The 121,896-nt window shown below is 42.6% G+C and overlaps 2 protein-coding genes across 5 annotated transcripts; one reads left to right on the forward strand and one right to left on the reverse strand.

Moving 5' to 3' along the window:
- Positions 1-6,817: 6,817 nt before the first annotated feature.
- LOC311134577 (GRAM domain-containing protein 4-like) lies at positions 6,818-74,655 on the reverse strand. Of its 4 annotated transcripts, none has more exons than XM_084168305.1 (19): positions 74,577-74,655; positions 48,711-48,919; positions 44,912-45,032; positions 38,767-38,890; positions 33,563-33,621; positions 28,797-28,929; positions 26,364-26,389; positions 26,071-26,162; positions 24,870-24,961; positions 24,713-24,761; positions 24,453-24,524; positions 24,265-24,308; positions 24,057-24,166; positions 23,661-23,815; positions 20,255-20,402; positions 19,918-20,011; positions 9,445-9,535; positions 8,805-8,873; positions 6,818-7,766 (listed from the first exon to the last, which is right to left on the reverse strand). In XM_084168305.1, the coding sequence occupies exons 2-19, from the start codon at positions 48,873-48,875 to the stop codon at positions 7,659-7,661; spliced, it is 1,752 nt and encodes a 583-aa protein (XP_084024431.1). In that variant the 5' UTR covers positions 48,876-48,919; positions 74,577-74,655; the 3' UTR covers positions 6,818-7,658. The 4 variants fall into 4 exon arrangements, 3 of the variants coding, with proteins under 3 accessions (XP_084024431.1, XP_084024430.1, XP_084024432.1); XM_084168304.1 differs by having other exon boundaries at positions 7,568-7,766; positions 48,699-48,919; positions 74,577-74,650; XM_084168306.1 differs by lacking the exon at positions 9,445-9,535 and having other exon boundaries at positions 7,655-7,766; positions 48,699-48,919; positions 74,577-74,650.
- A 5,129-nt stretch (positions 74,656-79,784) lies between these two features.
- Positions 79,785-121,165, forward strand: LOC311134579 (plasma membrane calcium-transporting ATPase 1-like). Its single transcript, XM_084168308.1, has 22 exons — positions 79,785-80,930; positions 81,132-81,248; positions 94,279-94,718; positions 99,519-99,716; positions 100,455-100,712; positions 100,922-101,047; positions 103,926-104,162; positions 107,730-107,756; positions 110,315-110,461; positions 110,593-110,807; positions 110,926-111,168; positions 111,467-111,708; positions 111,817-112,054; positions 112,288-112,467; positions 112,559-112,646; positions 112,750-112,856; positions 112,994-113,185; positions 113,372-113,585; positions 119,282-119,493; positions 119,594-119,701; positions 119,828-120,016; positions 120,169-121,165. Exons 3-22 carry the CDS (start codon positions 94,520-94,522, stop codon positions 120,538-120,540), a joined length of 3,792 nt encoding a protein of 1,263 aa, XP_084024434.1. The 5' UTR covers positions 79,785-80,930; positions 81,132-81,248; positions 94,279-94,519; the 3' UTR covers positions 120,541-121,165.
- Positions 121,166-121,896: the final 731 nt, after the last annotated feature.

The following is a 121,896-nucleotide window of genomic DNA, read 5'->3' on the forward strand; positions in this document are numbered from 1 at the left end:
GCCAATAAGTAAGTTATGTTAAAACAGCTACAGTAAACAGGACTCTTAGGCCTACAGCTCCATGTCATTTCAATAAAAAACCTTGAACCCACCTGTCCCTGACTTTTCCTAAATATGTGTATGTTATACTCTAGCAGGACGCCTATATTGAGATAAATATCATAAAAGACAAACTTTCTGAGCATTTCATTCTCAAAGCCCATGAAGGTCTGCTGCACCATATGCATATTAACAGTTGAAAAGCCGGGACTCAATGAATAGCTTACCAATAGCTGCCAGTCTAATAAATACAATTAATATACACAATCACAAATAAATCCATAAATATTTTGTTTAGAGAGGTAATAAAATAACAGAATAGCATGTTTTAAGATGTATTTATCTGTGCTATTGCAGCTGAGGCTATGGCTGTGCCATGTCAATGAAATTAACTTGTTAATTTAGCAGACATCACATGCTTATATTCCCCAGCCCTTTACAATATGAATATTATGGAATATAACAGAATACAATAGAAGGAATATTTTCCCCAAATGGGTATTTGCTGATTGTCATCAGTAGGCATAGAGCTGCAGTTATTCTAGGAAAATGTTATATTTTGAAAGAGACCATCTGTAAAAACATTGTGTTTTTTGGCAAAACTAGGTTAATTAAAAACCTTGGAATATGCTCTTTTGGATAGGGTATAGCAATCAAAATGTCTGCCCTACATGGACCTTGGTAGGATTATTTGGAAAAGTAAGCCAGCACCAAGAAACTTCATAAAGACGCCCTCAGACGCCCTCTGGTGGTCGAAGTAGCATTAACGGCAACAATGGCTAACAGTAAAATAATATGACGTCATGTACTCCAACGTGCCATACCATTCGGCAAGCATATTACGCCAACTTTTAAATGAGGACCCACTGTGGCATCAGCTTCCCCTCCCCAATCCTAACCTTAACCATTAGTAGGGGATATGCAAAACTGACCCAAGATCAGCATCTAGGGGCAACTTCACCCTACACCATGCTTGTGTACAGACTGAGCAAGCACAAGTTAGTTCAAAGCTCTTGCACTCTGAGCATTCAAGCCAATGTCTCTCCATCAAAGGATCCATTCACACCAGAAACAAAATCATATTTGCCATCGACTTCTATCCCAGTGCGTCCCAAACTTTTACAGTGTATGCCCCCCTTCATCAAGGGATAATCCCAGATCACTGGGCTAAAGAAACAACACAATAAGAAACAATAAGCAAAACATAGCAGATTTTGATAAGTGATACTAAGTTACTGAGATGCTTGAAAGAAAATGGCCAACAATCATTAATTAAATGTGTTTACTTAAGTATAAATGTTCATAACATTTTACAATAAACCATTTTCTTCAAAAACTTTACAGGGATTTAACATTTGTTCATTCTTTTTTTTGTCAGTGGACACCGCAGATTACAAAGAAGTATTCACACCTAACTGGTTATCATTCCTATACAGTTACATACTGATTGGGAAGTATTATGAAAAATGAATTAGCAAACAAGTACTTACAGTTAAAATAAATACAGTGCCTTCAGAAAGTATTGACACCCCTAGACTGAATTTAAAATTGATCAAATGTAGATTTCGTTGTCACTGGCCAACACACAATACCCCATAATGTCAAAGTGGAATGATGTTTTTCTTTTACAATTTTTGTAACAAATTAATTAAAAATGAAAAGCTGAAATGTCTTGAGTCAATAAGCCTAAATAAGTTCAGGAGTAAAAATGTGCTTAACAAGTCACATAATAAATTGCATGGACTCACTCTGTGTGCAATAATAATGATTAACATGATTTTTGAATGACTACCTCATCTCTGTATCCCACACATACAATTATCTGTAAGGTCCCTCATTCGAGCAGTGAATTTCAAACACAGATTCGATCACAAAGACCTGGGTGGTTTTCCAATGCCTCACAAAGGGCACCTACTTGTAGATCGGTCAAAATAAAAATAAAATGTTTTAAAAAATTGGTGTGGAAAGCTCTTACAGACTTGACTCAGGTGTGTGAATACTTATGTAAATGAGATATTTCTGTATTTCATTTTCAATACATTTGCAAACATGTCTAAAAACATGTTTTCATTTAGTCATTTATGGGATATTGTGTGTAGATGGATGAGAGAAAAATATATATTTGATCCATTTTGAATTCAGGCTGCAACACAACAAAATGTGGAATAAGTGAAGGGGTATGAATACTTTCTGAAGGCAATGTACTTGGTTAACACAGAGGCCACATGATTAGTACTGCAGTTTTCAGTGGGCAAGCCTCAGTGGTTCAAACAATCATTTACATTTACATTTTAGTCATTTAGCAGACGCTCTTATCCAGAGCGACTTACAGTTAGCACATACATTATTTTTATCGAACCCACAACCCTGGCGTTGCAAACGCCATGCTCTACCAACTGAGCTACATCCCCTGCCGGCCATTCCCTCCCCTACCCTGGACGACGCTGGGCCAATTGTGCGCCGCCCCATGGGTCTCCCGGTCGCGGCCGGCTACGACAGAGCCTGGATACGAACCAGGATCTCTAGTGGCACAGCTAGCACTGCGATGCAGTGCCTTAGACCACTGTGCCACTCGGGAGACAAATCTCTGCCCCTCTAATACAGAACTATAGAGACAATGTCGATCCTCCTCTGAAAATGTATACAGTCCCACGTTGATCCTCCTTAACTATTGTGAAAGGACATGGTAGGTAAGCATTATAGTGTGGCAGAAACTGCACAAAACCTACCAGAGGACTTAGTGAAGCCATTGCCATCATACTGAGAATTAGCAATCGACAAGGAGGATGATCGATCAACAAGGGCATGATCAATTAGTGAGGCTTTTTTACAACACCTTCGATGGTTTGGGACGCATAAAGTACCAAACTCAGCAAAAAAAAGAAACGTCCGTTTTTCAGGACCCTGTCTTTCAAAGCTAATTTGTGAAATTCCAAATAACTTCAAAGATCTTTATTGTAAAGGGTTTAAACACTGTTTCCCATGCTTGTTCAATGAACCATAAACAATTAATGAACATGCACCTGTGGAACGATCGTTAAGACACTAACAGCTTACAGACAGTAGGCAATTAAGGTCACAGTTATGAAAACTTAGGACACTAAAGAGGCCTTTCTACTGACTCTGAAAAACACCAAAAGAAAGATAATCTGCGTGAACATGCCTTAGGCATGATGCAAGGAGGCATGAGGACTGCAGATGTGGCAGGGCAATAAATTGCAATGTCTGTACTGTGAGACGCCTAAGACAGCGCTACAGGGAGACAGGACGGACAGCTGATCGTCCTCGCCGTGGCAAACCACGTGTAACAACACCTGCACAGGATCGGTACATCCGAACATCACAACTGCGCGACAGGTACAGGATGGCAACAACAACTGTCCGAGTTACACCAGGAATGCACAATCCCTCCATCAGTGCTCAGACTGTCCGCAATAGGCTGAGAGAGGCTGGACTGAGGGCTTGTAGGCCTGTTGTAAGAGAGGTCCTTACCAGACATCACCGGCAACGTCGTCGCCTATGGGCACAAACCCACCGTCGCTGGACCAGACAGGATTGGCAAAAAGTGCTCTTCACTGACAAGTCACGGTTTTGTCTCACCAGGGGTGATGGTCGGATTTGCGTTTATCATCGAAGGAATGAGCGTTACACCGAGGCCTGTATGTCTTTGATTGGCTGAATCAGCATAAATGGTAAATACCTGCTTGTTGCTGCCAATCAAAGAGAAATACTGGATAATATTAAAACATCACATCTATGAAATCACAGGAAATTAGAAGTCTTAAAACATAAGATAGATGTGACAGGATAGATTAAATAAAGAGAATCCTTGAGTTAACTTCATCTGCATCTGCGCAAAAAGTAGTGGGTTCAGAGATGTGACCACTCAGGGTTATCAGCATTCAGAAGTTCTCCATCACAAGACATACTGGTCAGTCTTCATGACCTTATAGTCTTACAAGGAATTAAACATGACAGATATAGGGTGAAATAACTAAATGACAAGCAGTAAAATAAAGTAAAAATGTTGGCAGAAAAAATTTATCAGTACATTGCTTCTTAAGTATATCTAACTTTTCGAGGTGCTTGGCGAGTGAGAGACCTAAGTTACTTGGTGTAGACTAAAAGGCATCAAACAAATGTCCAGTTAGCCTCCCTAGTATTTGTTCAACTACAACATATTGTAGCGAATTTGGGTTGTAGCCCCCGACAGGGACTCAAACCCAGGTCCAGCGACTGTCAAGCCAACAACTTAACCATTACGCCAAGAGCTCCGAACATCTTGACGAGATCGCTAGGTGTTGGGTTAAGGACGCTATATTACCCCCTTCCTTCGGGAGAGTGTGCCCCCACGCTTTCTCTATACCAAGTCCCTCAGGTGTCCACGCCTCTCCGATGGCCACACGGGCACAATCCCACTTCTGACACAAATGTAGCAAATTCAGGGAGTAGCCCCGAAAGGGACTCAAAGCCGGGTCCAACGACCTTCAAGCCAACACCTTAACAATTACACCAAGAGGTCCAAACCTCTTGACAAGGTCACTAGCATTTTAATTTAAACCCCATTCCCGTTTGGTGTCAAAACCCAAAAGAAAACGTTATTACCAACATTTCGGTTCAGGATTCAAACAAACACAAATAACCGGCATTGCACTGCACTCGACTTGTAGAATTTGGTTTTGTGATGCGTGATCCAATAGCAATTTACCTGAAGTTACACCTCAGAATCAGTAGAAAGTGCAGTGCTGCATTGGTTTGAATCCTGGCCTAAATCTGTGAGAGAATTAGATACGATTTCATTGAGAGTGGTTGAACAAGGCAGCGTAGAAAAGGCTCCTGCTTTTTGGAGATAGCTTTTTTGGTATTGCTTTACATTTAATCTGTCCCATAAAGTACTTACAATACATTCATAAACATTCCATAAAACCTACATAACAGTTATCGTTTTACTGAACCAATTAGTTATATGTTGAATGTCACATATTACAAATCACATATTGTTCTACATAATAAATATCCTCTGAGGCTTCAGAAAGACTATGTTGACATCAGGTCATGTTTATGTGGTGCTTATGAATGCATCATGACTCCATCTTAACATGTACATGTAAATCAATACCTTTTCTTTACCAAGACACAAATGTGTGTGAGAAAGTTATTGATTACAAAAACTCCAGGCTTTTGACTTTTGGCTGCCCATCATTAAATTATTCCCATTCCGTCCCTCCACTCTCAGAAAAAGGCAAAATAAAACAGTTACAACTAAAGGCTATTGCAGAAATCATATCTAAAGCACTAAAGCACTTTCATTAACTGGGAACATGAAGGCTTGAGGTTTTCATTGAAGGAGAGCATTAAGAGGAGCAAAGAGCACCAATGTGTGTGATACACAATATGGGAGTGACAGGCAGTCCTGTCAGATAGGCAGGGAGATCCAGCCTCCTTCTGAAACAGCACAACAGTGTTGCCCAAAAAATTATCACCCCCCACCACACACATACGCTTTTTAGAAGCACCCATTCTCGTGCATGTGCATACTACGCACACACGCGCAAAAACAAACTGACATCAAAAGAGTGAATTGAAAACCTATTACCCCAGTACAGAACAACAGCAAAACAAGACAAGTGTGTTCTCTGGGCACTATAGGCTACTTCCCTGGATGCAATAGACTCGACCGAACCAATAGGAGGCAGCGATGGTGTGCGGGTCCAGGAGTTTCTTAGTTAGACCTAATGAGGAGCTGGAGTCATCAGCGAGAGGATACAAAGACCTTGGGCTCTATAGTGATGGACCAGGCCTCAGATCAAGTGGATACCATTGTCACATACTAAACTACAGTGGGGAGAACAAGTATTTGATACACTGCCGATTTTGCAGGTTTTCCTACTTACAAAGCATGTAGAGGTCTGTAATTTTTATCATAGGTACACTTCAACTGTGAGAGACGGAATCTAAAACAAAAATCCAGAAAATCACAGTGTATGATATCTAAGTAATTAATTTGCATTTTATTGCATGACATAAGTATTTGATACATCAGAAAAGCAGAACTTAATATTTGGTACAGAAACCTTTGTTTGCAATTACAGAGATCATACGTTTCCTGTAGGTCTTGACCAGGTTTGCACACACTGCAGCAGGGATTTTGGCCCACTCCTCCATACAGACCTTCTCCAGATCCTTCAGGTTTCGGGTCTGTCGCTGGGCAATACAGACTTTTAGCTCCCTCCAAAGATTTTCTATTTGGTTCAGGTCTGGAGACTGGCTAGGCCACTCCAGGACCTTGAGATGCTTCTTACGGAGCCACTCCTTAGTTGCCCTGGCTGTGTGTTTCGGGTCGTTGTCATGCTGGAAGACCCAGCCACGACCCATCTTCAATGCTCTTACTGAGGGAAGGAGGTTGTTGGCCAAGATCTCGCGATACATGGCCCCATCCATCCTCCCCTCAATACGGTGCAGTCGTCCTGTCCCCTTTGCAGAAAAGCATCCCCAAATAATGATGTTTCCACCTCCATGCTTCACGGTTGGGATGGTGTTCCTGGGGTTGTACTCATCCTTCTTCCTCCAAACACGGCGAGTAGAATTTAGACCAAAAAGCTCTATTTTTGTCTCATCAGACCACATGACCTTCTCCCATTCCTCCTCTGGATCATCCAGATGGTCATTGGCAAACTTCAGACGGGCCTGGACATGCGCTGGCTTGAGCAGGGGGACCTTCCGTGCGCTGCAGGATTTTAATCCATGACGGCGTAGTGTGTTACTAATGGTTTTCTTTGAGACTGTGGTCCCAGCTCTCTTCAGGTCATTGAACAGGTCCTGCCGTGTAGTTCTGGGCTGATCCCTCACCTTCCTCATGATCATTGATGCCCCACGAGGTGAGATCTTGCATGGAGCCCCAGACCGAGGGTGATTGACCGTCATCTTGAACTTCTTCCATTTTCTAATAATTGTGCCAACAGTTGTTGCCTTCTCACCAAGCTGCTTGCCTATTGTCCTGTAGCCCATCCCAGCCTTGTGCAGGTCTACAATTTTATCCCTGATGTCCTTACACAGCTCTCTGGTCTTGGCCATTGTGGAGAGGTTGGAGTCTGTTTGATTGAGTGTGTGGACAGGTGTCTTTTATACAGTTAACAAGTTCAAACAGGTGCAGTTAACACAGGTAATGAGTGGAGAACAGGAGGGCTTCATAAAGAAAAACTAACAGGTCTGTGAGAGCCGGAATTCTTACTGGTTGGTAGTTGATCAAATACTTATGTCATGCAATAAAATGCAACTTAATAACTTAAAAATCATACAATGTGATTTTCTGGATTTTTGTTTTAGATTTAGTCTCTCACAGTTGAAGTGTACCTATGATAAAAATTACAGACCTCTACATGCTTTGTAAGTAGGAAAACCTGCAAAATCGGCAGTGTATCAAATACTTGTTCTCCCCACTGTATGTGCCAAGGGTCCCTGGCTTGGTGGAAGAATCCACCACCTTGTCATGGACACTAGCTTAACATACTTGCATATACACAAATTGGCCAGTAGCAGTGGTTGCTCTCTGTGTACTACATAGCAAGTTCTCTGTGTCTGTATAGGATGTTCCTGATGAAGGCAGCCATTTTGGTGTGTTAGGTCTCAGGGTTGGTGGCTGTGGTCATGGTCACTTTCTTCATGTACTGTTTGAAGATGGCGTCAAAGGCCTCGTCCCTGTGGATCATGGCACCAAACACCAACGGCTGAGAGAGAGAGAAAGGGTAGATAAAGAGAGTGACAATAGGAGGGGATAGAAGGAGTGTGGAAGACTATCTTAGGCATATTGATAAATCTGTCAAAAAGCTGTTATGGAGCTCAATGATTGGGTTCCTGCCTATAAATATCTGGTCTTTTGAATTGACAAAGATTTCATGTTTAATAACCATACGGATGAGCTAGTTAAAAAGCTAAGATTGAAAGCTTTTTTTTTTTTTATAAAGCTTGCCTCAAAATAGCAGGAAGCAGATTGTACTGTCAACTTTCCTGCCAGTTCTTGACTATGGTGATACCATTTACCAGATTGCAGCAGTCACTATCCTTAAACCTTTGGATGCCGTCTACCATAGCGCCTTTCACTTGATCACAGGTGACAGTTTTAACACTCACCACTGCATCCTGTCTCAAAAGGTAGGCTGGTCCTCATTAAAGTCCCATAGATCACTTAATTACTGCCTTTTTTTACAAGGCTCTACTATACAAGCTTCCAACTTACCTCACTTTGTTGTTAAAGTATGTAAAAAAAGTAAAGTATTCAACAATGAGATACCAAACCCGTTTACGCTTGAGGTTCCTCGGGTCTCCACTGGACTAGGTAAATCCGCTTTTAGTTTTAACACATTTTTGCAATCACTTACAAAATTCATTTCATTTGTATTCCCTGGTGCCACTAGGGCAGTTTAAAACCCTGATGATAAACGACTTCACAGAGGTGTGCAATTGTTTAGATAGATTTACTTTAACAACTACAGTAGTTTATGATGGCTGTGATATTTGTGATGTTCTAATGTATTCCACTTATTCTTTCTTGTATCTTGTAGTTGTATCTTTTATTTTCTGCCCTCAGGGCACCATTGAAAAGGAGACCCTGGGCTCAATTGGGCTCCCCTGAATAAATAAAAGTTAATTCAAAAATATTAATCTTCTCAACTTGTTAACTTGTTAACAGCATATTCAACAAACACTCACCTAAATAGAGAGAAAACAAACATGGTCTAAAATAGACTGTCCATAAGTGTTCCTACCTTCTGGGTGGACGGTGTTGCAATGGAGATTCCCATTCCAGACCCAGGTAATACAGACAAGACTTTGTACTGTGGGACAAAAAAAACACCAGTTAAACTAAGACAACCTTAACATTCTACTGCAGAAGTCGATTTTTAGTAGGCTTGGGCGATACACCGTTTATACCGTATACCGGGGTATTTTGAAATACTGATGGTATGATTTTCAATACTGTAAAAAAAGTAACAAATAATATTATGACTGCTCATGACTATACGTTTAGTATAACTTTAAGAAATCTAAGATGTATCAAATAAATTATATATAGCACAGGGATCCAGCTATGCATCTGGTTGGCTAGATGTCAAGATCAAGGTTCTTGGTTACAGTAGAGACATTCAATCCCCTCCTGGATCAAGATCCTTGTTGCCAAAAAATGTTTGTGTGTAACAAAAACAAAAAACATGAATACTTCATTATTTTTTATTTGGAAATCACAATACTAAGAAGTATTGTAATTGTGTGCACATTCGGTATTACCATATACCCTGGTATGGTACAGAAATGGTATGAAAATCTAGATACCGCCCAACCCAATTTTTTTAAAACCAATTAATTTAGACATTGGACAGAAGGTGAAGCGAAAATAGAGAAACCCACCTTCTGAATATCAGTGATGTCAATCAGTTTGATGACTTTATTCTTTTTAGAGGAATTTGACCTGCAGCTTGAGCTTTCAAAGCAAAGGTAACTGGGAAGGGAAACACTTTGTCAGCACAGAGAAGGATACATTACACCTTAACACACAAATCAAAATCAAATCAAATATTATTTGTCACATGCGCACTTACAAGCCCTTAACCAACAATGGAGTTCAAGAAAGAGTTAAGAAAATTGTACTAAATAAACTAAGGTAAAAAATAATTAAAAAAGTAACACAATAAAATAACGATACCGAGGCTATATACAGGGGGTACCGGTACCGAGTCAATGTGCGGGGGTACAGGTTAGTCGAGGTAATTTGTACATGTAGGTAGGGGTAAAGTGACTATGCATAGATAATAAACAGCAAGTAGCAGCAGTGTAAAAGCAAATGGGGGGGGGGGGGGGGTCAATGTAAATAGTCCGGGTGGCCCTTTTATTAATTGTTCAGCAGTCTTATGGCTTGGGCGTAGACGCTGTTAAGGAGCCTCTTTGTCCCAAACCAATACAAAACACACAACAGGGTGCTGCAAGAGCACATACATACACTGAGTATACAAAATATTAAGGATACCTGCACTTTCCATGACAGACTGACCAGGTGAATCCAGGTGAAAGCTATGATCCCTTATTGATGTCACTTGTTAAATCCACTTCAAATCATTGTAGATGAAAGGCAGGAGACAGGCTAACCCATAACAGTCCAAGCCCTTCAGACAAGTCCCAAGATGCTTGTGGGGGTCGTAGAGCAAAACGGAGAACATAATAGTTTTATAGGCCAAACCGTTCGGATGCTACAGCCAATTCTGTGAGAAGACAGATTTTCAGGATGTCTCATGGTCTGACAATAACCACTCTAAGATCTGTCACCTTTCACTGCAGATACGGACGTGCGACATCGGCGGATGCGGTGGATTGAGATGCATCCAATGCAAAAAAACATCTCTCTAGCTTAAACTGAAGGATTTTTATAGGGATTTCTATTATGATGCTAATTGAATCAAATCAAATTGTATTTGTCACATTCACGTGTTTAGCAGATGTTATAGCGGGTGTAGCGAAATGCTTGTGCTTCTAGCTCCGACAGTGCAGTAATATCTAACAATTTCAAAACATATACCCAAAACTAGTAAGGAATGGGATTTAAGAATATATACATATATTGACAAGCAATGACAGAGTGGAATGGACTAAGATACAGTAGAATATTATAGAATAGAATACAGTATATACAGTGGGGAGAACAAGTATTTGATACTTTTATTTATTTATTTTTTATTTCACCTTTATTTAACCAGGTAAACCAGTTGAGAACAAGTTCTCATTTACAACTGCGACCTGGCCAAGATAAAGCAAAGCAGTGCGATAAAAACAACAACACAGAGTTACATATGGGGTAAAACAAAACAAAGTAAAAAAAAAATACAACAGAAATACATATATATACAGTGTGTGTAAATTTAGCAAGTTATGGAGGTAAGGCAATAAAATAGGCTATAGTGCAAAGTAATTACAATTAGTATTAACACTGGAATGATAGATGTGCAAGAGATGATGTGCAAATAGAGATACTGGGGAACAAATGAGCAAAATAAATAACAATATAGGGATGAGGTAGTTGGGCGGGCTAATTTCAGATGGGCTGTGTACAGGTGCAGTGATCGGTAAGGTGCTCTGACAACTGATGCTTAAAGTTAGTGAGGGAGATAAGTGTCTCCAGCTTCAGAGATTTTTGCAATTTGTTCCAGTCATTGGCAGCAGAGAACTGGAAGGAATTGCGGCCAAAGGAGGTGTTGGCTTTGGGGATGACCAGTGAGATATACCCGCTGGAGCGCAGACTACGGGTGGGTGTTGCTATGGTGACCAATGAGCTAAGATAAGGCGGGGATTTGCCTAGCAGTGATTTATAGATGGCCTGGAGCCAGTGGGTTTGGCGACGAATATGTAGTGAGGACCAGCCAACAAGAGCGTACAGGTCACAGTGGTGGGTATTATATGGGGCTTTGGAGATAAAACGGATGGCACTGTGATAGACTACATCCAATTTGCTGAGTAGAGTGTTGGAGGCTATTTTGTAAATGACATCGCCGAAGTCAAGGATCGGTAGGATAGTCAGTTTTACGAGGGCATGTTTGGCAGCATGAGTGAAGGAGGCTTTGTTGTGAAATAGGAAACCGATTCTAGATTTAACTTTGGATTGGAGATTCTTAATGTGAGTCTGGAAGGAGAGTTTACAGTCTAACCAGACACCTAGATATTTGTAGTTGTCCACATACTCTAGGTCAGACCCGTCGAGTGTAGTGATTCAAGTCGGGTGGGCGGGTGCAAGCAGCGTTCGGTTGAAGAGCATGCATTTAGTTTTACTAGTGTTTAAGAGCAGTTGGAGGCTACTGAAGGAGTGTTGTAAGGAATTGAAGCTCGTTTGGAGGTTTGTTAACACAGTGTCCAATGAAGGGCCAGATGTATACAAAATGGTGTCGTCTGCGTAGAGGTGGATCTGAGAGTCACCAGCAGCAAGAGCGACGTCATTGATATACACAGAGAAAAGAGTCGGCCCAAGAATTGAACCCTGTGGCACCCCCATAGAGACTGCCATAGGTCCAGACAACAGGCCCTCCGATTTGACACATTGAACTCTATCTAAGAAGTAGTTGGTGAACCAGGCGAGGCAGTCATTTGAGAAACCAAGGCTATTTAGTCTGCCAATAAGAATGCGGTGGTTGACAGAGTCGAAAGCCTTGGCCAGGTCAATGAAAACGGCTGCACAGTACTGTCTATTATCGATCGCGGTTATAATATCGTTTAGGACCTTGAGCGTGGCTGAAGTGCACCCATGACCAGCTCGGAAACCGGATTGCATAGCGGAGAAGGTACGGTGGGATTCGAAATGGTCGGTGATCTGTTTGCTGACTTGGCTTTCAAAAACTTTTGAAAGGCAGGGCAGGATGGATATGGGTCTGTAACAGTTTGGAGCTAGAGTGTCACCCCCTTTGAAGAGGGTGATGACCGCGGCAGCTTTCCAATCTCTGGGGATCTCAGACGTTACGAAAGAGAGGTTGAACAGGCTAGTAATAGGGGTTGCGACAATTTCGGCGGCTAGTTTTAGAAAGAAAGGGTCCAGATTGTCTAGCCCAGATGATTTGTAGGGGTCCAGATTTTGCAGCTCTTTTAGAACATCAGCTGTCTGGATTTGTGTGAAGGAGAAGCAGGGGGGGGCATGGGCAAGTTGCAGCGGAGGGTGCAGAGCTGGTGGCCGGGGTAGTGGTAGCCAGGTGGAAAGCATGGCCAGCCGTAGCAAAATGCTTGTTGAAATTCTCGATTATTGTAGATTTATCGGTGGTGATAGTGTTTCCTAGCCTCAGTGCAGTGGGCAGCTGGGAGGAAGTGCTCTTTTTTTCCATGGACTTTACAGTGTCCCAAAACTTTTTGGAGTTAGTGCTACAGGATGCAAATTTCTGTTTGAAAAAGTTAGCCTTTGCTTTCCTAACTGCTTGTGTATTTTGGTTCCTAACTTCCCTGAAAAGTTGCATATCGCGGGGGCTATTTGATGCTAATGCAGTACGCCACAGGATGTTTTTGTGCTGGTCAAGGGCAGTCAAGTCTGAGGAGAACCAGGGGCTATATCTGTTCTTAGTTCTGTATTTTTTGAATGGGGCATGTCTATTTAAGATTGAGAGGAAATTACTTTTAAAGAACAACCAGGCATCCTCTACTGACGGAATGAGATCTATATCCATCCAGGATACCTGGGCCAGGTCAATTAGGAAGGTCTGCTCGCTGAAGTGTTTTTGGGAGCGTTTGACAGTGATGAGGGGTGGTCGTTTGACCGCGGACCCGTTACGGACGCAGGCAATAAGGCAGTGAAGACAGCGGAGGTGTATTTAGAGGGTAAGTTAGTCAGGATGATATCTATGAGGGTACCCATGTTTACGGATTTAGGGTTGTACCTGGTAGGTTCGTTGATAATTTGTGTGAGATTGAGGGCATCTAGTTTAGATTGTAGGATGGCCGGGGTGTTAAGCATATCCCAATTTAGGTCACCAAGCAGTACGAACTCTGAGGATAGATGGGGGGCAATCAATTCACATATGGTGTCCAGGGCACAGCTGGGGGCTGAGGGGGGTCTGTAGCAAGCGGCAACAGTGAGAGATTTATTTCTGGAAAGGTGGATTTTTAGAAGTAGAAGCTCAAACTGTTTGGGCACAGACCTGGATAGTACTTTTTTGTTTAAAATAAATGCACTGTTGGTTAAGGGCTGTAAGTAAGCATTTCACTGTAATGTCTGCACCTGTTGTATTCGGCGCATGTGACCAATAAAATTTGATTTGATTTGATTTGATTTATGATAGAGCTCTGCAGGCTCTCTCTACAGTAGATTGCAACTCCACCCCCTTTGGCAGTTCTATCTAGACGGAAAATGTTATAGTTGGGGATGGAAATTTCAGAATTTTTGGTGGCCTTCCTAAGCCAGGATTCAGACACTGCTAGAACATCAGGGTTGGCGGAGTGTGCTAACGCAGTGAATAACTCAAACTTAGGAAGGAGGCTTCTGATATTTATGTGCAGAAAACCAAGACTTTTACGGTTACAGAAGTCAACAAATGATAGCTCCTGGGGAGTAGGAGTGATACTGGGGGCTGCAGGGCCTGGGTTAGCCTCTCCATCACCAGAGGAACAGAGGAGGACTAGAATAAGGATACGACTAAAGGCTTTAAGCACTGGTCTTCTAGTGCGTTGGGTACATAGAATAAAGGGGGCAGTTCTCCGGGCGTTGTAGAAAAGATTCAGGGCATTATGTACAGAAAAGGATATGGAAGGATATGAGTACAGTTCAGGTAACCCTAAGCGTTGGGTAACAATGAAAGAGATAGCGTCATTGGAGGCACCGATTGAGCCGGTCTCGGCGTTTATGGGGGGTGGAACAAAGGAACTATATGAGGCAGTTTGAGAGGGACTAGGGGTTCTACAGTGAAATTGTATAATAAGAACTAACCCAAACAGCAATAGGCAAGGCATAATTGACATGGGAGAGAGGCATAAAGCAGTCACAGGTGTTATTAGAGAGAGCTAAGACAACAAATGGAAATAGCGATAACGTTTGGGCTAAGACTAAACAGAATAAACAGGACAGGGTACCGTGTAAAGGAACAGTCCAGCAGGCATCAGCTGTGCAGCTGAGTGATCATAAGGTCCAGTGAACAGCAATATGTGAGTCCGAGAGCAGTTCAAATTGGTAGAGGTAGATAGCCGGGAGATGGGCCTGAGGCTAGCTCAGGGCTAACTGGTGCTTGCTATAGGGCAATGGTAAATCAGCCACAACAGGTTGCAGCTAGCTAGCTGGTTGTGATGATCCGGCGCTAGGGTCCAGTGATTCCGGCAGAAAGTCCAATAAGCTCTGGGTCGATAGCACGCTGGGTCGATAGCACGCTGTGCAGACTGGCCGACGAAGGGAGGATGGATGGGGCCATGTATCGCGAGATCTTGGCCAACAACCTCCTTCCCTCAGTAAAGCATTGAAGATGGGTCGTGGCTGGGTCTTCCAGCATGACAACGACCCGAAACACACAGCTAGGGCAACTAAGGAGTGGCTCCGTAAGAAGCATCTCAAGGTCCTGGAGTGGCCTAGCCAGTCTCCAGACCTGAACCCAATAGAACATCTTAGAGGGAGCTGAAAGTCCGTATTGCCTAGCGACAGCCCCAAAACCTGAAGGATCTGGAGAAGGTCTGTATGGAGGAGTGGGCCAAAATCCCTGCTGCAGTGTGTGCAAACCTGGTCAAGACCTACAGGAAACGTATGATCTCTGTAATTGCAAACAAAGGTTTCTGTACCAAATATTAAGTTCTGCTTTTCTGATGTATCAAATACTTACAGTGGGAAAAAAAAGTATTTAGTCAGCCACCAATTGTGCAAGTTCTCCCACTTAAAAAGATGAGAGAGGCCTGTAATTTTCATCATAGGTACACGTCAACTATGACAGACAAATTGAGATTTTTTTTTTCAGAAAATCACATTGTAGGATTTTTTATGAATTTATTTGCAAAATATGGTGGAAAATAAGTATTTGGTCACCTACAAACAAGCAAGATTTCTGGCTCTCACAGACCTGTAACTTCTTCTTTAAGAGGCTCCTCTGTCCTCCACTCGTTACCTGTATTAATGGCACCTGTTTGAACTTGTTATCAGTATAAAAGACACCTGTCCACAACCTCAAACAGTCACACTCCAAACTCCACTATGGCCAAGACCAAAGAGCTGTCAAAGGACACCAGAAACAAAATTGTAGACCTGCACCAGGCTGGGAAGACTTAATCTGCAATAGGTAAGCAGCTTGGTTTGAAGAAATCAACTGTGGGAGCAATTATTAGGAAATGGAAGACATACAAGACCACTGATAATCTCCCTCGATCTGGAGCTCCACGCAAGATCTCACCCCGTGGGGTCAAAATGATCACAACAACGGTGAGCAAAAATCCCAGAACCACACGGGGGGACCTAGTGAATGACCTGCAGAGAGCTGGGACCAAAGTAACAAAGCCTACCATCAGTAACACACTACGCCGCCAGGGACTCAAATCCTGCAGTGCCAGACGTGTCCCCCTGCTTAAGCCAGTACATGTCCAGGCCCGTCTGAAGTTTGCTAGAGTGCATTTGGATGATCCAGAAGAGGATTGGGAGAATGTCATATGGTCAGATGAAACCAAAATATAACTTTTTGGTAAAAACTCAACTCGTCGTGATTGGAGGATAAAGAATGCTGAGTTGCATCCAAAGAACACCATACCTACTGTGAAGCATTGGGGTGGAAACATCATGCTTTGGGGCTGTTTTTCTGTAAAGGGACCAGGACGACTGATCCGTGTAAAGGAAAGAATGAATGGGGCCATGTATCGTGAGATTTTGAGTGAAAACCTCCTTCCATCAGCAAGGGCATTGAAGATGAAACGTGGCTGGGTCTTTCACCATGACAATGATCTCAAACACACCGCCCGGGCAACGAAGGAGTAGCTTCGTAAGAAGCATTTCAAGGTCCTGGAGTGGCCTAGCCAGTCTCCAGATCTCAACCCCATAGAAAATCTTTGGAGGGAGTTGAAAGTCCGTGTTGCCCAGCGACAGCCCCAAAACATCACTGCTCTAGAGGAGATCTGCATGGAGGAATGGGACAAAATACCATAACAGTGTGTGAAAACCTTGTGAAGACTCACAGAAAACGTTTGACCTGTGTCATTGCCAACAAAGGGTATATAACAAAGTATTGAGAAACTTTTGTTATTGACCAAATACTTATTTTCCACCATAATTTGCAAATAAAGTCATTAAAAATCCTACAATGTGATTTTCTGGAAAAAGAATCTCATTTTGTCTGTCATAGTTGATGTGTACCTATGATGAAAATTACAGGCCTCTCTCATCTTTTTAAGTGGGAGAACTTGCACAATTGGTGGCTGACTAAATACTTTTTCCCCCCACTGTATGTCATGCAATAAAATGCAAATTCATTACTTAAAAATCATACAATGTGATTTTCTGGAATTTTGTTTTAGATTCCGTCTCTCACAGTTGAAGTGTACCTATGATAAAAATTACAGACCTCTACATGCTTTGTAAGTAGGAAAACCTGCAAAATCGGCAGTGTATCAAATACTTGTTCTCCCCACTGTACATATGAGATGAGTAGTCCAAGATATGTAAACATTATTAAAGTGACTAGAGTTCCATTTCTTAAAGTGGTCAGTGATTTCAGTAGGCAGCAGCAGCCACTAATGTGCTAGTGATGGCTATTTAACAGTCTGATGGCCTTAAGAAAGAAGCTGTTTTTCATTCTCTCGGTCCCAGCTTTGATGCACCTGTACTGACCTCGCCTTCTGGATGATAGAGGGGTGAATAGGCAGTGGCTCGGATGGTTGATGTCCTTGATGATCTTTTTGGCCTTCCTGTGACATCGGGTGCTGTATGTGTCTTGGAGGGCGGGTAGTTTGCCCCCTGTAATGCGTTCGGCAGATCGCACCACCCTCTGGAGAGCCCTGCGGTTGTGGGCCGGTGCAGTTGCCATACCAGGCGGTGATACAGCCCGACAGGATGCTCTCAATTGTGCATGTAAAAGTTTGTGAGGGTTTTAGGTGCTAAGCCGAATTTCTTCAGCCTCCTGAGGTTGAAGAGGCTCTGTTGCGCCTTCTTCACCACACTGTCTGTGTGGGTGGACCATTTAAGTTTGTCGCTGATGTGTACGCCAAGGAACTTGAAGCTTTCCACCTACTCCACTGCGGTCACGTCGATGTGGATAGGGGTGTGCACCCTTTGTTGTTTCCTGAAGTCCATAATCATCTCCTTTGTTTTGTTGATGTTGAGTGAGAGGTTATTTTCCTGGCACCACACTCCCAGAGCCCTCACCTCCTCCCTGTAGGTGGTCTCGTCATTGTTGGTAATCAAGCCTACTACTGTTGAGTCGTCTGCAAACTTGATGATTGAGTTGGAGGTGTGCTTGGCCACGCAGTCATGGGTGAACAGGGAGAGATTGAATGTGTCCATAAACACACCAGCCAGCTGGTCTGCGCATGCTCTGAGGACGAGGCTAGGGATGCTGTCTGGGCCGGCAGCCTTGCGGGGGTTAACATGCTTAAATGTCTTAATCACGTCGGCCATGGAGAAGGAGAGGCCACAGTCGTTGGTAGTGGGCCTCGTCAGTGGCACTGTGTTATCCTCAAAGCGGGCGAAGAAGGTGTTTAGCTTGTCTGGAAGCGAGACGTCGGTGTCGGCGACGTGGCTGGTTTTCCTTTTGTAGTCCGTGATTGTCTGTAGACCCTGCCACATACGTCTTGTGTCTGAGCCGTTGAATTGCAACTCCACTTTGTCTCTATACTGATGTTTTGCCAGTTTAATTGCCTTGTGGAGTGAGTAGCTACACTGTTTGTATTCTGCCATATTCCCAGTCACCTTGCCATGGTTGAATGCGGTGGTTCGCGCTTTCAGATTTGCGCGAATGCTGCCGTCTATCCACGGTTTCTGGTTAGGGTAGGTTTTGATAGTCACAGTGGGCACAACATCACCTATACACTTCTTGATAAACCCAGTCACTGTTTCAGTGTATATGTCTAAATAATTTCCGGAAGCTACCCGGAACATATCCCAGTCCGCGTGATCAAAACAATCTTGAAGCGTGGATTCCGTTTGGTCAGACCAGCGTTGAATAGTCCTTAGCACGGGTACATCCTGTTTGAGTTTCTGCCTATAGGAAGGGAGAAGCAAAATGGAGTCGTGGTCAGATTTTGCCAAAAGGAGGGCGGGGGAGGGGCCTTATAACCATCCCGGAAGTTCGAATAGCAATGGTCGAGGGTCTTGGCAGCGCGAGTACAACAGTCGATATGTTGATAGAATTTTGGCAGCCTAGTCCTCAAATTTGGTTTGTTAAAATCTCCGGCAACAATAAATGCAGCCTCAGGATATGTGGTTTCCAGTTTGCATAAGGTCCAGTGAAGTTCTTTGAGGGCCGTCGTGGTATCGGCTTGAGGGGGGATATATACACGGCCGTGACTATAACAGAAGAAAATTATCTTGGGAGATAATACGGTCAGCATTTGATTGTGAGATATTCTAGGTCGGGTGAATAGAAGGACTTGAGTAACTCTATGTTACTACAATTACACCATGAGTCATTAATCATGAAACACACACCTCCGCCCTTCTGCTTCCTGGAGAGATATTTATTCCTGTCTGTACGATGAACTGAGAACCCATGTGGCTGGACCGATTCCGACAGAATATCCCAAGAGAGCCATGATTCCGTGAAACAGAGTATGTTATACAGGCCTTGATGTCTCTCTGGAAAGAAATCCTTGCCCGTAGTTCGTCAAGCTTGTTATCTAGAGACTGAACATTAGCAAGTAGTATACTTGGAAGCGGTGGGTGGTGTGCGCGCCTCCTAAGTCGAACCAGCAGGCCGCTCCGAGTGCCTTTCCTCCGCCGGCGATGTTTTGGGTCAGCCGCTGGAATCAGTTCAGTGGCCCTGGGGAGAGCAAACAAAGCATCTGCTTCGGGAAAGTCGTATTCCTGGTCATATTGCTGGTGAGTTACCGTCGCTCTGATATCCAATAGTCTTTCCCAGCTGTATGTAATGATGCCAAACACTTTCTGAGCTAATAATACATAAAAAAACAAAATACTGCATAATTTCCTAAGAGCTAGTCGAGAGGCCGCCATCTTCGTTTGCACCATCATTCAAATAATTCGATTTTCACGGGGCGCGGACATCGACTCTAGGGGGTTTTAAATAAGTATTTTAAGACAATTGAGACATGGATTGTGTATGTGTGCTATTCAGAGGGTGAATGGGCAAGACAAAGTGCCTTTGAACAGGGTATCGTGTTCCTAATGTTTGGTATACTCAGTGTACATATCTACATGTGACAGCTAGGTATTAGCAGTATATGGCTTACTTTTCAGTGACAAAGAGCACACCATTACGGATGTAGTCAGTGGGACTCTTCCTGTCCCTGTTGATCAAGCAGCATCGCCAGCCATTCTCACACACTGCCAATGAAACCAGTCGACACACACACACACACACACACACACACATCAGGTCTGACACACTGCCAACAAACACAGTCAATAGTCATGGTTTCACTGCACCAACATAACACAATCAATAAACACTAAGTTAATCAACAACAACTATGTAAATAGGGTCAACATGGAATAGGGGGAGGTGGTGAACCAGGCATAAATAGTCAGCTGTCGCTCCTGAGAATTATCATGCTGTGCTCTACCAACCTGCTAGGGGGCGCTCATCCTCAGACAGTTTGAAGACCTCGTGGAAAACCCTCTTCTTAGTATTGTAGGCCCTGCCAGTCTGTTCCTCTAGACTGATATCATATGGTAAGGCTGTTCCTAGACTGCCACAAGCTACTGCCGGATGGATCTAAAGAGAAACAGAGAGCGGAGAAAATAATGGTAGGATAGAGGGAAGAATGGAGGAGAGAGGTCAGCATTTTAGACTAGGAACAGAGTGTGGGAAGGGAATTGGCTAGACCCAAGCAGCGTATGTGTATTATAGCAGGCTCTCTCAAACCAGTGGCTTGACTTGGTCATCAGCATCACTCAGTGCACTTCACTGCAGGTGACTCTCAAAGCGTACTCAGGTAAACAGTTGTTTGGTAAACAGTGAATATTGGCTGGGGTACTTGTGGAGATCGTTGGATACATTGCTTATGGGGATGTGAATGATAGGGTTGTGGTGTGTCTCATGCAAAGCATGAAGCAATGGACTCATGCCCTGTATATAACAATCTTTCAGTCTAAAGAATGAAACATAAAAAAAGACTGGACAAGTTTTCTCAACGCATGCGCAGACTAGCTTGCAAGTGTCTTCACAGACATTTTCAATCTCTCCTTGTCCCAGTCTGTAATCCCAACATGTTTCAAGCTGACCACCATTGTCCCTGTCCCCAAGAGCTCCAAGGTAATCGCCCTGTAGCACTCACATCTGTAATTATAAAGTGCTTTGAAAGGCTGGTAATGACACACATCAACACCATCATCCCAGACACCCTGAACCCACTCCAATTCATCTACTTCCCCAACAGATCCACAGATGATGCAATCTCAATTGCACTTCACACTGCCCTCTCCCATCTGGACAAGAGGGGAAATAACTATGCAAGAATGCTGTTCATAGACTACAGCTCAGCGTTCAACACCATAGTACCCTCCAAGCTCATCACCAAGCTAGGGACCCTGTTACAGAACCCCTCCCTCTGTAACTGGATCCTGGACATCATGACGGACTGGCCCCAGGTGTTGAGGGTAGGGAACAACACCTCCGCCACACTGACCCTCAACACGGGGGCCCCTCAGGGGTGTGTGCTTAGTCCCCTCCTGTACTCCCTGTTCACCCATGACTGCGTGTCCACGGACGACTCCAACACCATCATCAAGTTCGCTGACGACACGATGGTGGTAGGCCTGATCACCGACGGCGATGAGTCAGCCTACAGGGAGGAGGTCAGAGACTTAAAAGTGTGGTGCCAGGACAACAACCTCTCCCTCAACGTCAGTAAGACCAAGGAGCTGATCGTAGACTACAGGAGAAAGAGGGGAGAGCACGCCCCCATCCACATCGACGGGGCTGTTGTGGAGCGGGTCGAGAGCTTTAAATTATTTGGTGTCCACATCACTAAGGATTTAACATGGTCGACACACACCCGCACAGTTGTGAAGAGTGCACAGCAGCACCTCTTCCCCCTCAGGAGGCTGAAAAGATTTGGCACCATCGAGAGACTCTTGTCTGGCTGCATCACCGCTTGGTATGGCAAACTCACCGCCCTTGACCGCAAAGCGCTACAGAGGGTGGTGTGGACAGCCCAGTACATCACTGGGGCCAAGCTCCCTGCCATCCGGAACCTCTATACTGTATCAAGCCGTGTCAGAGGAAGGCCCGAAAAATTGGCAAAGACTCCAGCCACCCAAGCCATAAACTGTTCACTCTGCTACTTCCCGGCAAACGGTACCAGAGCATCGGCTCTCAGACCAACAGGCTCAGAGACAGCTTCTGCCCCCAAGCCATAAGACTGCTAAATAGTCAATTAATAGTACCCAACCTATCTGCAGTGACTCCATCTTGCACTAACCCTACGCACACTCACTAGATGATATATACGCACACACACTCATTCACACACACTACATTGACACTCCCACACAAAACCCTCACACATACACGCACCGACACAACACAAACACACATACGCACACACTTTTACACTCATCATCTTACTCTTATTATTATCTATCCTGATGGCTAGTCACTTTACCCTGCCTTCATGATACGTTGTAACTCTGCACATTGACCTGGTACTGGTACTCCCTGTACTGTATATAGCTCCATTCTTGTTTATTTTATTCCTTGTTACTATCTTTAAACTCTGCGTCGTTGGGAAGGGCTCGTAATCAAGCATTTCACGGTAAAGTCTATTCCAGTTGTATTCGGCGCATGTGACAAATCAAATTGGATTTTAATTTGTTTTGGCTGACCATTGGCAGGAAATGTCTGTAGAAAAGACACTGGCTGAACACACTGATAACTATTGCTAGCTATTATAACCTTAAATAATTGTATGGGATTTTATGGGAGAGTAGTTACCGGTATGATATTATGATAGACATTACTCTAATGCAACCACACTATTGCACAAACTACAAATACTATTAACAAACCACTATCTTTCAAAATAATCGATGAGCAGTTTCTACCTTCCAGTTACTTCCTCAACACACACAAACACACACAGTACTACTTTGAATATAGGGTTCTTTCTGATCGTGAATATAGGGTTCTAACCTCCCGAGTGGCGCAGTGGTCTAAGGCACTGCATCGCAGTGCTAGCTGTGCCATTAGAGATCCTGGTTCGAATCCAGACTCTGTCGTAGCCGGCCGCGACCGGGAGACCCATGGGGCGGCGCACAATTGGTCCAGGGTAGGGGAGGGAATGGCCGGCAGGGATGTAGCTCAGTTGGTAGAGTATGGCGTTTGCAACGCCAGGGTTGTGGGTTCGATTCCCACGGGGGGCCAGTATTAAAAATAATGTATGCACTCACTAACTGTAAGTCGCTCTGGATAAGAGCGTCTGCTAAATGACTAAAATGTAAAAATGTGTCTATGAGAATGGATACAAAATTAACATTCAAAACACCATTATGGTAATCTCTTATGAGTTCAACTTTGGTGCAACATGCAAAATAATACTTTCAACAGCACTGTGGTAGATGCACATATTTAAAAGACGGGCCACGTTTTGATCCTTCACATAGACACTGATATCAAAAGGCGCAAGGGGTTGATTTGAAATGCGGCTTATCTCTAATGACACACACACACACACGATGGTTTCGCAAACACAAGCACTCTCAAACCAAAGTGCACGCTAGGGAGCCCTACCTTTTCATACTCAGAGAGCTGAGAAAGAAAAACAGAAAACTCAGGCAATCAGACACTAACATAAGGATTCCCACAGTCCCAGCTGCTGTGAACGCCATCATTAATAGGGATGAACTGTGACAATGACACACATCAATATGAAATGTGTATGTACACATACCTAGGTACAAAAGACTTTCACATATACACAATGCAGACACAAATGCATTATATACAATAGTATATGTAGAGTTTGAGACATACCCGTCTGGACAATGTAGCGCCCCCGCGCTCCTTCAGCTGGGGGTCTGTGGGCAGGCTGGTCCAGATGATATGGGGCGTGTCATACTTGTCCCTTAGCTTGGGACAGCTCCTAAACAGGAAGTTGATGATGAAGAACTTGATCCCTGCATACAACCCTGAAGAGGAGACATACAGAAAGGCATGAGAGGAGCTCAAGAGGATCTCTCCATGTCTCTTTTGTCTTCTGATATACATCCATGGATCAAGAGGATCTCTCCCTGTCCCCTTTTTCATCTGGTATATCTCAGTCTTTTTCTCATCTCAATGCTTGGGGCCCTCACTGGGTAGGTGTAGCAGGGAGTGACCCCTATGCTGATCTTAGATCAGTCCAGGGTACAATTGACATATTAAACTTACCAATCATAAAGCCCATGAGTTTGTAGGGGATGAGACATGAGCAGATCAAGGCCACCCATAGACCAATGTAAAGCTTCTGAGTGATCTCAGGATGCACCCACATGAACAGGCTGAAATACATATGCACACACACACACATATATATACAAAGTGTAAAACACACGTTGGTTAACAACCTTAAATATGCTGGTAACAAACACACACTCACTTCTTTATTTTCTCCAAGACATCTGCCATCTTTCCAAAAATATTCTGTTAAGAACACACACATTTTTGTTGTGAAAATGGCACATCAACTTAAAACACCTCACATCGCAGCTCCATAACTATGAATAGATGTCGTCAAGCATCTCTAACAATTTCTAAATCAAAGGTGAAACAATTGTTACAGCTCACCTGTGCTTTTTGAGCTACATCAAGAACTAACTGGAACTTCTCTGAAACAGTCAGATCCTCCTTTGGTGGTTCCTAGGAAAAGAACAGAGCTACATCCAAACTATTCCCCCGAAAGCAAAAAGCATTATGGTAACGCTCAGTGCCCTAAAATCTGCAAACACTGAAGGGGTAGAGGCGTGTGGAAGGTGGAAGGGGGTTGATTTTTGACCTTTCCTAGGTAAAGGGAGATCCAAAAAGAGGTGACATCATTCAAGTCTTACCACAGGTTCAGAGACCCCAGGCACAATACTCCACTGGATCCTCCAACCTCTGAGAATAAAGTGGAGAGAGAAGTTTGACTCAACTCACAAGCAGATTGTATATGTTCAAATGGAACAACTTATAACAGGCAATGCACCTTGTAATGAGCTTAGCTACCTGGAAATGAGGTAATTCAAAGACAACCTTAGAATGGCTAGGAAAATAAACATGGGGATGGCCCAACCATGCCACGCTGCATTCATATAGATCTGTGTAAAATATAAAGGGGGAGAGGAGAACAGGTCATACACAATCTATTATTTCCATCTATCCACCTCTAGTCTATACTCATACTGAGTATGGAACATCTCGGTACCATGCAATACGTATTGTATACTGTATTCACGCAGAGAGAGATATTTGCATGCAAATCTTAAAAACGTATATACATGTTGCTATACAGGTGGAGCAATAGAGAGCTATTGATCTTTATTGCAGGAATCTTGATACACTGTGATAGTGTACTAAACATTAGGAACATCTGCTCTTTCCATGACATAGACTGGCCAGGTGAATCCAGGTGAAAGCTATGATCCCTTATTGATGTCACTTGTTAAATCCACTTCAAATCAGTGTAGATGAAGGGGAGAAGACAGAATAAAGAAGGATTTTTCAGCCTTGAGACAATCGAGAAATGAAATGTGTATGTGTGCCATTCAGAGGGTGAATGGGCAAGACAAGAGATTTAAATGCCTTTGAACGGGGTATGGTAGTAGGTTCCAGGCGCACCGGTTTGTGTCATGAACTGCAACGCTGCTGGGTTTTTCACACTCAACAGTTTCCCGTGTGTATCAAGAATGGTCCACCACCCAAAGCACATCCAGCCAACTTGACACAACTTTGGGATGCATTGGAGTCAACATTGGCCAGCATCCCTGTGGTATGCTTCGACACCTTGTAGTCCATGCCCTGATGAATTGAGGCTATTCTGAGGGCAAATGGGGGTGCAACTCAATATTAGGAAGGTGTTCCTAATGTTTTGTACACTGTGGTGTGTGTGTGTGTGTCACTCTGTTTCAGAGGACTCATGAGGACACACAAAGCAGGCCACATCGCGTGAGTAGGCTCGAACACAAGGTGGCCAAATGATATAGTCATGAGAGGTGGACACCTCTGGCCTCACTGCCTCGTGGGGTGTGTAGCTCAGTTGGTAGAGCATGGTATTTGCAACGCCAGGGTTGTGTGTTCGATTCCCACGGGGGGCCAGTATAAAATAAAAAAATAAAATAATATATGCACTCACTACCTGTAAGTCGCTCTGGATAAGAGCGTCTGCTAAATGACTAAAATGTAATGTAAAATGTGTGTGTGTACTCACAATGAAGGCGAAGGCTGACGTGTACACTGATTGCCAGCTGGATAAGGCAAAAAGGTTCCTCTTGAAGTTTGTGACAGGTTTGGCACCTCGCTCTACAGACAAGTAGAAAGTATTAAACATTAAAAAAGCACTATCAAGACACAAATGCTGATGCATCAATCATGTATACATAATTTACTATAACAAACATCTGTCATTGGAATATTCATAGATTCAGAACATGATATTCATCAAGATACGGCTGACATTGAGTGTGATCGGTACATCTTGTTCCCTAAATTTACAACACTTACTGAGTCTTCTCATGTTTTCAGTCAATCTGTCAAGAGAAGGGTAGTTTTATTAAATTAGAACTCAGCATGACAAAAGCATAAACCAAATTATGTAAGGAACAAGCAAAAGCACAAACAGTGCTATGTAGGTTTTGGTGGAGGGAGAGTCAAATGATTTCATTGCATTTAGCTATCCTTCATGAGAAAGTATGTGTTGCCTGGAAGAATCACTGCCAAAGCCTTTTTGTCTGCCTCCAAAACTAACATCAAGGTCATTTCAACTGGCAGGGTGCAGCGAATGCTCCTTCCTTCTCTTCCCCTCCCTCTTCTGCTCTCTCACTCTCCACCCTCTTATGTACTTGGATAAAGTTACAGGACACAGTTAAGAGTCAGACTACTGACTATACTGACTATACTGGCATTGTTAACACTGAGCGTTCTCTTCTTCTCTTCCTCTCCTCCCCTCTTTCTCTCCCCCTTCCGTCTATTGTACTTGGATTGAGTTTCATGACACAGTTTGAGTCAGAGTACCCATGACTCCACTCTGTGTTATTCAGGAGAGGACTGATCCAGGGCAACTATAAAAGGTCACTGTTTGGATTGGAGCTGGAAGAACTGATCCTAAATCGGTTTTAACTAGCATAGAATGACAACAGCCTGCTGCAGTGCACTCAACCTGCCACCAGGGGTCAGACAATCCTCCCACTTCCACAACAACATGGTAACAACCTCCACTGTGCTGAAAACCCTGGGATTGGCTGTGAGTTATAATAACAGGCCAATCAGACATCAGGGTGAAGTCATGAGGATGGCTACTTTATGGTGGGTGCTGATAAATAGCATGCTGACAGACTCTAGGCCCATTTCAAAGCCATCAGTTTTATGACCCTTTTCTAAGCAGCATGTACTCAGGGTCTTCTGAGCTGGTTAACCTGATGACTACAGTGGCTGGCTGGTCCGCCATTCTGATCGAAACGAAAGGGGAGAAGCCGAGGGGAGCAATGTCAGAGCAAATGTTGAAATCAGAATCTTAAAGGGATAATTCAGGCAAAATCCATATTTGGGTGGAATTACCCTTACCAACATTTACCATTACACTACCAGAATGTTGGTATCTTTCAAGGATTTTATGTAATCTATCACAAGACATCTAGTGGCCCTTTTGGGTATTTCAGATTATCACAGGTGTCTAATCATCTCTGGCCATCTGTGTGGCCTTATCACATTTAAAATATTAAATAATTAAAGGTGCAATATGCAGAAATCGCTTAGCCATTTCCTGTTTGCTAAAATTCTAATAGTTCGCCTAATTTCAGTTTGTGACAAAACAAGCAATGCATAGTGTAGAGAATCATTGTACCATCTAAACCACTGTAAAATATATTTTCAATAACCAAAAATATTGTATTTTCAGCTGTTTGAAGCTGGTGTACAAAACTGAAAGTAAAAGACGCAAAAACAAAATTTAAGAACGGCAAGCATAGAAATAGCCACATAGAACATATCTAACGCTTCTTAGATTTGCTTTCAATGAGAATGAAAGATTTATAACTCACATTTCTATGTGAATTTGGTCAGGTCGCCCAAAAAGTTATATATTGCAAATTTAAATAAGATGATTTAAAAATAAAAAATATAATGACAAAGCTGTAAAACATTATCCTAAATATAAACCAACTTAGTGAATACCATTGGTGTTAAATATTTGACTTGATTAATTAGGATCCCCATTAGCCGACGGCAATTGTGACAGCTAGTCTTACTGGGGTCCGACACATAACGAAAAAGACATTAGAGACAAAATACTTTACAATTTACATACATTTAAAAACATTAACATGTGGTGTGTGTGTGTGTGTGTATCAAATATGAGGGTTCCAGCATGAAATATCTCTTAAATAAAAAAATTATACATTTAATTTATTTTACTATGTCAATATGTTTTGTTGTCAATGTTTTGTTGTCAGACTGGTGGCAGTTGTGAAGAAAAGTCAATAGTTGGAAGATTTGCAGAGTTAATTGAAAATAATGCCATTGTTGATTAGATACTCCTGTGGTTTATCTACTAGAAACTCATGGACAATGAATACTATATGAATAGATTTTTAAAAAAGTTATTCAAGTATAACTTACCAAAGTTACGATAGATTGCCATAGATTTTCGGTTAATTACCAAAAATACTGAAGATTCTGGTAACTTTGGTACATTACCAGTATCTTTGCAACCCTAGCTGAAGGCCCATTGTGACGCTTTGCTAACATTGGTCCACCGGTTTACATTCATGAATTTGGACGATGCCTATTATGCTAGCTCCTGGCTGTGGCAGAAGTAAACAATGGATTATTGTAGATTCTGTCATTATGGGCCTTTAGGTAGAACTCAAGGTAAGGGTAATTCCACAAAACTATCCCTACAAATGTTCTCAATGGGTAAGAAATTGTGGTAGTTCTCACCTCTTAGCGCTTAGCGGCTCCTCTGGCTCCACTGTGTTCTCCTCCGGCTGGAAACGGAAGTCCCCGATGTACGCTCCAAACCTGTTGTACAGCCAAGCCTGCAGCCACGAGTACATGGTCTCCTTCTGCTTGTCTGCAGGGGCAGAGGAACAGATGGGATATTGTTAGATCTTGTTTTGTTGAATCAGGTCGGTTAGATCTGGCTTGGAACAACAGCCTGCACACCTTGTTGCTTTCCAGGACTAGTATTGGTGACCACTGCTTATACTGTATGAAATAACCCTGTTGTTTGGCATGAAATGGAAATACATTTGACCAGTATTCAAATCAATGTTACACGACTTATGCTTGTAGCAGTATGAAATTATGTGAATACAACACTATGTATGCTTTTTGTTAGGCCTACGTTAGCACCTGTATTTCTTCATCTGGACTACAGTGTATCCAAACACCTTGTATTTATTTAGCAGTTTCTCTAATCTCCCTTTCCCTCATACTGTATTGTCACTACAGCACGTCTCTGGAACGAATTGACTAACAGCTCTCTACGAGACACCTCACTAAAAATAATAGCAGCCTGACATCACACCCAATTAAAATAGACAACTCTGGTTATTCCCCAAAACACCTCACGAGTACCATTCAAATCTGTACCCCATCCTCGCTTAGTATGGAATGTGGCTGAGCGGACGAGTAATGTGGTGGTTAGTCTCCCAAGGCAGATGGGTTGCCTCCCATAATGTTAACAATGTTCCAGCATAGATTCTGGGAGTCCCGAGACTATGTGGTGGTGGGTGGTTCAAATCTAATAGTATTTGTCACATGCTTCGTAAACAACAGGTGTAGACTGACAGTGAAATGCTTACTTACGGGTCCTTCCCAAAAATGCAGAGAGAAAAAAAGGGAAATAATAGAAAAATAACACGAGGAATAAATACACAATGAGTAACATTAACGGCACTGGAGGCTGCTGAGGGGAGAACAGCTTATAATAATGGCCTGAATGGAGCAAATTGAATGGCATCAAACACCTGGAAACCATTTTTGATGTATTTGATACCATTCCACTGATTCCGCTCCTGCTCCAGCCCGTTCTCACCAATTAAGGTGCCACCAACCTCCTGTGATACAGGGGGTACCAGTACCAAGTCGATGTACATGGGGTACAAGGTAATTGAGGTAGATATGTAAATATAGGTAGGGATAAAGTGTTTAGGAAACAGGATAGATAATAAAACAGTAGCAGCAGCGTATGTGATGAGTAAAGAAAGGTCAATGCAGATAGTTAACCAATAGCTACCCGGACTAACTATTTAGCAGTCTTATGGCTCGGGGGTTGAAGCTGTTCAGGGTCCTGTGGGTTCCAGACTTGGTGCATTGTTACCGCTTGTCCTGCGGTAGCAGAAGAAACAGTCTATGACAGGTGGCTGGAGACTTTGACAATTTTTAGGGCCTTCCTTTGACACCGCCTGGTATAGAGGTCCTGGATAGCAGGAAGCTTGGCCCCAGTGATGTACTGGGCCATACGCACTTCCCTCAGTAGCGCCTTGCGGTCGGATGCCAAGCAGTTGCCATACCAAGCGGTGATGCAGCCAGTCAAGATGCTCTCAATGGTGCAGCTGTATAACTTTTTGAGGATCTGAGGGCCAATGCCAAATCTTTTCAGCCTCCTGAGCAGGAAGAGGCATTGTCGTGCATTATTCATGACTGTCTTGGTGTGTGTGGACCATGATAATTCCTTAGTGATGTGGACACCGAGGAACTTGACCCACTCCGCTACAGCCCTGTCGATGTGGATGGGGGTGTGCTCGGCCCTCTGTTTCCTGTAGTCCCCGATCAGCTCCTTTGTCTTGCTGATGTTGTTGTCCTGGCACCACACTGCCAGGTTACTGACCTCCTCCCTATAGGCTGTCTCATTGTCGTCGGTGATCAGGCTGGCTGGCTTGCTAGCTAATGTTACGTGTATGATCTGTGTTGTATTAGTATTATGTGTATTTCAAAAGCCATTTGCATTGCTAGTTATAGCCTAATGTTAGCTAGCTAGCTAACATTGAACCTAGTTGGTTAGCTTTTGCTACCTGCAGATTCATGCATGGTGGCTAGCTATGACAATCAGTTTGTATTTCTAGTAGTATATGGGTTGGGATTATTGCCACATTCAAAACAACTGGGAACTGGGAACTCAGAAATCTCAGACTTCCGACTTCAGCATGTTAAAGACAACTGAGAACAATGAAAAAAACAAGCTCTGTCTGTGAAAAATCTTTTTGAACGGTCATCCAAATCGTATTTCCAACTCAGGACCTCTGGCCTTTTTCTAGAGCCCCAACTTTCCGACCTGAAGATCACTGACGTCATGATTTGACCTCGTATTTCTCCAAGTTCCCAGTTGTCTTGAAAGCACCATTAGGTTCATTGTTAGCTAGCTAGCTAAACAAAACACTCCACTTCGCCAGATGATTAAATGACCCATCAAGTTAGCCAGGGGTGATTACGGTCATATTTTGGACTAAATAAAGTGTATTTTTGCTACTACTATCACTACTTTTAGTCTTGAAATCTTTGGTTGTTTACTACACTATCTTACTCTGTTTAGCACATGACCTCACATATGAATCCTTAAAGAGATGGGTGGGGCTAAGGCTTACGAGGGTGTGAACAATGCTGAATGGGTGTAGACAAAGAAGAGCTCTCCAGTAGGTGTACTAAAACATTCAAGGGCATTCAAGTTTATCAACTTTCTAAGCAGAATTACTTTCCCATTGTTCCTCAACTGCAGTGTATGATATACCATTTTCTAGCTCTGAGTCTCTACTTTTATCCAATGTAAAAAACACAATTTCAAATGTTGCTACATAGGACCGAATCGAGCCGGTCAGTCACATATTGTATCTGTCTAAGCATCTTGCGGTCAATTTGCAGTCTTACAAATTATTTGTAATTACAGTATGTTCCGGCCACCTGACCATCAGCTCAAGACAAAATCGAACCACGGCTGAATCTTGTTGCTGATCCCTGCTTTAAAGGTGTTTATGTCTGGGGTCAAGCATAAGGCCACATAGACTGAATTCTTAAATCTGCAAATACCTAATCTCTCGTGGACAGACACACTTAACATAAGACGATATCAAATTCAACAGACTGTGGGATGCGATGACTAAAGCCAGCCGTACACTACATGATTTTGGCCCCGATTTTGCTGTCCCACAAGTTTTTGAAAACGGAGACAAAATCCCGACGTCGTTGCCTACTCGGCGCTTGTTTAATGTGAACAGGTCAGAGACGCAATCTGAGGGCTACAGATCCCGTCTTTGAGCCGTCCCAGACGTCCCGATATTTTCAAACATGTTTGATTTTATCGGCACAAAATCTGCAATGCTCTTGTAGTGTGAGATGTGTAACAACAATTTTTGAGAACGGTGATTAGCAATAGCCAATGAGAGCTCGGCACAGAGACGAAGCCAGTGAGATGACGTTGCACGTATTTCATCACCCAGAATATGTAGACTCGAGCAGGAGCGATGACTACTACTATCCTACTAGTATGCGTTTGTTTTTGCCTTTTACCGAAGTTAAAGTGTCAAATCGTTACAGCTCTAAAGTTATTCAATTCATATTATATTCTTATTTACAATAAAATACAATTAATTTACGATTAATTTCTATTGGTCACAAAATAATCTGAAACACAACCAAAACAAACAGCAAATGCGTCCAACAAATTTGTATTGTCACAAGCTTGATGTAGTCATTGCATGCTATGAATACGGGACCAAATACTTGACTTTTTACTACTTTAATACACATATAAGTTAATTTGTCCCAATACTTTTGGTCCCCTAAAATTGTGGGACTATGTACCCAAAGTGCTGTAATTTTTAAACGGTTCAACTGATATCGATGAAAATACCCTCAAGCTAACTGTCTGCACTTTAAACTCACAGTGATTGTATCATTTCAAATCCAAAGTGCTGGAGTACAGATTCCCCCAAAAATGTCACTATCCTAATACAGTGTCTGGACTCTAAAACTAAAACAATGGAACGCCAATCATGTTACTACAGATTTTTGTGGGGGAAGGACAATATCTATTTGAGGGGTTCAAGCAGCCACTCGCAGTACAAAGAAACCCTTATATGAAAACAAGGCTGACTGAATTGAATGAAGAAACCTGGTGTGAGATCAAATCAAGATTTTCGCATGGTCACAGGGGAGTACAAAGGCAATGTTCCACCATAAGAGGCAATGTTCCACAGCTGCATTCATCCACCTATGAATGTGTGACATTCCCTACAGAGAAGGAGAGGGATGCAATTAATCTCTCTTCCTCCTGTCGCCACGCCTTCACTGGAGCGGTCCCACTTACACACACTTCCTGCTACTTATACTAGGCTTTGCACACACACACACGGGAAAAAGAGAGATTGGTTTTTGATGGGTAGAGAGCACAGGGGCTTAGAGGCGAAGTTATGTGCTTTTCTAAGTCCCACACAGAGATGCCGAGCCCTGAGATTCAAAGAGCCAAAAATACAGGCAGACGAGATGAGTCACTCTTTCAACTCATCTCCAATGCCTAATTTCCATTCTGAAACCTTATGAGACAGGTCATTTGAATGGTGAGAGATGGCGTGTTATGGAGCTGAAATCTGGTGAGTGTCAAGTCTGCAATGACAGATATTCAAAAAAAATGTGGGAATTAGCGTGTCTGTCATGGTGCGTATCTTTAGCTATCTATTGTGGAATATCTGTTTCTGGCTTTCCTGTACCGTTGGCAGTGGGAGGTGGAGGTGTTTCTCTGGGTAGCTGTGGTGGGGTATCTTCCGGTCTAGGAACAGGAGAAAAAAGCATTAGTGGTAGGTAGAGCATTAGTCATGGCTTCAAAAAAACACATTCACTTATTGAGACATAATTGTGTCAGACAAGTGAAAGTAAAATGATTGGGGGGGGGGGGGGGGGGGGACTATTGTTGTCACTTATCAGACACAAATGTGATTTATACTGAATGAGTTAGGCATATCTCATAAGGGACCTTTGGGTCCGGTTCTTCCAGAGCAAAGTTTAGTGTTAGAAAGGCTATGGCAGTGAGGGAGTGTGTCACTATGTGCATGAGAGTATACCAAGATGGCGTAGCAGTGCGGTCGTGTTTTCTGTAGTATCCTTGTGTAAATAGCCAGTTTTTTGTTTTTTGTCAATTTTGTATGTATTTCTCAATTTTTCTTTTCATTCTTTTAACTAAATATACTTTCCTACAACCCACCTCACCCAACGTGGAAAGGATTCTATTATTTCTTTAAAACTTTTATCAAGAACCTTAAAGTCTAGCTGCAACCGAATGGCTAGCTACGTGCTATTAGCCACCGTTAGCGTCTTCACCATTGTCCGTGTACTGCACTACCCACCAGCCAGCACTAGATCTAGCCTGGACAATTTGTCGGCCAGTCTGCACAGCGTGCTATCGACCCGAGCATATCGGATTTTCTGACGGAATCACTGGACCCTAGCGCCAGATCATCGCAACTATCTAGCTGCAACCGAATGGCTGTTGTCGTTGGCTAATTACCATTGCCCCTTAGCAAGCACCAGTTAGCCTTGAGCTAGCCTCGAGCCAGGCCCATCTCCCGGCGGCTATGTACCTCTTTGTCAACCGGACTGGACCTCCTAGTGTTGACACGGAGCCCCGCCGATCCAACACGACTGGTCTGCCGACGAAATCGTCTGATGTGGTTTCAACAGGCTTCCCGTTACGACGTCGACCACGAAGATCCATCTGCTAGCCCCGGCCCGCTAGCACACGCAAGCCGTGCCTCTTGTTCGCCAGTGCTGTAGCAGCCCCCGAACTACCTCCGAACTCTCCTATTGCTGTTCACCGGACCTTATGATAACTCAGCTATACAGCTGATGCCTGCTGGACTGTTCCTTTATACGGTACCGCAACTTTGTTGCCATTACCAGCTGTTGTCTTCGCTCTCTCGAATAACACCTGTGATTGCTTTATACCTCTCTCCCATGTCAATATGCCTTGCTTATTGCTGTTTTGGTTATTTCTTATTGTACTATTTTCACTGTAGAGCCCCCAGTCCAGCTCAACCTGCCTTAGATAGCTCCTTTGTCCCATCCCTCATACACGTGGAGACCGACTCAATCGGTGCCTCCAGTATCTCTTTCATTGTTACCCAACGCTTAGGTTTACCTCCACTGTACTCATATCCTTCCATATCCTTGTCTGTACATAATGCCCTGAATCTATTCTACAACGCCTGGAAATCTGCCCCATTTTTTTCTCTGTACCCAACGCACTAGAAGACCAGTTCTTAAAGCCTTTAGCTGTATCCTTATTCTACTCCTCCTCTGTTCCTCTGTTGATATATAGGTTAACCCAGGCCCTGTAGCCCCCAGTATCACTCCTACTCCCCAGGCGTTATCATTTGTTGACTTCTGTAACCGTAAAAGCCTTGGTTTCTTGCACGTTAATATCAGAAGCCTCCTCCCTAAGTTTGAGTTATTCACTGCGTTAGCACACTCCACCAACCCTAGCAGTGTCTGAATCCTGGCTTAGGAAGGCCACCAAAAATTCTGAAATGTCCATCCCCAACTACAACATTTTCCGTCTTGATAGAACTGCCAAAGGGGGTGGGGTTGCAATCTACTGTAGAGATAGCCTGCAGAGCTCCATCATATTATCCAGGTCTGTGCCCAAACTATTTGAGCTTCTACTTCTAAAAATCCACCTTTCCATAAATAAGTCTCTCACCCGAGCTGTGCCCTGGACACCATATGTGAACTGATTGCCTCCCATCTATCCTCAGAGCTCGTACTGCTTGGTGACCTAAACTGGGATATGCTTAATACCCCGGCCAACCTACAATCTAAACTAGATGCCCTCAATCTCACACAAATTATCAACGAACCTACCAGGTACAACCCTAAATCTGTAAACATGGGCACCCTCATAGATATCATCCTGACAAATTTACCCTCTAAATACACCTCCGCTGTCTTCAACCAGGATCTCAGCGATCATTGCCTTATTGCCTGCGTCCGTAATGGGTCCACGGTCAAACGACCACCCCTCATCACTATCAAACGCTCCCTAAAACACTTTAGCGAGCAGGCCTTTCTAATAGACTTGGCCCGGGTATTCTGGATGGATATTGACCTCATTCCGTCAGTAGAGGATGCCTGGTTGTTCTTTAAAAGTGCTTTCCTCTCAATCTTAAATAAGCATGCCCCATTCAAAAAATTCAGAACTAAGAACAGATATAGCCCCTGGTTCTCCTCAGACTTGACTGCCCTTGATTAGTACAAAAACATCACTTTACATTTACATTTTAGTCATTTAGCAGATGCTCTTATCCAGAGCGACTTACAGTTAGTGAGTGCATACATTATTTTTTTATTTTTGCAAACGCCATGCTCTACCAACTGAGCTACATCCCTGCCGGCCATTCCCTCCCCTACCCTGAACGACGCTGGGCCAATTGTGCGCCGCCCCATGGGTCTCCCGGTCGCGGCCGGCTACGACAGAGCCTGGATTCGAACCAGGATCTCTAGTGGCACAGCTAGCACTGCGATGCAGTGCCTTAGACCACTGCGCCACTCGGGAGGCCAAATCCTGTGGCGTATTAGCCTCGAACAGCCCCTGCGATATGCAACTTTCCAGGGAAGTCAGGAACCAATAAACACAATCAGTTAGGAAAGCAAAGGCTAGCTTTTTCAAAACAGAAATTTGCATCCTGTAGCACTAACTCCAAAAGGTTTTGGGACACTGTAAAGTCCATGGAGAATAAGAGCACCTCCTCCCAACTGCCCACTGCACTGAGGCTAGGAAACACTGTCACCACCGATAAATCTACAATAATCGAGAATTTCAACAAGCATTTTGCTACGGCTGGCCATGCTTTTCACCTGGCTACCACTACCCAGGCCACCAGCTCTGCACCCTCCGCTGCAACTTGCCCATCTGGACCCCTACAAATCAGCTGGGCTAGACAATCTGGACTCTTACTTTCTAAAATCAGCTGCCGAAATTGTCGCAACCCCTATTACTAGCCTGTTCAACCTCTCTTTCGTAATGTCTGAGATCCCCAGAGATTGGAAAGCTGCCGCGGTCATCCCCCTCTTCAAAGGGGGTGACACTCTAGATCCAAACTGTTACAGACCTATATCCATCCTGCCCTGCCCTTTGAAAGTATTTGAAAGCCAAGTTAACAAACAGATCACCGACCATTTCGAATCCCACCATACCTTCTCCGCTATGCAATCCGGTTTCCGAGCTGGTCATGGGAGCACCTCAGCCACGCTCAAGGTCCTAAACGATATTATAACCGCGATCGATAAAAGACAGTACTGCGCAGCCGCCTTCATCAACCTGGCCAAGGCTTTCGACTCTGTCAACCACCGCATTCTTATTGCCAGACTAAATAGCCTTGGTTTCTCAAATGACTGCCTCGCCTGGTTCACCAACTACTTCTCAGATAGAGTTCAATGTGTCAAATCGGAGGGCCTGTTGTCTGGACCTCTGGCAGTCTCTATGGGGGTGCCACAGGGTTCAATTCTCTGTGTACATCAATGATGTCGCTCTTGCTGCTGGTGACACTAGGATCCACCTATATGCGGACGACACCATTTTGTATACATCTGGCCCTTCATTGGACACTGTGTTAACAAACCTCCAAACGAGCTTCAACGCCATACAACACTCCTTCCATAGCCTCGAACTGCTCTTAAACACTAGTAAAACTAAATGCATGCTCTTCAACCGAACGCTGCTTGCACCCGCCCACCCGACTAGAATCACTACTCTCGGCGGGTCTGACCTAGAGTATGTGGACAACTACAAATACCTAGGTGTCTGGTTAGACTGTAAACTCTCCTTCCAGACTCACATTAAGCATCTCCAATCAAAAGTTAGATATAGAATCAGCTTCCTATTTCGCAACAAAGCCTCCTTCACTCATGCTGCCAAACATGCCCTCGTAAAACTGACTATCCTACCGATCCTTGACTTCGGCGATGTAATTTAGAAAATAGCCTCCAACACTCTACTCAGCAAATTGAATGTAGTCTATCACAGTGCCATCCATTTTGTCACCAAAGCCCCATATACTACTCACCATTGTGACCTGTACGCTCTTGTTGGCTGGCCCTCACTACATATTCGTCGCCAAACTCACTGGCTACAGGTCATCTAAAAATCACTGCTAGGCAAATGCCCATCTTATCTTAGCTCACTGGTCACCATAGCAACACCCACCCGTAGTCTGCGCTCCAGCAGGTATATCTCACTGGTCATCCCCAAAGCCAACACCTCCTTTGGCCGCCATTTCTTCTAGTTCTCTGCTGCCAATGACTGGAACGAACTGCAAAAATCTCTGAAGCTGGAGACTCTTATCTCCCTCATTAACTTTAAGCATCAGTTGTCAGAGCAGCTTACCGATCACTGCACCTATACACAGCCATTCTGAAATTAGCCCACCCAACTACCTCATCCCCCATATTGTTATTTATTTTCCTAATTTGCACCTCAGTATCTCTATTTGCACATCATCTTTTGCACATCTATCATTCCAGTGGTAATACTATGGTATATTTATTGCTTTACATAACTTACTACATTCGCACACACTGTATATATATTTTCTGTTGTATTTTTGACTTTATGTTTTGTTTACCCCATATGTAACTCTGTGTTGTTGTTTTTATCGCACTGCTTTGCTTTATCTTGGCCTGGTCGCAGTTGTAAATGAGAACTTGTTCTCAACTGGCTTACCTGGTTAAATAAAGGTGAAATAAAAAAAATAAAAAATAAAGACTGCTTATTGGCAGCCTGGCTCTGCATCATGAGAAATTCCCACTCCCAACTCCAGGGAGAGGCTCCATTTTCAACAGGGACTGACAAATATAACTGACACACACACAGACACTAACACAAGGACGTCAGCAGTGGAGCATGTGCGCACATGCCCCTTACCTCATTTTGAGAACTTCCAAGTTCAGTTTCTGTTCCAAGTCCAGCCTCTTCGATCTCTCTTTCTCCAACTCCTGTTTCAATGTGTCTATGTTGGTTTCTTCTCTAAGTTTCCTCAACTCCTCCTCTGAAAAAAATAAAAGCAATAAAAGCCTATACATTTGTCTCAGCCAATACATATTTCTAACACAGTTACCCTGCTCCTAGAGAAACACTGTCACAGGCACCTGGACAAACTGGTAAGTCTTTAACCAGTCACTGATATTGCCTAATTAGCACATTTGATAAGGTGATTGGTAGAATCAGATGCGGTGCCTGGTTGGAACTAAAATAATGATCTGCTGCACTCCAGGACCAGGGTTGCCTACCCTTGTTCCATGGGAACAGATATTTTTGCCCACAACTGCCTTAACAGTCCCCAAACCATTGAGCTTTTATTTGCCCGAGCAGAGAGCGGGGAAAAGGAAGATGAATTAGGACCCGTAAAGCTTGTCTCGTTTAGCACTTGTTTTAGGTAATTAAAAATGAATGTAGCACAGAGTTCTGTCAGAGAACACTTCAACCTACTTAATCACTGTAATTAAACTAAGACCTTAGAAAAGAGAGAAACATTTCTTTTTCACAAGGGATGTTCCCCCCATGACACAGAATAACAGATATAGAAAAGATCTCAAGAAGACACTTCCTCATTGTCCTTCCTTAATCCCCAAGAGAAAGAATGACTTGATATGATTTGAATGGGATAGGCTAACGCAATATGAGGGAGATAGACAAGATATCAACTATGTTCATTTCAACTGTCCAGGGCCCGGTTTCCCGATAGCGATGGAATTTAGGCTTCTGAGAGTGTTTTAACGATGCATCTTTCCTACAAACGGCCGAAGATGTAACATAAATTTCCCAAAATACCACCCAGAGAGAACGTTCGCTAAATGCGTCGTTGAGGCATGTGTCAATACGGAGGATTGCAGGAAAGGCAACACTGCTCTCGGATCAGATTTCTCCATTCAAATCTTACCTTAACATTATAATTATTCCACAATACTGACGACGGATCAGCTCCTAGATAATGTCTATCACCTAAGGCTGCAAATATTGAGGCGGCTTATTCTATTGCTTACCCTGTAATAATGCACTAAATCAAGATTTTGCTAATCATTGCACACGTTAGGCTACACATCATGACATATATTGAGACAAATTACAGACAGTAGCCTACAAGTAGCAACATAGAACTTGATTGAACATGAAATGTATTTCAATATGATTGAAATAGGCCTACTGTATTTTAATGCAGTCATCTCAGTTTTAATTTGAAGCATCTTTTTATATACGTCGCTGGTTTGTATCAATTGCAAAGACATTGGTAACTTTGTATTTGTATTATATCTACTTTGTTCTGAAGTTATCGGCAGTCACAGAGAGCAGTTGAACCTCCCAGATTCCCCGTATTTGAGGACCAGCTTCTATCTCTCTGACTTTCTGGCTTCTTCTTTCCCACAGTGCCTTGTTTTGGCTAGCTGCCAACACAAGACAACAATTTATGTTAGCGTCTCCAACACACTGTTGAGGTCGCTCTCGTCTTTTATCATATTTAAGTAAACATTTCAGCGTCAGTCTCATGGGACATCTGTGGTAAGGGAAGTGCTGTATCTTTATCACTGGCTAACACTTAGCTAATGGATATGTTGCCAGGCTAGGGAAAGGAGTGCCAGGGTAAACAGAGGTATTCTACTATTTTAAAAAAAGGGAGATAAAGGACTACTGCCATCCAGGACATGCAGCATCTCTTCACACTAATACTTTCCCTGAGAAACCCGAGGGGCCTGTGCCAGGCTTCACAACAAGGAAAACAGCGAGTGGAATGACATCTTCAGGCTAGCCTGGAGATTCCTGAGGTATTGCTATGCAACCTCTCCCAGGCATTTCACAATGTCAAACAGGAGGATGTGGACTCATGTGACTTGCCCTTGTTTTGGCCTGGAGCCAGAGACTAGCAGAGTAAACTGGAAACAATCCAAAACTGCTTCTGCCTCATTTTGGCACCACACCCACATCCCCTGATATCTCTAATGATAGAAGCTGGCCCGCAAATACGGGGAACCTGGGAGGTATAACCTCTTTAGCACCTACCAACCTTTAGCTCAAGTGAAAGTTAAATATATTTTAGATATGGCCCTATTGGACAATGAAAACACTTGCTGTCGTAGAAACATATCCATATCTCTGTGGGCAAGCTGTTACATCAAAAGTGCAACAGAACCTGGACTACTTTACTAACAGTGTTTAAGAACATATGCATAAATAACGCCAATTAAAATACATCTTATACTACTACCACCTCATCTAACATAACTACAACATTCTATGCCGCTATTGTCGTTGAAAGTGTAGCCCTGCTTACACACGCCCAGGCGTGTCAACAGACGAGGTTGGAATTGGAGAATATAAAAATGCATTGTGGTTTCTAGCCAGCATAGATTCATAGTTGCCAAGAGCAAGGGAGAGGCCATACTGAATGTTTCTGAAGATCCCATAAGTACTACTGTAAAATTAACTGTGTGTGACCTCTTATCCTTCAGTCTCTGTACCAGTGAATCAGACCAGAGACACCCAATGGTCCTTCAATACATGCCTGCCTTTCTTCTGAGTGGAGAGAGGCTTCTGTAACATCAATTATTAACAACCATATATTTGATTTACTGGCACAGTGATTATTTAGAATCTTGTGAAGTGTTTCAAGTTGTATTAGTCATATGTACAGGATACACATGGTATACAGCATCCCAAAAAATGCTTACTTGCAGGTTCCTTCTCGACAATGCAAAAACAGTAAGAAATATAAAAGATATGAATACAAACATAAAGTAAATGGCTCAGTAGAATATAATAAACATTTTAGCATAAGTATAATACAGGAAGGCACAATTTATAGTACAATACACATGTATCAGGGAAGGGGGATTTGGTGGCAATTGTTTCAATTGAGTATTATTAGCAATAGTAAATACGAGTCTGGTAGCGGCAGTTGTCGTGTGTGTGTGTGTGTGTGTGTGTGTGTGTGTGTGTGTGTGTGTGTGTGTGTGTGTGTGTGTTGCGCTAAGGTGCAGAAGAGTCAGTGCAGGTGGTCAGGGGGTAAAAGGGATGCCTCTAGGATTTACACATCAAGAGAGCAAGGAGGGATATAAATACACATTCCTGGCCCTCTGTGAGGCTCTTCCTGTTGCAGGTTGTGTGAAATGATAGATTGCGAGTGTGAAATCCAAGCTATTTAGGGGAAATGGTCAACCTTACAGCACTATTAAATCTGTCAATTGTATTCAACTCAAATGGGTGGTAATGCCTTTGTCTGTGCAGTTGTAGAGGCTGATGATATCACAACATGGACTGTCTGTTAGACAGATGTATTGATCGCGGGGCAGATTGGCCTCAATTGATCAGCAATGCAGTGTGTGCTGTGCATGTGTATTAAACACATGACTGCAGTCGGTGTGTGTAAATATAACTGGTAATTCCTGGTAGCGATTGCGTTTACTGTAGTGTGTGTGTGTGCATGTGTGTGTGTTTAACCATTCTCTGATCAGCATAGGGCTAATCTCTTGAACCTGCAAACACACTAATTGAAATTAAAGTCTGGATCACTTTAATAGGCAAGGTTTGCCAAAACAGTGCAAAACAACAGCACCAATCCTGAACTTGTCTCTGAGCTGCAGGTCTTACTGACTCATCAAAGCAGAATTAAAGGACAAAGCTGATCATTTAATCAATAACTTACCAGCTCCCTGAAGGCTCATGATAAACATTCTCCCGGCCAGTGGCGATTTTAGCATGTAAATATTGGTGGGGCTAAAATAAATAAACATTGCCAGCAAAGCCACTACACTACACTAAACAATACATTAATTGCACTATAACGGTGACAAACTGTGCCCACAAACTGTTAAGGCCTACATAAAGCTGTCCCAACAGCAGAGTCCCAATAGCAGTCCCAACACCTTACCACTGGTTGCTACACCTGGCTATCAGCAGAGCCTTGACTGGCAGTGAAACAGTTCATTCAGCCTCATTCACTGCCTTTAAAAAAAACATAGCTGATATGGCTGACTTGCTTAAACAAATGTGGTTTCTACTGACAATTGAGATATAAAAACTATGGCATAAGGGGAAAACGAGCGGATAAGAGACAATCCGTAATTTCGATTAAGACATTAATGAGCGAGCTAGGACGGATGTAATCAATATAACTATTTGTTCAGCACTTTTGAAATGTACAGCTACAGAACATGGGCCATTCTTGCAGTATTCTCCCTGTTCACCAAGTCAGAACCGTAGGATAAATAAAGGGGGCATATAAGCAGACAATGAAAGCTCTTACAATATTTGATGATTACATTTCTCTAAAACAGACTATAGGCTAAATGTGTACCACTAAGTCAGAACAGTAGGCTAAGTTATGAGGGGAAAAGGGACCCAATTATTAGGGTGAGGAACATGGGCTACTAACAGCTTACTTCACAACATACACTTAGGATTACTTTCTTAGCTACAGTATACATATTTCCCTGGCATATTACATCATTTATGCAGCAGCATATAATACATTTTTGGATTCACCTTGTTTTGCTTCGCTCACTTGAACAGAAAGGTGGCGTGGCAGTCCTTCATGGGCAAATTCTGTCATGAAACTTTGTCATCAAAGCCTGACATTCTCTGGATTTACGTTGCTTTCAAGACAACTGGGAACTCGGAAAAAGGTTGAATCATGATGACGTCAGTGATCCTCAGGTCGGAGCTCTAGAAAGAGGCCAGAGTTCCTGACTTGAAATTCAGAATTGGATGACCTTTCAACACGTATTTTCCCAGTCGGAGCTCGTTTTTTCCCGAGTTCCCAGTTGTCTTGGACTCACTGAAGTCTGAGATTTCCCAGTTACGAGTTTCCAGTTGTTTTGAGCGTGGCAGAAGTCATGCTGGATTGACAGCATGGCCAATGTTGAATGTTTATCCTTTTAAGCTTGGAAAAGAGCCCCTTAAACACAGACTTGGTCCTCACACCCACTCCACTGAATAGCAGGCTAGTGATTCCTTCCAAACCACTCACTGTTGAATTTGCAATTTCAAACTTGTTGTGTAATGTTTATGTCCAATGGCCAAAACGTTTTATCTATAATTTCTCTTAATTATTTATCTTCATATGACAAGGATTGAAAAGGATTTGCCAGTAGATTGCCGACTTGTTTCATGATGATGACTGCTAGCTTGCTAGCTAAGATTATGAAAGTATGATGTTGACATGATCAGTCCAATCAAAGCTACTGTAGATGCGTGATTTGATGTTATTTTAACTGTGGCCAATGACAGAGGTCAATGGGCTCTGCAATGAGACACATACTGCTGACACACACATCCTGCATCCCAGATGAAGGGCTGATGCGAAATGAAGGCCACACACACCTCTTCTGTACTTTCATCTGCTCAATGTGTGAAATGTATTGATACATGCCAGAGTATGTTGACTACAGCTGCCCAAACGTAATCATATGGTCCCCATTTAGTAGTGATTGTCACTCACTCACAGATACTATGTATGGTCACTGACCTAGCTAGGCTAATAAGAGGCTAACACTTAACGTTGCCAGAGGGTTATATGAGCCAGTAATTCTGCAGACAGGAGGGTCCCGAAAGTGAGACAAATTCAATGTACACAAATTCCAATTAGTTCACCAACTGAGGTGGCTTTCACACCAAATTTGTTTGGAACTGGGTTTTTCTTCTTCTTCTAACTCTAGTGCGTTTACCCCCTTAGTTTGTCAGTTTGGACTGGTGTGAACACTCTATCCTCACTTGGGAATGCACCAAACAACGCACTGTTGTTAGTTCAAAAAGGGTGGTCTCGGTCCATTTCTGTTTGTACCGTGGTGCGGTTGGCTGCAGGTGAGAACGCAATCCGGACCAAACACAGGAAAATAACCAGAGGTGAACAGTATTATTGATGGTGGACACCTGGACAGGAAAGACAGATATCCAAAGCTGCTGTGTAGATTGGCAATCAAACAACAAAATGTGTTAAGATATTATCCCTTTCTGCAAGGTTTGACAAACTTTCACCTAGGTTGAAAATTTTTGCTGCAGTATCCAGTGCAGTACTCACGTAGGAAGTACTTTTCCAGTAAGGCAATTTCCAGGTGGCTTTTCACCTCATTGAGTCCATCTGTCTCAGTCCTCTGGTAGTCCTGGATGGCTGCAGCCATAGCAAGTGTCCCTGGACCAGCCTGGATGTGGGAAAACACACAAGAAAACGCAGGGGTGAGGAAGGAAGGACAACCTTGCTGCCGATGTGAGCTACTGCAGGCTCTGGTTCAAAACACCTGCACACAGAACCTCAAAACTCTCAGAATTCTGATATTGCAAAGCAAACACAGAAACACCCAAACAAACCAGCAGACATAAATGGAGGCAAGCTGTCTGCAGAAGACTTCATTTCACCCAGCAGTTTCTCCCTGCACCATCCAGCCTGGCTCAAAAAACGGCAGCATAATCCTGTATGCCGAGTATCATATGCATCGTGACCCAAAACACAGAGAGAGGAACAAAGATTTTAACAGAGAGGTAAAGAGAGAAAAACAAAGGAGATTGAGATGGTGAGAGTGCGCAAGAGGAAAGATTGAGTGTGAGAGAGAGTGCGCAAGAGAGTGAGAGTGTGAGAGAGAGTGTGAGTGTAGGTGTGAGTGTGAGTGAGAGTGATTGAGTGAATGAGTGAGTGAGAGAAAGAGCGCGAGAGAGAGAAGATAGCCAGTGAGATAGCCACTAGTGCCAACTTGTACTACACTACTCAGACATAACAGAGCTGGGAAAGGGAAAGATGATTTCATTTCACATCCTCTCAGCAGGGGGAGTGACAGCTTGTGTCAGAAGGAGGGAAATCAGTGCTCTTTAGTGACTTCCTTGACTGGAGGAGTAAAGCTAGTACATTGCACATGAAGGATATTATAGTTAGCTACTGTACTACAACGTACTGTGTCATTTATTCATGAAAAAGATTATTAAAAGCTAGGTCTCTCATACTGTACTTCACCTACAGTAGGCCTGCATATACAGTGCATTCGGAAAGTATACAGACCCATTTACTTTTCACATTTTGTTACGTTATGGCCTTATACTAAAATGGATTAAATAAATACAAATCCTCAATCTTCACACAATACCCCATAATGACAAAGCGAAAACAGGTTTCTAGACATTTTTGCAATTTATTAAAAACAAAAAACAGAAATACCTTATTTACATAAGTATTCAGACCCCAAGAACACTGTGGCCTTCATCATTCTTAAATGGAAAAAGTTTGGAACCACCAAGACTCTTCCTAGAGCTGGCCGCCCGTCCAAACTGAGCAATCGGGGGAGAAGGGGCTTGGTCAGGGAGGTTACCAAGAACCCGATGGTCACTCTGACAGAGCTCAAAAGTTCCTCTGTGGAGATGGGAGAACCTTCCAGAAGGGCAACCATCTCTGCAGCACTCCACCAATTAGGCATTTATGGTAGAGTGGCCAGATGGAAGCCACTCCTCAGTAAAAAGGTACATGACAGCCCGCTTGGAGTTTGCCAAAAGGCACCTAAAGACTCTCAGACCATTAGAAAGAAGATTCTCTGGTCTGATGAAACCAAGATTGAACTATTTTGCCTGAATGCCAAGCATCACGTCTGGAGGAAACCTGGCAGCATCCCTACGGTGAAGAATGGTGGTGGTGGCAGCATCATGCTGTGGGGATGTTTTTCAGTGGAAGGGACTGGGAGACTAGTCAGGATCGAGGCAAAGATGAACGGAGCAAAGTACAGAGAGATCCTTGATGAAAATCTGCTCCAGAGTGCTCAGGACCTCAGACTGGGGCGAAGGTTCACCTTCCAACAGGACAACGACCCTAAGCACACAGCCAAGATAACATAGGAGTGACTTTGGAACAAGTCTCTGAATGTCCTTGAATCCCAGCCAGAGCCCGGACTTGAACCCAATCGAACATCTCTGGAGACACCTGAAAATAGCTGTGCAGCAATGCTCCCCATCCAACTTGACAGAACTTGAGAGGATCTGCAGAGAAGAATGGGAGAATCTCCCCAAATACAGGTGTGCCAAGCTTGATGCGGCATACCCAAGAAGACTCAAGGCTTAATTGCTGCCAAAGGTGCTTCAACAAAGTACATTTACATTTACATTTTAGTCATTTAGCAGACGCTCTTATCCAGAGCGACTTACATGAGCAATTAGGGTTAAGTGCCTTGCTTAAGGGCACATCGACAGATTTTTCACCTAGTCGGCTCGGGGATTAGAACCAGCGACCTTTCGGTTACTGGCACAACGCTCTTACCCACTAAGCTACCTGCCGCCCCAAGTACTGAGTAAAGGGTCTGAATACTTATGTAAATGTCATATTTCATTATAATTTTGTATTTATTAGCTAACATTTCTAAAAAACTGTTTTTGCTTTGTCATTATGGGGTATTGTGTGTAGATTGATGAGGGGGAAAAAAAACAATTTAATCAATTTTAGAATAAGGCTGTAACCTAACAAAATGTGGAAAGAGTCAAGGGGTCTGAATACTTTCCGAAGTTACCTAGCATACTACAACAACTTAGCAACAATGACTGACAAGAAGAATGTTGACAGACTACTTTGAGATTGCAATAGTACTGCTTGTATGCTTTGTAAAATGAAGAGAATAATAGAAGTACATTAACACTGTCCCTCTTTGCGCCATTTACCCAGAGAAGCAGTGACACATTTCACCAGGTCTACTTGCTGACAACTGTACATCAATTTATTCCATCTGTGTAAATTAGACCTGAATGTTAATTAGATGTACCCCATAAAAGAGCTATAGTGCATCAAAAGTGGTAAGTAGTGACAGCCAGGCCTGCTATGGGTGTAAATACATCTGGAACAGCTATTTAGTTCATAATCATTAACAACATAAAGACCTGTTTCCATGAGAAGAAGCCCAAGACGCAAACAAATGTGTCACTGTACAGTACTGAACTGGCTGAAGCCCAGTTTCCCAGTACCAATACATGTTTGTGGTTAGACATTACAGGGGCTGTGTTTAAGCCCTAATTCCACTGCACATAGGGTTTCTGTGTCAAAGTTTGTTTGAGATACAGAGATCCTAAAAGGTCCAACATCTCCAATTGTCTTTTCTTATAGACTCGATATGTGCAAGTCGGGTCTTGACTTTAGGAACCAGATCAGCTAGCTGAGCATTTGCACCAGTGCCAAGTTTGCACGTCTTTGTGTATCTGTCAACAACTTTGAGCTTTTTTGGACACTTCATAAAGAACGCAATCAATTTGGCCCAGTGTGGGATGATGTTATCAAATGACTCATAATAAATTTGATCTGTTTTAAAGGGAGAAAACATTAGATCAACCAAATCCATTCAGATATTTCCTCTGAGTATATCTTCAAAGAACATCAAGCAGTTTTATCAACCTCTCGCCACAGAAATATGAACATCAATGCACCAGAATATGCAGACAAATGAAATAATAAGATGAAAAATATAGTTGTTCTTCTAATGTGCTCAGGGATGTTGAGTTGGCGGTAGGCCTTGGCACATGTCTAGTCTGACTAAGCTCTGCCTGCAGTGATGTAGACAGCGGTTGTTAAGTCTTTCTCACCACCCTCGCTTGAGTGAACTACATTAACAGGAAGGGGGTTGAATAAACATGAACGCCATGTATCAAAAGGGGGACATTTTGGCCAAAATCCCCACGAAACTGGCAGCGGCACCATGGCATGGCGAGTGACTGGACTTAAAGTGATCTGGAAGATTCCAAACTAAATTAGGAAACAACTATATCTGTTTTGTTTCAGTGAGAATTTGTGAAGTGAAAGAGTCTGAAGAGATGCCATTTCTGTGGTTATATTAATACTGATATTCAATTACAGGGGCACTCACAGGGTCTTGCAGTTCTTCAGTGTCTTTAACTTCAAGTGAGGGCCGAGGCTTCATCAGAATCTCTTCGCTACATTCAGTGTCAGATGTGTTGGGCGAGTCGTCCAGATCCAGAAACACATCTGTCCGCTGTCCGCGGAACCGGATTTTGTCCAACCGCTTAAGCATGTTAAACACAGTTGTCTTTTATCTTAACATGGCGTATGGCATATCTGTAGGGACAAAAAGGAAGAAAGACACAGGTGGTTAGAATCAAATATTGTACCGCCAACTCACTGACCAGGATATGTCTCCATAAGGCATTCAATTGTCATTAATAAAAATATCTGTAAATTCTAATTCAATATGACCAATTCTAAATGCCAATTTAAGGATTCCTGTGCAGCAATATAGTACTTACATTGAGGGAAAAAAGTATTTGATCCCTTGCTGATTTTGTACGTTTGCCCACTGACAAAGAAATGATCAGTCTATAATTGTAATGGTAGGTTTATTTGAACAGTGAGAGACAACAAAAAAATCCAGAAAAATCCATGACAAAAATGTTATGAATTGATTTGCATTTTAATGAGGGAAATACGTTTTTGACCCCTCTGCAAAACATGACTTAGTACTTGGTGGCAAAACCCTTGTTGGCAATCACAGAGGTCAGACGTTTTTTGTAGTTGGCCACCAGGTTTGCACACAACTCAGGAGGGATTTTGTCCCACTCCTCTTTGCAGATCTTCTCCAAGTCATTAAGGTTTCGAGGCTGACGTTTGGCAACTCGAACCTTCAGCTCCCTCCACAGATTTTCTATGGGATTAAGGTCTGGAGACTGGCTAGGCCACTCCAGTACCTTCATGTGTTTCTTCTTGAGCCACTCCTTTGTTGCCTTGGCCGTGTGTTTTGGGTCATTGTCATGCTGGAATACCCATCCACGACCCATTTTCAATACCCTGGCTGAGGGAAGGAGGTTCTCACCCAAGATTTGACGGTACATGGCCCCGTCCATCGTCCCTTTGATGCAGTGAAGTTGTCCTGTCCCCTTAGCAGAAAAACACCCCCAAAGCATAATGTTTCCAACTCCATGTTTGACGGTGGGGATGGTGTTCTTGGGGTCATAGGCAGCATTCCTCCTCCTCCAAACACGGCGAGTTGAGTTGATGCCAAAGAGCTCCATTTTGGTCTCATCTGACCACAACACTTTCACCCAGTTCTCCTCTGAATCATTCAGATGTTCATTGGCAAACTTCAGACGGGCCTGTATATGTGCTTTCTTGAGCAGGGGGACCTTGCGGGCGCCGCAGGATTTCAGTCCTTCACGGCGTAGTGTGTTATCAATTGTTTTCTTGGTGACTATGGTCCCAGCTGCCTTGAGATCATTGACAAGATCCTCCCGTGTAGTTCTGGGCTGATTCCTCACCTTTCTCATGATCATTGCAACTCCACGAGGTGAGATCTTGCATGGAGCCCCAGGCCGAGGGAGATTGACAGTTATTTTGTGTTTCTTCCTTTTGCGAATAATCGCACCAACTGTTGTCACCTTCTCACCAAGCTGCTTGGCGATGGTCTTGTAGCCCATTCCAGCCTTGTGTAGGTCTAAAGTCTTGTCCCTGACATCCTTGGAGAGCTCTTTGGTCTTGGCCATGGTAGAGAGTTTGGAATCTGATTAATTGATTGCTTCTGTGGACAGGTGTCTTTTATACAGGTAACAAACTGAGATTAGGAGCACTCCCTTTAAGAGTGTGCTCCTAATCTCAGCTCGTTACCTGTATAAAAGATACCTGGGAGCCAGAAATCTTTCTGATTGAGAGGGGGTCAAATACTTATTTCCCTCATTAAAATGCAAAACAATTTATAACATTTTTGACATGTGTTTCTCTGGATTTTTTGATGTTATTCTGTCTCTCACTGTTCAAATAAACCTACCATTAAAATTATAGACTGATCATTTCTTTGTCAGTGGGCAAACGTACAAAATCAGCAGGGGATCAAATACTTTTTTCCCTCACTGTACATGTGCATTCCACATGACATTGCATTCTAGCACAGGCATGAGGAGGGTTGAATGAATGGCATAGTCATCCACATACAGTCATTCAATTCTGCAAGAGTAATGGGCACACAGCATGATATCATTCCTATCAATTTCCTATGGGAGAAAAAACTTTAAAAAACTCTACTCATATCAGTAATGAGACACTTACTCTAGAATAACCTCGACTCCCATCACTTCTCCACATGATTAGACAATTCAAAAGGATGACAAAATAGCCAAATGGTGGGCAGGAAGAATGTATATTTCTTCTACCTTAACTTTGATCCCTTTTCATCTAGAATCAATATTATTATTTTTTATCGATTTCAATCACATTTTGACCGCACTCCTTTTGATTTGAACGAAACTTTCCATTCTTGCCCCTGGTCAAAAGTGACTTTTTGGACCTGAATGCCAAAACATTCAGGAGATAGAGGTGCCCAATGTTCACCCATTTTGCATATTCCGCCATACCATGAGACATCCATGTCTGCATCACTGGAAAAGATAAACTGTTGAGTTTGATATAATTTAAAAAGCTTACTAAAAAGGTTGTCAAACTATTTGATAAATTCAACAACAAAAAATGTAATACATTTTTTTTCTTCTTTATCGTCAATTATCCAAAAACGCATAAACTCAGAATATTTTTTCATTTCCACATAGACCCCATTTTACATCATCTGAGGTCTTTGTGTTGTGCCCGCCATCGGTTGAGACACAGCATGCTCTTGAATACAGGGTAGGTGTCATGTTTAGGCTGATAGATTTAAATGTCAACTTTCAAATGGTACCACAAAGATGGTTGGAGGTCCACACATCAGAGAATGTTGACTTGAATGAGAATATCAGTTGTTTTAAATTACACTGTCAATCTTCCATAGGAAACCTATACAAAATATTATATTGATAATATACATTCCCATTTAAAAGGTAGACTCAGTGAAATTACGTTGCCACGAGCAGCATCGCAGATATTTAGATGAACGAGATGCAAGACTCTCACACAGTATCTATGCATGTTTCACGCCGTTACAGTGTGGTAGCCAGGGCACCAAAACAGCTGAGAAGTTAACCTTTATGCTTCAACGCTCTTAGTTGTTGTGGAAATTTACCCACTATGCTGTTTATGTTCTGCATCTACGTCATTTCGCTGAGTCTACTTTTAAGTTGACATTCGATGGTGGGTGGATCGGTGGCCATCTTTGTGGTAGTAATGGTCCTCCCGAGTGGCGCAGTGGTCTAAGGCACTGCATCGCAGTGCTAGCTGTGCCACTAGAGATCCTGGTTCGAATCCAGGCTTTGTCGTAGCCGGCCGCGACCGGGAGACCCATGGGGCGGCGCACAATTGGTCCAGGGTAAGGGAGGGAATGGCCGGCAGGGATGTAGCTCAGTTGGTAGAGCATGGCGTTTGCAGCGCCAGGGTTGTGGGTTTGATTCCAGTATGAAAAAAATAATAATAATATGTATGCACTCACTAACTGTAAATCGCTCTAGATAAGAGCGTCTGCTAAATGACTAAAATGTAAATGTAATTGGAAGTAAAGTAAATGAAATGGTTTACCAGCTAAATTGCAGTGGTCTATGATTGAAATAGAAGAGTATGTGGTTCCTCAATCCATGGTTGGCCCAACACATACACCTTAGATTATGTAAATGTGGGTTTAAGATACAATATATGCGAAAAGTTTAAAAAATGTGAGTTTACATTTGTATTTATAATTGACATTTTTTTCAACTGAAAGACGATGCCCAGAACTTATCCATGATGTTGCACAACGATTGAAGTCAATAACATGTTGACTAGACCGGGAGCAGGCGTGCGTCCATGTGCACCATCGCACGCATGTTGATTTTGTCCACCCACACCAGACGCGATAAGGATACGCAGGTTGAAAAATTTAAACAAACTCTGAACCAACTATATTAATTTGGGGACAGGTCAAAAAGCATTCAACATTTATGGCAATATAACTAGCAAGCTTGCTGTTGCTAGCTAATTTTTCCTCTACTCCGAAAATTAATCCACAGATAAAAGGGTAATCAATCAATCAATCAATCAATTTTATTTTATATAGCCCTTCTTACATCAGCTAATATCTCGAAGTGCTGTACAGAAACCCAGCCTAAAACCCCAAACAGCTAGTAATGCAGGTGTAGAAGCACGGTGGCTAGGAAAAACTCCCTAGAAAGGCGAAAACCTAGGAAGAAACCTAGAGAGGAACCAGGCTATGAGGGGTGGCCAGTCCTCTTCTGGCTGTGCCGGGTGGAGATTATAACAGAACCATGCCAAGATGTTCAAAAATGTTCATAAGTGACAAGCATGGTCAAATAATAATCAGGAATAAATCTCAGTTGGCTTTTCATAGCCGATCATTAAGAGTTGAAAACAGCAGGTCTGGGACAGGTAGGGGTTCCATAACCGCAGGCAGAACAGTTGAAACTGGAATAGCAGCAAGGCCAGGCGGACTGGGGACAGCAAGGAGTCACCACGGCCGGTAGTCCCGACGTATGGTCCTAGGGCTCAGGTCTCTCAGTTGGCTTTTCATAGCCGATCATTAAAGAGTTGAAAACAGCAGGTCTGGGACAGGTAGGGGTTTCGTAGCCGCAGGCAGAACAGTTGAAACTGGAATAGCAGCAAGGCCAGGCGGACTGGGGACAGCAAGGTGTCATCATGCCCGGTAGTCCTGACGTATGGTCCTAGGGCTCAGGTTCTCAGAGAGAAAGAGAGAACGAGAGAATTAGAGAGAGCATACTTAAATTCACACAGGACACTGGATAAGACAGGAGAAGTACTCCAGGTATAACCAACTAACCCCAGCCCCCCGACACATAAACTACTGCAGCATAAATACTGGAGGCTGAGACAGGAGCGGTCCGGAGACACTGTGGCCCCATCCGAAGAAACCCCCGGACAGGGCCAAACAGGAAGGATATAACCCCACCCACTCCGCCAAGGCACAGCCCCCGCACCACTAGAGGGATATCCCCAACCACCAACTTACAATCCTGAGACAAGGCCGAGTATAGCCCACAGAGGTCTCCACCACAGCACAAACCAAGGGGGGGGCGCCAACCCAGACAGGAAGATCACGTCAGTAACTCAACCCACTCAAGTGACGCACCCCTCCAAGGAACGGCATGAAAGAGCACCAGCAAGCCAGTGACTCAGCCCCTGCAACAGGGTTAGAGGCAGAGAACCCCAGTGGAGAGGGGAACCGGCCCGGCAGAGACAGCAAGGGCTGTTCGTTGCTCCAGCCTTTCCGTTCACCTTCACACTCCTGGGCCAGACTACACTCAATCATATGACCTACTGAAGAGATAAGTCTTCAGTAAAGACTTAAAGGTTGAGACCGAGTCTGCGTCTCTCACATGGGTAGGCAGACTGTTCCATAAAAATGGAGATCTATAGGAGAAAGCCCTGCCTCCCGCTGTTTGCTTAGAAATTCTAGGGACAATTAGGAGGCCTGCGTCTTGTGACCGTAGCGTACGTATTGGTATGTACGGCAGGACCAACTCGGAAAGATAGGTAGGAGCAAGCCCATGTAACGCTTTATAGGTTAACAGTAAAACCTTGAAATCAGCCCTTGCCTTAACAGGAAGCCAGTGTAGGGAAGCTAGCACTGGAGTAATATGATCAAATTTCTTGGTTCTAGTCAGGATTCTAGCAGCCGTATTTAGCACTAACTGAAGTTTATTTAGTGCTTTATCCGGGTAGCCGGAAAATAGAGCATTGCAGTAGTCTAGAAACCAAGTTTGTTTCTAGTAATCCCTCCTCCTTCAGGCTTCTTCATCTTCTTTGGACTTTATATAGCAGTTGGCAACCAACTTTAAGGTGCTTTACCACCAACAACTGAACTGGAGTGTGGACCTCAGTTTATCTTTCAATCCCCCACGTGGATATATGCTCCTAAAAACCAATGAGGAGATGGGAGATGCAGGACTTGTAGCGTGTCAAGAGTCACAAATAGAACCAAGTTCTATTTTAGCGCCTGGCTATGCACACGCTTGTTGATGCGCACGAGTAGTGTGGATGCAATGATTGAATAACATGTATGTGTACATTTATTTTGCAACGCTTGCCCAGGTAATGCGAGCGGTGTGGTCAGCATGTATGACATTGTTTTAGTCAAAGTATGATATATTTGGGCTTGAAGTGGGAAATCCATATCAATTTCGTGTATTTCCCCAATGATATGACGTGCTAATACTTTTCAGTATAAGGTCCCACAGTTGACAGTGCATGTCAGAGAACAAAACTAACCACGAGGTCGAATGGAATTGTCCGTAGAGCTCCGAGACAGGATTGTGTCGAGGCACAGATCTAAGGAAGGGTATCAAAAACATTCTGCAGGACACAGTGGCTTCCATCATTCTTAAATGGAAGAAATTTGGAACCACCAAGACCCTTCCTAGAGCTGGCCGCCCGGGCAAACTGAGTAATAGGGGGAGAAGGGCCTTGGTCAGGGAGGTGACCAAGAACCCGATGGTCACACTGACAGAGCTCCAGAGTTCCTCTGTGGAGATGGGATAACCTTTCAGAAGGACAACCATCTCTGCAGCACTCCACCAATCAGGCCTTTATGGTAGAGCGGCCAGACAGAAGCCACTCCTCAGTAAAAAGCATGACAGCCCGCTTGGAATTTGCCAAAAGCACCTAAAGGACTATCAGACCATGAGAAACAAGATTCTCTGGTCTGATGAAGCAAGCATCACGTCTGGAGGAAACCTGGCACCAGCCCTACGGTGAAGCATGGTGGTGGCAGCATCATGCTGTGAGGATGTTTTTCAGCGGCAGGGACTGGGAGACTAGTCAGGATCAAGGGAAAGATGAACAGAGCAAAGTACAGAGAGATCCTTGATGAAAACCTGCTCCAGAGCGCTCAGGACCTCAGACTGGGGCAAAGGTTCATATTCCAACAAGACAACGCAGGAGTGGCTACGTCTCTGAATGTCCTTGAGTGGCCCAGCCAGAGCCCGGACTTGAACCCGATCGAAAATCTCTGGAGAGACCTGAAAATAGCTGTGCAGCGACGCTCCCCATCCAACCTGACAGTGCTTGAGAGGATCTGCAGAGAACAATGGGAGAAACTCCCCAAATACAGGTGTGCCAAGCTTGTAGCGTCATACCCAAGAACACTCAAGGCTGTAATCGCTGCCAAAGGTGCTTCAACAAAGTACTGAGTAAAGGGTCTGAATACTTATGTAAATGTAATATTTCCGTTCTAAAAACCTGTTTTTGCTTTGCCATTATGGGGTATTGTGCGTAGATTGATGAGGGGGAAAAAACTATTTAATAAATTTTAGAATAAGGCTGTAACGTAACAAAAAGCCAGGGGGTCTGAATACTTTCCAAATGCACTGTATGTAGGAATGTATGTTGTGCAACTGATAGATGCACACACACACGTTAATGTTTTTTAAATGTATGTAAATTGGAAAGTATTTTGTCTGTAATGTATTTTTCGTTATGTGTCGGACCCCAGTAAGACTAGCTGTCGCCGTTGGGGTCGGCTAAAGGGGATCCCAATAAATCAAATCAAATCCAAATCCCAAGGGTTCTCAGCTATAAGCACCGTTTACCGGTGGGACCATGTGAACTACAATCCAGACGCTCTGTTATATCATTTAGAAACTTAAATAATCATTGTTTGCGATAAGGTTTTCAAAACATATGGAACTTATCTTTCATATCAGTGAGAATCTTTCAAACAAAAAAAGATACACTTGCTGTAGCAGGTTTGCACAGATCCATATGGCTGTGTGCCTCCAGCCGACAAAATACACTTCCACTACACTTCTTCCCCAAGTACACTTACACAAAGGCATTTTGAGCACACTAGATAGCTAATTAGCAGAGGTCTCTTCTGTCTTTCGTAAACAAGTGCTGTAACATGGAGATATGGCTGCGTGTGAACACTAAACCTAAATGTATAAAGATGTGTAGTAATTTAAATGTTTGGTTTTGTTAAAACAAGCGATGCTTGTTAACGCGGGGCTCTTAAAGGTCAACTTCCCCTTAGGCCATTTAAAACTAGAAAAGTTGGTTTAATGTGGCATCGATATGAGTCAGAAACATTCATTCTAGTGTCAAACTTGAGTACAAAGTGTAAATAGGATAATTGTGACCCATTTCAAGAAGCTAGGCATATGTCACACATCACTACTTCACACAACTTTTTTATACAAATGATAGTGTATTTTTACCTGGAGTTTTTCCCTTACTGTAGGGTACTGCTTAAACCACTGTTAGTGTAGTAAACAACCAAAGAGTTCAAGACTATCTTACTCACTCTGTTTAGCACATGGCCTCACATGTGAATCCTTAAAGAGAAGGGTGGGGCTAAGGCTTAAGAGGGTGTGAACGATGCTGAATAGGTGTAGCTACTTTTGGGCTCCCAAGTGGCGCAGCTGTCTAAGGCACTACATCTCAGTGCTTGAGGTGTCACTACAGATTCCAGGCTGTATCACAACCGGCCATGATTGGGAGTCCCATAGGGCGGCGCACAATTGGCCCAGTGTCGTCTGGGTTTGGCCGGTGTAGGCCGTCATTGTAAATAAGAATTTGTTCTTAACTGACTTGCCTAGTTAAATAAAGGTAATATAAAATAAATAAATAAAAGGTAGCTCTCCAGTAGGCGTACCAAAACATTCAACGGCCATTTGCTCAAAAGTGGGGTTACAAGTTCATCAACTTTCAAAGCAGAATTACTTTCCAATGTAAAAAACTACATTTCAGATTTTGCTACACAAGACCGAATCGAGGCGGTCGCTCACAATTTTAGTCATAAAGTCAGTCTCGTCCAAAATTGAGTTGTAAGTGAGTTCATCATTACTTAGGCTGCATTTAGACAGGCAGCGCAATTCTGATCTTTTTTTCACAAATTAGTCTTTTGACCAATCAGATCAGCTCTGAAAAAGTTCTGATGTGAAATAATCTGATGTGATTGGTCAAAAGACTAATTTGTGAAAAAAATATCAGAATCGGGCTGGAGGGTTGGGTATGGATTACTTCTATGCCCACTTTTGCCAATGATGCCCAATTGCCCAGAGACAACATGTTGAGGTTCACCCACAGCTGCCATGTGGACATTTGTTGTCAAGTGTGCATATGGGTGCAGAATACGCACATTAAAATCTGCAAAAATAAGTGAAAATGTCCTTCCATAAAGTTAGTGCAAACTTCCAATGCATTTCAACAATATTGCCAAATGCACAGGAAGTTGGTGGCACCTTAATTGGGGAGAATGGGTTTGTGGTAATGTCTGGAGCGGAATCTGTGGAATGGTATCAAATACATTCCATTTGCTCCTTTCCAGCCAATATTATGAGCCACCCTCCCCTCAGCAGCCTCCACTGGCCAGATGGCCAGGAATGGATTGCATCCGACACGGTCACTTCTGCTGCCTGTCAACCGTCAAACCGCTGGTGTTGGTGAGTACGTTATCTGAGTAGATAGCTGGTACTAGCTAGCTAGTAGCTACTTTTCGTTATACAACATTATTTTATAATGCTAGCGAGCCAGGCCAGGTGTTTTTTACCTTAAAAACATATTGAAAGGGAACTTTATGCATTATGAACCCTTTTTTTCAGTGGATGTAGGTGTTTTGCCATGTCCCCGGGTGTTATTCATCAACTTCCACGAGAAACATAATCCTTAAAATAATAACATATTTAAATGTTTAATGTTGTTAGTCTGTATGTCCCACTCATAAATGTCCACCCTGCTAGGCTAAATGATAGAGAAAATTTACCAAATTTCAAAATGTTAAAATATGTTTGATAGAGAAGTTAAAATCCTGTTCAAGTGTTCACCATTATGCTAGCTCAATCTTGCTCACTCACAGAGCTATGGCTATTTTGGGCTCCAAATTTCCACCCTGTTAGGTTCCACCCTGTTAGGATTATGCACCTAACAGGTTGGAAAATGCACCTAAAAAAATATGTGCCTGAGCTTGACAAATTTGTTTTTCTGAAAGTCAAATCATGTCCTTTTTATGATAGAATACTACTTTTCTATATACAGTACCAGTCAAAAGTTTGGACACACCTACTCATTCAAGGGTTTTTCTTAATTTGTACTATTTTCTACATTGTAGAATAATAGTGAAGACAAAAGTATGAAATAACACATATTGAATCATGTAGTAACCCAAAAAGTGTTAAACAAATAAAAATATTTTAGATTTTAGATTCTTCAAAGTAGCCACCCTTTGCCTTGATGACAGCGTTGCATACTCTTGGCATTCTCTCAACCAGCTTCACCTGGAATGCTTTTCCAACAGTCTTGAAGGAGTTCCCACATATGCTGAGCACTTGTTGGCTGCTTTTCCTTCACTCTGTGGTCGAACTCATCCCAAACCATCTCAATTGGGTTGAGGTCGGGGGATTGTGGAGGCCAGGTCATCTGATGCAGCACTCCATCACTCTCCTTCTTGGTCAAATAGCCCTTACACAGCCTGGAGGTGTGTTGGGTCATTGTCCTGTTGAAAAACAAATTATAGTCCCACTAAGCCCAAACCAGATGGGATGGCGTATCGCTGCAGAATGCTGTGTGGCTTGAATTCTAAATAAATCACTGACAGTGTCACCAGCAAAGCACCCTCACACCATCACACCTCCTCCTCCATGCTTCATGGTGGGAACCACACATGCAGAGATCATCTGTTCACATACTCTGCTTCTCACAAAGACATGGCGGTTAGAACCAAAAATCTCAAATTTGGACTCATTAGACCAAAGGATATATTTCCACCGGTCTAATTGCTCGTGTTTCTTGGCCCAAGCAAGTCCCTTCATCTCCTTGGTGTCCTTTAGTAGTGTTTTTTTGTTGTTGCAGCAATTCGACCATGAAGGCCTGATTCACGCAGTCTCCTCTGAACAGTTGATGTTGAGATGTGTCTGTTACTTGAATTCTGTGAAGCATCTATTTGGGCAGCAATTTCTGAGGCTGGTAACTCTAATGAACTTATCCTCTGCAGCAGAGGTAACTCTGGGTCTTCCATTCCTGTGGCGGACCTCATGAGAGCTAGTTTCATTATAGCGCTTGATGGTTTTTGCCACTGCACTTTAAGAAACTTTCAAAAGTTCTTGACATTTTCCGTTTTGACTGACCTTCATGTCTTAAAGTAATGATGGACTGTCTTTTCTCTTTGCTTATTTGAGCTGTTCTTGCCATAATATGGACTTGGTCTTTTACCAAATAGGGCTATCTTCTGTATACCACCCCTACCTCGTCACAACACAACTGATTGGCTCAAACACATTAAGAAGGAAAGAAATTCCACAACTTAACTTTTAACAAGGTACACCTGTTAATTGAAATGCATTCCAGGTGAATACCTCATGAAGCTGGTTGAGAGAATGCCAAGAGTGTGCAAAGCTGTGATCAATGCAAAGGGTGGCTACTTTGAAGAATATAAAATATTTTTTTATTTGTTTAACACTTTTTTTGGTTACTACATGATTCCATATGTGTTATTTCATAGTTTTGATGTCTTCAATATTATTCCAAAATCTAGAAAATAGTAAAAATAAAGAAAAACCCTGGAATGAGTAGGTGTGTCCAAACTTTTGACTGGTACTGTATATATTCCTTTTCCCCCTAAAAGTTATGAGGTCCAAAGGGCACCACAAGTAGGAATGACCCAGCTAGCTAAATACAACAAGCTAACGTGCATGTCAGAGGAAGATGTGCATAGCTCACGTTAGCTAACTGCCTTGCTAACAACACCTAACTATAGCCCATTGGCATTTAGGGTCAATAAAGGGCAGGCACTTGGATACTAGCTTCCTAGCTTATCATAGGATGTAGCCAGCTTGCTTTCAATAATGTTTCAACTCGAACTGGCAAGCCAACATAAGCTAGCTAGCCAACTCGTTTCAACTTGGACAAAGATGCAACTAACCCGGTTTTTCAAGTTAGGTAAGTAGCTAGCTAGCATTCGGGGCTTTGTCTGCTAACCCAAAACAACATGCCTGTTCTCATAAACATTTATTGTGTATTTTCTAGGGCAAATTTATTTTCAGGATGGTACTTGTCTACTACAAATATAGCTATGGCTCTGGCAGAAAATGTCAAAACGAATCAGCAAGCATTCAGCGTCCCCGGCCTGAATCTATTCTGTAGTTACAGTCCCTCTATTAGCATATCAAATACTTCCAAACTAGAGAAAGTTATTTTTCTCGCTATATGTTTATTGAGTGATGATATTTTATTTCATTCACAGCTACGTATAGAACCTGGTGGATTTGTTGTTCAGCAGTGTCGTGGGAACCCCGCTAATATATCAAGAGCAGTTACAGAAGGCTGAGGCAGTGGCCAGACATCAGTCCCGCTTCAGAGTAGTGGAGGACTTTTAGCCCTCCATAACTGGCTATGAGACCATTGCAGCTCTGTGGGTGTAACATCTATTGACAATTTTGATACCTTCTGGAAACAAAGCTCGTATTATAAAGGAGGATGGGATCCACCCAAATAATTTGGGTTCCTAGATCCTTTCACAGCATTATAAGGCTACGTTGAGATAATGACTTATTAATTACCCAAGTCCAGCTCAGTTTTCCCTACCATTGTGTCGCTGAGTTGATTCAGCAAATGTACATTATCTTAGGGGCGTTGGAAGACAATGTAAATAACCTAGTTTATGTCCTTCTTATTGCCCGGAACGCCTCTGCTGATCCTACAGCTATTGTATGCAGTAATCAAATGCCTATGAACCAGAGTAATACTGTTAGCACTGAGGTGGTGTGCCCTAGTAGGAAGTCCACTGTGTGCAGCTCACCCTGCACTAATAAAAATAACTTGAGAATGTCTACCTCTGTTAAGCTTCCCAGTAAACCAAGAAAATTATCAAGCATCCCAGAAAAGTGTTAAAAATAGCCCACGTTAACATATGTAGCATGAGAAACAAGGTTCATGAAATCAATAATTTGCTAGTAACAGATCAAATAAAATAAAAATGTATTTTCCACAGGCGCCGAATACAACAGATGTAGACATTACTGTGAAATGCTTACTTACAGCCCTTAATCAACAATGCATTTATTATTTAATAAAAAAGTAAAATAAAACAACAACAACCAAAAAGTGTTGAGAAAAACACAGCAGAAGTAAAATAAAATAACATTAGGGAGGCTATATACAGGGGGGTACCGGTGCAGAGTAAATGTGCGGGGCCACCGGCTAGTTGAGGTAGTTGAGGTAATATGTACATGTGGGTAGAGTTAAAGTGACTATGCATAAATAATTAACAGAGGCAGTGCAAGTAGTCCGGGTAGCCATGATTAGCTGTTCAGGAGTCTTATGGCTTGGGGGTAGAAGCTGTTGAGAAGCCTTTTGGACCTAGACATGTCGCTCCAGTACCACTTGCCGTGCGGTAGCAGAGACAACAGTCTATGACTAGAGTGGCTGGAGTCTTTGAGAATTTTGAGGGCCTTCCTCTGACACCGCCTGGTATAGAGGTCCTGGATGGCAGGAAGCTTGGCCCCAGTGATGTACTGGGCCGTACGCACTACCCTCTGTAGTGCCTTGCGGTCGGAGGCCGAGCAGTTGCCAACCCAGGCGGTGATGCAACCAGTCAGGATGCTCTCGATGGTGCAGCTGTATAACTTTTTGAGGATCTGAGGACCCATGCCAAATCTTTTCAGTCTCCTGAGGGGGAATAGGCTTTGTCGTGCCCTCTTCACGACTATCTTGGTGTGTTTGGACCATGATAGTTCGTTGGTGATGTGGACACCAAGAAACTTGAAGCTCTCAACCAGTTCCACTACAGCCCAGTCGATGAGAATGGGGGCGTGCTCAGTCCGCTTTTTTTTCCTGTAGTCCACAATCATCTCCTTTGTCTTGGTCACGTTAAGGGAGAGGTTGTTATCCTGGCACCACACGGCCAGGTCTCTGACCTCCTCCCTATAGGCTGTCTCATCGTTGTCGGTGATCAGGCCTACCACTGTTGTGTCGTAGGCAAACTTAATGATGGTGTTGGAGTCATGCCTGGCAATGCAGTCATGGGTGAACAGGGAGTACAGGAGGGGACTGAGCACGCACCCCTGAGGGGCCCCCGTGTTGAGGATCAGAGTGGCAGATGTGTTGTTACCTACCGTTACCACCTGGGGGCGGACCGTCAGGAAGTCCAGGATCCAGTTGCAGAGGGAGGTGTTTAGTCCCAGGATCCTTAGCTTAGTGATGAGCTTTGAGGGCACTATGGTGTTGAATGCTGAGCTGTAGTCAATGAATAGCATTCTCACGTAGGTGTTCCTCTTGTCCAGGTGGGAAAGAGAAGTGTGGAGTGCAATAGAGATTGCATAATCTGTGGATCTGTTGGGGCGGTATGCAAATTGGAGTGGGTCTAGGGTTTCTGGGATAATGGTGTTGATGTGAGCCATGACCAGCCTTTCAAAGCACTTCATGGCTACAGACGTCAGTGCTACGGGTCGGTAGTCATTTAGGCAGGTTATTTTAGCGTCCTTGGGCACGGGGACTATGGTGGTCTGCTTGAAACATGTTGGTATTACAGACTCAGTCAGGGACATGTTGAAAATGTCAGTGAAGACACTTGCCAGTTGGTCAGCACATGCTCGGAGTACACGTCCTGGTAATCCGTCTGGCCCTGCGGCCTTGTGAATGTTGACCTGCTTAAAGGTCTTACTCACATCGGCTACGGAGAGCGTGATCACATAGTCATCCGGAACAGCTAGTGCTCTTATGCATGCTTCAGTGTTGCTTGCCTCGAAGCGAGCATAGAAGTGGTTTAGCTCATCTGGTAGGCTCGTGGCTGTGCTTCCCTTTGTAGGCTGACATTCATATTCTGCAAATCTCTGAAACTCACTTAGATAATACCTTTGATGATACAGTGGTAGCAATACAAGGTTATAACATTTACAGAAAAGCCAAAGGGGGTGGTGTTGTGGTCTATATTCAGAACCACATTCCTGTAAAGCTTAGAAAGGATCTCATGTTAAATACTAATATGGCTACAGGTTCACCTGCCTCACCTAAAGCCCATTCTGGTGGGAAGCTGTTATAGACCACCAAGTGCTAACAGTCAGTATCTGGATAACATGTCTGAAATGCTTGATAATATATATGATATCAATAGAGAGGTATACTTTCAAATCAAAATCAAATCAAATAAAATGTATTGGTCACATACACATGGTTAGCAGATGTTATTGCGATTGTAGCGAAATGCTTGTGCTTCTAGTTCCGACAGTGCAGTAATATCTAGCAAGTAATATCTAACAGTTCCACAACTAATATCTAATACACACAAATCTAAGTAAAGGAATTGAATAAGAATATATAAATATATGGATGAGCAATGTCATTGTCAGAGCGGCATAGGCTCTGATTTAAATATTGACTGGCTTTCATCAAGCTGCCCATTCAAGATAAAGCTTCAAACTGTAACTAGTGCCTGCAACCTGGTTTAGGTTATCAACCAACCTACCAGGGTAGTTACAAACAGTACAGCAATGAAATCATCAACATGTATTTATCATATCTTTACTAATGCTGCAGAAATTTGTTTGAAAGCAGTATCCAAATCCATCTGATGTAGTGATCACAATATAGTAGCCATATCTAGGAAAACCAAAGTTCCAAAGGCTGGGCCTAATATTGTGTATAAGAGGTCATGCAATAAGTTTTGTAGTGATTCCTATGTTGTTGATGTGAAGAATATTTGTTGGTCCATGGTGTGTAATGACGAGCAACCAGACGCTGCACTTGACACATTTATGAAATTGCTTATCCAAGTTACTAATAAGGATGCACCCATTAAGAAAATTACTGTAAAAACTGTTAAATCCCCGTGGATTGATGAGGAATTGAAAAATTGTATGGTTGAGAGGGATGAGGCAAAAGAGATGGCAAATAGGTCTGGCTGTACAACCGATTGGCAAACGTACTGCAAATTGAGAAATCATGTGACTGGACTGAATAAAAATAAGAAGAAACTACACTATGAAACAAAGATAAATGACAAAGAATTATAGTAAAAAAGCTTTGGAGCACCTTAAATGAAATTTTGGGCAAAAAGGCAAACTCCGCTCCATCATTCATTGAATCAGATGGCTCATTCATCACAAAACCCACTGACATTGCCAACTACTTTAATGATTTTTTCATTGGCAAGATTAGCAAATTAGGCATGACATGCCAACAACAAACGCTGACACTACACATCCAAGTATATTTGACCAAATTATCAAAGACAAGCATTGTAATTTTGAATTCCATAAAGTAAGGAAGAGGTGAAAAAAGTATTATTGTCAATCAACAATGGCAAGCCACCGGGGTCTGACAACTTGGATGGAAAATTACTGAGGATAATAGCGGACGATTTTGCCACTCCTATTTGCTATATCTTCAATTTAAGCCTACTAGAAAGTGTGTGCCCTCAGGCCTGGAGGGAAGCAAAAGTTATTCCCCTACCTAAGAATAGTAAAGCCCCCTTAACTGGCTCAAAAAAGCGACCAATCAGCCTGTTACCAACCCTTAGTAAACTTTTGGAAAAAATTGTGTTTGACCAGATAAAATGCTATTTTACAGTAAACAAATTGACAACAGACTTTCAGCACGCTTATAGGGAAGGGCATTCAACAAGCACAGCACTTACACAAATGAATGATGATTGGCTGAGAGAAATTGATGATAGAAAGATTGTGGGGGCTGTTTTGTTAGACTTCAGTGTGGCTTTTGACATTATCGATCACAGTCTGTTGCTGGAAAAACGTGTGTTATGGCTTTACACCCCCTGCAATATTGTGGATAAAGAGTTACCTGTCTAACAGAGCACAGAGGGTGTTCTTTAATGGAAGCCTCTCCAACAAAATACAGTTAGAATCAGGAATTCCCCAGGGCAGCTATCTAGGCCCCTTACTTTTTTACTAACGACATGCCACTGGCCTTGAGTAAAGCCAGTGTGTCTATGTATGCAGATGACTCAACACTATACACTTCAGCTACCACAGCGACTGAAATGACAGCAACACCAACAAAGAGCTGCAGTTAGTTTCAGAATGGGTGGCTCAATTGGTAGAGCATGGCGCTTGTAACGCCAGGGTAGTGGGTTCGATCCCCGGGACCACCCATACGTAAAAATATATGCACACATGACTGTAAGTCGCTTTGGATAAAAGCGTCTGCTAAATGGCATATATTAAATATTTCAAAAACTAAAAGCATTGTATTTGGGAGAAATTATTGACTAAACCCTAAACCTCAACTAAATCTTGTAATGAATAATGTGGAAATTGAGTAAGTTGAGGAGACTGAATTGCTTGGAGTAACCCTGGATTGTAAACTGTCATGGTCAAAACATTTTGATACAACAGTAGCTAGGATGGGGAGAAGTCTGTCTATAATAAAGCGCTGCTCTGCATTCTTAACAGCACTATCAACGAGGCAGGTCCTACAGGCTCTAGTTTTGTCGCACCTGGACTACTGTTCAGTCGTGTGGTCAGGTACCACAAAGAGGGACTTGGGAAAATTGCAATTGGCTCAGAACAGGGCAGCACGGCTGGCCCTTGGATGTACACAGAGAGCTAACATGTAAATCTCTCCTGGCTCAAGGTGGAGGAAAGATTGACTTCATCACTACTTGTACTTGTGAGAGGTATTGACATGTTGAATGCATTGAGCTGTCTGTTTGAACTACTGGCACACAGCTTGGACACCATTGCATACCCCACAAGACATGCCACCAGAGGTCTCTTCACAGTCCCCAAGTCAAGAACAGACTATGGGAGGCGCACAGTACTACATAGAGCCATGACTACATGGAACTCTATTCTACATCAAGTAACTCATGCCAGCAGTAAAATTAGATTTAAAAAACAGATAAAAATACACCTTATGGAACAGCGGGACTGTGAAGCAACACAAACATAGACACATGCATACAAACACATGATAACATACACACATGTGCACATGCATATTGTGTTATAGATATGTGATAGTAGAATAGAGGCCTGAGGGCACACACTTAATATGTTGTGAAATCTGTTATGAATGTGTTGTAAAGTTTTTAAAATGTATAACTGCCTTAATTTTGCTGGACCCCAGGAAGAATGGAGATCCATAATAAATACAAATCAGGTTGGGCACCTTTGATCTGGTTAATAATGGTAAAAATAATATCTATCCTGGAATTCACCTAACCACCATTGAAAATGTAATCAGTGCTGTGTGTATATGTTTGTCTTGGGCCCGAGTGAGTAATGCCAACCAGTCAGTGCAATGCTGGCACGTTTCCCTTGTGAATTAGCTGTGAATCAGGATCTCTGATTGACTATGTTCAACCGTGTATTTACTGTTGGCGTCCATGACTGTATGGTGACAGTCTTTCTCTCTCTCCCTCCCTCTGTGATATAGGAGCTGGGTTGGATATAGGAGCCGAAGTCGGGCTCCTTCATGACCAGTATCTGTGATGAGGGGCCTGGAGCTGATCTACGCTGCCATGCCCATCAGGCATTGGCAAACACCTCAGAAGGGACAAAAGGTGATTACTAATGAGACAGTACATCACAAGTGTTTAGTAATATCACCCTTTCAATACGTGTCACTCATCAACTTTTCCTTGTTTTTCTACAGATGGGCAGAAGAGATGCTTTTGAAATGGAGTCCTGAAACAGGTTTTTTAATTGTAATTTTTTTTTAATGACGCTCTTATCTAGAGCGACTTACAGTTAGTGAGTGCATACATTTTATTTCATTTTTAATTTTTTTTCATACTGGCCCCCCGTGGGAAACGAACCCACAACCCTGGTGTTGCAAACGCCATGCTCTACCAACTGAGCTACACGGGGCCCTACTGATGTCTGTATGAAAAATGTATGCACTCACTAACTGTAAGTCGCTCTGGATAAGAGCGTCTGCTAAATGACTAAAATGTCAAATGTAATGTCTGAATTGGGAGAGACCTTACAAATCAGCATTAAAATTATACAAGATATCTATTACTTTTATCGTCTTTTGTTATTGAGTCGAACATGTCAGGGAACGTCTTTCTTATACGGGACACCATACAGGAAGGTATAATTTTTGCACATTGTTATATTAGCAGAATATGGTTTATTCTACATGGAACTATTACACTTGAAAGTTATCAAAACACTTTGTTTAGAATATCTGCATAAGTTCAGCAATTGCACTCTTCTCATATTACTCTGTAGGCTACGGACCTATTTAAAGCTTCCTCCTGGCGGAAGCTGAATTAGGCAGCCTACAGAGTGGTATGAGAAGAGTGGCATCCTCCTGCATCTCACATCTGCCTGTAGTTATTGAACTCTGCCTGCATGGGTTTAGGCAAACTCAGTCATATCCAGGATGGAGTGTCATGTACTCCACCCCTCCTGCCACCTGACTGCACATGTCCATAACCTGTAATACATTACATAGAAACATCTCATCACCCACTGGAGACTTGATGACAGAACCTCACCCAGAGAGCTGTGCATATCAGTGTGTGGTTAAGGCGTCAGCATGCTTCAGTTTGGCTGGTGCCTAGCCGCACTCGGCTAGCAGAAGGAACGAGTGTGCTCGCATACTCCCTTACAAGATCTTCGCTTGAAAAATGAGAAAAAAGCGACAATAGTACTGTTTGTCCATTTTGAGACGATGTAGCCAGTATACACTTCATCAAAATAGTCAGAATTAATCTAAGATAACTCAAGACATCTGTCATTAATTTTGATGTTTTTGCGGAGGAGATCAGAGTCGCACAATTTTACAAAAAATGTGCATGAAAACAAGTCGTCTCTTGTTGAATGACAACAAAGACTTTATTGAAGAATCCCTACTGTTGACCAATCACCGATGAAGGGGCGTAGACTTCGGCTCCGAACTTCAGCTTGCCTCAGGAAAAATATATTGTGTGCCCGAACAGCCGAAAAAACACTTACCGGAGTCCAACACGAACAAAAACATCACAAAATGTCAGCATAATAAATTATATGCACAAACTCTTCCGAACTGTTTCGGCTGGGAAGCATGCGGACGCCTTTAGACAGGCAAACCCTTAGATTTGGCCAAATAGACAAATAGAATGCTATTCTAGTTCTGGTTTGACAGCTGAAGTTGTACTCTACACACAAGTCTAGGCATACTGTCTTCATAAGCACATCAATAAGATAGTTACAGCATAAAATGTTTTGTCTTTGTAACACGAACACACACATCGACTTTTAGTTGATAAATGTATCTACACTCAAGCTGGGTGATGTTTGTGCAATGTCCACATGTAGCCTACACCTGTTGTAGGGATATTAGTAGTTCTGGGATTTGTCCCCCGGGAAAGATCTAACAGCAGACATAAGGAGAGATGAGACGAGACAAAATTAGCCAGTTATAGAATTTTGTATGACAGCTGAGCCGACTCAAGACCGGGCATTCAACTCCCAGTAGATACCATTTCCACGGTAACATGCATTTACATGACATGACGAAACGTTGAAACTAAGTTGCAAGCTACTTCCGTAGCAAGGTGTTGTAGAACGAGTGTCTTATGAAACACATTCCAGACACTGGCGCTTGCCATCTTGCCAGAACTAATTTGACAAAGAAATATCAGCCAAATAGGATAGGCAGCTATCACCAAGAACTGAATTAGCTGACCATCTTGAGATGGCGAGTCAGTCTGGAGGGGAGAAGTCCTCAACTTCAAAACGTTGTTCTCTCCATAGCATAGCTAACAAGGCCAAATCAGGAAGTGCAGTCGCCCTTTAACAAAACTCCCCCGGCCAGAAGATACCTTCATGAATAGATGCTAAAGTCTAAGAATGGACTAAGGTTAACCATTAATCTTTTCTGAGTTAAGGGGTTTGACATACGCAGCTAAGCCCTACCGATTGAGAGAAAATCATGAGCAGAAAGGTGTGATGTCTGTGTCTGTGCACAGAGGCAAAGTAAACAAAGCAATGAGAAGACTAAAATCCTCTAAGCCTATAGGGTAAATCCATTTGAATTCAATCACTTTTTGAGAGCAGCCCTTTTGGTTTGAATGAAACCTTCCATAGATATTTGCGCATTGTAGAAGTACTCAGACAGTCGTGAAGAGGGCACGACAAAGCCTATTCCCCCTCAGGAGACTGAAAAGATTTGGCATGGGTCCTCAGATCCTCAAAAGGTTCTACAGCTGCACCATCGAGAGCATCCTGACTGGTTGCATCACCGCCTGGTATGGCAACTGCTCGGCCTCCGACCGCAAGGCACTACAGAGGATAGTGCGTACAGCCCAGTACATCACTGGGGCCAAGCTTCCTGCCATCCAGGACCTCTATACCAGGCAGTGTCAGAGGAAGGCCCTCAAAATTGTCAAAGACTCCAGCCACCCTAGTCATAGACTGTTCTCTCTGCTACCGCACGGCAAGCGGTACCGGAGCGCCAAGTCTAGGTCCAAAAGGCTTCTCAACAGCTTCTATCCCCAAGCCATAAGACTCCTGAACAGCTAATCATGGCTACCCGGATTATTTGCACCCCCACCCCATCTTTTTACGCTGCTGCTACTCTGTTAACTATTTATGCATAGTCACTTTAACTCTACCCACATGTACATATTACCTCAACGAGCCGGTGCCCCCGCACATTGACTCTGCACTGATACCCCCCTGTATATAGCCTCCCTACTGTTATTTAATTTTACTTCTGCTCTTTTTTTCTCAACACTTTTTTGTTGTTGTTTTATTTTACTTTTTTATTAACAAATAAATGCATTGTTGGTTAAGGGCTGTAAGTAAGCATTTCACGGTAATGTCTACACCTGTTGTATTCGGCGCATGTGGCAAATAAAATTTGATTTGATTTGATAAAGATGCTAACAGGGTTGTCAAACTATTTTATAATTTCAGGAAGAAAAAAATATTTTTTTAAATATAAATTGTACTTTTTTTAAACTTCTAACGCCAATTCTCTAAAGATGCTTAAACTCTAATATTTTTCATATGTTGTAGCTTAGACCCTATTTTACATCATCTAAGGTTTTTGTGTTGTGCCTGCCCTTGAACGTATGGTGGATGTCATGTTTTGGCTGATACATTTACTAAAATTGGGAAGAAAGTATTCAGACCCCTTGAATTTTTCCACTTTGTGACGTTACAGCCTTATTCTAAATTTGATTAAATAAATCTAAATTGTCATCAATCTATACACAGTACCCCATAATGACAAAGTGAAAACATGATTTTAGAAATGTTTGCACATGCATTAAAAATAAAAAAACTTAAATACCTTATTTACATAAGTATTCACACCCTTTGCTATGAGACTTGAAATTAAGCTCAGGTGTATCCTCTTTACATTGATCATCCTTGAGATGTTTCTACAACTTGATTGGAGTCCACTTGTTGTAAATTCAATTGGTTGGACATGATTTGGAATAGCATACACCTGCCTATAAAAGGTCCTTCCAGAAGGACAACCGTCTCTGCAGCACTCCACCAATCAGGCCTTTATGGTAGACTGGCCAGACGGAAGCCACTCCTCAGTAATGGCACATGGAGTTTGTCAAAGGGCACCCAAAGACTCTCAGACCATGAGAAACAAGATTCTCTGGTCAAGGATCATATCACCTCTACCTTACCTGTCACCCTAGACCCACTTCAATTTTTTTACCGCCCCAATATATTCACAGACGATGCAATCGCCATCACACTGCACACTGCCCTTTCCCATCTGGACAAGAGGAATACATATTTAAGAAAGCTGTTCATTGACTATAGCTCAACATTCAACACCATAGTACCCTCCAAGCTCATCATTAAGCTCGAGGCCCTGGGTCTGAATCCCGCCCTGTGCAACTGGGTCCTGGACTTCCTAACGGGCCGCCCCCAGGTGGTGAAGGTAGGAAACAACATCTCCACTTCACTGATCCTCAACACTGGGGCCCTACAAGGGTGCGTGCTCAGCCCCCTCCTGTACTCCCTGTTCACCCATGACTGCGTGGCCAAGCACACCTCCAACTCAATCATCAAGTTTGCAGACATCACAACAGTACCAACAATGACGAGACAGCCTACAGGGAGGAGGTGAGGGCTCTGGGAGTGTGGTGCCAGGAAAATAACCTCTCACTCAACATCAACAAAACAAATTAGATGATCGTGGACTTCAAGAAACAGCAGAGGGTGCACCCCCCTATCCACAACGATGGGACCGCAGTGGAGAAGGTGGAAAGCTTCAAGTTCCTTGGCGTACACATCACTGACAAACTGAAACGGTCCACCCACGCAGACAGTGTGGTGAAGAAGGCGCAACAGAGCCTCTTCAACCTCAGGAGGCTGAAGAAATGTGGCTTGGCACCTAAAACCCTCACAAACTTTTACAGATGCACCGCCTGCAACAGCAAGGCTCTACAGAGGGTGGTGCGGTCTGCCGAACGCATTACCGTGGGCAAACTACCCGCCCTCCAGGACACCTACAGCACCCAATGTCACAGGAAGGTCAAAAATATCATCAAGGACATCAACCACCTGAGCCACTGCCTGTTCACCCCGCTATCATCCAGAAGGCGAGGTCAGTACAGGTGCATCAAAGCTGGGACCGAGAGACTGAAAAACAGCTTCTATCTCAAGGCCATCAGACTGTTAAATAGCCATCACTAGCACATTAGAGGCTGCTGCTGCCTATTGAAATCACTGGCCACTTTAAGAAATGGAACACTAGTCACTTTATTAATGTTTACATATCTTGCACTACTCATCTCATATGTATATACTGTATTCTAGAATATTCTACTGTATCTTAGTCCATGCCGCTCTGTCATTGCTTGTCCATATATATTCTTAAATTCCATTCCTTACTTAGATTTGTGTGTATTGGGTATATGTTGTGAAATTGTTAGATATTACTGCACTGTCGGAGCTTGAAGCACAAGCATTTCGCTACACCCGCAATAACATCTGCCAAACATGTATGTGAAAAATACAATTTTATTTTATTTGATCTGATGAAGCCAAGATTGAACTATTTGGCCTGAATGCCAAGCATCACGTCTGGAGTAAACCTGGCACCATCCCTACGGTGAAGCATGGTGGTGGCAGCACCATGCTGTGGGGATGTTTTTCAGTTGCAGGGACTGGGAGACTAGTCAGGATCGAGGGAAAGATGAACGGAGCAAAGTACAGAGAGATCCTTGACGAAAACCAGCTCCAGAGCGCTTAGGACATCAGACTGGGGCGAAGGTTCACCTTCCAAAAGGACAACGACCCAAAGCACACAGCCAAGACAAGTCTCTGAATGTCCTTGAGTGGCCCAGCCAGAGCCCGGCATTGAACCCGATCGAACATCTCTGGAGAGACCTGAACAAAGCTGTGCAGCGACGCTCCCCATCTAACCTGACAGAGCTTGAGAGGATCTGCAGAGAAGAATGGGAGAAACTCCCAAAATACAGGTGTGCCAAGCTTGTAGCGTCATACCCAAGAAGTGTCCGGTATTTTTTTGCATTTTAAAGTGTTCTAGCCTGTATGGACATTGTTTTGTGAATATTAATACGCATTCTTTAAATTTGTTGACTTCTGTGCAACATGAGTGGGGAGCTAACATGATGCAGCCCAGACTCCCAGTGCAGGCTAAGTGAAGCAGGCACAGTGCTTTTGTGCTATAAGGGGGACATCGGCTGCGCTGATAGACCTGACATTTGACAGAAGTATCGAAAGTAACAACAATTCTAGTACCGAACCGTTTTTCATGTTCTAGTATCGAAAAAGTACAGAAGTTTCAGTATACCATGCAACACTAATGTGGCAAACAATTATGGTGCAAACAATAATGTATATAAACCCTGGATTGCTGATGGTATGTATTGGCCAATCAGAGGCTTTAAAGCCACAGGTCGCCCATATTGGCCACTCCCCAGAAGAAGCAGTCCTTAATAGGACTGAATGGAATTCTACATTATTTCAATTAAATGTTTAAAGGACAAAATTACATGTCTTTTTATTGTGGGGACATTAATATTAGTACTTTCTACAAATTATAACATTTAAATGTTTATGTTTAGCTCAAATAATATAATTTGAAAGTTTGCATGAAGGTGTCTGTAATAGAATAAACGTGGCAAAAACTAATGTAGATATTCAATGCATTTCTATAGCGTCAAATATATATTTTTTACAATGGTGGGGTGTGCCAAGATGGAGGCGCGGCGGCTTCAAAACAGCACACCTTTTAGTCATCTAGTGTAAATATAAATCATTGGGTGCAACACACTAAGAACCACTCCCTGAACAGGAGATCAATAAGCCTATAAATATTAATGACAGGGTGGAAGTATGGTACATGTTGTTTGGTCCTTTAGGTCGCAGTGTCTTTGTTAATGCTCATTATGTTTTTTGTTTTTTTTATGGGCCAACAGAGACTGAATTCTGTAGCTGCTGGGCAGTTTACATCGCCACATATCACTTCAAAATGAAATGTAAAAATCTGAATGTTCAATTGCAAGACGTTTGGATGAGGGTTTGTACAAACATCATTTCACAACAATTTCGTGATACGATGTTACACCGTCACCAGCTAATCATGATCTAAGAACATTGTAACAGTGTAGATTGTAGAAATATTGTAAAGCAGACAAAAGTAGCCAGTTTTAGTTGTAGTGATGGCTAACACAACAGTAAAAGGAGGCAATGGTACATATTAACAAGAAATACTATCAGTAGGTTATGCTAGGCTACATTATATAATTGTATCAAAAACTTTAAATGTAGTCAGGTAAAGACACGTTGTGAAAATATCATGATATCGAATTAAACCAATATCATTTTGGTGCCATAAGAGAAATTGCACGACACGACTGCGCCTGTTGATCTTAGAACTATGAGGTTAAATAAGAAGCGGTCAGAAAGTTTCTTACCCATTACGAAATCAGTAACAAAGTTTCATTAACGCTGTTGTTACTCCGTCGGTCGCCCTTTCCCACCTGTATGTGTTTCAAAGACCAGTGTGTAGTGAACAACAATAGTGGAATCGGCGGTTCGCCTTCAAATTAAAAGTCACCCATTGAAACTGATGCAAACGGATACAAATTGTGGAATTATGTCACAATTTGACTAGATGATGCTAAACAAGGTTGGAATGTTGTTATATAAATTCAACAAAAGACAACAACTCGTTAATTTGACACAAAGTACAAATCAATTGTTATCCCAGCTAGCACCAGGACTCTAGCCGAACTCGGTTGAGTGAAGCCATGCTCTGCTGAGAGTCTGCGTCGGGTGTCATGGATCAACACCATGCCGACTTTAATGGCGTCTTAATGGTTTGGGTTATGGTGATAAGATCTAGGGCCGATCAAGGCAACTACCTGGCAGATGATGGAAAAATGTTATACATTAGATTTATATTGTAGAGGTGATGGGAGGAAGAGGGGCGTTTTCATGTCTCCGAAAAGGTAGGACGCGCGGATTAGTCGAGGTTCGAGGCGCTCGATGTTCCAACGACCCCTGTCGTGGCTGTCCCTCTGCAGCACCACCTGCAGCACGACATGTGGAGGTTGCGCGGCTGCTATTGGACAGGGGGGGCGCAGGTCAACATTCCTGCTGACTCGTTTGTCTCCGCTGAAGCTGGCAGCCTGTGGTCGAGAGGGGTCCCAACCTGTAGGGGGTCAACGATGAGGGATAGACTCCACTCATAGAGGCTGCACGAGAGGGCCACGAGGAGATGGAGGAGCTGCTTTTGGCACAAGGTATGGGTCTCTGTCTCTCTCTCCCTCCCATTTACCTACCATATTGACTGTCACTCCCATTTACCTACCATATTGACTGTCAAACTCAGTGTTGAGGCAAAAATACAAAACCCCTATTTTGGAAACAACATTATTAAGTGATATGATTATATTCATATACAGTTTTAAGCTCATGGTCTTCAATGCATACATTATCGAAATTCACCTGACTATCACCAAAACCAACATTTCCTCAAGTTGTTCTTTGTTATCCACACACACAAAATCTGTGTAATTTGACACCTGTGTTCTTGTCCTCAGGAGCCAATGTCCACACCACCATGGACACACAGACGTGGCTGACCTGGTGAGACCTCACGCTCTGGCCTGGCCTCATCTCTGGGAAACACAGTTCATGTCATTACACAGCCTTTTTGCGTTAGTGTGGCTGTGCTTCCCGAAAGGAACTGAATGGGCATTCTTATGGAGAAATCGAATGTCTTATTCAACTGAATTGAGATAAAATTGATCTGTAACTCTTGACTTGCTCTGGCTACTCCCAGGGTTGGACAGTGCATTTCCTCAAAATCAAGGTGGTCCCTGACAGTTGGAAGATGGATATGAGCGAGATCTTAGAATCGTCCAGCAGTGACAAAGAGGACATGGAAGGAAAGAAGAGTGAAGAGGAGAAGGAGGTGCATAGGGTGGTCACAGCTTCATTGTGTCCTACCTCCTCGACTACCCAACAACATCTCAGCTCACACCCCCCTCCATGACACCTCTCAGGTAGGGACCGCTGGTTTACTAACAGACAAACAACTACTGTACTTCTACAAACATGTTTGTTTATATGTCTGGATGGAGTTGAATTGACACCAAGTTGATACCAAATATTGATTTCAAATATACTTTTGTAATATCGCCTTATATCTTACCTAACCCAAACAGGCACCACGAGTTCCATTCCAAGCCAAGCCCTGGCCATGGTGGTGCCTCCCAAAGAGCCAGACAGAGTACCCTCCAACATCACAACACCTCCATCCATCATCACAAAAGGTCAGTCCAACAGTAAAAATACAATAATTGGCCAAAAGTATTACAAAATCATGGGCATCAATATGGAGTTTGTACCCCCTTTGTTGCTATAACAGCCTCCACTCTTCTGGGAAGGCTTTTCACTAAATGTTGGAACATTGCTGCGGGGATTGCTTCCATTCAGCCACAATAGCATTAGTGAGGTCAGAAACTGATGTTGGGCGATTAGGCCTGGCTCGCAGTCGGCGTTCCAATTCATTCCAAAGATGTTCGATGGGGTCGAGGTCAGGGCTCGACAAACAATTTCTGTATGGACCTCACTTTGTGCACGGGGGCATTGTCATGTTGAAACAGGAAAGGGCCTTCCCCAAACTGATGCAACAAAGTTGAAAGCACTAGAATGTCATTGTATGCTGTAGCGTTAAGATTTCCCTTCACTGGAACTAAGGGGCCTAGTCCGAACCATGAAAAACTGCCCCAGACCATTATTCCTCCTCCACCAAACTTTACAGTTGGCACTATGTACTGGGGCAGGTAGCGTTCTCCTGGGATCCGCCAAACCCAGATTCGGCCGTCGGACTGCCAGATGGTGAAGCATGATTCATCACTCCAGAGAACACGTTTCCAATGGCAGTGAGCTTACACAACTCCAGTCAAGGCTTGGCATTGCGTATGGTGATCTTAGGCTTGTGTGTGGCTGCTCCGCCATGGAGACCCATTTTAAGAAGCTCCCAACGAACAGTTCTTGTGCTGACGTTGCTTCCAGAGGCAGTTTGGAACTCGGTAGAGAGTGTTGCAACCGAGGACATTTCCACTTCACAACAGCACTTACAGTTGACCGGGGCAGCTCTAGCTGGGCAGAAATTTGATGAACTGACTTGTTGGAAAGGTGGCATCTTATGACGGTGCCACGTTGAAAGTCACTGAGCTCTTCAGTACGGGCCATTCTACTGCAATGTTTGTCTATGGCGATTGCATTGCTGTGTTTTATACACCTGTCAGCGACAAGTGTGACTGAAATAGCCGAATTCAGAAATTTGAAGGAGTGACCAAGAACTTAACTAGACACAAGTTGACTGCACAAGGCATCAACGCATTATGATTACTGTAATATTGTATGCTACAACCTTGTAGCTAACTGGCTGTGTTGTCCTCTGTGGCTTTCTCAGGCGGCTCCAAGCAGAGGCTGAGCCCCATACAGGGTAACCCCGCCGCTGCAAACAGTCCAGACAGACCTGCTGCCCCCCTTCCACCTGTACCAATCCCTGGAGTGCATTGTGAAAGAGACGGAGGACAAGCTCTATATCAAAATAGGACAGTAAAAGGGCAAACAAAGTGTAGCTTACGACACACAAGCAAAATATAACAAAACAATTAAAAAGAAATAACACATAATATGCAGCAATAAGAGTTGTTCAGCATCGAATATTGCACGTTGAGCAACAACAAGATATAAATAGCTTTCGAAATGACCATTAGCTGCTTTATCAAAGTAGGGCAGTAAAAATAGCATGTCCACCTGTCTTAAAAATGTAATCAAAATACAACAAAACAATTAAATAAGAAATAATATGAATATATAAATAACAACAACGACTTGTTAGCATCGAATTGCACATATTGAGTTATATTGTAACACCCTGATCTGTTTCACCTGTCTTATGCTTGGCTCCACCCCTCTCCAGGTGTCGCCCATTTTCCCCATTAACCCCTGTGCATTTATACGTGTGTTTTCTGTTTGTCTGTTGACAGTTCGTCTTGTCAAGCCTACCAGCATGTGTTTTTCCGTACTCCTGTTCGCTCTAATCCCTGTTTTCTAGTTCTTCCGGTTCCAACCTATTCTGCCTGCCCTGACCCCGAGCCTGCCAGCTGTCCTGTACCTATCTGAGTCTGACATGGTTTATGAACTTCTGCTTGTCCTGACCCTGAGCCTAACTGCCGCCCTGTACCTATCAGGCTCTGACCTAGTTACGAACCTCTGCCTGTCCTCGACCTGCCCTTTGCCTGCCTCTTGTGGTTTTAGTAAACTACTCTGAATATTGAACCTTCCATCTCCTGTGTCTGCATCTGGGTCATATCCTGAGTTGTGTTATATACAGTTGAAGTCGGAAGTTTACATACACCTTAGCCAAATACATTTAAACTCAGTTTTTCACAATTCCTGACATTTAATCCTAGTAAAAATTCCCTGTTTTAGGTCAGTTAGGATCACCACATTATTTTAAGAATGTGAAATGTCAGAATAATAGTAGAGAGAATGATTTATTTCAGCTTTTATTTCTTTCATCACATTCCCAGTGTGTCAGAAGTTTACATTCACTCAATTAGTATTTGGCAGCATTGCCTTTAAATTGTTTAACTTGGGTCAAACATTTCGGCTAGCCTTCCACACGCTTCCCACAATATGTTGGGTGAATTTTCACTGTTTAGACAGTAACGGTTTTAACAGTATTGGAAAAACCAGACCGACGGTACAGTTAAATATCCCAGTTTACAGTATACATATATGGTATACTGCCCAAGCCTCGTGGAAATCGATGCATATACAGTACCAGTCAAAAGTTTGGACACCTACTCATTCAAGGGTTTTTCTTTATTTTTACTATTTCCTACATTGTAGAATAATAGTGAAGACATCAAAACTATGAAATAACACATGAATCATGTAGTAATCAAAAAAGTGTTAAAAAAATGAAAATGTATTAAATTTTTGATTCTTCAAAGTAGCCACCCTTTGCCTTGATGACAGCTTTGCACACTCTAGACATTCTCTCAACCAGCTTCACCTGGAATGCTTTTCCAACAGTCTTGAAGGAGTTCTCACATATGCTGAGCACTTGTTGGCTGCTTTTTCTTCACTCTGTGGTCCAACTCATCCCAAACCATCTCAATTGGGTTGAGGTCGGGTGATTGTGGAGGCCAGGTCATCTGATGCAGCACTCCATCACTCTCCTTCTTGGTCAAATAGCCCTTACACAGCCTGGAGGTGTGTTGGGTCATTGTCCTGTTGAAAAACAAATGATAGTCCCATTAAGCGCAAACCAGATGGGATGGCGTATCGCTGCAGAATGCTGAGGTAGCCATGCTGGTTAAGTGTGCCTTGAATTCTAAATAAATCAGACTGTCACCAGCAAAGCACCCCCACACCATCACACCTCCTCCTCCATGCTTCACGGTGGGAACCACACATGTAGAGATCGTCCAGTCACCTACTCTGCGTCTCACAAAATCACGGCGGTTGGATCGAAAAAATCTCACATTTGGACTCATCAGACCAAAGGACAGATTTCCACCGGTCTAATGTCCATTGCTCATGTTTCTTGGCCCAAGCAAGTCTCGTCTTCTTATTGGTGTCCTTTAGTAGTGGTTTCTTTGCAGCAATTCGAACATGAAGGCCTGATTTACGCAGTCTCCTCTGAACAGTTGATGTTGAGATGTGTCTTACGTGAACTCTGTGAAGCATTTATTTGGGCTGCAATTTCTGAGGCTGGTAACTCTAATGAACTTATCCTCTGCAGCAGAGGTAACTCTGGGTCTTCCTTTCCTGTGGCGGTCCTCATTAGAGCCAGTTTCATTATAGCGCTTGATGGTTTTTACGACTGGACTTGAAGAAACGTTCAAAGTTCTTGAAATGTTCCGTATTGACTGACCTTCATGTCTGAAAGTAATGATGGACTGTCATTTCTCTTTGCTTATTTGAGCTGTTCTTGCCATAATATGGACTTGGTATTTTACCAAATAGGGCTGTCTTCTGTATACCAATCATACCTTGTCACAACACAACTGATTGGCTCACATGCATTAAGAAGGAAATAAATTCCATACATTTTAACAAGGCACACCTGTTAATTGAAATACATTCCAGGTGACTACCTCATGAAGCTGGTTGAGAGAATGCCAAGAGTGTGCAAAGCTGTCATCAAGGCAAAGGGTGGCTACTTTGAAGAATCTCAAATATATTTTGATTTGTTCAACACTTTTTTGGCTACTACATGATTCCATATGTGTTATTTCATAGTTTTGATGTCTTCACTACTATTGTACAATGTAGAAAATAGTAAAAATAAAGAAAAACCCTTGAATGAGTATGTGTGTCCAAACTTTTGACTGGTACTGTACGTCACACCATGTACAGTTTCACTCAGCGGGTCATGTTGGCGTGGTGGAGATCCTGCTGGATAAAGGAGGGGACATCGAAGCCCAGTCCGAGAGAACCCAGTCTGAGAGAACCAAAAACACACCTCTCTGCTCTTCACTAAACACATTCTTTCCTGAACACCACATCAGTGACCTTTTTGGTAAAACATTGGGGTATGTCTTTAGTGGAAATTCCCCAAAGGTGTTTTGTGGATTGACTAACCTGTGGTCTAGTCCTTCCAGGTGGTAAAGCTGTTGCTGCTGCGTGGGGCCAACAGGGAGTACAGTAACGTTTCAGACAACACTCCTCTCAGCCTGGCCGCCTCAGGGGGCTGCATCAACAACCTCCTGAACATCATTGCGCTAATGCTGGTTAGCTACTTCTTTCAAACTGCACACAGATACATAAAAAATGGTATCCACAATGAAATGTGACTCTGGGGAAGTAGACAAAGGGCCTCATTACCAAAATCCTGAACTATCCCTTTAAAAGTACCAGAATAAAATAAAAAGGATACAAGATAAATGAATACAAAATGAATGAAAAATTAAACTGCCTAATCTCTGCTGCAGGCAGCACATGCACAGACTTGCTCCCTGTCGCTTCAGTTGGACCTGCTCCTCCTTCCAGGCAGCCTGGTGAAGTTCCCTCACCACATAGCAGGATATGGCATTGATGGTCTTCATCAGGTAAGGAGATCCACCTCAACGACTCTTTTAGGAGTGAGGTTGATGGTCTTAATCATGTAAGGAGAACCCCCTCAACTACTCTTTTAGGATCATTGACCTCTCCAATGGGGGAACTTCTATTTCTTTTTTAGTCATAATGTCCTGTAGTAGTGGGCGCCTGCATTCTCCATCAAATGTGTCAAAGTGTGGGTTGAGACTGAATGTGAGACGTTTTTAGGGCTTCAAATAATACAGCCACCAATTCTCCACACAAGTGTGCCCTTGTATGCACTATTGCACAATCACGGTTATATACTGAGTATTCTCGGTTTAAAAAGTAGGAAAACAATTTACCACCCCAGTAAAGGTAATGAATATCTCTTTATTGTGATGAATTTTACTGTTTTCTTCTAGGTTTAGGAAATATTCAGAGCCTCCTATGTATTCCATTGCAATTTAGATTGTGGCCTAGACAGCTCTTGCAAAAATGTTTTACAAGTTTAGAGAAAACATTCCAGGTGTTCCACAATGACCACAAGTAGGCAGTATCACATAATATTTGGCAGCATTTTGTGAGTTGTGAGTTCAATGTATTTGATTTCTTCCGACACTGCAGATTGCATTTAATTTTATTTAAAAAAGGATGATTGAAAGTAAATTAAATCTATATATTCTCCCTAAAATACAGTGCAACAATTGGATGCAGACATTTCTTCACTAGTAGCCTACATTACATTTACATTTAAGTCATTTAGCAGACGCTCTTATCCAGAGTGACTTACAAATTGGTGCATTCAACTTAGGATAGCCAGTGGGACAACCACCCTTTTTTAAAATATATAAACTCGTTTGGGTGTAGGTTCTGATCAGAGCCTGAAGGGAAGGAGGTGCCGTTCCCCTCACAGCTCCGTAGGCAAGCACCATGGTTTTGTAGTAGATGCGAGCTTCAACTGGAAGCCAGTGGAGTGTGCGGAGGAGCGGGGTGACATGAGCCTACTATTTACTATGTAAACAGAAGCAGCAAGGACCCTTCATCAAAAATCATTTACATTTTAGTCATTTAGCAGACGCTCTTATCCAGAGCGACTTACAGTAGTGAGTGCATACATTTTCATACTGGTCCCCCGTGAGAACTGAACCCACAATCCTGGCATTGCAAGCGCCATGCTCTACCAACTGAGCTATATTGTATTATGGTTGAAACATCCCTTTAAAGACTGTGGTCCCGACATGAAAAATATGTTCCTCTCAAAATACAGCCTAACATGATTTGTCCACCTACCTTGGCTAAAATGGATTGGAAAATTCTCTATTAGATCCTCATGCAGTGAATTTCAATACATTTGCTGAATTAGAGTGAATTGAACCCCCCAAACCTGGTGAAAAACCATCTCATCCATTTGACCATTGATCTTTGCTATCCCTTCAGTACATGCATAATTGAGCTCCAAATTCTGTCAGTTTGTACAGTCGTGGTCAAAAGTTTTGAGAATGACACAAATATTAATTTTCAAAGTCTGCTGCCTCAGTTTTTATGATGGAAATTTGCATATACTCCAGAATGTTCTGAAGAGTGATCAGATGAATTGCAATTAATTGCAAAGTCCCTCTTTACCATGAAAATGAACTTATTCCCCAAAAAACATTTCCACTGCATTTCAGCCCTGCCACAAAAGGACCAGCTGACATCATGTCAGTGATTCTCTTGTTAACACAGGTGAGAGTGTTGACGAGGACAAGGCTGGAGATCACTCTGTCATGCTGATTGACTTAGAATAACAGACTGGAAGCTTTAAAAGGAGGGTGGTGCTTGAAATCATTGTTCTTCCTCTGTTAACCATGGTTACCTGCAAGGTGCCGTCATCATTGCTTTGCACAAAAAGGGCTTCACAGGCAAGGATATTGCTGCTAGTAAGATTGCACCTAAATCAACCATTTATCGGATCATCAAGAACTCAATCAAGAATTGAGAGAGTTTCAATTGTTTTGAAGAAGGCTTCAGGGCGCCCAAGAAAATCCAGCAAGCGCCAGGACCGTCTCCTAAAGTTCATTCAGCTGCGGGATCGGGGCACCACCAGTGCAGAGCTTGCTCAGGAATGGCAGCAGGCAGGTGTGAGTGCATCTGCACGCACAGTGAGGCAAAGACTTTTGGAGGATGGCCTGGTGTCAAGAAGGGCAGCGAGGAAGCCACTTCTCTCCAGGAAAAACATCAGGGACAGACTGATATTCTGCAAAAGGTACAGGGATTGGACTGCTGAGGACTGGGGTAAAGTCATTTTCTCTGATGAATCCCCTTTCCGATTGTTTGGGGCAGTTAAATGAGTTTCTCTTTTTCAGAGCTCTTTGGTGGATTTTTATGTTCTTGCAAGAGCTTTTTAAGCAGGGCCTTTCTTTTTCCACATTAAAGGTTTATATAATAATAATAATAATATGCCATTTAGCAGACGCTTTTATCCGAAGCGACTTAGTCATGCGTGCATAATTTTTTTTGTGTATGGGTGGTCCCGGGGATCGAACCCACTACCTTGGCGTTACAAGCGCCGTGCTCTACCAGCTGAGCTACAGAGGACCATGTATGGCAGCCATCTCGGCATGTCATGTAGGGATTGACGGCTCTACACAGGGGTCTCATCCTCTGGTGGTGCAGTTCCGGAAAGGCGTGCGTTGGCTCAGACCAGTGTCTAATCTAATGGCACCGATCTAGGACCTGGCTTTGGTCCTGGACATTGTGTGAGTCTCCGTTTGAACCATTGGAGTCTGTGGACCTGAAGGTCCTTTCCTACAAGACTGGGCTACTCATGGCCTTGGCGTCAGCGAAGCGCATTGGGGATCTCCACACTATCAGTACACCCTTCCTGTTTGGAGTTTTGCGCCTGACGACTCCAAAGTGATGTTATGTCCTAATGCAGCTTTTGCGGCCAAGGTTATGCCTATATCTTACAGGTCCCTGGCTTTCAAGCTGTTCCCTTTCTAACCTCCTCCGTTTGTTCCAGTGAACAACGGAGGTTGCATGGCCTGTGTCCGGTGTGTGCTTTATGCACATGTTTGGTAGGACCAAGGATATCTGCGTTTGTGACCAGCTTTGTGTCTATTTCACTAATCCAGCTCGGGTTCGGGAGTGGGTGTTTGGCAGCCCGCAGGTTGAGCATTTATCCAGGTTACCACAATTCCCTGTAGGTTTGAGCCTTGGGCTGCCTGGCAGTGCACGAGTACGCAGTTTACAGGTTACTGCAGGTGTCCTGTGGGTTTGAGCCTCCGGCTGCCGTGGTTCATCGACCCTGGTCGATGCTATGCAGTGCGCGTGCGCGCTTTACCAAGTCACGACAGGTGTTCTGTTATTTTGGACTTGGGGTTCCTTGTACGAGTTCTGACATTTCAGGCTCGCAAGGTAAATATTGTTCTTGGAACTGTGGGGTTATGGACTTGGACTCTATGGTCAGGGCACATAGCCAAGTTAAAGCAGGTTCTGGTTCCCTATATGGGGCTCTGACAGTTCAGGCTTCTCGGGTATATATTAGGGAAAAAGATGGCTTCTGTAACCCGTTTTTGGAGCACAGTAGGGTACAGTACAAAAAAAGGACAATACAGTACTGAGTACTGTACAGCACAGTACTGTACAGTGAGTAGAGCACAGTAGAGTACAGTATATTGTACTGTACTCTATTGTACCGTACTCCGCTGTTCTCTACTGCACTGCACTGTACTGAACTCTACCCTACTCTGCTGTGTTGTATTGTACTGCACTGTACTTTACTGTGCTGCGCTGTTATGTCTGAACTTGTGAAACATGAGGAGAATGACATTCGTATCCATAATTATGCATTTCTGTGTAGTCCAGAACAGAGACCCATGATGTAAATCCGTTACCGTAACTCCGTTATCGGGTGTAAATCTACTTCACTTACTGTAGTTCAATAACCAAATGAGATTTTTTCAAACTCAAGGTGCCATGTCATAGCTGACACACCATTCTTAATGCAGACATCATCTAATCTGAATTCGGAGCAGGTATTTAACAGAGTTTTTGGAAAACGTGGTCCCATAAAAATGTTTGCATCTGGACAGTTCTTCCATTAAATTAGTTTTTGTACAAAAAGTAGTCCTTGTGAATAGACATGTATGGTTTTTAAACTTTGAAATCAATATTTTTTGTTTGGCATGCATTTAAGTGAAAAACTGAGTCCAAGCTTCATTCCGTTACCGTGGAATTGCCCTTTGTCTAAAGGATCGAATACCTAGGAGACACAAGCAACAAACAATCCACTCGGAAAGAAGCTGACGCGATAGAGAAACGCAGCCTGATCGCTATGCTTTTCAATGGCTCATCACTCTTTGTTGTGGCACTGGCCGAATGTCATGTTAGGGTAGCTTTCAAACAGAGTCACTGGCAGGGAGGGTACGTATTATTTGGAGAGATTCCATTAAATAATGTCCTCTTCCTCTGTTGCCCTACATATCAGAGCTGCACATTCTGCAGAGGCAACTGGGTCTGAACTGCATTGTAATCTCTCTCTCTGTCTGTCTCTTTCTGTGTGTGTACTTGTGTGTGCCTCTAATCCTGCTGTCTAGCTGCAGTGTATGTGTGGGTGTGTGCATTTGTGTATAATCCTTCTGTGTCTCTGTGTGTATATGTGCGTCTGTAATCTGGCTGTGTGTGTTTTGTGTATGTGTGTAGGTGTAGTTTAATCCTCCTCTGAATGTGGGCATCTGTGCACGTGAGGTTGTGTGTATGCATGTGTGATATGTGCACTGCATTTCAATGTGTGTATGTGTATGTCACAGCAGTAGTGAGGTGATATGAGGCCTTGATCATGGGATACTTGGCTTGATCTCTTAATTGGGGGTTGGGGCATGGGGAAAGGCAGGACTCTGTAGAACAAGGGGATGGGAAAGGGGTCTGATCAACACATTCCCCCGCCAATCGCTCCCTAAGGCCCTTGGAGCTATAGCTAACCCAATGACTGGTGGGTGGAGTAGGGTGGGGTTGAGTGAGGTTTAGTAGTTTACTCCACAAGCGTTAGTGCTGTAGCGCCACAGCACAGAGTACCACACAGGCAAAGACTGAGCCACTGCCACGCATCAGCCCCTGGACGGATATGCGTGCCTATTTATAGCTAATCCGGTTTCGGTGAGGTCGTGCTCTCTACTGTCCCTGAGACGGAGCAATCGGAGTTAAGCGCCGCTTGCGTGCTGTCGTCGTGCAAGAGAGGGCTGGCAAAGGATGAAGCTAGGCAGCAGACAGGGCTCCATTCGTGTGTGTGACCATTGATGGACAGATAGACAGGGCTCTTCTGGATGATTCTGACATGGCGGCTTTTCTTCACCTCTACACACGAGCCCTGCCCCACCGGCGGCCCCCTCTGTGACTCACATGTAAGTGACTCCGCCTTGACATAAACTATCATATCACACCAACATAAACAATCATTTGTGGGCTCTTGGGTGCTTTCTTGGAGCTCATTTGAATTGCAGTTCATTTTACTAGAATTATTAACTTTTTGTTGGTCAAAATAAGACATTTGCATGACCAGTTGTGAGTACTTTTTGTATTTAGAATGGGATTTTAAAAGCTATACCAATCGTTTATTTATCCTTAATTTATTATTTGCTCTGTCACACTAACAACACACACACATAGACACACACACACACTGTGTCGTAGCAACACAAAAAAACATTATTCATATATTCTCTGTCTGAGAATGCATTTACAGGGTGATAGGTAGGTGCCACCATACTAAGATTAAGCATCTATGTAACTGGAAGAAACATGACATGGCTTAAAATGTTGCCATACATGTCACGAGCTGTTTGAATCAACATGTTTCCATGAAACGCAACGTTGTTTTTATGTCATTTAATATCAAAACATTTCCATGTGACGACGTATCAATGTCGGAATTGTTGTCTTTTTAAGAATTGTTATTTATTTATTGTAGTAAAGTCATCAAATAGAGAAGAGAGATACATGTAGAGGGGCATGCAGACAGAAAGGGTTCTAGCGAGAATGTAACCCCCGTCCAAAGGGGGGGATGTGTGATCTGAAGTCATTAGCGGTGCCTCTATACTAGACTCCAGCACTATAATTTCTAATAGATTTCAGGATTATGCTTGTTGTTGTAGTATTGATGGCCTCAGTGGAGAAGGAAAGCTGTCCAAATGAATTACTTAACCTCCCCAACTTTGACCTTTACAGCAGAAATCCATTGACTAATTTCCTGCTGTTGTCTTTGTTGTTATAGTGAGCTTTACTTTGTCATCCCTTATCCCTTTGAAGTGTAATCAATTCCTCATACGTTAACGCACGCACGCACGCACGCACGCACGCACACACACACACACACACACACAGAGAGCGCACACTATGAATGCACACCACACACGTTGCATGCATGCACGCACGCACATCGCGCACACACACACACGTTTGTGTTTCTCCAGCCTCCATTCAGCATTAAGACAACAGAAAAAGGTAATTGATGATAGAGTAATTTTTTTAATGTTTACCTTTACAAGGTCTTTCAATAGTTTTCATAGTAACTGAGATTCACAAAGACACAAGTGTGATGGGTGGAAGAGAAAAACATGCAGGCTGATCAGCGGGGTCATGGGCTACTTTTGTTCTGTTGAAATACAAGTAACATCCATACATGGCTAATGAAGAATGCTTTCTGCGGGCAGTGTATGAATTCAAAGGCAGAGAACGCCATAGGCACAGTATAAAGACGGAGATCCTGGGGGGAAGGCCAAACTGATATAAAGGTCCTGACATTAAAGAGCAGAATGTTTCCAGACAAAATATATCTCAGATCAATGCTCTGTATCCTATGAGTATTTTTTATAGAAATATTCATATTTTATATTGTTCACATTATTACCTAGATTCAACACACATTGTCACATGACTTGCTCCCTGAAGTTGTAGGGTGTCGATTAATTTATCTTAATCAGCTTCGGTCCTCGATTTGGCATCATTACACTCGTATTGTCACTAGATCAAGTGGAAGGGGGTCTCATCCCGCAGGACTACATTGCAGACACATGCCAGATCTTACAATGCCTGGATAGGTATTTAACATATCCGTTTACCAAATCTTATGATATAGCAATCTGATGCCTAACTGCACAGTTGATGACATGGCACACAGCAATTGGTTGACGCAATGCAACGCCTGCGCATCTAGATGGGCAGGAACTAAACCATTACTGTATGTTACATGTGACCCTGTAACGTTTGTTGTTGTATTGTGGCCCAATTAATCTAGGCTATTTAGGCTAAAATCTCCTTAAACCATTTGGTTGTATCTCCATGGCTCTAGTTTGTCTTGTAGTGAGATCTACATAATCAAAAAGTTTCACCAAAAACGAACCTTTCACCGGTGGAGGCTGTGAAAGAGTATTTAGTATAGCAATTTATTTAATGAAATAGAAAGCGCTCATCTGTTTGTGCTTGAGGGCAGAATAGACCTCAGAATAGAATCTAAATTGCCAAGAGATGATTGGATTCCATGGCCATTCAGTGTCAAACAAAAGTGAATAAAACAACCTCCCATCTGGTGGTCTGTGATATCTAGGCAGTGTGCCTCCCTTGAGTAGGAAGTTCAGTCTACATGGAAAGAATATAATCCACAACATGTTTTTTTATATTTTTTATTTATTTTTATTTAACATTTATTTAACCAGGTAAGCCAGTTGAGAACAAGTTCTCATTTAAAAATGTTACCTGGCCAAGATAAAGCAAAGCAGTGTGATAAAAACAACAACAACACAGCGTTACATATGGAATAAACAAAAACAAAACGTACATTCAATAACACAATAGAAAATATATATACAGTGTGTGCAAATGTAGTAAGTTATGGAGGTAAGGCAATAAATAGGCCATAGTGCAAAATAATTACAATTTAGTATTAACACTGGAGTGATAGATGTGCAAAAGATGATGTGCAAATAGAGATACTTGGGTGCAAATTAGCAAAATTAATAACAATATGGGGATGAGGTAGTTGGGTGGGCTAATTAAAGATGGGCTGTGTACAGGTGCAGTGATCGGTAAACTGCTCTGACAACTGATGCTTAAAGTTAGTGAGGGAGATAAGAGTCTCCAGCTTCAGAGATTTTTGCAGTTCGTTCCAGTCATTGGCAGCAGAGAACTGGAAGGAATGGCGGCCAAAGGAGGTGTTGGCTTTGGGGATGACCAGTGCGATATACCTGCTGGAGCGCATACTACGGGTGGGTGTTGCTATGGTGACCAATGAGCTAAGATAAGACGGGGATTTGCTTAGCAGTGATTTATAGATGACCTGGAGCCAGTGGGTTTGGCGACGATTATGTAGTGAGGGCCAGCCAACGAGAGCATACAGGTCACAATGGTGCATTCCCTGATTGTGATTCTAAGAAATGCATCCAAATGTTGTGCCTTTAACTGTGCAATTTGACAGATGTCATGCACGACAGGCAAAGTAGAACTGAATGGACAGTGGTAGAGAAACTGGTAATGAAAAATATGGGATGGCATTGTCTTCACTTTTCCACAGTGTCCCCATCACAGTGTTCGTGGCTCTCTCAGGGACAGCAAGCAGTGGCTGTAGAGCGCACCGATGCCACAGATTGTCTAATTAGATTAAGGAAGAAGCTTTCCTGAGATAATCATTGAGCGAGCCTTTTTCCTCTAATGAAGCCTGCGTTGGTTGAGTGTGTGCGCTGAAGGGCAAACCTTAATTTTCAAAGGAAGAATTGCAATTTGGACATAACCCCGAGAAGGGTAACTATCTGAATACCCTAGAGAAGTGCTGGTACATGCTCCTTTGGGGATTATGGGGGTGTTTCTGGAGTTCTGTGAAAGACACTGCCTTCCCTAACCGGACCTGTGGTATTACCGGCATATACCTCCTGTTGCTATGAGGATAGGAAAATGTGGATTTCTAGTAAGTACACTCAATCTTTTGGTCAATGCAGAAACAATCTCTAAAATCAATAGTAAGTGTCAATATTAAATGTTGTACAGAAATGTGTCATGTCTCTTTAATAATGCTCGAGCTGATTCTATCTGCTACCATTGTAAGGTTTCATCCAGGGTCTCTTGTTAGCCGTGCTTGCATGGTGTCATTCCTTGATGGGTTTATACAGTGGCTTGCGAAAGTATTCACCCCCCTTGGCATTTTTCCTATTTTGTTGCCTTACAACCTGTAATTAAAATTGACTTTTTGGCGGTTTATATCATTTGATTTACACAACATGCCTACCACTTTGAAGATGCAAAATATTATTTATTGTGAAACAAACAAGAAATAAGACAAAAAAACAGAACACTTAAGCGTGCATAACTATTCACCCCCCCCCCCAAAGGCAATACTTTGTAGAGCCACCTTTTGCAGCAATTACAGCTGCAAGTCTCTTGGGGTATGTCTCTATAAGTCCCCTGTAGCTCAGTTGGTAGAGCATGGCGCTTGCAACGCCAGGGTTGTGGGTTCGTTTCCCACGGGGGGCCAGTATGAAAATGTATGCACTCACTAACTGTAAGTCGCTCTGGATAAGAGTGTCTGCTAAACAACCAAAATGTAAATGTAAAAGCTTGGCACATCTAGCCACTGGGATTTCTGCCCATTCTTCAAGGCAAAACATCTCCAGCTCCTTCAAGTTGGATGGGTTCTGCTGGTGTACAGCAATCTTTAAGTTTAACATTTAAATGTTTCCCCTTAAACCACTCGAGTGTTGCTTTAGCAGTATGCTTAGGGTCATTGTCCTGCTGGAAGGTGAACCTCCGTCCCAGTCTCAAATCTCTGGAAGACTGAAACAGGTTTCCCTCAAGAATTTCCCTGTATTTAGCACCATCCATCAATCCTTCAATTCTGACCAGTTTCCCAGTCCCTGCCGATGGAAAAACATCCCCACAGCATGATGCTGCCACCACCATGCTTCACTGTGGGGATGGTGTTCTCAGGGTGATGAAAGGTGTTGGGTTTGTGCCAGACATAGTGTTTTCCTTGATGGCCAAAAAGCTCAATTTTAGTCTCATCTGACCAGATTACCTTCTTCCATATGTTTGAGGAGTCTCCCACATGCCTTTTGGCGAACACCAAATGTGTTTGCTTATTTTTTTCTTTAAGCAATGGCTTTTTTCTGGCCACTCTTCCGTAAAGCCCAGCTCTGTGGAGTGTACGGCTTAAAGTGGTCCTATGGACAGATACTCCAATCTCCGCTGTGGAGCTTTGCAGCCCGTTCAGGGTTATCTTTTTTATAACCCAACCCTTATCTGTACTTCTCCACAACTTTGTCCCTGACCTGTTTGGAGAGCTCCTTGGTCTTCATGGTGCCGCTTGCTTGGTGGTGCCCCTTGCTTAGTGGTGTTGCAGACTCTGGGGCCTTTCAGAACAGGTGTATATATGCTGAGATCATGTGACAGATCATGTGACACTTAGATTGCACACATGTGTACTTCATTTAACTAATTATGTGACTTCTGAAGGTAATTGGTTGCACCAGATTTTATTTAGGGACTTCATAGCAAAGGGCGTGAATACATATGCACGCACCACTTTTCGGTTATTTATTTTTTAGTATTTTTTTATTTATTTCACTTCACCAATTTGGACTAATTTGTGTATGTCCATTACATGAAATCCAAACAAAAATCCATTTAAATTACAGGTTGTAATGCAACAAAATCGGAAAAACGCCAAGGGGGATGAATACTTTTTCAAGGCACTGTAATGTCTGGTGTTTGAGTTGGGGCCTGCTAATCTTGTCTCCCTCCATCACAGACACTGTCTGATCAGCCCTAATTACAAGACTTTCTCGACCACTGAATCGACTCCAAGGATCGATGTCTTCAGGCTTCACAGTTTTCACTGCAAGGCACAGCCATCGTGCTGGCAATTAGTTGCACCCTGTGTGTTATTATTAGCTGTACTAGGCTTAGATGTGTCAGTAAGGATGAGCAGATAGGACCTCAACATCTTTTAGGTCCTTTTTCCAGAGTTTCTCTACAAATTTCAAGGGATTTTTCAAGTCAGGTACACTTTGCCCAAAGCTGATCATTTCAGGGCCAACTTATCAGTTTTATGTAACTGAACTAATTTGTGCCTTTCATGTCTTAAATGGACTTGGCATATATTCCCTTCGCAGGGCCTCGTGTTTAAAGCCGGCTGTCACTTTGTGTACAGGCCAGTGGGTGTGAGTGTCAGACATGATCGCCCCTAACAGAACTCTCAATTCAAGTTGATTGAGTCAAAAATGATTGATTGACTGAGATGGGATGTCTAGAGCTATAACAGAGACAACAAAAATGTCCTCATCATTTCAGGAGAAGGGGAATGATTTGATTGTATTGCAGTTTACAGCATTGGCCTGGACTAAAAATATATATTTGGGTAACAGTCTGAAAACAATGGTCATGTCTTTGTAGAATTCTGGGTGAATTCTTCCTCAAATAGCTTTTCTATACAGAGGCTGTGCAGAAGCTTGGCATAAACATTGCTAAACATCTCCATATCCTTTAAAATATGTGTGTTTCATTAGGCAGATTCCATCTTTTGCTGATAGGTCCCGTGTGGCTCAGTTGGTACACTCTAAAAAGAAAAGGTTCTTGTAGTATCCTTTAGGGGTGCTTCAAATTGAAACTGTGGGGGAACCCCTATAAGTTATTCGAAGAACCCTTTAAAAGGGTTCTTAAAAGAACCCCTTTTAATGGATCCTCAAATAAACTTTTGAATAACCTTTTGGGGTACATTTTTGAACTACCCCCCCCTATTATTATTATTATTATTAGTATTAATAATACGCATCAAATAACACAATATTTTAGTTCTCAGTGTTTATTAAGATTTTAGTGGCAAAAAAAAATCAAAATATGAGGTAAATTCCCAGCAGAGCCCCAAGTCCAATGGGTTTATCCTCTGGCATGTTGATGTAAATGGGTTGATGTTCTCCATAGCCAGAATGATTTTGCAGTGCATGGTGATTGAGCAGGTTTCCTGTTATATTCATCAGAGGTGTAGGGGGAAAAAATTGTAGTTATACAGATGATTAACAGAACATGCACACAACAGAATTCATACCTTGGTCTTTGTGGTGAATGTGAATGAAAAAACCTGTTTTGATAATGGTTTTCATACGCATACCTTGTCCATAATGTTGAGGCCTATGGGATATTCATTGAAGAGGTAAGGGAGGAAGATGGTAAATGTGATCTGCATAACATACCAATACAAATTGACATACCTTTGTATGCCTCCTCGTCTGTGTACCTACAGACACAAAAGTGAGCAGTTCAGTCATCTGCAGGCAATAGAGCTAGCCTTCAACATATTCTTATAGCCTCCACATTCTTACCTCTTTGTTGATTGATTGTCCATTATCTGTTTTAGAAAGATTTGAACAAATATGAAAAGATAGATGGTATCATCATAAAACAATATAAATGTAGATCATACAAGGGACAAACCTTAAATTGAGGAGATCTTTACATTTAAAGTTTAGTGCCTGCACCTGCTGTTCTTTCAAATCTAAACATTTCAGTTGGGCAGTTAGGTTCCTGCAAGAACCCCCACCAACTAAGGAGGTTCCTCGAGGAACCCCACCTCCTATGGGGTTCTTGGAAGAACCTTTTGGGGGCCATTTTCAGTGCCAAGAACCCTAAGGTTCTTCAAAGAACTTTGAGGATCTTAGAAGAACCCTTGTTGAACCCCTAATTTTTGTGTAGGGCATGGCACTTACAATGCCAGGGTTGTAGGTTTGATTCCCACGGGGGACCAGTACGAACAAATATGAAGATGTAAGTCGCTCTGGATAAAAGTGTCTGCTAAATGACTGAAATGTAAATGTAATGTAAAATGTTTGGTACAAATGTATTGATTAGTAATAGGCAATTATATCAACAGGAGTATCAGTGTACCTAAATGATTTGGGGTTCAAAGTAATTATTTATTGGTGTGGCATTACTGGATAGCATTTCGGCCATATGCGGGATCAAGTTCCTTATGTCAACATGAATGACTTTAGAGGTAAAAAAGGAAAAACCTTTACGCAATGTTTTTTTTTGTCTTTTCAGATGAAGCCTTGTGAGGACTTAAGCCAACATCAACAGCCAAGATGAGAGAGTGGGCTTACAGGAATCAAATGAAAATGGCTTTCTACGTGTCCAAGTCATGCTCTATGGAGTCAAGCAACGTACACCCCTGAGAAATAACAGCAGTTTATGGGAAATACCGGATTTTGCCTCTGAGGATTTTACTTGCCTTTTTGGGAAAGCCTCTCTCCACCACCCTTGAGTTGTGCGCTGTAGAGGAGACATGGCCAGCAACTCGTTCCGTGGGTCAAAGCGTGGTCGACATGCACAGGCCAATCATGATGTTGGAGATTTCAACTGCTCGCTCAAGGAGCTGCGGTCCCTCATGGAACTCAGGGGACCTGAGGGAATAGCTAGAATCCAGGAATGTTACGGAGATGTCGAAGGACTCTGTACCAGACTAAGAACATCACCTATTTATGGTAAATATGCTGCTGAGCATCTTGCTTTGTGTTTTTTGTTTTGTTTTGTATGTCTGGTGCCTGACACACTAATTCTGCTATTACTCATCGGGGCTAGGCTTAACTACAATCAGCCTTTTGGGGGCCATAAGCCTTTTGGGGGCCCTAAGCAAGATTTGGTTGGGTCCCCCTTTCCTGCAATTCTACACATTTTGCCTTGACTTATGCCATGTTCATACGATATCTGGACGACTAACAATATCAATGTGGGCCCCCTGGAGATCGGGGGCCCCCTGGAGGTCAGGGCCCCTGGGCATGTGCCCTTCATTCAGCCATGAAGGTTTTGATAGATGGCTAGACTAACTTACCTAGCAATCTTATAAAATGTTAGCTGACATGCGCTAATTGAGTGACTGTCAGTAAATGACATAAGAGAAAAACTGCTGATACACTACCAAATTTCGAAATTGCACGTTGTGTATTCTACTATGCTATCTCTCAACAGTAAGTCGAGACCCCGACTGAGTTCCTGGAATATATATATATTATTTTTTTTATAGAACAATTCTATATAGCATCTACAACTGCAATGCAGAATGATTCTAGATACTGGAGTTGTCATGAGTTGCTCCTCCTACACCAATCTCAAGACATGCATGCTTTTTAGTACAAAGGCTTGAGTTTATTGAGGGGAACTGGTGTGGGCTACGGTTTGGGCTTTGAGTGGAAGGCACTGCAGGGCCCGGCTGTCACTTTTCTATACATGGGGATAACTCACACCTTTCACACAGCACCAATGACAGCTGTGAGTTTTTCTGAGGAAGTCTCTAAGAGATTTCTCCACCTGGATTGTGCTCATTTGCCCATTTTTTCTTTTCAAAAATCTTCAAGCTCTTTCAATTTTTTACATTATTTGTATTATTTTTACATTTTTAGCAGACACTCTTATCCAGAGCGACTTACAGTTAGTGAGTGCATACATTTTTTCATACTGGCCCCTCGTGGGAAACGAACCCACAACCCTGACGTTGCAAGCGCCATGCTCTACCAACTGAGCTACACAGGGCCAAATTGGTTGTTGATCATTGTTAGACAAATATTTACAGGTCTTGCCATAGATTTTCTAGTAATTTTAAGTCAAAACTGTAACTTGGCCACTCAGGAACATTCACTGTCTTCTTGGTAAGAAACTCCAGTGTAGATTTGGCCTTGCGTTTTAGGTTAATGTCCTGCTGAAAGGTTAATTAATCTCCCAGTGTCTTGTGGAAAGCAGACTGAACCAGGTTCTGCTCTAGAATGTTGCCTGTGCTTAGCTGCATTCCATTTCGTTTTTATCCTGAAAAACTTTCCAGCCCTTAACGATTACAAGCATACCCATAACATGATGCAGCCACCACTTGAAAATATGGAGAGTGGTATTCAGTAATGTGTTGTATTTGATTTGCCCCAAACACAACACTTTGTATTGAGGAAAAAAAGTTAATTGCTTTGCAAATTTTTTTGCAGTATTACTTTAGTGCCTTGTTGCAAATAGTGTGCATGTTTTGGAATATGTTTTATTCTTTACAAGCTTCCTTCTTTTCAACCTGTCAATTAAGTTAGTATTGTGGCGCAACTACAATGTTGTTGATCAATCATCAGTTTTCTCCTACCACAGCCATTAAACTCTGTACATTTTTTAAAGTCACCATTGGCCTCATGGTGAAATCCCTGAGCGGTTTCCTTCCTCTCCGGCAACTGAGTTAGGAAGGACGCCTGTATCTTTGTAGTGACTGGGTGTATTGATACACCATCCAAAGTGTAATTAATAACGTCACCATGATCAAAGGGATATTCAATGTCTGCTTTTTTTGTTTTTACCCACCTACCAATAGGTGCCCTTCTTTGTGAGGCATTGAAAACCTCCCTGGTCTTTGAGGTTAAATCTCTGTTTGAAATTCACTGCTCGACTGAGGGACCTTACAGATAATTGTATATGTGAGGTACAGAGATGAAGTTGTCATTCAAAAATCATGTTAAACACTATTATTGCACATAGAGTGAGTCCATGCAACTTATTATGTGACTTATTTAGCAAAGTTTTACTCCTGAACTTATTTAGGCTTGCCATAACAAAGGGGTTGAATACTTATTGACTCAAGACATTTCAGCTTTTCATTTTTAGTTAATTGGTAAACATTTAGAAAAACATAATTCCACTTTGACATTATGGGGTATTGTGTGTAGGCCAGTGATCAAAAATCTCAAATTCATCCATTTTAAATTCAGGTTGTAACACAACAAAATGTGGGAACAGTCAAGGGGTGTGAATACTTTCTAAAGGTGCTGTACATACTATTAATACATTCATTTGTAAACATTTATAAGCATTAAAAATCATTTTTTATAATTCATAAATATGCATTGATACACATTTACTAGCAATTATAATGGCTTATTCATGTATGTTTTTGCCAGTTGTAGGCCGTTGGGAAAGAAGATTGATGCAGGAACAGAAACCAGCTTCACTCTGGCCAAGCAGTTTTATAAATCCATATGTGGATTGAATGATGTGGTGTTAGATATTGTTTGGCTGACATGTTGGCAATTAACCTTTTTCCATTTTGACACTGCTATGCATTGGTGATGCCCTATTCTGCTCCAATTTACACCTGCATTTGTTGGTCGAGCACACAGCGTACACAGGCCAAATTGTGACAAACCTTTGAGTACTGCTTCTCTATTGTCCTTCTGCATAATTACTTTGGTGACCTTTGGTGAACTCTTAGGGAATGGGATTTTGAATGGGATTCTCAGATTACAAAAAAATTGTCCAATCCTGCCGCATACATGATTCCTAATTTAAGATTGAATAAGAAAATGAGTACAGTTACAAATCCATGTGACACAAACACATCAATTTTGCACTATAAAATGCAAATGGCAGGTGCGACTATAAAGGCACCTGCATACTAAGTTTGGTTTGCTCCTAGCAGAACTCGGCTAGGCGAAGTGAACGTCTGTGCCTCGCATTCTCCCTTAAGTCCTTCGCTTGAAAAACGAGAAAAAAGCAGCAATATTACTATTTGTCCCTCTTGAGACGCCATAGCAACAAGTACACCTCCTCAAAATAGTCAGAATGAATCTAAGATAAGTCAAGAAATCTGTAATTCAGTGATAGGGTGAAGAATAACCGCAGGTGCTTTCTCCTGAGTTGGAATCTAACCTTAGAGGTTCAGAAGAAGCAGCATTGCTTAGAGGGATTTAGAGGGAATTAGCATACTAACCCAACTCAGGTTAGAGAAGGCCTATGCTGCGCTACATGGAGTCACAATAGCAGCCATTTGACCCCTACTGCGATGATAACAATGGAGTCATCAGCTCTCCAGGGGGAACGCAAGATATGTCTCATGATATTAGTTCAAAGTGCAGCACTCTTACTTGACGATTACAATTAAAGTTCAGTCTAATTTAATTACATGTGCTAGTTTCCTGGAGCATAAACAAAAATAAAAATAAAATTTCAAACCTCAGATTTTTTATTGTTTTGTGCAGACCTTTTTTGTGCGGATCACATGATCAACTGTAGAACATCTCTCCTCACTAGTTTAACTTTCCAAGTTTGTTATTCTTCATTCCTTGGTTGATGTTTTGTGCCCACAAACAGCAATGCTTATCATTTTGAACTGCTACATTTTACATGACATGATTTAAAAACTCCAGATGTTCGCCACAACAGAAAGCAACGTCTCTGTTTCACACACCACATTGGCGGCTCTGACCATTACTTTTTAGGTACATTAAATAGATACATACTCAGGGCAGAGTTGTAACTTCAATGTTAATGTGTAACTCACATTAGCACAAGGCTTTCTTCTCACGCCTCTTTTATTTGTTATTATCATAGAGCCACTAGCCACCTCAATTAGATCTAATGAGAATATAAGAGGAATAAAACGAGTTTGTTGTGTGATGTCTTTTGCCGGGTTGCCTGTCCATATAGCTCAGAGATTCATTTGGTTTGCTTTCTGAATCAGAGGTGCAGAGGAAGAATCACCTAATGAAAATGTAGGTCTTTATGATTTAAAACTTTGTCAATGATTAAATGTAAAGAGAAGTACACTGTCACGCTGAGGAATTCATCAATGAAATCCTTTCAGCGAGAATACATGTCCATCAAAAAGGTTTTGGTGTGGTTTGGTGTGAGGTTCTGTCCGCAAAATGACAAAATCTTACCAAAGATATTGGAATATTGCAGCTCGCAAGTGCATCATTAAACATTATCCCATACTGACTATTGGGATCTGCATAGTTTCTGCATAGTATTGCCGTCATCTCATGGACAACGTAAAAAAAAGTTTTGAGATCCATCTTACTGAAACTACAGTATTTTGAGTGGTCTTTTTGCACATGCCAGTGCTGTTGAGTATGTTGTTTTTAGGGCAGATGAGGGCTTGTGCGTTTGAATGTCATTGATTCCCTGCTGTTGACATCGAATGCTGGTTCTGAAGACCCTTGTGGTAACACTGCATGGGCTGTATTCATGGCCATCTTTGTCAGGTTTAGTCATGAACACAGCCCATACAGAGCCACCTTAAAGGTCTAAAGCTTCAGGTTAGAACGCCTCCAAAAACAAACAAAGCTTACCATTCTTGACAGGTTCTGTTTCTGCTGTTCAGTCTGTGAACATATAAAAAAATATAAACAAAGGTCTGCACTACATTTCTCTAAAAATGGAGGTCAGCCAGGGGAGAGTAATACATGTATTTCCTACTGTATGAATTCTAAACAATACAAATGCCTTACAGCTGTTCATTATTCCTTTCCCTTTTTTGTCTCTAGGGTTAGGAGGCCATGCTGACGACATTGCCAGAAGGAAAGAGGAGTTTGGACAGAACGTTATACCTCCAAAAAAGCCAAAAACATTTATTCAATTAGTGTGGGAAGCATTGCAAGATGTGACACTAATCATCCTAGAAGTGGCAGCCATCATTTCATTAGGCCTTTCTTTTTATAGACCTCCAGATGCCGAAAGAGAAAGTAAGTATCTCCTTTTATTTGAAATGGAATGTATTCTAATTGATTCATCACCAGATAATGAATATTCACAAAATCAAATACCAAATTATCAGATTGTTGCTACTTTGCACCTGTAAACTTCATGCATGCAGTCATACAGTTTCCACGTGTCTGGTTTGTGCACTTTCTGGTAATTGTTTATTGGACAGATACTTGGGAATTCATTGCAGGCCAAAACAATTAGCCTAGATCTAATTTCAGACGTTTTGCTGTGTCTTCCCGGGGATGGTCACAATGTTTTGTTTGAACTCAAGTCTCTGACTTTATTGGCACAAAGAGATATAATTTGGTACAAAGTGTGAGTATCCTGCCCATTGACTAATCATAAAGGGATTTACTCTGATACTCTTGATACACTTCAATCAATCCATAATCCCATTCCACAAAGGACTGTTCAGTGGCAGTAGTGGGTAGCCAGTGTACTTCCTGTGATCAAGACAATGGTACTTCCTGTCTTATAATCATTGTAGGTTACTTTTGTAGGCTACCTTCTGTGGGACTCACTGTAGCTGTCCCTTTGGGTAATCACTAGATGGCCATGCTACCAACGACAACATTGGCAATGTCGTCAGAATGAATGAGCTATTTGTCCTCAATTTAGGGTTAGGCCTAGACTTAAAAGCACAATTCTGGAGGGATTGCATTGTACTTCTGTTCTTTGTAGCATGTCCAGATAGTGACAACTGTCCCTCCTTTCAGATTGTGGAAAGGCAGCGGGAGGGGTGGAGGATGAGGGGGAGGCAGACGCAGGCTGGATTGAAGGTGCAGCCATCCTCCTGTCCGTTGTCTGTGTGGTCCTGGTTACAGCATTCAATGACTGGAGCAAAGAGAAGCAGTTCCGCGGGCTACAGAGCCGCATCGAACAGGAGCAGAAGTTTACAGTGGTCCGCGGAGGCCAAGTCATCCAAATCCACGTGGCTGAGATTGTAGTCGGCGACGTTGCACAAGTGAAATACGGTATGGTCCTGAAGGAAAAGTGACCTGTGTGTCCGTGCGAGCTTACAAATGTGTATGTGCCCTAAAACCAAAGAGCATCTTCAGTCCTACTTTTGATATAACGTTCCTTACCCTTCTTTTTCCACTACTCTGTCTGAATCTGGGTTAAATGCGCTAACTCACCCAGCTGAACTGTCTGATGTTCATATATAGTATGTACGTTTTTCCAGGTGACCTTCTTCCTGCTGATGGTGTGTTGATCCAGGGAAATGATTTGAAAATCGATGAAAGCTCTCTCACCGGTGAATCTGATCATGTCAAGAAGACGCTGGACAACGATCCAATGCTGCTGTCAGGTAATGATGATGAGCCTTCCTCTCTTCATATAATATGGCTGATGTCTAGATGCAGATCCAATTTGGATCAAGCTGGGCATCGCCCAGAGGCATCGCTTCGTTTGTTATTTCCACTATGAATTAAGTTGGTGGCAATGGTTGAAAAAGTACCCAATTGTCATACATGAATAAAAGTAAAGATACCTTAATTGAAAATGACTCAAGTAAAAGTGAAAGTCACCCAGTAAAATATTACTTCAGTAAAAGTTTTTGGTTTTAAATATGCTTAAGTATCAAAAGTAAATGTAATTGCTCAAATATACTTAAGTATCAAAGTAAAAGTATAAGTTATTTAAAATTCATTACAGTGGGGGAAAAAAGTATTTAGTCAGCCACCATTTGTGCAAGTTCTCCCACTTAAAAAGATGAGAGAGGCCTGTAATTTTCATCATAGGTACATGTCAACTATGACAGACAAAATGAGGGAAAAAAATCCAGAAAATCACATTGTAGGATTTTTTATGAATTTATTTGCAAATTATGGTGGAAAATAAGTATTTGGTCAATAACAAAAGTTTCTCAATACTTTGTTATATACCCTTTGTTGGCAATGACACAGGTCAAACGTTTTCTGTAAGGCTTCACAAGGTTTTCACACACTGTTGCTGGTATTTTGGCCCATTCCTCCATGCAGATCTCCTCTAGAGCAGTGATGTTTTGGGGCTGTCGCTGGGCAACACGGACTTTCAACTCCCTGCAAAGATTTTCTTTGGGGTTGAGATCTGGAGACTGGCTAGGCCACTCCAGGACCTTGAAATGCTTCTTACGAAGCCACTCCTTCGTTGCCCGGGTGGTGTGTTTGGGATCATTGTCATGCTGAAAGACCCAGCCACGTTTCATCTTCAATGCCCTTGGTGATGGGAGGTTTTCACTCAAAATCTCACGATACATGGCCACATTCATTCTTTCCATTACACGGATCAGTCGTCCTGGTCCCTTTGCAGAAAAACAGCCCCAAAGCATGATGTTTCCACCCCCATGCTTCACAGTAGGTATGGTGTTCGTTGGATGCAACTCAGCATTCTTTGTCCTCCAAACACGACGAGTTGAGTTTTTACCAAAAAGTTCTATTTTGGTTTCATCTGACCATATTACATTCTCCCAATCCTCTTCTGGATCATCCAAATTCACTCTAGCAAACTTCAGACGGGCCTGGACATGTACTGGCTTAAGCAGGGGGACACGTCTGGCACTGCAGGATTAGAGTTCCTGGCGGCGTAGTGTGTTACTGATGGTAGGCTTTGTTACTTTGGTCCCAGCTCTCTGCAGGTCATTCACTAGGTCCCCCGTGTGGTTCTGGGATTTTTGCTCACCGTTCTTGTGATCATTTTGACCCCACGCGGTGAGATCTTGCGTGGAGCCCCAGATCGAGGGAGATTATCAGTGGTCTTGTATGTCTTCCATTTCCTAATAATTGCTCCCACAGTTGATTTCTTCAAACCAAGCTGCTTACCTATTGCAGATTCAATCTTCCCAGCCTGGTGCAGGTCTACAATTTTGTTTCTGGTGTCCTTTGACAGCTCTTTGGTCTTGGCCATAGTGGAGTTTGGAGTGTGACTGTTTGAGGTTGTGGACAGGTGTCTTTTATACTGATAACAAGTTCAAACAGGTGCCATTAATACAGGTAACGAGTGGAGGACAGAGGAGCCTCTTAAAGAAGAAGTTACAGGTCTGTGAGAGCCAGAAATCTTGCTTGTTTGTAGGTGACCAAATACTTATTTTCCACCATAATTTGCAAATACATTAATTAAAAATCCTACAATGTGATTTTCTGGATTTTTTTTCCTCAATTTGTCTGTCATAGTTGACGTGTACCTATGATGAAAATTACAGGCCTCTCTCATCTTTTTAAGTGGGAGAACTTGCACAATTGGTGGCTGACTAAATACCTTTTTTCCCCACTGTATATTAAGCAAACCAGACTGTACAATTTTCTTGTTTTTTAAATTACAGATAGCCTGGGGCACTCTCCAAAACTCAGACATAATTTACAAACAAAGCATTCGTGTTTAGTGAGTCCACCAGATCAGAGGCAATATGGATGACCATGGATGTTCTCTTGATAAGTGCGTGAATTGGAAAATGTTCCTGTCCTGCTAAGCATTCAAAATGTAATGAGTACTTTTGGGTGTCAGGGAAAATGTATGGAGTAAAGAGTATATTGTTTTCTTTAGGAATGTAGTGAAGTAAAAGTAAAAGTAAATAGTAAAGTACAGATACCCCCAAAAACTGCTTAAGTAGTACTTTAAGTATTTTTACTTAAGTACTTTACACCACTGGGTGGTGGAATCCTCCCTTTGCTTTTTCATTGTTGTTTTTCGTTTGTTGTTTAGCCTGGCATCTTATTACTGTCAATCAATCTTCATAAGAGCTCTTAGGAATCAACAGCTACTTGAAACAGCATGATCTTGCTATTCCTGCATATTTACTGTTAGGCCATACACATGTAATTAAATATTTAACGGATGCCCCTCTTCATCGTTCTCAAAAATAAATACAATTGTATTTTCCAACCCGTGTAGCTCAGTTGGTAGAGCATGGCGCTTGCAATGATAGGGTTGTGGGTTTGATTCCCACGGGGGGGCCAGTATGAAAATGTATGCACTCACTAACTGTAAGTCGCTCTGGATAAGAGCGTCTGCTAAATGACTAAAATGTAAAATGTATTCACTTGCTCACCTCACAAAAATGAAATCCGTTAAACATTTAAATACATTTGTTTGGCCTTACTTGTAAAAGAAAGAAACATATTTTACTATCCCATTTTAGTTGGAGATATTCTATTTCTCAGGTTCCTGTTACCATGTCTCACTGACTGTCCATGTTTGTCATTTGTCAGGTACCCACGTCATGGAGGGTTCTGGGAAGATATTGATCACAGCAGTAGGTGTCAACTCCCAGACCGGCATCATTTTCACCCTGCTCGGAGCTGGCGAAGACGAAGATGACAATGAGGATGAAAAAGCAGAGAAGGAAAGGAAAAAGAGGGAAAAGGAGGAGAAGAAGAAAGAGAAAGAGAGGAAAAGCAAAGAGAAGAAAGAAAATAAGGCCAAGAAGGACAAACTGGACAAGAAAAGTATGTGGAACTGGATTCTACTGTTAACATACTCTGTTACACAAAATGTGTCAAACTAACCTCATCTCTATTGTATTCATTGTTAAATATAGGCCTACTTGCTTTTGGTTGAGACTCACCATCATAGGAGTAAACATAGAATATAATTGTTTTGAAAAACCCTGTCCAACAATATAAGTGTTATGAGATATTCCATTATGCTATCATATACAGTTGAAGTCAGAAGTTTACATACACCTTAGCCAAATACATATCAACTCAGTTTTTCACAATTCCTGACATTTAATCCTAGTAAAAATTCCCTGTTTTAGGTCAGTTTGGATCACCACTTTATTTTAAGAATGTGAAATGTCAGAATAATAGTAGAGAGAATTATTTATTTAAGCTTTTATTTCTTTCATCACATTCCTAGTGGGTCAGAAGTTTACATACACTCAATTAGTATTTGGTAGCATTGCCTTTAAATTGTTTAACTTGGGTCAAACGTTTCGGGTAGCCTTCCACAAGCTTCCCACAATAAGTTGGGTGAATTTTGGCCCATTCTTCCTGACAGAGCTGGTGTAACTGAGTCAGGTTCGTGGGCCTCCTTGCTCGCACACGCTTTTTCAGTTCTGCCCACACATTTTCTATAGGATTGAGGTCAGGACTTTGTAATGGCCACTCCAATACCTTGACTTTGTTGTCCTTAAGCCATTTTGCCACAACTTTGGAAGTATGCTTGGGGTCATTGTCCATTTGGAAGACCCATTTGCGACCAAGCTTTAACTTCCTGACTGATGTCTTGAGATTTTGCTTCAATATATCCACATAATTTTCCTTCCTCATGATGCCATCTATTTTGTGAAGTGCACCAGTCCCTCCTGCAGCAAAGCACCCCCACAGCATGATGCTGCCACCCCCATGCTTCACGGTTGGGATGGTGTTCTTTGGCTTGCAAGCTTCCCCCCTTTTTCCTCCAAACACAACAATGGTCATTATGGCCAAACAGTTATATTTTTGTTTCATCAGACTAGAGGACATTTCTCCAAAAAGTACGATCTTTGTCCCCATGTGCAGTTGCAAACCGTAGTCTGGCTTTTTTATGGCGGTTTTGGAGCAGTGGCTTCTTCCTTGCTGAGCGGCCTTTCAGGTTATGTCGATATAGGACTTGTTTTACTGTGGATATAGACACTTTTGTACCTGTTTCCTCCAGCATCTTCACAAGGTCCTTTGCTGTTGTTCTGGGATTGATTTGCACTTCCCGCACCAAAGTACGTTCATCTCTAGGAGACAGAACGCGTCTCCTTCCTGAGTGGTATGATGGCTGCGTGGTCCCATGATGTTTATACTTGCGTACTATTGTTTGTACAGATGAACGTGGTACCTTCAGGCATTTGGAAATTGCTCCCAAGGATGAACCAGACTTGTGGATGTCTACAATTGTTTTTCTGAGGTCTTGGCTGATTTCTTTTGATTTTCCCATGATGTCAAGCAAAGAGGCACTGAGTTTGAAGGGAGGCCTTGAAATACATCCACAGGTACACCTCCATTTGACTCAAATGATGTCAATTAGCCTATCAGAAGCTTCTAAAGCCATGACATCATTTTCTGGAATTTTCCAAGCTATTTAAAGGCACAGTCAACTTAGTGTATGTAAACTTCTGACCCACTGGAATTGTGATACAGTGAATTATAAGTGAAATAATCTGTCTGTAAACAATTGTTGGAAAAATTACTTGTGTCATGCACAAAGTAGATGTCCTAACCGACTTGCCAAAACCATAGTTTGTTAACAAGAAATTTGTGGAGTGGTTGAAAAACAAGTTTTAATGACTCCAACCTAAGTGTATGTAAACTTCCGACTTCAACTGTAAGGCCTTCAGATGCTATTAAGCTACATTTTGCCAGTGGCATGACATAAAGCTATTTGCCCCCATGGAAGGTGTCAGACAAGGTTATTAAAATAAAATAGAATGTTATTTGTCACATGCTTTCATAAACAACAGGTGTAGACTAACAGTGAAATGCTTCCTTACGGGTCATTTTCCAACAATGCAGAGTTAAAGATAAAGATACAAAATACACAGTGAATAACGAATAACAATAACGAGTAAAAAATAACATGGTTATATACAGGGAGTAGAAAATAACATGGCTATATATAGGGAGTAGAAACAAGGAGTACAGGAAGGGACTAAGCACACACCCCTGGGGGGCCCCGTGTTCATGGTCAGCATGGCGGATGTGTTGTTGCCTATCCCCACCACCTGGGGGCGGCCCATCAGCAAGTCCAGGAGGTGTTCAGTCCCAGGGTCCTGAGTTTGGTGATGAGCTTGTAGGGGACTATGGTGGTGAATGCTGAGCTGTAGTCAATGAACAGCATTCTTACATTGTTATTCCTTTTGTCCAGGTGGGCGAGGGCAGTGTGGAGGGCAATAGAGATTGCGTCGTCTGTGGATCTGATGGGGCGGTATGCAATTAGGAGTGGGTACAGGGTGTCTGGGATGATGGTGTTGATGTGAGCCATGCCAGCCTTTCAAAGCATTTCATGGCTATTGATGTGAGTGCTAGTCATTTAGGCAGGTTACCTTGCCGTTCTTAGGCACGGGGACTATAGTGGTCTGCTTGAAACAAGTTGTTATTACACACCGAGTCAGGGATACGTTGAACATTTCAGTGAAGACACTTGTTAGCTGGTCAGCACATGTTCTGAGTACGCGTCCTGGTTTTCCGTCGGCGAATGTTAACCTGTTTAAAGGTCTTACATCGGCTACGGAGGAGTGTTGCTTGGTTCAGTGTTGCTTGCCTTGAAGCAAGCATAGAAGGCATTTAGCTCGTCTGGTAGGTTAGCATCGGTGGGCAACTCGTGGCTGGGTTTCCCTTTGTAATCTGGAATAGTTTGCAAGCCCTGCCACATTAGCTCTGTATTAACTGAAGGGGTCAAAGAATAATTCATGAAAGCAGTAAAATTAAGATGATGCTTTTGGGTCAACCATCTTGAATTATAAGATGTGTCTGCCAATGGTGTGAGAGAGATATGCACATTCAACATTTTCACTCAGATGCTGGGCCAATGATAAATACTACAAATAGAGGAAGTTCCCACATTACACCACAATACACAGACAGAGTATCTGTAGCTGAATCGTGGTGCAGGTTAATTACAGCATGTGAGAACGCTACAGAAGATGCTGACTTAGACACAGTTGGTTAACATCTCAGTTGGTTAACTGGCTGCAGTTGGGTCAGTTGGACTATGGACGTTACCTCTCCTGCTACAGCAAGAATAAAAAACTTTACTGCCTGTGAATTAACCAACCTGGTGTATAGCTGCTAAGTGTGTTAGGGGAGTGTTTTGTTTACGTTTGTAGTCCGAGTATCATTGATCAGGGGATTCTCAGAGTGAGTGAGTACTGTATTAGGGAGTTAAGACAGAAATGCATGTCAGAGCATTCACACCTCTTAGTTTCCAATGCAATGTCTAAGGGCTAATCGTAATGGGAACATATTAAAACTAAAAGTGTGAGAAGCTCTTTGCTGATGTGTAAATGGCCAAATGATTAACTGCAGTCATTTATTTTTCCACAGATAAAAAAGATGAGAAAAACAAAAAAGGTACGTTTGTCAATGAGTACGTTTACATGCACAGTAATAATTTGATATTAAACTGATTATGGCAGTAGGCAGATTATGCAATAGTCATGCAAACACTTTACTCTGCTTATCTTAAATCGGCCAAAGTTCAAAATCGCAGTAAGTATACGCCGATTAAAACACCTGGTTTTCTGAGTTATCTTTCGAATTATTATGACATGTAAACAGCTTAATTGGCGTTCCAGCTGTGTATTTGATCTGAGCATGTGCTAGCACCAGCCGAGCGAGCCTCTCTCTTTAGTGCCAAGCTCTTTAGTGCTTGTAACGCCAAGGTAGTGGGTTCGATCCCCGGGACCACCCATACACAAAAAAAATTATGCACGCATGACTGTAAGTCGCTTTGGATAAAAGCGTCTGCTAAATGGCATATTATATTATATTATATATATTATTATATTTATATATATTATATTTATATTATATTATAGTGCGAGTGAAGTGAGTTTGGAACAACTGAATGTATGCGTCTTAGAAGTAGTTTTCACATACAGACTTTATATGTACAAACTCAGAATCAAATGCATTTATCAGAGTGCGATCAGGTAACCTGATTTCAGATGTGTCCATGTAAACAGGTTTATTAGGGAAATCGTTATTTTTGCATGTAAAACGTTGTAATATAACTATTAATCTGACTATCCACAATAATCACATTATTGTGTGCATGTAACCATACTCATTGTGTTTTATATCTATATTGAGACTGCTAGTTTAGTTTGTGTGCACTCCATGACCATCTTGTGTTTATATTGGGTACTTACTAGTTTAGTTTGTGTGTGTTTACAGTATATAGAATCTGTATGGTCGGAGGGGTATACTGCAAAGCAAACTAGATCTACTCAGGGTTTTCTAAAGCTAGCCAGCTTCAGTTAGCTTCCCATTCCAGCTCAGGCTTCATCCATACTACGACGGTGTACATTGTTTGTCTGTCTGACACTAACGCTAGCAGGCTTGTACAGATGTAGGATCTTAATTTGAGTCTGTTTACTACAGCAGGAAAATAAACCTGCAGCAACAGGAAATGTAAATTATTATGTGGATTATAATTCATGGAAATGTTTCTATGGGTTGATCAGTTTTTCATTTGGGCAAATCAAGTCTGAAATTTCAAAGTGAAAATGAAAAAACTTCAGATGCCTTTTTAAACCTCTTACACTCCAAGTTTGCATTTCCTACTGTGCAGGAAAATTCTCAGCAACAAAAAATAGTGATCAAATTAAGATCCTACATCTGTAACTGCGCATGCATGTCGCACGTGGCTAGTCGAACAAAGTACTCGTCATTGATTCAATGCTGAAACATCAATCCATGGGCGGGTCAGTGCCATATTTTCATTTGTTCCCGATATCAAAATGAAAGAAAAGTTATCTTGCAAATTCAGCAGGCTATCTCTCATGTGAAATAGACATTTAGAAGTACCATCTTTATTTTATTACTTATTGTTAATGCCATCTTGGGTGAGCTTTGGTGTGCTTATCAATTATTGAACTCCGAGTTGACCAAAGTTACAGCGCCTTCAGAAAGTATTCATACCACTTCACTTATTCCACAATTTGAAGTGTTGCAGCCTGAATTCAAAATGTATTAAATATATTTTTTTGCTCACCCATCTACACACAATACCCCATAATGACAAAGTGAAAACATGTTTAGACATTTTTGCAAAATGTGGAAAAAGTCAAGGGGTGTGAATACTTTCTGAAGGCACTGTACCTCACTAACTCCTCAAACTACATTTGTAGTATATGGCTCAGGTTGTTGCCATAGAAATGTACCTTGCTTAAAGGTGAGCCACTTTCGTGGTATCGGTTATCCCAAGTTGAACTCAGAGTAGACCAAAGTTACCTCGCTAACACTTCAAACTAAATTCATAGTATAGGGCTCCGGTTTGTGCATGAGGCCATATGGTCATGTGTTCCTGTGGTCCGAGCAGCAGGTGCTCTTGACTCCGTTCATGGTGATTAGGACCAAAGAGATTACAGTTCTTAAGCTCAGCAGCTGCTTTTTCCCCCTGCCTTTCTTCCCTAACAACCTTGTGTACTGTTTTTGGATCAGCACACTTACATACACACGTACAGACACACATGCTCACTCACACATTTTCCTGGATAAACAATGTCCCTTTAATTCACATACAAATGTTTTGAGTATTTAGGGTTCTAGTGCGTGTGTGTTTGTACTATTACAGAACGTGGGCATGTTTTGGGATGATGGTGGATGGATTGGCTTGTAGAGAATCTCAGCCAAGAAAGAGCAATAATCCCCAGACTAGGATTAAGGACTGTGAGCTAAACAACATAGTGTCATGCGGTGTATCACATAGAATAGCACCCCCTATCTGTTTCCATGCGGTATCAACAACCCGTGCCTTCTAACTATGAACCCTAACACCAATGTACAATTTTTTTCGACTACTTTTCCCATTTTACTATTTTTTAATTGAATGCATCTTTCAATTCTTATTAAAATGTCTCTATTTAAACGTAACGTCTTTGGACCCATCCTCTCCTCTCCCTCAGGTAAGTCTCAGGATGGTGCAGGTGTGGAGATGCAGCCCCTCAACAGTGACGATGGAGGAGAGGAGAAGAAGAAAGCTCACCCAAAGAAGGAGAAGTCGGTGCTCCAGGGGAAGTTGACCAAATTAGCAGTGCAGATCGGCAAAGCAGGTAAGACCATCACAAGGGAATTCGGAATTTTGAAAGTATGTTTGATTTCCGCAGCAGCTTGTCACAGTTTGTCATTATTGCAAATATTTTATTATTTCATTGTGTACACTACTATCCATTCCTCTGTCCAGGCCTGTTCATGTCAGGGTTGACTGTCATCATCCTGATAACTCTATTTATGGTGGACACCTTCTGGATCCAGGGCCTACCATGGATCGCGGACTGCACGCCCATCTACATTCAGTTCTGCGTCAAGTTCTTCATCATTGGTGTTACTGTGCTTGTGGTGGCCGTACCCGAAGGTCTCCCCCTGGCCGTCACCATCTCACTCGCATATTCTGTTAAAGTAGGTATCACTACTTTGTCACTACTATGTTACTATAGTATATATATATATATTACAGACAGGAGCAATTAAGAAAGGCATTGCCAGATCACAAATAATAGCCTCCTATCTTCCTCAGAAAATGATGAAAGACAACAATCTGGTGAGGCACCTGGATGCCTGTGAAACCATGGGCAACGCCACAGCCATCTGCTCTGACAAAACGGGGACATTGACCATGAACAGGATGACCGTGGTCCAGGCTTATCTGGGAGACAGGCACTACAGGAAGGTTCCTGAGTCTGACCTCATCCCAGGCAAAGTCTTGGACCTGCTCATTATGGGCATTGGAGTCAACTGTGCTTACACATCCAATATCATGGTAGGTGAACATACTTCACTTGAGACTCCGAGTTGAGGTTTTCAACTCTGCCAAACAGAACACAAAGAGATCTGTAATACAGCTCTTTTCATGGCAATCATTCATTGACATCTGAGCAAAAACGTTGAGTGCCAGGTCAGGGATTTCAAGCCAGGGCCAAATCCTCTTGAAATCTGAGTACTCAGACTTTCATTTAAATCATGCATTGATATAATGGGAAATATTTGCACAAAGTATCAGTTATTTTAGTTGATTTGAAGTTTGGAACTGACCTTAACGTGTAAATGGTTTGTCTCAGTCTCCTGAGAAGGAGGGTGGGCTGCCGCGCCAGTTGGGCAACAAGACCGAATGTGCCTTGCTGGGCTTTATCTTGGATCTGAGACGTGACTATATGACCATCCGCAACGAGATCCCAGAGGAGAAGCTCTTCAAGGTCTACACCTTCAACTCAGTCAGGAAGTCCATGAGCACAGTGCTGAAGAACGCAGACGGGAGCTACCGCATGTTCAGCAAAGGAGCCTCCGAGATCCTCCTGAAGAAGTAGGCTGGCACTTTCAGTTTCTTCCTTTCCTGCAAATTAACTAAATGAACTTCCCCAGTATTATTTGTCAGAAACCTGATATAGATTCCCTCTTTATCTCATCGCAGGTGTTGTAAGATCATGACAGCGAGTGGGGAGGCTAAGGTCTTCAAGCCCAGGGATAAAGACGATGTGGTGAAGAATGTGATCGAGCCCATGGCCTCCGAGGGCCTGAGAACCATATGCCTGGCCTACAGGGACTTCCCCCCGATCGACGGCGAGCCTAACTGGGAAAACGAAACTGACATCCTCACCGGCCTCACCTGTTTGTGTGTGGTGGGCATCGAGGACCCTGTTCGGCCAGAGGTAAAAGGGCAAGCGGGATATGCCCAATCAAAGTCCTTGTTGTAAAGGTCCAATTAATTCAAGGAGGTAGATGTTTGTGGTAGTATAACCCTCAACAATGTACTTGTATAATCCCCCTGAAGGGGAGAGCAGGTCTTTGTGAGTGTATCTTGGGGTGTTGGATTATAAGCAAAACTACATTTCCATAATCTGAAAAAGAAAATGGACAATAAAGTATTTTTCTTCCACCCTAGGTTCCTGACGCCATTAAGAGGTGTCAGCGCGCTGGCATCACGGTGCGCATGGTCACAGGGGACAACATCAACACTGCTCGCGCCATTGCCAGTAAGTGTGGCATAGTGCACCCCGGAGATGACTTCCTCTGTATAGACGGCAAAGAGTTCAACAAACGGATAAGAAACGAACTGGGAGAGGTAATAGTCCTCTATTTCTCTCACAAAATGAATCTGTTTCTGTAAAAAAAAAAAGGATGATAGAGTAACCCAAGAAACAATCTACTTCCAGATTGAGCAAGAACGCATTGATAAGATTTGGCCCAAACTCCGTGTGCTTGCAAGATCCTCACCCACTGACAAACATACTTTAGTAAAAGGTATGTTTGGGGGGTATTTTTTCATTTATCACTACAGATACATTTTTAGGTCTTACATATTATTATTATTATCTAAAGAGATGATGCTTGCCTCTGTTCACAGGTATAATGGATAGCACTGTACTAGAACCAAGACAAGTTGTTGCTGTAACAGGAGATGGTACTAATGACGGCCCTGCCTTGAAGAAAGCTGATGTTGGATTTGCCATGGTATGGTATTTCTATACTTCAAGATCTGGCACATGTTATATCCCATCAATATTTCATGAGTATATTGTCTTTCTGATTTGACCAGACTGGTACTTTTGGTGCTGTGACTAATGTGCTTTGACATGCTGTGCCCACAGGGCATTGCGGGCACGGACGTAGCCAAAGAGGCCTCAGACATCATCCTGACAGACGACAACTTCAGCAGCATCGTCAAGGCGGTGATGTGGGGGCGGAACGTCTACGATAGCATCTCTAAGTTTCTCCAGTTCCAGCTGACGGTCAACGTGGTGGCTGTCATCGTGGCCTTCACCGGAGCCTGCATCACACAGGTGAGACACTGTATTTCTGTCATGTCCATCCTTCCCATCTTGTCTTTCTGCTTGAAAAGGTGAGGCATAGGTCAACTAGGGAGCGGCTGACATTACTATAGGGAGTTTTTATTACCTGCTCTACAAGTTACAACTGTCTTTAAAAAGTGGGGAGCTATACATAACTCAAACTACATCTCCCCCCAGGACTCTCCTCTCAAAGCTGTCCAGATGCTGTGGGTGAACCTGATCATGGACACCTTTGCCTCTCTGGCCCTGGCCACTGAGCCTCCCACCGAGTCTCTGCTGCTGAGGAAACCATATGGCCGCAACAAGCCCCTCATCTCCCGAACCATGATGAAGAACATCCTGGGGCATGCTGTCTACCAGCTCACTGTCATCTTCACCCTGCTCTTCGCCGGTGAGTAGGGTTGCAAAGGCAGGATATATTACAGGAAACTTTCAAAGTTTACCAGTAAACGACCATAATTTTGGTAGATTTTAAGGATTTTATGTAATCACAAGACATCTAGTGGCCCTTTTGGGTAATTCAGATTAACACAGGTGTCTGGAATTATCTATGGCCCTATGTGTGGACTAATTTAAAATAAATTAAAACATTATCCTAAGAATAAATAGTGAATAACATTGGTGTTTAAAATGACTGTTTCAGCATGAAATAAATAAATACATGTTTTACACACTTTTATTTTACTATATCATTATGTATTTGTTGTAAATGTTTTGGCGGCAAACTGGTGGCAGTTGTGAAAAAAGTTGGAAGAATTGCTGAGTTAATTTCAAATAATAATGTTATTTATAATAAAGGTTACATGAAGAAAATCGGACCTCTGAAATGAAAATGGATGGCCCTCCCTTCAGCAAAATATAAACTCAGCAAAAAAAGAAACGTCCTCTCACTGTCAACTGCGTTTATTTTCAGCAAACTTAACATGTGTAAATATTTGTATGAACATAACAAGATTCAACAACTGAGACATAAACTGAACAAGTTCCACAGACATGTGACTAACATACATGGAATAATGTGTCCCTGAACAAAGGGGGGGGGTCAAAATCAAAAGTAACAGTCAGTATCTGGTGTGGCCACCAGCTGCATTAAGTACTGCAGTGCATCTCCTCTTCATGGACTGCACCAGATTTGCCAATTCTTGCTGTGAGATGTTACCCCACTTTTCCACCAAGGCACCTGCAAATTCCCTGACATTTCTGGGGGGAATGGCCCTAGCCCTCACCCTCAGATCCAACAGGTCCCAGACGTGCTCAATGGGATTGAGATCCAGGCTCTTTGCTGGCCATGGCAGAACACTGACATTCCTGTCTTGCAGGAAATCACGCACAGAACGAGCAGTATGGCTAGTGGCATTGTCATGCTGGAGGGTCATGTCAAGATGAGCCTGCAGGAAGGGTACCACATGAGGGAGGAGATCCTGGTTCGAATCCAGGCTCTGTCGGAGCCGGCCGCGACCAGGAGACCCATGGGGTGGCGTACAATTGGCCAAGCGTCGTCCAGGGTAGGGGAGGGAATGGCCGGCAGGGATGTAGCTCAGTTGGTAGAGCGTGGCGTTTGCAACGCCAGGGTTGTGGGTTCGATTCCCACGGGGGGCCAGTATGAAAAAAATAGTAGAAAGTCAGTAGAAAGGCCTCTTTAGTGTCCAAAGTTTTCATAACTGTGACCTTAATTGCCTACCGTCTGTAAACTGTTAGTGTATTAACGACCGTTCCACAGGTCCATGTTCATTAATTGTTTATGGTTCATTGAACAAGCATGGGAAACTGTGTTTAAACCCTTTACAATGAAGATCTGTGAAGTTATTTGGATTTTTACGAATTATCTTTGAAAGACAGGGTCCTGAAAAGGGGACGTTTAGTTTTTTGCTGAGTGTATTTGACCTAAACCCTCTTGGGGAAAAAAAACAAGTGACCCTCCCCTATACCCAAAATAATAATTAAAACAAAGTGAATAGCAGAGAACATGTCTACTGTTTACCCTCACTTCTTGGACAGACCAGAGCCTTAGATATGCAGTTTTAGAAACTGTTCTTCATCCTGTAAGCATTTATTCGCAATGCATTCCTAGCGCACAGGGCTGCGGGCCAGAAGGTTGTGGGTTCGCAGACCACCGTGGACAAGAGTAGGGGTGGAAAAATTGTCTTTATAGTAAAAGCATTGCATGAATCTAGCATTGTATTTACATGTCCGAGAAAAAATAGCCTTTTCTAAACATTTCATGCAATTCTATGTCATTTTACATATTAGCAGAATCATTTTTAATATGACAGAAATTACTGAAATTACAGGCTAAGAATAGACAGAGAGATAGGCCTATGTGTTCATCTTATCATATTTCTCCAATGCCAAATCAGTGTGTCTTGTTTGCAACGAAACTGTCCCATTTAGGCCTACCTTTCCACCCCAGACAGAGTAGGCCTACCGACACAGAAAATGTTAAGCTTTAACTGCTGGCTACTCTTCTTCTGTGGCTCAACCCAACGAGAGAAGGTCACAAGTGTTTCCCTAAAATCTGTCTGGGTTTAAACATCTTATATTGTACAAAAAGTGAATAGCTTTACCAATTGATAGTGACAGAATTAGATTACTTCCCAAGCAAAGTATATTTTATATTATATTATTTGCGAGAACAAAAAAAACATATGGGGGATTGGAAGTGATGTAGACAATTACATTGATGGAAGTTACAATCTATCTGCAATATTAAAGCTGATCTACCCCCCCCAAAAAAATATATATATATATAAAAGAAAAAAAGTATATTTTTTGTCTCTTCTGCTATAAACGGTTGTAGCTCAGCCTCTGAATGTCAAAGAAACAATGATATTCACATATGCATTGGAGTCAAGTCTTTCCCGGGTATTTTACAGCTTGTTTCTAGCATAAAGCATAGTGGACCAAAGCACTGTTATAGATCACTTTACAGTGGGGAAAAAAAGTATTCAGTCAGCCACCAATTGTGCAAGTTATCCCACTTAAAAAGATAAGAGAGGCCTGTAATTTTCATCATAGGTACACGTCAACTATGACAGACAAAATGAGATAAAAAAATCCAGAAAATCACATTGTAGGATTTTTTATGAATTTATTTGCAAATTATGGTGGAAAATAAGTATTTGGTCAATAACAAAAGTTTCTCAATACTTTGTTATATACCCTTTGTTGGCAATGACACAGGTCAAACGTTTTCTGTGAGTCTTCACAAGGTTTTCACACACTGTTGCTGGTATTTTGGCCCATTCCTCCATGCAGATCTCCTCTAGAGCAGTGATGTTTTGGGGCTGTCGCTGGGCAATACGGACTTTCAACTCCCTCCAAAGATTTTCTATGGGGTTGAGATCTGGAGACTGGCTAGGCCACTCCAGGACCTTGAAATGCTTCTTAGGAAGCCACTCCTTCGTTGCCCGGGCGGTGTGTTTGGGATCATTGTCATGCTGAAAGACCCAGCCACGTTTCATCTTCAATGCCCTTGCTGATGGAAGGAGGTTTTCACTCAAAATCTCACGATACATGGCCCCATTCATTCTTTCCTTTAAACGGATCAGTCGTCCTGGTCCCTTTGCAGAAAAACTGCCCCAAAGCATGATGTTTCCACCCCCATGCTTCACAGTAGGTATGGTGTTCTTTGCATGCAACTCAGCATTCTTTGTCCTCCAAACACGACGAGTTGAGTTTTTACCAAAAAGTTCTATTTTGGTTTCATCTGACCATATGACATTCTCCCAATCCTCTTCTGGATCCAAATGCACTCTAGCAAACTTCAGATGGGCCTGGACATGTACTGGCTTAAGCAGGGGGACACGTCTGGCACTGCAGGATTTGAGTCCCTGGCGGCGTAGTGTGTTAATGATGGTAGGCTTTGTTACTTTGGTCCCAGCTCTCTGCAGGTCATTCAGTAGGTCCCCCCGTGTGGTTCTGGGATTTTTGCTCACCGTTCTTGTGACCATTTTGACCCCACGGGGTGAGATCTTGCGTGGAGCCCCAGATCGAGGGAGATTATCAGTGGTCTTGTATGTCTTCCATTTCATAATAATTGCTCCCACAGTTGATTTCTTCAAACCAAGCTGCTTACCTATTGCAGATTCAGTCTTCCCAGCCTGGTGCAGGTCTACAATTTTGTTTCTGGTGTCCTTTGACAGCTCTTTGGTCTTGGCCATAGTGGAGTTTGGAGTGTGACTGTTTGAGGTTGTGGACAGGTGTCTTTTATACTGATAACAAGTTCAAACAGGTGCCATTAATACAGGTAACGAGTGGGGGATAGAGGAGCCTCTTAATGAAGAAGTTACAGGTCTGTGAGAGCCAGAAATCTTGCTTGTTTATAGGTGACCAAATACTTATTTTCCACCATAATTTGCAAATAAATTCATTAAACATCCTACAATGTGATTTTCTGGAGAAAACAAATCTCAATTTGTCTGTCATAGTTGACGTGTACCTATGATGAAAATGACAGGCCTCTCTCATCTTTTTAAGTGGGAGAACTTGCACAATTGGTGGCTGACTAAATACTTTTTTCCCCACTGTATATAATCAGAGTTCTTTTATTTTCTTCAAAATCTTAAGCTAACAAAGGGTAGGCCTGTGCTTTTTGCCATTTTCTTTAATAAAAGGTAGGCCATTGGCAAACCCTCTCATACCCCCTCAATTTGTGTCCTGGTTTTAACTTAACAGCCCTTCACTGACACGGAGGTAGGCTATTTAAAGAGTAGATGGTGGGTGGAGGAATTGGCTGACAAATCTATGGCTATAGCAGCCTATAGCCTAATTTCATCTGTCAAACAGGTAGGCCTACCTGTTATTTCTTAAACAGGAAGAAATAGGGTCCAACACAAAGCCCTCTTGTTGTTAGTAAAGTCTAATAAAATTGGTTGAAATGAATTATGCCTACTGGAATTTGCCTTCTTTCAGCACCATGATCTTTCCATTTTCGATTGATTGTGCCACGGCTGCTGCTTCAAGTTTCAGCACCACAATGTAAGTTACTCGAATCTGGCTTATTGTGAGGCAAGAAACATTTAGTTTTTAATAAAATCAATCATAGTAGTAGCAAGCTATCAAAGTTGACCTCCGGTCCTCCTTGTCATCTTCGTGCTCTCCTCCTCAAACTGAACAGAACATAGGCTATAGCAGGGCTCTCCAAGCCTTTTCCAGGAGAACTACCATCCTGTAGGTTTTCACTCCAACCGTAATCAAGCGCTCCTGATTCTAATAATTAGCTGGTTGATAAACTGAATTAGGTTAGTTACAGCTGGGGTTGGAGCGAAAACCTAAAGAAGTGTTGCTCTCCAAGAACAGGGTTAGAAAGCCCTGGGCTATAGGCTAGTGATAATGTATTTTTTGGACTAATAAATAAATCAAATATTCAGAAGAAGCCTTTGACTCTCCTCATGAACTGCCACTTTAGGCCTACACAGCACAGCCATTGGTTAGGCAGCACACAAAAACGTTTTTGATCAGCAAGAGCAGAGCAGGCTGGGGCTCAGGGTTGTAACATCCATTACAGTGTGTAATGCAGCCTATTGATATTGCGCACCCAGCGGAGAATCAGAGATAAGGGGCAGCATCGGGACACAGCGATAAACAACTAAAACACTGAGAAATATCTACATTTCATTTATTACAAATTACATGACCCTACCCTGGACTAGATAAAAACAAATACTAAATCCTCCCCTTGATTGAAATTCAAAAAGCATGACCCGCCCCCATTTTCCTCCAAGTAACCTTCCTGTAAATTTCGATCCATCCCTTAGATATAAAACATTTACACTATATATTAATCAAAAAATGTAAAAAGTTATTCAAGTATAAATTACCATAGATTTCCATAGATTGCCAAAGATTCCAGTAACTTAGGTAAATTACCAGTAGCTTTGCAACCCTACCGGTGAGTACCGCCTGAGTTCAAATGAGTCGTGCCAATTGAAAATTGACATGAAATTCATGGTTTTGTATTATTCTTGAATCTAACTTTGTTCTTAATGAAGTTATGAAAGCAAATGTATTGATGTAATGTATGACGTGAGCCGTATTGCTTGTCTCCAGTGGGCCTTGTTATAATGTACCTATATGTTGCCACCACAGGGGAGCAGATTTTCGACATTGACAGTGGGAGGTATGCGCCGCTCCATGCCCCTCCCTCGGAACATTACACCATTGTTTTCAACACCTTCGTCATGATGCAGCTCTTCAACGAAATCAACGCCCGCAAGATCCACGGCGAGCGTAATGTCTTTGATGGCATCTTCAAAAACATGATCTTCTGCTCCATTGTGTTCGGAACGTTCGTCATCCAGGTGAGAAGCCTTCAGATCCATACAGGATATTCACACAGGAGAGTTCATATCGTATAGAAAGTAACATTGCTCTCCAATCACCCTGTGTTTTGTTGTCCAGATTGTGATCGTTCAGTTTGGAGGGAAACCTTTCAGCTGTGTGGGCCTCAGCATCGACCAGTGGCTCTGGTGCGTGTTCTTGGGCTTTGGATGTCTTCTATGGGGCCAGGTGAGATTCTCACAGGTTTCTAATGTGTTTCAAAGTCCCTATGATCTACTTGGCTGTTATGAAGTTGTCACAAATGTTTTGTCACAAATGAGTTCAACATTTGAGTTCCTGTCTGTTCATTTCTAGGTGGTCACCACTGTCCCCACCAGCCGGCTGAAGTTCCTGAAGTCTGCAGGTCATGGCACGCAGCAGGAGGAGATCCCTGAGGAGGAGCTGGAGGAGATGGAGGACCTGGATGAAATCGACCACGGTGAGATGGAGATGAGAAGGGGGCAGGTGCTCTGGTGCAGAGGCCTAGGCAGGATCCAGACTCAGGTTTGTATGGTCAACTCATAATTACATCTCAGCTCACAATCATTCCTCAGCTTTACACCAAACCAAGGATACAAACTCAGGATTGTGCTTTAACTTTTGATGGGGACTCAATACTAAAATTCTGACTGTGTCTTCATCCCCAAACCATCCAGATCCGCGTAGTGAATGCCTTCCAAGACACTATGTCCCCCTACGAGGGCCTGGAGACCCCTGAGTCCCGCAACTCGATCCACAACTTCATGAACACCCCGGAGTTCCGGATAGAAGACTCACAGCCGCAGATCCCGCTCATCGACGACACAGAGGGGGAGGACGATGCTCCCACCAAGCGCAATACTGTGCAGACCCTGCCCCCACCCTCCACGCTGGCCACCCTTCCGTCCACGCCCAACCAGAACAATAATGCTGTGAACAGGATCATCCCCTTCCACAAGGAGAGCCCAAAGACTGGCGGGATCCCCCAGAGTGCTGCGCTACCGCAGTGCCCTGGGAGCCCGCTGAACAGCCTGGAGACCTCCCTCTGAGCTGGGCCCTAGTACCAGTAATGTAACCTCAGCCCACTTAACAATACCAAGATGTGGGGAGAGAGGGCTTCTGGAAGCCTCATGGCTTCTGTTTTTACTTATTATATGTTTGGTTCCTAAACATTTTTAGGGTCTTGTATTGAGGAGAGGTGCACATTTTGCATGAAAGAATTATAGACAGTGTTTTTGCTGTACATCAGCAATACTTCTAAAGAATTAATGCATTGGCTATTTATATTTTTATGATTTCATTCATGTTGTGAAAGCAACCCTGTTTACACGTTTGTGAAACTTTGATTGTCCGTGAAAAACCTACCTTATAACATGTACAAAGTGGGGCTGTATACTGTGAAATGAAAAAAAAATAAAACTGTATTTGAGATATTGCTAACTTTTAGAAGAAAAGTAAGGTTTCTATTGAAACTGAACTAATTTGCCTGCAGGTTCTATTTGGTATGTTTTTTTCTAGGTACATATAAATATCTATCGAAATAAGAAGACTTGTGTAGAAACTTGCATAAGAAAGAGGGTTTAATGTCTATAAGAAGACATTGGGATAACTGGAAAATGTCCTCATATCCATGTTCACACTTCCACACTGTAAATATTAAAGACATTCTCCGGTACTTTGGCGAATAAGAAAGTGTTTTTTAAACCTCCAGCTTTGGGCTGGATGTGTCAATGTGCAGTACATACATGCATAAACTATGAGCATAATTACTGTCTTACCTCAATTGTGGTCCTCTGTAGCTCAGCTGGTAGAGCACGGCGCTTGTAACGCCAAGGTAGTGGGTTCGATCCCCGGGACCACCCATACACAAAAGTGTATGCACGCATGACTGTAAGTCGCTTTGGATAAAAGCGTCTGCTAAATGGCATATTATTATTATTATTATTAATTAGCCAAGAAATCTCTAGTTTGAAAGCCATTGTTTTCTTGAAGCTTTGCAGTGCATTTTTCCCTACATTGCCCCCCACGTGGGTCAGCCCCCTAGCAATTCTAGCTATTGAGCTTTAGCTCTTCGCATTTGAGTGACAGCTAGTAAGAGGCCTGTCCAGTGTTATCCAATGAAGTTGCACGGCGGGCCTAATGGCTCAGTGGACACAGCAGAGAGAGAGAGAGAGAGAGAGAGAGAGAGCGCAATGACATGGTGCACATTTCTGGACCATGTAAGCAATCTTCTGGGACCACTTTTGGCTTGTGAGTGCTACTTTCAGAACTACTGGCTAAAGAGTATACAAAAGTACCGGAGAATCTCTGTAACTTTGTTCCCAAATCATTCCAAAACTACATTTCATGATAACTGGAAAGTGGTGGAGCTCCTATTTGTGTCCCTAGTGCTTTCAATCTAGACC

This window comes from Coregonus lavaretus, assembly GCF_964263955.1.
Source record: "Coregonus lavaretus genome assembly, chromosome: 9".
Classification (NCBI taxonomy): domain Eukaryota; kingdom Metazoa; phylum Chordata; class Actinopteri; order Salmoniformes; family Salmonidae; genus Coregonus; species Coregonus lavaretus.

Coding starts and splice junctions, on each gene's coding strand:
- LOC311134579 (XM_084168308.1), top strand. CDS start 94,520: ATGGCCAGCAACTCGTTCCGTGGGTCAAAGCGTGGTCGACATGCACAG. Junction 107,757..110,314: donor AGATGAGAAAAACAAAAAAG/GTACGTTTGTCA, acceptor CCTCTCCCTCAG/GTAAGTCTCAGGATGGTGCA. Junction 110,462..110,592: donor AGTGCAGATCGGCAAAGCAG/GTAAGACCATCA, acceptor TCCTCTGTCCAG/GCCTGTTCATGTCAGGGTTG.
- LOC311134577 (XM_084168304.1), bottom strand. CDS start 48,875: ATGCTTAAGCGGTTGGACAAAATCCGGTTCCGCGGACAGCGGACAGAT. Junction 24,762..24,869: donor TTGAATTACCTCATTTCCAG/GTAGCTAAGCTC, acceptor CTTTATTCTCAG/AGGTTGGAGGATCCAGTGGA. Junction 20,012..20,254: donor GGATGAGCGCCCCCTAGCAG/GTTGGTAGAGCA, acceptor TTTCATTGGCAG/TGTGTGAGAATGGCTGGCGA.